The sequence below is a fragment of the Oryza glaberrima genome, chromosome 7, assembly GCF_000147395.1.
Source record: "Oryza glaberrima chromosome 7, OglaRS2, whole genome shotgun sequence".
Taxonomy (NCBI): Eukaryota; Viridiplantae; Streptophyta; class Magnoliopsida; order Poales; family Poaceae; genus Oryza; species Oryza glaberrima.
In genome coordinates this window covers 6,080,425-6,224,603 of record NC_068332.1, presented here as the reverse complement: position 1 = coordinate 6,224,603, position 144,179 = coordinate 6,080,425, and the positions used below count along the sequence as shown (strand labels likewise).

At 42.0% G+C, this 144,179-nt stretch overlaps 7 protein-coding genes, 1 long non-coding RNA gene and 1 pseudogene across 10 annotated transcripts; 7 read left to right on the top strand and 2 right to left on the bottom strand.

Moving 5' to 3' along the window:
• The first annotated feature begins 119 nt into the window (after window positions 1–119).
• Window positions 120–587, top strand: LOC127778367 (alpha-amylase inhibitor 5-like). The gene has a single exon (XM_052304952.1). It carries the CDS (start codon window positions 120–122, stop codon window positions 585–587), a length of 468 nt encoding a protein of 155 aa, XP_052160912.1.
• Window positions 588–5,443: 4,856 nt separating this feature from the next.
• On the bottom strand, window positions 5,444–7,300 carry LOC127780574 (protein PXR1-like). The gene is made up of 4 exons (XM_052307497.1): window positions 7,140–7,300; window positions 6,730–7,018; window positions 6,070–6,310; window positions 5,444–5,970 (listed from the first exon to the last, which is right to left on the bottom strand). Exons 2-4 carry the CDS (start codon window positions 6,926–6,928, stop codon window positions 5,613–5,615), a joined length of 798 nt encoding a protein of 265 aa, XP_052163457.1. The 5' UTR covers window positions 6,929–7,018; window positions 7,140–7,300; the 3' UTR covers window positions 5,444–5,612.
• An 895-nt stretch (window positions 7,301–8,195) lies between these two features.
• LOC127779696 (pentatricopeptide repeat-containing protein At2g41720) lies at window positions 8,196–17,326 on the top strand. 3 transcript variants are annotated; one of them, XM_052306567.1, is made up of 13 exons: window positions 8,196–8,678; window positions 8,986–9,158; window positions 9,596–9,701; window positions 10,390–11,499; window positions 11,572–11,677; window positions 11,760–11,964; window positions 12,698–12,830; window positions 13,647–13,751; window positions 13,878–13,998; window positions 14,634–14,787; window positions 15,295–15,406; window positions 15,583–15,770; window positions 16,909–17,326. In XM_052306567.1, exons 1-10 carry the CDS (start codon window positions 8,265–8,267, stop codon window positions 14,657–14,659), a joined length of 2,499 nt encoding a protein of 832 aa, XP_052162527.1. In that variant the 5' UTR covers window positions 8,196–8,264; the 3' UTR covers window positions 14,660–14,787; window positions 15,295–15,406; window positions 15,583–15,770; window positions 16,909–17,326. The 3 variants fall into 3 exon arrangements, with proteins under 3 accessions (XP_052162527.1, XP_052162524.1, XP_052162526.1); XM_052306564.1 differs by having other exon boundaries at window positions 15,295–15,770; XM_052306566.1 differs by lacking the exons at window positions 15,295–15,406; window positions 15,583–15,770.
• A 59,575-nt stretch (window positions 17,327–76,901) lies between these two features.
• LOC127780746 (uncharacterized) lies at window positions 76,902–77,625 on the top strand. The gene is made up of 4 exons (XR_008018818.1): window positions 76,902–77,042; window positions 77,152–77,244; window positions 77,338–77,433; window positions 77,517–77,625. It is a non-coding gene; the product is annotated as an uncharacterized LOC127780746 (long non-coding RNA).
• Window positions 77,626–78,023: 398 nt separating this feature from the next.
• On the top strand, window positions 78,024–80,627 carry LOC127780745 (uncharacterized; annotated as a pseudogene).
• Window positions 80,628–92,807: 12,180 nt separating this feature from the next.
• LOC127780655 (nudix hydrolase 16, mitochondrial-like) lies at window positions 92,808–97,056 on the top strand. Its single transcript, XM_052307590.1, has 4 exons — window positions 92,808–93,218; window positions 94,548–94,665; window positions 95,113–95,196; window positions 96,202–97,056. Exons 1-4 carry the CDS (start codon window positions 93,148–93,150, stop codon window positions 96,475–96,477), a joined length of 549 nt encoding a protein of 182 aa, XP_052163550.1. The 5' UTR covers window positions 92,808–93,147; the 3' UTR covers window positions 96,478–97,056.
• A 215-nt stretch (window positions 97,057–97,271) lies between these two features.
• On the bottom strand, window positions 97,272–99,951 carry LOC127780654 (chloroplast stem-loop binding protein of 41 kDa a, chloroplastic). Its single transcript, XM_052307588.1, has 6 exons — window positions 99,516–99,951; window positions 99,319–99,443; window positions 99,133–99,235; window positions 98,887–99,025; window positions 98,196–98,473; window positions 97,272–97,664 (listed from the first exon to the last, which is right to left on the bottom strand). Exons 1-6 carry the CDS (start codon window positions 99,882–99,884, stop codon window positions 97,500–97,502), a joined length of 1,179 nt encoding a protein of 392 aa, XP_052163548.1. The 5' UTR covers window positions 99,885–99,951; the 3' UTR covers window positions 97,272–97,499.
• A 12,249-nt stretch (window positions 99,952–112,200) lies between these two features.
• Window positions 112,201–116,227, top strand: LOC127780752 (protein ALTERED PHOSPHATE STARVATION RESPONSE 1-like). The gene is made up of 4 exons (XM_052307702.1): window positions 112,201–113,393; window positions 114,180–114,355; window positions 114,807–115,030; window positions 115,151–116,227. Exons 1-4 carry the CDS (start codon window positions 112,373–112,375, stop codon window positions 115,938–115,940), a joined length of 2,211 nt encoding a protein of 736 aa, XP_052163662.1. The 5' UTR covers window positions 112,201–112,372; the 3' UTR covers window positions 115,941–116,227.
• A 2,247-nt stretch (window positions 116,228–118,474) lies between these two features.
• Window positions 118,475–126,039, top strand: LOC127779617 (UPF0613 protein PB24D3.06c). The gene is made up of 9 exons (XM_052306443.1): window positions 118,475–118,889; window positions 120,562–120,638; window positions 121,319–121,424; window positions 121,946–122,038; window positions 123,126–123,191; window positions 123,389–123,534; window positions 124,400–124,508; window positions 125,393–125,457; window positions 125,542–126,039. The coding sequence occupies exons 1-9, from the start codon at window positions 118,641–118,643 to the stop codon at window positions 125,687–125,689; spliced, it is 1,059 nt and encodes a 352-aa protein (XP_052162403.1). The 5' UTR covers window positions 118,475–118,640; the 3' UTR covers window positions 125,690–126,039.
• The last annotated feature ends 18,140 nt before the right edge of the window (window positions 126,040–144,179 follow it).

The following is a 144,179-nucleotide window of genomic DNA, read 5'->3' as shown; positions in this document are numbered from 1 at the left end:
TCGTCTTCCTCCCCACGCTTCCATTTCTCTCCCTTTTTCCAACCATCTAAAATCTCACCCCCCCAACCCAAGAGCTCATCGATTTCTCTTCCTTTTCTCGATCTCCTCCTCTTGCGACAATGGCGTCGAAGAAGAGCAAGCTCTCGGTGTCGGTGGTGCTGGCGCTGGTGGCGCTGGTGGTGGTGGTCGGCGCCGTCGTCGCGGCGGCGGCCGGCGGCGAGGATCAGTACTACGGCGGCGGCGCGCGCGCGGCGGATGGGTGCGAGCCGGGGCAGGGCGTGGTGCCGAAGGACCCGCTGCCGGGGTGCCGGGCGTACCTGCTGCGGCGGTGCGGCGGCGGCGACCCGCCGGGGGTGCGGGCGCGGTGCTGCCACCAGCTGAGGGAGGTGGCGCCGCGCTGCCGCTGCGACGCGCTGCGCGCCATGGTGGAGGTGCTGGTCGAGGAGGAGGAGGCGCCGCCGGCGTGCAAGAAGGGGGCCATGGCCGCCATCGCCGAGGGGCTCCCGGGGCGCGACGAGTGCGACCTCGACACGCGCGCCGGCGCCGACGACGGCGGATCGCGCCGTTGCCACTTGGTGATTAACTGATATCTGATGCTGTTTAATGATAATAATAATAATCACCATTGTTATATTCTAGATTATTTATTTATTAAACGAATAAAAATGATTATGGTCGCGTGCTAGCGATCATCTATATATAGATCCTTGTTCTTGCAACGATGTGTAATTATCATGTGATGGGCAATAAAGAGCAGGTGATGCAGACGTGCAGTTCCAATTCCAATTAATGAGTAGTATTTCATTTTTTTTACCTTGTTTGAACAGGTTGAAACAACGAACCGGACACAATTTTCTTTTCTATTTTTCTTTTCAAAGATCACCATAATTTTCTTTTCAAGTGTAAATTTGATGATAAGTCACAAATAATATATAAAGTGGTGGATCAAAAGAAAATCGATTCGCTGGTATCGTAACAAAGTAATAGCACGTTAGTTATACCTTATTTCTAGAAGAAAAATAAACTTATTGGTCATGCTTAAACCATGATATTACCTTTCTAAGCACACATATACTCATTTAAATGAAACAACTAGGTGTGATGAAATGAATCCGCCTCCATCACTCACACCACACCATTGATATCAACTCTCTACACACTGTTGTGAAGGGCAAGAAAATGCAGTGTGTGGGTGGGGGCCAAAGGACCTGCCTATATGTGCCAACAACGTATTTAGTATGCTAGTAAATATGAATAGTATAGTGACTCCGACCCGAGCACTCCAGATCCACTTGACTTTTACATATATTTCAGTCGCTTGGAAAAAAAATTACTCCCTTCATCCCTAAATGTTTAACACCGTTGATTTTTTTAATCATGTTTGACTGTTCGTCTTATTCAAAAAATTTAAGCAATTATTAATTCTTTTACTACTATTTGATTCATTGTTAAATATACTTTTATGTATACATATAGTTTTACATATTTTACAAAAGTTTTTGAATAAGACGAACGATCAAACATGTTTAATAAAGTCAACGGCGTCAAACATTTAGGAAAGGAGAGAGTAATAAATAGCATTTGTAGCTGCCGTAATGGTGACCGCTACAATAGTAGTAATTCTCTTATGCTACCACTACAAATGTAGCGGACCCTATATAGTATGTTGGAGCTTACCAGCCGCTATATATATAGCGCTCTCTATACGCAATCCACTATCAAGAGATTAATTCACGACAAACCCGCTATATGTTTTCTATCACATTGCTTGAAATCCAGAAAATAATCCGAGGATACCTTGTTTGAAGCATAACCCACCTGGTCCCCAAATTATTTTCCTAACGACTAGTGAGGGACCTAATAAGGCCTGGGCCACTGGATCATGACTTGTGGCCTAGTAACAGCAGGCCGACCCATAGCCTGGCCCAAATCTGAATTAGTCTCTGACCCAACAATCCAGAGAACTTTTCTTTTTCTAGTAAAGATCTAGAGAACTTATTTACTTTTCGATATTCAAGATGATGGAAAATCAACTCAAATCTTATAAGCTGGCAAAAATCGGGGGCGATTTGGATGGATGAACTGGCTTAGGGAAGCAAACACAATATAGTGGTGTTTGAATCTTCTGAAGATAAAGATTAAGTGTTTCACGCAAAACGAGGTGGTAATAACATGTGATTAATTGAGTTTTAATTATTGCGAACTTGAAAAATGGATTAATCTGATGTTTTAGAAAAACTTTCATATAGAAAGTTTTCGCACGAAACGCACCGTTTAACAGTTTGAAAAGCGTGCGACGAATATCCAAAACTTCATCCACTTTTTTAAGTTGAAACGATCGGAGCCTATACATGAAAAATGAAAAAAAAACACTCACATGCAAAAAAAGTCAACAAGATATTATTGGGCTAGAAAAAAAACGATGAAAAAAAATGCTTACAACAATTTAAGATTGGGTTTGAAAATCTCAACAAGCCAATGGCTTATATTCTGACAACTGTTGATGGAGTCAAAGATCGATTAATTTTTTTAGTGGTAGACGATGTACCAGTCCACAATAAGACGTTCGTGTGTGCGTTCATATGGTGAGTGTGCATGTTATGAGCCTGTATGTACTGTATTTCTTTGAAAGAAAATGATTAATCAGCATTTACTTAGCAGTAGAATTTTTCCTGTTCAATGTACTGTGCTGACCTGGACGACAGGTGTTTTTTGACGAAATGAAGATGAGACAAGAATACTTGTATACTTGTCCAAATCCCCTGTCTAATCTTCTAACCAAACAGATAAAATACGATTGGATAAACCAATTTGGATGAAGATCTCCTCCAAAATTCCTGGTCAGAGACTCCTATGTGGCAGTCTCCAGTTGGTTCTTGTGCAGGTTGGTCCTAGGTGTTTCTTGAATTTGCTCAGTTGGGTCAGTTTGACAGCGACAGGTGAAAGGCAAGAGTTTGGGGAAAGCAAGCAAGAAACTTGATGGTGTATTTTCTAAAAAAAATTATTTTTCCTGTCTTATCTCTTCTTGATTCCGTCTAAATTTAAGGATCTATCCGTCCATGGTTTGGTAGAATCTGAGGGCGGAAGCTAAGGGGGAAACAGTCCCACTCTGAAGAGTCTGAAGATTCCCCAAGGTCTATTTGGTTTCCAATCTTATTGAAGCAGGAGAAGAATTGTACGTGCTTGGGTGGTGAAACACAAGATCCTGATTCAATCACTGCCATGGGTGAAGGGTTCTTGCAAACTGGAGTCGATTCAGTTGTTGCATGGTGAGGTGAATTTGCCATCTCAGGATTATACAGAGGTAATTGTTCTGTGCCTTGTCAATCCCATCGATTAGAAGATGGAATCAATTATTGGAGAACTAGATAGATCTAACCCTTGTTCACCGCCATGGCATCTTGTCGGCTCACTCATGATTGGGGGGGCAAACTGTTGGGGGTTCCTTGTGGGCTTGCAGGCTAGGTGTTTGTGGAATTGCCTCCCTGGAAGCAGCTGTAGGGAAAGGCTGGAGAGGAGAGGAAATTGAGGGAGAAGAGTGCGAGGATGACGATGTCGTGGGGGCTTGCGGCTCACATTGTGGACATGGTGTGGATGGTGCTCGCCGGCTGGGTTTCAACGTGCCTGGTGATCGCCGGTGAGATAGCCCGCGGCATGCGGAACGGGGAGATCAGCCCTTTTGTTGTTGGCTGAATCCTCCTGGGCCATTCTTCCTTCATTCATTGATGCAGGTGATTGCCTCAGGTCCTTCTCTTGGTTGTTTCTTGTTGCTCAATAGCCATGGATGTTGAGGAACTTGCACAGCACAATGCTTTCCCTTAAAGAAAATAGATTCAGTGCTATCTTTCTCACCTTTTGTGTTTTGTACTTTTCACTGCTAAGCAATGTGAGTACTCACTCTGTCCCAATATGTAGCAAGATGGGTCTAATCCCATCCTAGGACTACGAATTTGGACATACCCTAGTCTTAGGATGGGTCTAATCCTATCCTAGGTTGCTACTTATTGGGACAGAGGGAGTATTTCGCTGACAACATTTCAAATTTTCGATTGTTCAATCTAAAATTTCAGCTATTTGTAGTTTGCAATGAGATATAGGTTTGGTTATTCTCTTTTATTAAGAAAGAGGCAGGTTAATCATGATCGTTCAGACATATGCCTCATGGTTCTAAGGCAATAGCCACTTACTAAGCTAAAGTGCCATTTCTTCATAGAGTAGCTTTGACTGACCTGCACAATGAATGAGTGGGAGTAACTGATACAATTTCGCTGTACACTTTTAAATTTAAACATGTTGTTGAGTATGTTAATTTTTTGTAGTCATTACAGGTCCCAACAAAAATTCTCAAAATATACAAATTACCTTGACTACTTGAAATCTCCAAACCATCTCAATGACAGCAGCTAGAATAGTACAATGGTCATTAACTTCTTTGTGTATGTTGAAACTTGAAACCATTTTATTTATCGAACATGTGGTTGATTCTTACTAACCTTCCAGAATTAAGTCTCTTTCGCTTGGCACAACTATTCTTAAGCTATCAAATATCACTGCTCATCATGCTTGTTTGTGAATGATGTTTACATGATCAGTTCAACCATATTCCACATGCCTATTTACTACTACTTATCTTCACTTCGTCTCTTATTATGCTTCTAATCATTTGATCTGATTAGTAACAATTTCATTGTTTTTGCAGATAGATTTTGTCGAATCCAGTCCTTCAATACACATTGCATTATACTGTACAGAGCCCATAAATCTCGATTAGCGTTCCACTGATTGCCTTCAGGCGTAAACAGAAGTGGTAGACTCTAGGTCATTATCTTTTCATTCTTACATTTTTTTTATGTCATGTAATCCTGTAAACATTTGTGCAACTACATATGAACAATCATGTCATCCCTATGTTCTTTTTCACCCTCTCAGCAAGGGTACTGAACTGTTTTGATCGATACTCAAATGGAGTTCCACAGATTATGCTGCATTATCAGGCTATGAACAGGAAATGTAAACTAATTCTTAAAGGAGAGAAAAATCTCTCTTTATTTTTGTGAATTTGTTTTTTTTTCGAAATGAAAGTTCTAGGGAAGAACTCTCGAAGGTACATGTTGCTTGGAGGATTATCATGAGGTCATACTGCAAAGTGCAAATCAGCAGCGTTTTAAAGTTCTGAGTCAGAATATCTGATCTGGGCTACTGATGTGAAAGTGAAACTAGAATGCCAGTAAACAGGGACTCCGAAGTGCTCCAATTGAGGAATCCTTGCCTGACAGACAGACAGCATACAAATTTGATCGATTTGTACGATTTGTATAACATACAATAGTTGCAGATAAGATTGGAAGCTGTAACATTTAGCTACCAAAACCACGTTATTCCTAATTAACGAGGGTGTGATTTAGTCATCATTATAATAAATACACAAGACCAACGAGAGCACTAAAATCTAACATATGGCTTTGTATCAACACTCCGTGTGAGAAGAACAGTTCTCCATTCCACACGATATCAAGTTTTTGGTACAACATGTTTCAAGTGAGAAGTAACAGTAGCAATTAGAAGCTAACATGTTTCTTGTGTACATTTTTTATGCTCAGCAAGCAGAACAATCACTCCCTTTGCCGACTTTTGTGATGGTGGTGGTGGCGATGCTTAGATTTCTTCTTGTCTTTTTTCTTCCTTCTCTCTTTCCTGTCCTTTTTCTCTGAACTCTTTTCCTTCTTCTCTTTTTTCTTGTGGAGTTCAGGGCTGGAAGGTTCTCCATCTAGTGCTTCCCTACGCCAATAGTCATCAAGTGAACTTGATCTCAAGGACAGTGGTTTCTCCGGGCCTTGTACTCTTCGTTCCCATTTTTCTTCCACCCGAGTATCAGCATTAGGTTCGTTCTCTTGACTACGAGATGCAACATTAAGGTATGGACCAGGCTCATCCATCCTAGAACCAACGGCCCCTCGACCTCGCTTCACCCTATAGCAGACCAAAGTTACATCTCTGTCAGCAACATTGCAGATAGCTACTTGTGTAAAATGTTGGTAGTAGAACAACCAAAAGATAGAAAATACAGACCTCGAATGAAGAAACTTCTCAATGTCATCGTCCCCTAGACCATCCTCCTGATCCGAATATGAACTGTTATAAGCTATGCCTTCTTCTTCAACCCTTGGACTGGAACTCTGGTTTCTCAAGTCACTTTTGCATTTTTCACCTCTGGCGTCACCAAGACCTCTACTCCTTTTCATCTTAGACTCCAGTTCAAGTTCCTTCTCTCTGGCACGCCACATTTCATTGACCTCCACAACACGGTTCGCTGCAGGTGAACAGCACATATCATGCCAATTCAGTAAGTAGACAACCAGAACACTGCTGATATCTTTGGACAAGAAAATTAGCAACATGAGATCAGCTATACTTATGAGATTTGTCATTACTTGCTATCCAGCGAATCATTCCTAGACAAAGGAAGTAAGTTTTACACGATTGGTTTATATTTTGTGTTTAACCACACCTATAATTTTCCTTTAAGACATAGAACAGACATTTTTTTGGGCAAACAATAAAATTAATATGTTCTATAAAAAATAATTCAATTCCAGATAAAAGTCTACCAAACGATTAACAATGAGTCAAGAAACTAAGAAATTATTATAGTTGCCTTGGATAGCTAATCAATCAACAGGAGGAGGTATCAAGTATGGAATAACGATAAATCGAAACTACGATGCTAACCTTGCTGAACTCCACGAACTGTGGCCGTAAGGAAGCGCGAATTCGGACGGTGCCTTACATTGGGCTTTCGCAGATATGCGTGAACACCTTCCCTGTCAGCCTCCGCCTGCAACCTCCTCGCCTCCTCAAGAAGTAGAGAAGCAAGACGATTCTCCGTCTCCAGATCCATCGTCTCAGGGGCGGATCCAACTTGGGACATCGGGGGGTTCAGTTGAACCCCCAATACTGTTACTCTTGTATCAAAAGGTTGAGTCTCTCTCTGAAATTAAGAGATGAGCTTCTTCCAGATCTACAAGAGAAAGCTAGGGTTAACGAACGCACACAAAGCGAATTCCAGACAAAAGTAGGGGGTGGGAGAGAGAGAGATGAATCCATGAATCAGAAGGAGGATGTGGATGGATGCTGCTCACCTGCAGGATTCCCTCCCCTCCGCTGCTCTGCTCGAGGAGATGGGGATCGGCGCCTCTCCCTCCCCTGTTCTTGGCGCAAGGAGCGGAGGAGACGGGGGATTTCTCTTCTCTTTTTTACGCCGAAGGGGGGGAGAGACTCGACTACGGATTCGGTTTCGGAGTCAGAGGGAGGGAAATAGCGGGGAGATGGAGCGCACGATCTGCATCGGACGGCAACCAGCGAGGTTAGCAAAAACGAGCGGGCTCACCTGGCCCACGGCGACAAAATCCGGCCCATAGAAGCACTGTCTCCCTCGGCGCGGGTTCGGTACTTCGGTTGGAGGGAGGCTGCCGATGGTAATTGTGCCCGTTTACCCATTTATCTTTGGGTAAAAGCCCTATTATCACCGCCACCGCCGTCATGCTTGCATATAGGAGCTTTTTGCTGCATAGGGGAGGAGGGGGGGGGGGGGGGGGGGGAGGGAGGGGTGAAATAGGAGAGGCGAAGGAGGAAGACGACGACTCAGAGAGAGAACGGGAATGGATAAGATCAAATCAAGGGGCGAAAACGGGACGTGTATTTCTCGTCTGTCCATATTAATCTGTAATAATTTCAGGGTAAAATAATCTACCCATATGTTTACATAGGTATCGGAGCTGAATCCAGGTATTTCTTTTTGGCGGAACGTAATCGTATTGAAAAAATGATATCTTGAATCATCATTTTATATACTATTTAAATTTAAATTATCATAAATCACATCAACTTACTTTAGTTTATGTTGTCTAGCTATCTTACGCATTATTTTTTACTTATATTATTATAATACTAAACTCCTACAGTAACGTGTGGGGTTTCACCTAGTTTCTAAAATAAAAGCATTTCTACTATATTTCTACTATGATATTTTTAGATTAGGGTGCTTGTAAATTACTATCTTTTTTTTAAAATATAAAAATCTAAGATATAACAGAATGCTTTCTCATTTTACGAATCTGATTCTAATTTCGCGAGGATATTTTAGGACGGATGGAGTTCATTTCCTGGTTTTTCTGTTGAGGAAAAGATCGCCCCTTATCCGGAAAACCCGCTCTCACACCGCCCCAACGGTAAAGCTTCTCTCCCCCCCTCCACCACCCGCCGCGATGTCTTCCGCTCCGCCGCCCCCGCGGTCGCCGGCTGCGACGCCCGACGCGGCGGCGCCAGCGTCACCGGCCCGGACGCGCGTGGTCCGCGCGCCCCCACGGCCGCCGCGGCCGCGGCGGGCGCACCCGGGCGCCGCGCCGCCGGGGTGGGCGGAGCGCCGCCCCGCCGTGTCCGTGGACTACGACCGGGGCCGGCGCGAGGCCCGCGCCGAGGTGGAGGGCGTGGGCGCCGCTTCGCTCCCCGCGCGCCACCGCCTGCGCGTGGAGGGGAGCCGGTGGCAGCGGGACTGGAAGGTGTCGGAGGCCGCCGCGCGCGTGCTCGCGCTCCCGCGCGCCGAGGCCCGCGCCGTCGACGCCGTGCTCAACTGCTGGGCCGGCCGCTTCGCCCGCCGCAACTTCCCTCTCCTTATCCGCGTAAGGCCATCATCCCCACGCTCTGTAGCATTTCATGAATTGAAAATTGCTGATGATATACATCAATGTGGCTGCCATGGTTGCCTTGCGTGGAGGCACTAATGACAAACTGGTTTTGGGGCCAAAATGTTATCGATTGCTTGAAATTACAAAAATCATGAACAATTCAATCGATCTAGCTGTGTTGTTATGGTAGTACCAGCTGCACATGCAAATTTTGTAGACGAGGCTCAAATCTCTCGATTTGCTAACATAAAACTAGCCTTTTCAGGTAATAACGCGCTTACAAATTTTGTATCACTTGTAGGAGATCACACTTTCTGGGAATTTACAGCATGCTGTCCATGTGTTCCGCTGGATGAAAAATCAGGATAAATACTGTGCTCGTAACGACATTTATGGCATGATGATACGACTATATGCGAGGCATAACCAGGTTGATCAGGCACGTGGCCTGTTCTTTGAGATGCAGGAATGGCGGTATGAATGTTATAACATATATTTCTGACATAAGGTTTTAATTTGGCTTCTCCGTTACTTCAACCATCAAAAAGAGTTTTGCCTGATATTACTAAAAAAATTTATCACCTCATAATTGAGTAATTGTCTCGTCGGTAACTTGTCTATATACCAATAACATGTTTGTGTTATGGTTCAATTTGTTTGAGTTTGCAAATCCAAAATCTTCCCAGATCATCTAGGGAACAGCGCAAGTGATGGTTGCTGATCTCGCATGTAGGAAATTTATACTTTATCATAATAAACTGTAATATGTGTAATACTAAGTGCAATTTCCATGTGGTTGCTATTTCTATATTTTGTTTTCCACTGCTGTGATAAGAAATATATCATTTTTCATTATCTGTCATTTCCTTCTCTTTTTTTTTGGGACAAAATACTGACATTTATAACCTTAGGTGTAAACCTGATGCTGATATATACAACTCCCTCATCCATGCTCATTCTCGAGCTGGTCAATGGCGTTGGGCCATCAACATTATGGAAGATATGCTTCGTGCTGCTGTCAGTATCATTCCTTGAAACATAAACCCTATATTCTTGCTTTCTCATCTTGCAAATGCCTAAGTTGATGTGTTTGTGTGTTTTATTTTTTGAAGTAATACAAAACATTAACTTTTGTGCTTTTAACCTTATTCATTTTAGATAAATAATTTTGGAAATGCTTCTTCTTTACAATGAGTACAATGCATTTATTGCTTTCCTCATTTCACTATAACCATTCTTGATATTGAGCTAATTTTTCATCTATAAACCCAATAGGGTCCTTCTGTTTTCTACTATACATAGTAATGGCTATGGTAGATTTAGTGCACCAAAGAAAATAATGAAGAGTTAAAAAATAACAGGAAAAACATGTTTTGCAACTACCAGAGGTTCAGAGCGAGAAATGCAATCCTGTTTTAAAGGAGTTTGTTGAGTAAGGTAAAATTGCTTGATTAAGGGTTGAAGTTTTTCTCTCTAAAATATGGGTTGAATTTGAAGAGAATCTTGGAACCATATAAAGTTTTTGGCTCCATGCACTCACTTTGCGCAAGGACACATCACTGTTGATTGCCTCATCAGTCCTTACGTTATTGAAATGCAAAGAGACTATTAGAAAACCAGCAAAGTTTATATAGTATTTCATTTTTTTAGTTTAGTTGCCATAATTGTTTATTAAAGAAGGTTGTGTTCCGGACTTTTGCTGCAGATACCTCCTACCCGGACTACATATAATAATGTGATAAATGCATGTGGGGCTGCTGGTAACTGGAAAAAAGCTTTAGAACTGTGTAAGAAAATGACAGAAAATGGTGTGGGACCAGATTTGGTTACACACAACATTGTCTTGTCTGCTCTCAAGAATGGAGCTCAGTACTCAAAAGCAATATCTTATTTTGAAATAATGAAAGGAGCAAATGTCACCTCTGATACTTTCACGTTAAATATTATCATCCATTGCCTTGTAAAGATTGGACAGTGTGGGGAAGCTATTAAATTGTTTAACTCAATGAGGGAGAGAAGAACCAAATGTCCTCCAGATGTTGTTACATATACTAGCATCATGCATTCTTATTGTATTTATGGGCAAGTTGAAAATTGCAAAGCAATCTTTGATTTGATGGTTGCTGAAGGAGTGAAGCCTAATATTGTAGCATATAATTCGCTTTTGGGTGCATATGCCTCACGAGGTATGCATAGAGAGGCCTTGGCAATTTTTAATTTAATAAAGAAAAATGGGTTACGACCTGATATAGTTTCGTATACCTCCTTACTGAATGCATATGGTAGATCTGCACAGCCTGAGAAGGCTAGGGAGGTCTTTAACAAGATGAAGAAGAACTCATGCAAACCAAATAAAGTCAGTTACAATGCACTTATTGATGCCTATGGGTCTGCGGGAATGTTGAAGGAAGCTGTTGGCTTGCTGCATGAAATGGAGAAAGATGGCATTCAGCCAGATGTTGTTTCCATAAGTACTCTGTTGGCTGCCTGCGGTCGCTGCAGGCAGATAACAAGAATTGAGACAATTCTTGAAGCAGCTAGGTCCCGAGGTATTGATCTAAATACAGTTGCTTACAACTCCGGCATTAAAAGTTATTTAAGTTTTGGAGATTATGAGAAAGCTTTGGAGTTGTATACATCAATGAGGGAGAGCAATGTGAAACCAGATGCTGTAACCTACAATATACTCATCAGTGGATCTAGTAAATTGGGGAAGTATACGGAATCTTTGAGATTTTTTGAGGACATGGTGGACTCCAAGGTTTCTTCAACCAAGGAGGTTTACTCTTCATTGATTTATTCATATATCAAACAGGCAAGTGTTGCTCTTATTTTCTCTGTTGTTTACTCTAAAAAGTTTGCTATCCTAACAATGATTTGTATTCAGGGAAAACTATCTGAAGCAGAATCTACTTTCAGTTCTATGAAAAAATCAGGCTGTTTTCCTGATGTTTTGACATATACTACATTGATCCAAGCCTATAATGCTGGTGGTAATATTCTTTTGTTATTATGATTAATCGTTTTAGCTTCTCAAGAATTTAAACTGATCTTTTAGTTCTTATGGACCATAAGGGGGTTGGAAGAGAGCTTGGGACCTGTTCAAAGAGATGGAAGTAAATGGTATTCCACCAGATGCCATTATATGCTCATCTCTCATGGAAGCATTCAATAAGGGTGGCGAACCTGAAAGAGTCCTTCAATTGATGGAATTCATGAAGAAAAAATCCATCCCGTTGAACCAAAAATCTTATTTTGAGATAATAGCTTCATGCACCATGTACGTTTACTGATGTCTTAAGTCGAACAGGCAATTCTAAATTGGTAACTTAGGTCTATTATTATTATCTGAGCAGTGTGCAACATCTTCTGATCTAGTAACACTATAAATATGCATTCACACTTGCTTTGGTATCATCGTGTTTATGGCTTTTAGGTGTACATGACTCAGTCATCTTACCTGTCATGTGCAGCTTTGCTTTAGGATTATTTTAATCAGATGACCATTTGAGTCACTTACAAACATCTGCTTGTTCTTCTTAAGCAACCATGCGATATAAAAGACAAGTTTTTAATAGGTAGTATGAAGTTTCAAGTTTATTAAGATAGCAGGGTGGAATGTTCTGTGTAGTGTTAATTCGATTCCAGTAATTGACAACTTGAATCAATTGAATGTTGGGGTTACTGTATTGGCAATCTACATTTGTTCGCTTACACAATTCGGATTGTAGCTCATTGATAATTTCATTTTCCTTGATGGGCTACAGCAACTTGCCAGTGAGCCTCTGCTCCTTTCATTATCACTGTTTGTAGGTTTAGATAATCAGGCTATCATGGCATGCTGCCATGCTTTCATCATGTAACTTGTATTGGACTTGTGATATATTGGTGGTTTCAAGTGTTGAGCAGAAACAAATTCCTTTTTACCGCACACATCTGGTGTTATGTTGTTTACAAGCTTTTGATGCATTGAATAACTCAATATTCTATTTTGTTCTGCTTCCTCATAACAGGATACGTGACTGGAAAACAGCAAGTGAGATGATTGAATATTTGGATTCTTCGCTCTCATCCATTTCTGTTGGAACACTAAACCATGTTTTAAATTTTCTTGGAAAATGTGGGAAGACAGAGAACATGATGAAGGTATAGTTGGCCTTCAGAACATAGTTGTCATTTCAGAACATGCTTCATTACTCTGTTTTTGGTGTGGTAGTTTATAGTTTTAGTGGATATCTTTCTAAGAACATAGTTGTCATTCCAGTAATTTTAGTGGATATCTTTCTAAGACCCAAAGAAAGATATCCAACTTCTGCAGTGCAATGGATATACATGCTTCATTACTCTGTTTTTGGTGTGGTATGGTTTTTAGTTTTAGTGGATATCTTTCTTTTTAATGCAAAGGGATGCAGTTCTCCTACATGTTCAGGGGGGAAAAAAAACTATCGATCTGTTCATTTCTATAAAAGTGAAGTCCATATTTGGTTAGATATGGAACTAACGGCCTTGCCGCACTGACACAATACAATATATTTCTCCCAAACATATAATCATTTAATATGTTTGTCCTCAGCATAATCAAATAGATTTATAGGATTCTCCTTTTCAGAGGAGTTGACAAATATTTTATGATTTCATCTACTCTTACTTATTTGGCAGTGAATTGTTTTTCTTGAATGTCTGAAGGTTCAAGTATCAATGTACTACCAGTAATTCCATACTTCCATGTACCACCTATATTTTCCTGCTGCTCCTTGTCCAAAATAAAAATGGATTTAGCAATAAGAACAATTTTATCTTGACTAGTTTTAAATCATCAGTTCATCACCTTCTCACATCAATACACATTGATACTTGAGGAAGCCATGGAATCACAAACATGCCACTACACTTGTAAGAGAAATAATGATCTGCATTTACAGTTCTGTTTCCCTACATTAATTATTTGATTCTCTTATGCAGCTGTTTTACAAGATGGTGACTTCATGTTCTACTGTGGGTCTTTCTACTTATGCGGTTGTTCTTAGAAATCTCCTAGTTGTTGGGAAATGGAGAAAGTATATTGAGGTAACAAGGCCCCTTCCCATTTTTACATCATCTGATCATCTCAGAATACCGCTTGCAACAAGCTAGATTCAAGAGTAATAGGTCAAAACCTGATATTTATTTGAGCTTTATTTTTTGTGCCTGTAGGTTTTGCAGTGGATGGAGGACTCTGGAGTTCATCCAACACTATATATGTTTCAAAATGTCCTTCCCTATATCTGGAGAGAAAATGGCATAGATTTTGCTGCTACTATGCAAGAAAAAATAAGTATGATACGTCCTACTCTAATTATCATTTCAAGAAGACTATGAATTTATCATGCAATAATATAATCCCTCCGTTTCATATTATAAGTCGTTTGACTTTTTCCTTAGTCAAAGTTTCTTAAGTTTGACCAAGTTTATAGAAAAGATTAGCAACATTTATAACACCAAATTAGTTTCATTAAATTTAACATTGAATATATTTTGATAATATGTTTGTTTTGTATTGAAAATGTTAGGATATTTTTCTATAAACTTGATCAAACTTAAGGAACTTTGATTAAGAAAAAAAGTCAAACGACTTATAATATGAAATGGAGGGAATATTTTGGTATCTCTTATTTTGTTTCTGTTTTGATGAGCTTGCATATATTACGAGCCCCATCGGTTGCCCTAATAAGTCAAAGCCAAAATTTGAATTTTCAAACTTAATTTTGAAGTTGATTTTAAAATATTTTCAACGTAGTTCTTTTTTAGTATTGGCTTTTAAGTTGTTAAGAACACATATATAAAAGTTTTACCTATAAGTTAGTTTTTATTCTCTAATAAGCCATTTTGGCTTATTAGGGAATATGGGCAACCGATGGGACCTACATGAATCATTGTTATGGATGACTCATTTGAGCTTAATCACACCAGGTTCATTGAGAGACAAGCAAACGTGAGCTCTCGATGTTTACATCTCTCTGATGTTAAGCAGGAAATACCTCGGCTTTAAACACAGGTCTTCCAACACAGAAACGCCTGCCTCCTTCAGTGGTAACACATATGTGCTGACAAAAAGAAATTTATGGTATGAGAACTGTTCTGTTTTTCTCTCTTTGCCTTCTTCTTTTTCTTTCTTTTTCGCTTTTCTATTCTTAAATCAAAGTTCAAACAATTCTAGGTGTTATTTTTTCTGAAATTTCTGGTTATCGCCCAGAATCTATTTCCAAAATGAAACTGGGAATCCCTGGTTTGAAGTCCATTAGGCCCATAACTGAAATTGTTGGAAAATTCCTTACGTGTCACTAGAAATTTCCAGATCCTGAAACCAAATCCATGTTTTGAGAAAACTGGCGGTTCCCGAACTAGAACCCAAAGGAAAAGGATGCCACCAGATTTTTGCTTCTCCCATATATGGCACTCCTTTGTGAACCTATGCCGGAATATGCATCGGGCGGTAACACAGTTTGGCCCAAACGTACTACTTGTCATTTTTATTCCAAGTGGCACCTCTACTCTCCATCTGAATACACATAAACCCAAAGAAAGAAGGAAACTCTACATCCGTAATTGACACATCCCATTTCTTATAAAGGATGGCAAGGTGGCATTCACACATCCAAAGGGAAGCACCTAGGACAGGGCAGTATGAGGATTGCATCTCTCCACCTCTAATGCTCATCTGGGTGATCGTGTCGCTGGTTAAGGTTTGATATCCATCAATCTGGCAAAAGTTTGCATTTCTTGCCACCTCAACATAGGATGGGCAACGAGTGCGTAACCGCACCTCTGATATGCTCATCTGGGGTGGTCGAGCCACTGCTTTGATAATTGATATGCATCATTCTGGGAAAACTTTGCATTTCTTGCCACCTCCATGTAGGTTGGGTAATGCCTGTGCAGCCTCACCTCCACTGCGTACATCCCAGTGTGGCTGTTGCAGTTCTGGTCCACAAGCCTATATCATTGCTGTCACGAGTGCATAACAGGAGTGAGCATGCACAAGGTGTCCTGGCGCTGTTTCCACTCCGTGGTCAGTTACGGGTGAAGTTGTGAAAAACAGTGCCCCTGGTAATTCCTGACCGACTGGCTATAGTTCATGATTTGTTACCGACCGAACGGTAATCGTTCATGATTTGTTACCGGTAGAAATGGAAATGGTTACTTGACAGACACAAAAATGGAAATGGTAAAAAAAAAGAGTAAAATCCATCACCGGTCCCTAAACTTGTACCGCTGTGTCATCCTGGTTCTTAAACTCGCAAATCGACCGTTCAAGTCCTCAAACTTGTTCGATTGTGTCATCTCGGTCCCTAAACTCGCAAATCGACCGTTCAAGTCCTCAAACTTGTTCGATTGTGTCATCTCGGTCCCTAAACTTGCAGATCACTCATTTAGGTTCTCCAACTTGTTCAGTTGTGTCACCCCGGTCCCTAAACTTGGATTTGAATATCATCTGGACCAAATAGGACGGTCTAAAGACTTTATATTTAAAAATAATTCATAAATTTTTCATGTAAACTCTAATGAAGACAAACTTTATATCAAACTTGTAGCCCTCGACGTGATCTACAACTTTGTAGTTGATTTTTTTTATTTTAAGTCATTTTTTGTCCCAAAATGTAATTTTGAAATTAAAATTTCAAAATCTATAAACATGCAACAATATTTTGAGACCCTAAACAGTTTTAATTCAAAAACTTTTCAACTAAAAAGTTGTAGGTCACGTCGAGGGCTACAATTTTGATATAAAGTTTGTCTTCATTAGAGTTCACATGAAAAAGTTATGAATTATTTTTTGATATAAAGTTTTTAGACCGTCCTGTTTAGGGACCGGGGTGGTACAACTGAGCAAGTTGGAGGACCTAAACGAGTGATCTGCAAGTTTAGGGACCAGGATGACACAGTTGAATAAGTTTTGAGGACCTGAACGGTCGATTTGCGAGTTTAAGGACCGGGATGACACAGCGGTACAAGTTTAGGGACCGGTGATGGACTTTACTCTAAAAATAGAAACAGAAATGGAAATGATTTTGTTGTTTTACCAACCGTTTCCTTGGTTATCGTATTTTCGAGGAAATTACTGTTTTTATAATATGGTAATTACCCTTTTTCTAAATACACAGTACTTGTGTCTCATGTCTCCGTTTGGCCCATAGCATAAATTGTTCTTTTTATGTTCTTGACTTCTTATCTCTAATGATTTCAGATGAGCGACCACCATCATGAGTGAAGAACAGAGTATGTCGTTAAGTTTGTCTAATACAGGATGGGGGCATAAATCATCATTGCGTTCCTCAGTACAGCATGGCCAATGTCCACAGCATGTTTTGGCATAAGATTTGGAAATAGTACCATAAATGGGAGAAACAAAATTCAAGGGCATATTCCCAGTGGCACAAGGGAGATTCCCTCCAGCCTCCAGGTAGATAATGAGTTTGTACTTTGTTAAGATCTACTGAAGCGTTGTTTGGTGCTTCAAGAATGAGGTTGACACTTGTGGATGATATAGCTTGTAGGTAGCTAATACAATGCATATATATTCTCTTTGAGGGTACATAGACAGTGTGGATGACAAATGGAATATGAAAGAAAAATGCAAAGCGTTTCTCATCCGCTCTTTTGCAGCTCACCCCGCCTTCCCATTTGTCTCTACAGAACGACTAATTCATCACATATGAACACAATGTAATTGAGCATATAATTAAGTAAACTCTGAAAAGTAGCCCGGAAACTGCATCTCATTTTGATGATTAAGGGGAGAAGGTGAAGATGTGCTTCATAGGGGAAATGGGGAATTTTGATTATCAAGGGGAGAAGGCAAGGGTGGAGACGAACTGCATACCTTCAAACAGTATATAAAATTCTGAACATTTGCATGATCATATTTTGCGTCTCCAGGCTCCAGCAAACTAAGCTAAACGATTCATGCTCAAGTTGGCTTTCATGCATTAGTGGTTAATAAAGCAAATGTGTATTGCGAAAGCTGTATTATTATGTGGCATATTTGGTCTTTGAGATATGCACTTCTCTACTACTTTAAAATACAATACAGTTGTTCTCCTTTCTCCGTGAAAGTTGTGATTTTATGTGGCATTTTTGGTATTGCCATATCAGCCGGCCCTACTAGTTAGAGTGGTTTCTTCCTCCTCCCTCTCTCTTTCGACTCGCTCACCCCTCACCGAGCTTGAGGCGGCCATGGCTCACTCTTTTGACTCCCTCCCTCACCGAGCTTGAGTCGGCCATAGAGATCTCGCCATGCTCGAGAGAAGAGGGAGGTTGGCCGTGGCCATGACGAGGTTGACAGTGAGATTGATGCGGTGCCCACCCCCTTGGCCATGCTCAAGGGAAGAGGGAGGTTGGTGACAAGCTTGACGCGGAGCCTGCTCCCTTGGCCGTGATTGGTGAAGGGGCTGTTAGCAAGCTCGAAGAAGAGGGTTCGCCAAGCACATAGAAGACGGGGTTATTGGCAAGCTCTGGTGAGGGTTGATGGATGCGGATCGACCCAACTGTATCTTGATCTAGCTACGGCTAGTTGAAATTTGGAGGTATCTCTCCTCCTCGATGTCGACGAGAGTACGAGACCAAGGTGCGGTTCTTCAATTCTCTCCTCCACGAAGCCTTTGCCGTCCCCTCCTACCCAAGCTCCACCACTACCGCCGTCGGCACTCTCCTCGTCAAGCTCAGGGAGCTCGTAGATGGCTTCCTATCCAAGCGCCACTACCACCCTAGACCCAGCACCCCCACCCCCTCCCCCTCCTTGCCAAGGTTAAAGAGACGGGTGCCGGCAGCGCGGCCTTGATCCCAAGATGAACTCGACGGAGGAGTCGATGCCGCAGGGCCTCCACCACCATGAGTTTGTCGTCGCCCGCGCCATCTCCACCTCCAACTCGAGTTTGTTGAGCGGTGTTACCGCCAACAGCGGCGAAATAGCGTGGAGCTCCAAGCCGAGAGGGTAGGGGTCTCTCCATGGATGGAGCTCGCTGGCAACTTTAACTGCTCCACGAAGAGAGGGGAGAGCGAGTTAGAGGGGAAGGAAGAAGAAGAGGGGTGGAATGGAACTGACTAATGGGACACTTCCCTTTGCTGATGTGGATCTTTTTAAAATGTGGCATCCAAAGTGATGTCCAGCTATACCAAAACCAGCCTAAAACCTCTAAAGGATGTAAATGTCTGGTTTTGATAGTTTGAGTGTGTTAGAAACCAATTTTATAGTTCGAGGGTGTGTTTTTAACAAAGCAAAAAGTTGAAGGGTGTTAAATAGACTTATCCCTACTCTAAATTCCATTGTAATGCATAGACATCTACCTAATTGAAAAGTAAAACTCAAAAAGCAACCAGAATTAGCCACATGATTTGTCAAAAAATAGCAGTTGGATTCACAAAATGACAAAATAGCAAGGAAGAATCCTAGCCATTGAAATGAGGAATCTTCTAGAAGTAGTAAAATATAGAGAGAAGGAAGAGTTTGAGCCACTCATTACCTCTTATTGGTTATCTCATGTTGGCCTCCTAAATAGGCCTAGGGCTGGCTTAGCCTGGCCAATCAACCCAAACGGTCCTTAGACTAGATAACCAATTAAATAATTTCATAAGAGGGAAAAATTATTCTACATATAACACTTTAAATCAGTCAGCAACAATCAAAACAAAGATATAGAAAAAAAAGTTAACATCTCAAACAAATCTTATAACATAATTACAATTATGATGTGCAATTTTACTTAAATGTAGACCCGGGATATTTGGAATCCGAGGTAGTAGTGAAATTTAATTTTGATTCTTACAATAATATTACAAGTTTAGCGTAATTATAGTAAATAGTTTATTTTCATTACAATATGTATTTATTACATATCAAAACAACATAGTATTTGTATTGAACATGCACTTCCGACCAAATACTTTCTTCGAATATTAAATCAAGTAAATCAGGAAACAACACGAATAAGATGAATATAAACCCTGAGTCTATACATTAATTATTGATTTAGCTGAATGGTGGAAAATTTATTGTTAATTGTAATAGCAGTTAATAGATAGGAAGGTTATAGTCGCGCGAACTTGCGACTAGTTGCATGCAAAACCTTCTTAAACTACATGGAAGAGATTAACAGTAAAGAAACATGAATAGTGAATAGTGTGTCATGTACAGCAAGTAATTAAGTGACATGAAGAACATACAGTTGCATGCAAACACTGCACGCATGATCTATTGGATTTTCTTCCAGCGAGTGATGAATTCATTGCCATATATAAATATCAGTGATGAATACATGCTTTGGTTAGGTTATTAGCTTTGGCTCGTATTAGATAGTATTGATGAGAATACATATTTATCCACTGAAAAAGAAACATTAATTCATGATGGAATATTGGAGGAAAGCAAGAGGGGTTTCTTACCCACCAGATTTTGAAGAAAATATGTGAAGATAGATTGAACAGATATTCATGTCAATTTGGTTATGGTTTAACAAACCTGCGAGTGGGATAGTTATGATAGAATTTTCTGATATGGTTCATATGACAGTTTTATAAAAAAACATTCGATCACTCCATATTTTCATTAAGAAGCAATCGCTCTGTATGGGGGAGAAATAATATATCTACATTTTTCATTAAGAAGAAATCTCTCTGTACAGGGAGGAAAATTATATATAGTATTTAAATGATTGGTGTGATTTTTTTATTATTTAAACTGACCCAATTATATCATTTTTAGTGTTTAAGTAGTGGGCTTTAGGTTTTAAATATTAAATAGTACTATAAGTTGTAACTTTTTATGTCTCATAATTGTAATTTCATCGGAGGATGATATACTCAAACAAATATTATCTTCATTGTCCGCATAACCTACAAATTGTGAGCATATTATGTCCAATTCTATTTATCCTCAATATTGGTTGGGTTCTGATTGAATAAAATTTAATGGACAATGTAATTGAGTATACACGTATACTATGATATGTGTAAAAAAAACACATCTCATTTGTTATGACTAAGGTGTATTTCATTTGATGGATTATATTCTATGTTTATCTCATTTGTTATGACTAAGGTGTATTTCATTTGATGTATTATATTCTATGTTTGGTTGGAGGGATGTTGTTGAATGGAATAGGATAATGTGTTGGATGGGGGTTAGGATAGAATAACTACACTTATTGATTGTTTGATCAAATCTACGGTTCGATTGATCAATTTATTTGGTTGAATAATACTGTAAAAGATGACCCAGAATGGTTGGGTAAAATTTATGTTATTTCTAATTTTCATAGAGATGTTGGTACGTAAGTAAATCATAATCTTCCTCGATAATATTTCATTGCATGTCCTTATCTTCTTGTTCATATTTTATTTTCTCTTTTTTATTATCTTGTTTTTATTTGTTTCTATTGGTGTTGTTTCCATTTCTACCGGATTGGGCCAACCTTGTGTAGGTGCATCTCATTCATTGTTTTGTTTTGTCAATTAAATAATATATCTTCACATATATTGCGTCTCCAGCATATATTGTTACTTGCCAAAGAACCACGCTCCAAAACCATATTATTTATATGGAACGGAACTATACACATCTTTGGAGTTATGAGAATATTAGTGAAACATATATGCATCTGTTCTTTTTAATTGAGCATTTTGGACATTGACACCGTCTCAAATGCATGTGTTTTGCCATTATTTTTTATAACAGTATATTTATAAAAATAACGAACATATAACCATGTGAATATTTTTTTCATGATAAATCTATCAATACCATTTTTGTGTATTAAATTCTAATACTTATGCATGCTTAATTTAGTATATCAAGGTTTGACTAGACGCATTCTATGATGTCATCTATGTGATAACGGAGGTAATATCTTGCTGTCTCCAAACACATATCATCCCGTTTATGCATCCAAACAGTAGGATGTCAAGAAAGCATGAACTGGATAGTTCTCCATTCATCCCATTGGTCCATCCAATCAACCAACGATAGTACGAGGGTGGGATACCTTTAGAAAAAACAAAAAGGGCAGAGAAGGGTTGAGATCAATTGGCGCGCTTAAAAAAACATAAAAATTGAAACATGTTACATGCATGATCGTTCTGCATTTCAATAAAGTAAGCTAGCTAATGATTCATGCGTATGTGATTTATGAAGCAAATAAGTGGGCAAGGAACATAAACATGATGCCATAGCAATTAAATGACAGTGATAGTATATAGTGGCATCATACAGCTAACTTTGCACACATGATGTGTTTATGTCGTACCAGTGATATATAGGAGTGCTAGTTTTAGGCATGATTGAAATAATATGGGTTATTATACCGCAAAAGATCATTATTAAATGTGATAAAATATTGGAGAAAAACAAGAGGGTTGCTTACTAAACTGTTAAATCTGTTTCTTATCAATAGTCATGTGGCTTACAAATCAATGTTATAGATGAATGTATACTATATATTGAATGAGGCACAAATTTTTTATTTGAGCCTGTTTATTTGAGAAGGAAAACTAGAGATGATGGTTAAAGATAGGAAGACAGAGAAATCAATGTTGTAGATGAATGTATACTATATATATTGAGTGAGGCACAAATTTTTTATTTGAGTCTGTTGATTTGAGAAGGAAAACTAGAGATGATGGTTAAAGATAGGAAGACAAAGAATGATCCGATTGAGAAATAATAACATGTAAAACATGTGCTAAATTATATATCAATTTGACACAAGATTTAATTTGGTTGATGAACACAAATTACATATCAATTTGATACAAGATTTAATTTGGTTGATGAACGCAGTAGATTAGCCACTCTTTAATGATGTATGACTGTCTACTCATAAATATGTTTTGCAGTCATAAAAAATCAAATTCCTTATAGTGTGAGTAACCAGATTTGATATATTCATTTGAGAATGAAGCTTTGGCTGAGAAATTATAACCTCATAATATTCAACTGTATAATTTTACCTGTTGATATATGTTGATTGGTCTGCATGTTCTGCCCCACAAGTACTGCATCAAACTTTCAGTTGATCAAACTAATCAATGGAAGGGGCATAGGTTTGGAAAATATGATTGCGCTGGAGTGATTCTTAATTTGATTATTAGCCCCGTTCTTTTCTGCTTATTTACTGAATTATTTCCACGTATTATATGCTCTACGATTCTAAAAATATGATTCATAAGGAAAAAATTAAGACCATTTTACCTTGTATTTCAAAACCAGTTATTTAACTCCATATACTATACAAATTATAGCAAACGATTGATTCCCTCAAGGTAGCGATTCTAAAAATATGATTTATAAGGAAAAAAAAAATTAAGACCATTTTACCTTGTATTTCGAAACCAGTTATTTAACTCCATATACTATACAAATTAGAGCAAACGATCGATCCCCTCAAGGTAGTATTGAATTTGTGGTTAATGTGCCATATCATATCCTACTCTTTTGTGATCTAGCTATCATTCTTGAAGAATGATGACGATGGCTTGAATCTTAAAAAACATACCATAACAATCTGTGGACAGTCATAGACAGCGTTGGAACGATTATGTTTTACTGAGTATGCGTATGTTGACAGAAAACACGAGGCCTGGGAGATCTGCTTAACTCCAGTGCAGGTCTAAAACTCGCCTTCGGATGTATGAGCATGCCAGTTGATTTGATCCTGCAATCAACAAAAAATAGAACAAAGAAACCGCAATTAATCCTATAAATGATAGCCGATCGGCTAGGTGCCGATGACATATCATTTATTTCAAGCCGATGTCATGCGTACATCGATCGGCAAATATCAATAAGCAAATCAGAACTAAATCTACTCGATCGGCTGTAGATATTAATGATATATAATCCTTATATCGATATATACTTAAATCAAGTGGTTGGGATAGATCGGTCGTCTTGCCGAGACAGTATAAATCACTTAGATCGAAATATATATTAATAGTGGGATTATATACATTTATAGCATAGCCGATCAAATGGATCTAGCATGTATTGGCTAATACTCCGATACCACTCTATATTAAGATATTAAAGCAAGTAGAATATACCAAACAGAAGCCTAATATACTTAGATGCGACAAGATCTTAACATAATGGGCAGATTTAACATATAGATTAAGCATATGGAATAAAAGTAGTTAAATTAGATAAGATCGGCTGAAACTCCGATACTACCCTAATCGGCGACCAGAAAGCAGGCTAGAGATTGCAATTCTAAGCACGACTTAATAGATCAAACTCAACTGATGCAGCATTAAGTATAAAAAGAAGAACAATATCTAGACAATCAAGCCGCTGGAAGTTTCATAGAGTGGTAGATATATCACATAATCTAAGTTAACGTCATTGTCTAACCTAATCGGCTGCCTTCCATTAACAGATGTTAGCCGATTATAGGTTAGATAAAGATATTATCGAAGATTATGTGAGATATATGATAACTCGACGAATTATATAGACAATATTAGAGTATCATAAAGATGGAAGCACTAATCCTGAGAACATAAGTCGTCATGACAAGTTTTACCTCTTGTTGAAGATCGAAACCGATGCAGCTCAACCCGAGAGTACGAACTCGTCGAAATAAAAGTAAAGCAAAAAGGGTGGCGATGCGCCGAGATTGTATTGGATGTCGTCCCTTTTTTACATAGGGCTCGGGTCAATTTATACCCGAGAATTACAAGATACGTCCACAACGGACATGACTATTATCTCTAACAAACTCGAAGATACCATAAGTCTTTACGGCAGACTTTTGCCCAAACATATCTCTAAGGAAATTACATAGAATATCCTAATTAATAGATACAATTGCCTTCCCAGGACTCTATCCATGCATGGCAACCATCTTGAAGCACATCAACTTGAACCCGATGACGTACACCGAGTCATATTATCAGAATCGGCTGTATCGGCTAGCCCCGTCCGACTCGAACTCTGCCGACCCGACCTTAGCCGATTTGGACTGCAGCCGACTCTTACTCTGTTTCCGCAACGATCTTCATTTTGGATCCCACTTCAATCTGATCTTCACCTCCGATGCCAATAGTGATAGAATTTACCAAATTTGGCCGTTAACAGCGTATACTTATTTCTCTCTCTAGAAATATAAGGGATTTGGGGTTTAAATTTATTCACGAATATAGGAGATTTTACAGCACTACTTTCCCAATCCATCCAACCTCTACATTTATTCTCATTGATAGGCGTGATCTTTCCTAATTCAAACACACATAGACATTGTAGCGCCCCGATTTTCGTTCGAGATTAAAAATCATTAAATAAATCATTTCTAGAAATTATATTAAAAATTAAAGCAATTTAATCAAGTGAAATAAGGAGGGAATTAAAATTTCCTTTAAAAATCATGGCTAGAAATATTTTTGTAATATTCTCTGTGCCCTAAAATACTCTCTGAACTTTTCCTGCGAATTTTCCGAGCTCGAGAAATAATTTAAATAGCATAAAGTTCATTAAACCCATTTAAATTAAATGGAAAACAAATTATTTCCCCCTCCACTTCCGGCCCCTTCTATCCCAAAGCTCGCCCTCTCTCTCCTTGGCCCATTTTCCCCTCCCTCCTTCCCTTCTTTCTCTTTGGCCGGCCTCTCTCCCTCGGTCCGCTTGCCCTTGAAGTCTATTTAACCTCCCCTTGCCAATTTCCCCTCTCTCTTTCCCCGACAGGTGGGACCCGAGGCCCCACGTGTCATCTTCCTCTTTCTCCTCGGGCCGGCTCCATGGCTGCCGAAACAGTCCCACGCTGCCGCCTTTTTCATGCCTCCCCGCGCTTCTCTCTCGCGTGGGCCCAGATGCCACCCCTCTCCTCCACCTCGCGTCCGTCCTATGCCCATTTTCCCCACTCCTTCCCACCAAATCCAGCCACCACCCTCCCCATGTCGCCACGCCACTTCCTCGCAGGTTGCCGCCCCCAATCGGCCACGATCCCATTGACCCGAGCCCACAAAAAGGATGCCCGCACCTCCCTCTCCCTTTTTCCCCATTTGCCCGAGCTCCCTTCAACCCCTCCCGTGCTCCCCACGCCGTCCGCCATTTCCGCCACCCTCTAGCGAGCTTTGGCCGCGCGCCACCACCACTCTAGTCTTCACCGCTCTACTCTGCCGTCATCGCCAGCTTCGCCGCTGCAAGGGCAAGCCAGGCCGCCGCTCCGTTTTCCCCCACCACCATCGAAAAGCCGCCCCACCGCGCCACCAACCTCAGCCGCTCACCAGTGTCGTTCAGCCGCCCACCACCACCGCTTGGGTCACCACCGCACTGCGCCGCCACCACCGTGCCAAGCTACATCTTGGCGTCCCCTCCCTTTCCCCAAAACGCCGCCGGAACGACCTTCCCACTACACACCCGAGGTAGCCGCCACATTCACCGCCTCCGGTCGCCGTTTTCCCACTGTTCCCCGCCATCCCGAGCAGCGATGGTCACCCCAGCGTCGTTGCACCGTGCCGTACCATGGGCACCGCCCCACACGGTCGAAAACCCCGCCGGAGCTCCATCTCCCTCGCTCGCCAGTGAGCTCCGCCACCCTCATCGCCTTTGGCCATCCTTCCTCGCTGTTCCGGCCACCCCGTGCTTCCCTAACCCCTTTAAACCCCATCCCCAGGTCGCCACCGAGCTCGTACACCCCTTCCTGAGCGTCGCTCGTCACCGGAGCTCCGCCGCCTCCCTCCGCCTCGAGCTTCGCCGGCCGCCTCCCACCGCCTCAAGCTTCGCCGGCCGCCTCCCTCCAATGTCGTTCCCCGATGAGCGCTCCCCTCCCTCTCCCTCTTTCTCCCCTTCATCGGCCGCATCCCGGGCCAGCTCGCGACGCGCCGCTGCTGCTAGGGGCCGTCCGGCCGGGTCACTGCCACCGTGCGCCGCGTCCGCGCCGGGCAGCCCGTTGGTGCCACCCCTGCCGCGCGGCCGATCTGGGCCGTCGGATCAGCCCCGGCCTCCATCTGAGCCGCCCGTGTGTCCGCACAGGTGGCCGACACGTCGGTGCCCCATCAGCGCCACGAGTGCGCCACGTGGTGCACTAGCCCGTGCCTCCGTGGACTCGGTCCACGGTAGGCGAAGGCTCCTTGAGTCACCGACAGGTGGGGCCCGCTTGTCAGCGCCACCTAATCCCCTCGGTTGACGCCATAAATAGCTTTAATTGCGCAATAATTTGAGTAATAATTATAGAAATTCATTTAAATGGTTCAAAACTTCTAAAATTCATAGCTAATTCATAAGAACTCCAAATTGGGCCATTCAACTTGCAAAATTCATCTAAAATTGAGCTCATACATGTTTGTTTACTTTTCATATATTGTTTACTTGGTTTTTATTAGAGTTTTTCCTTGTTTTGCGTGCCAGCGCATAGATTCCGCTGCTTCGGAAGCTCGCGATTACGAGGAAAGAGTTCAGAGGATTCTTTTGAAGAAGCAGGGCAAGTCACACATTCCCCTCGAGCATGTTGATCCTAATTTATAAATGTTTTATCGTTTGCAAATAAAATTGCATGTCATGCTAATTACATGGGATTAGGGTTTTATCTACTTCTTCGCTTGTGCCATATTACTTGATGTTCGTCCTTTGTCAAACTTAGGTGATAATTCGACTATCTTGTGTGACTTATGTTGACCTAGCTAGAATTATATGCTTATCCATACTTAATTACCACTAGCTCACATAATGGGATAATTACATCATTAGACACCTAGTATATATCTTGACGAGCTGCGTGCTCGAGACATCTGGCCATGTTTCATTGGTTGTAATTATCCAACTAAAACACGACTTAATGGTGGTTTGTGGGTGCATGGTTTTTCTAGTTGCGCCCATAGCAAATTAAGGACCGGTTCGCTGGATGCACTGGAAGACTTACCGCGCGTACCACAAGCAGGAATGGGTAACTGCTTGACTTGTAGTATAGCTTTCCTCTGGCTGACGTACCTAGGCTAGGGTGGGTGTGATGGAGTATGGATGGGCCCTGCGACGGCCTTTGCTGCTTCCGGATTCACCGTGGCACGAGGGGGGACTGCCTGCTGCCTGCTGGGGGAGGGGTGAAACCTGAGGTGTGGCATCGATTGGTCAGAGGGAGATATATGAAGGGTCTTGCCACAATCACTCGACATGGTGACGTGTCCAGCCGGGCACGGTGACATGCCGATGGATTGTGTCTTGTGGGTACAGTTGTGCACCTTTGGCCAGAGTAAAACTATTCAAATAACCGTGCCCGTGGTAATGGGCGATCGACCAGATTCACCGTGATTAGTCTCACCCTTAATAAATTGGCTTAATGAACTGGTTAGTTCAGGTGGGATGGTTGGGCCTGATCAACATGGTGTAGCGTTGATCAGTGAAGATTTAGTACTACCTTAATTAATCAACAGTTTTACTATTTTGCTCAATAAAATGTTTTGCAACTACCTTTATGCAAATAGCCACAAACCTCTCTTTGTCTCCCGTTGCATGAGTGCATCATTGGTGTGGCCTGGTGAGTACGGTGGTTGTACTCAACCTTGCTATTATTCCTCCTTTTCAGAAGTGTAGAGCTTCTGAGCTGAAGACGAAGTTAGAGGACCAAGGCTCAGACCCCAGTTGAGTTTTGCCTGTGGAGTGGAGCTGAAGCCTTGCTATGATCGCCTTTTTCCGTTGCTGCTACTTCGGTTTTGGTGTGAGGACTAAGTGCCTCTTCTGTAAGTATTTTACGCTTTATTTACGTTTGTACTTGTATATTAATTTGTCGTTTTGTGTACCCTGGCTAATTCCTGAACAAGGATTTAATACACAAAATAGTATGAAATTTTGGGCTAAATTTCTGGGCGTGACAGACATCAAAGTAATTTGAACCTTAATCTTAACTTTGCTAAACAATATAGAATCTCTTATGTTTGTGAACGGATGGAGTATGACATGAATCATTGTTATAAATGACTCATTCGAGCCTAACCGCACCAAGTTCATGGAGAGAGAGAGAAGAAAATGTAAGCTATTGTGGTTTCAACATCTCTTTGGTGTGAAACTCGAAATATATTATTATCTGTGTAAACCAGGGTACCTAGGCTTCGAATTTCTTTATCACAATTTTACGTTCATAAATCGAGTTCAAACAATTATATATGGTCATTAATTTTTTTCAGTTATGATTATTTTTTTTCCAAAACGAAATTGGAATCCCTGATGTGAAGTGCATCAGGCCCATAACTGAACAGGAGAACTATAGTATGCTATAGGAAAATTCCTTATATATATGTCACTAGAAATTTACCAAACCTCAATATGCCTCCAGATTTTTTGTTGAAATGTAGTAATTGATTTGTAAGTTTTATTCCAAGTGACAGCTCTACTCATCATCTGAACACACATAGCCTCTGCTGCGCCGTAGTGGCATGCAAAAAACACATCACAATAGTACATGCATGATATTTATGTGATTTTCTTTCAAGAAGGATGAATACATATTATATATATACACTAGTTTTATTTAGCTGGTTTTGGCTGGTACCCTAGAGGTGGAAGAATACAAATTATCCATGATAGAAGAAAATAATTGGGATATTGAAGGGAAGCAAAAGAGATTTCTTGTTCACCTGGTTTGCACTTGTTTGAAGAGATGAAGAGACCATGCTGCCTACTACTTTGGTAGATGAACATGCAAGAAAAATATAGGGTCATGTCCATTGCAAATGAGCTGAGCTTAGCTAGGATAGCCTCCAAAAGAACCGAAGCCACAATGGTATTAGCAAGTGTTTGGATATAGAACATTCTATCAGCTAGCACTTCAGTATCAATAACCTTCAAGAGATAAGAAGTCGAGGTAGCAAACCTTGAGAGTCTCTTTATTATCAGATGTGGACCTGTTGGAAACTTAACTTCCTCGTAGTTCTTGTCGAAACAATATCTCGGCTTCCTCGTAGTTCTTGTTGAAACAATATTCCGGCAAAACTAAAAGGGGTGGCTGTAGGATCAAGGAAGCCGACTAGAGGGGGGGGGGGTGAATAGGCGGTTTTAAAACTTCTGGCTAAAACCGAATTTTGTATGCGGAAGCGTAAATCAAAATGGTTTTGCACAATTCAAAACCTAAATCAACTAGTCTCAAGTAAGTGCACAAAAAAGCTAGCCTATGTTAAGATTTGCAAGCTTAGGGTGATAATAGCACAAATAAGCTTAGTATGTAAACTTGCTCAAATGTATATGCAACAAATAAATGAGACAAGAGACAAGGAATTTTTCACTGAGGTTCGGAAACTCACCGGTTTCCTAATCTCCGTTGAGGCGAGGCCAACTCCACCGCTCAACCACGAAGCCACCGCACGCCCCCTTCGTCAAGGGGTGGGCAAGGTGTGGGCCGGCCCACGGAGAGGATTACACAAGCCTCGATCACTAGGGATAGTTCTTACTTCTCTTCGAAGGTGGTGAACTCCAAACCACTCACAACCGGCGCCGGGTCTCCTCCACAATCTCCTCGGAGAGGTCACCGGGCAACACCTCCACAAAGCCGTCTAGGAGGCGGCAACCTCCAAGAGTAACAAGTCTAGGATGTTTGCCGAGTATGATCAAGTACCACACTAGCTCTAACATTGAATCAATGCACTTGGATTGGCTTAACTCACTCTCCAACACTTCATTAGATAAACTAAGTGCACAAGGGTGTGAGAGCTCTTGCAAGGGTTCAAGATAATGCAATGGAGTGCCAAAACCTTACCCTTGCTGCTGGAGAGTGGGTATATATACCCCCAACCACAAAAACTAGCCGTTGGAGTCGAAATCCCCAACTCTATGCTCTGCCGGTCAGACCGCCATAGTCTGGCAGGTAAGACCGGACTACTTAACGGCTAGAAAACTAGCCGTTACATGGCAATCATTGAGCCCACTCAACCTGGCCGGTCTGATCGCAGTGTAGTGGCCGGTCAGACCGTCCACAGCTCGGTCAGACTGCCAGGGGCTCGGTTTGACCGGCTGCGGCTCTAGTGGCTCTAGATCGCCAAGACGAGACCTCCTTCAAAATCAGGATGTGCGGTCAGACCGCCATGTGATCTGCGGTCAGACCGGATGACATACCTCGGTCAGACCTCCATAAGGGCTGCGGTCAGACTGCAGGGCAATTTTCAGCTCAACTGGCCGTTAGTAAAACGGTGATATCTCTTGACTCGGGTCTCAGAATTTGACGTTCTTGGACTCTATGGAAAGCTTATTCAAAGGGCTATCCAACCCATGAACAATCCATCCAAGAAACACAACTTTGCTTAGGGAGAAAGGGCTCACACTCCAAAAGATACTCCACCGGACAAAACCATATGAGGCTACCCAAACCTATAGGATGTGCTCACTTCTCTCTTTGTTTGGGACTTGAGAAAACTCACCACACTTGGCTAGACAAGCCCACCAAATACACCTACATGCATATGAACTAATATGGTGCAAGATCATCCACATGCTCGCTTCATAGACCCCTCTTGATAGTACGGCGCCTATCTAGCAAATCCGGTCTACACCAAACACCAAGACCGGGAAAAGACTAAGAAAACATTCTTAGCTACATTATACCTTTGTCTTGCACCATCCAACTTGGGATCAAGCTTGAGCTGAGATCAACACTTGTGACCATTCGATTTAACCATATTTATGCCGAGGTCTTAACCATCCTTTGTCAAGACTTTCTTCTCATCACAAGCTTGACTTCATTCTTTTCAACATGGCGATGTCCTTGGCTTGGTGACCATCAACACATGGTGTCATGCATCCATTAGCTTCATTACGGTGGAACCTTGAAAGTGTCAATTAGGCCTAGAGGGGGGGTGAATAGGCTAATTCAAAAATCAATTAAAAGCGGAAGCAGTAATTTTCGGATATTTCCGAAATTTTCGGATATATCCAAAAATTTTTGGAGTCAGCACAAATAGCAAAGTAAATCCTAGATCTAGCTGCCTACAACAAGAATATGCTAGCACAAACAACAACTAGACCTATAGCGGCTCGAACAAGCAAAGCTAGTGGAGAGGGAGGAAGTAAAGTCACCAAAGATGAAGCTCACGAGGTTGTTCCCGAAGTTCGAATCCTTGAGGGGATTCTACTCTCCGTTGAGGAGCTCACTAAGAGCCGGGTCTTAGCTAATCCTTTCCTCAAGAGGTTGCACTAAGCACTCCTCCTTCCACTAAGGGTATCTCTTCCCTTTCGGAGGTGAGATCCGACCTTCACAAACTTCTCCCGGCCAACCACAAGTAGATCAGTGGCTCGGGAGCGACACCTAGCCGCCTAGGAGTCCTCAACCTCCAAGAGTAACAAATGAAGCAAAGAACTCCCGGAGATGATGTAAGTGCTCACAAATCTTCACGAAGTCAACAACAAGCACTCACACAAACTCGAATCCACAACTCACACACACACACCAAATCCAAATCGAACACGGGTGAGAGGGGAAACAAGAAAGCAAGGCTCAAAAGTGCTAGAGAGAGAGAGCAAGCCAAGGGCACAAATGATTGAAATGGAACCAGCAGCCCTCACAAGTGAGGGGAGGGGGCTATTTATAGCCACAGCCCAGATTCTGCCCGTTATGCACAATAATTGAGATTTTCGGATATTCCGAAAGATTTTCGGACATGTCCGAAAATTCCAGCTCAGCACCAACAGTTTGGTCAACGAAGGATTTTTCGGACATTCCGAAAACTTTTCGGACAAGTCCGAAAATTTCCAGCACCAACAACATCGTTCTGGATGTTCTCGGAAAAGTCCGAAAATAACTTTCAAACAAGTCCGAAAATATACCGAAGCGAAATTGACTCTACTGATGATTTTCGGAAAATCCGATAATCAGTTTCGGACAAGTCCGAAAATATACAGAACCACTTTTGCCTTCGCAGTCATTTTCGGAAAGTCCGAAAATCACTTTCGGATATATCCGAAAATTTCCAGAAGCGAAAATCTGGTTCTGTGTGTTTTCGGAAAGTCCGAAAATGAGTTTCGGGAAACTCCGAAAAAATCCAGAACACACCAAACTGAGGAGAAACACTTTTTTTGAAAATAGATTTTGAGCACTTTGATCACTCCTCATATGTCAATGCATGATCCCTCTTAATAGTGCGACTTTCCTATTAACTCAAGGAAACGAAAACGTACAAAATACCATTTGCTCATTTGCCGCATCACATCACATCAATGTATTCGGCGGGATATGCATTAGGCTAACTTATTGAGGACATAACAACCTTCACATTTGCTTAAATAAAAATGTTAGTCCTCTCTAATCACATTGTAGTTAATCACCAAAATCATTAGGGGCCTAGATGCACTTTCAATCTCCCCCTTTTTGGTGATTGATGACAATACGATTAGAACACAAGAGAGAATGAATATAATTTAAGGTTTTTTGGTGCAAAATTTTAGTGGAAGCTCCCCCTAAGAGTGTGCATAAAGGCAAGTGGAGAGCTCCCCCTAAATTATTGCATCCACATTGAAGCTCACAAGAGAACAAATATATCACATATGCTCATTACATCCAACACATCGCATGCAAAGGAATAATTACATCTCATCACAAGCACCATATAAAGAGGATAAGGCATTGCACCACATTAAAAGATAAAAAGATCCATTACATCACAAGCATTCATAATTAAACAATAGTCTTACAAAGCTTTAAACTTAACATAAAAAATCACAATAGTCTCATACAGATAAAAACCAACTATGCTCGACTCTAAGGACAAGATAGATAATCTAAAGCCATGATAGATAGTCTCCCCCTTTGGCATCAAGACACCAAAAAGAGAGGACGATGAGATGACGACTCAAGCGAAGGGCGCCTGAGGAGGATCCTCTGGAGGTGGTGGAGGAGGATAGCCATAGCCATGGCCATATCCAAAGAAGTCGAAGTCAGAAAGCAACCCAGCAAAAGGATCCTCAATCGCTTCATCTTCTGGCTCATCGGGCTCGGCCTCGAAACCCGGAGGAGAAGGAGGGATATCAATGTGGTGGTCCTCATAATACCTTGCCTTGAGGAACTTGACATCAGGAGCCGTTTTCTTCGCCGAATTCCGCAATCGGCGGTTCTTTTTGGCCTCCGCGGAGCAAAGACCAAAAAGACTCCGCAAAATGCGGAATAAGGGAGACGGCTCACGACGAGCCACAGAGGCAGGGCGCTCAGGAGCAGGAGGCGGTTGAGTGGAAGAGGAGGGTATGTCCCGAGCAGCCGAGGAGCGGGGGGCCTTAAGAAGGCGCAAGTGAAGCTGAGAATGAGTCACATCATGGTGAAACTGGAGCTGAGTCACAGTCTCGATCATCCGCATAATGTGAGGGGCATAGACCAACCCCTTCTTGTACTGAATTGAAGCCATGCGGATCTCCTCCCACACAAAGTGATAGACATGGAAGCGATGAGGAGGGGGATCAAACCGGAGAAGCACGGTCCTAGAGAGGTGGTTAATGCTACTAGCATCACCATCCTTAGGCACAAAAGACCAGCGAAACATCCGGTTCAAGTAGGCAAAGTACGGCTTGAGGCCGTCGACCTTGCCCAACACCACATTTCGATCATTTGGAGTGTAAAGGGGAAGCAATTCTGTGTTGGCAGGAATTTGAAGATTATGAAGGTCATCAAGGTTGAGCAAAGAACGAAGACGGAAGCCCTAGATCTCAGCCAACTGCTTATAAGAAACAGAATACCAGGACCCCTGAGTCATCCAGTGCATGGCACGATAACGATCAAAGTAGACGGTGGCATAAAACTGAGCAATGACCTCGTTGCACCAATTTTGCTGCAACGTCATCAAGGAGCGGATACCCATGAGATCACAATTGGCAATCACAGAGTCAATCACCGGATCGTTGTGTGCCTGCAACTCCTCCCAATTGATCTATTGCATGGGAACAGCGGGATGAGCTTTGGACTTAATCACAGACTCATAAAAGTCTTGCTGAAAGAGGGTCCAAAAACGCGGATCCGTGGCGGTGTGGCAAAGGGAGCCCAGATCCTCATCCCGGCGAGGAGCAACAACCTCCGACTTGTGCCGCCAATTATACACTTGGCGAATCACCGCCGGATCCCTCTCGGGGGTATGAATGCGGAGAGGCCCAATGGGGAGGGAGGAGGGAGTCAACCCGTAGGGAAAAGAAGTGGAAAGGAGAGAGAAGGGAGTCCATGAGGTGATATATAAGGACCCCGAGATTTTCGGATATTTCCAAAAATTTTCGGATATGTCTGAAAGGATACAGAAGAGTTGCGCACGGTTCTGATGTTTTTCGGATATGTCCGAAAATTTTTCGGAATTGCAGCAATTGAAAGAGGGACAGGACAGAGATTTTCGGAATGTCCGAAAATTTTTTGGAATGTCCGAAAATTCCTGGAAAACACAGTTTTGCAATGAGATTTCACCGGGAATTTTGATGAAATTATTTTTCAAACATTTTAAAGGAATTTTGCAAGGGACAAGCACCGGGAATTTTGACAAAAACAATTTTTACAAGGATTTTTGATAGGATTTAGGAAGGAAGGGATGGTCAAGCACTAGAGGCTCCATTTGAACTTGTGACTAGCACACAATCAATCACACAAAACAATAGCCACAAGTCAAATGGACGATTCAAGGGATCAAAAGAGAGGGAATTACCATGAGACAAGATAATTCACCCTCGAGAGAGGGAATGTGTGAATCTATTTCAAGTTGTGCTAGGACCAAAATTCATTGAAAAATGAGATCCCCATACACATAGATTCAAAATCTCCACAAAAAAATGATTAGTGTCCATCCATGAATTGAATGACCATTTTGTCACAAAATGGTATGCAAACCTATTCTACCAAGCAAACACGCATGCAATAGATCAAGCCACATTCCGAGAATCCAAAATATTTAGTTCACTCAACTCACAAAACCTAGCTTCATCTAGAGGCTTGGTAAAGATATCCGCCAATTATTTGTCGGTTCTCACATGTTGGATGTTTAGGTCGCCTCTTGTGGAATGATCTCTCAAGAAATGGTGGCGAATATCGATATGTTTGGTTCGGGAGTGTTGAACAGGGTTGTTGGCTATCTTAATGGCGCTCTCATTGTCACATAGGAGTGGGATTTTGGATACATTGAGGCCATAGTCTCTCAAGGTTTGCTTCATCCAAAGAAGTTGAGCACAACAACTCCCCACCGAAACATATTCCGCTTCGGCGGTGGATAGGGCGACGGAGTTTTGCTTCTTGGAAGACCAAGAAACAAGGGACCTACCCAAGAATTGGCAAGTACCCGATGTGCTTTTCCTATCCACTTTGCACCCGGCATAATCCGCATCGGCATAGCCAATGAGATCAAACCTTGCTCCCTTAGGATACCAAAGACCAAGGTTAGGTGTGTGCACTAAATATCTAAGAATTCTCTTCACGGCCACAAGGTGACACTCCTTCGGAGCGACTTGAAATCTTGCACACATGCACACACTAAGCATAATATCGGGCCTAGATGCACAAAGGTAAAGAAGTGAGCCAATGATGGAACGGTATACCTTTTGATCGACGTCTTTACCTTGCTCGTTGAGGTCGAGGTGGCCATTTGATGGCATGGGAGTGTGGATTGGCTTGGCGTTCTCCATCCCAAACTTCTTAAGCATGTCCTTCAAATACTTTGTTTGGCAAATGAAAATTCCTTCCTTGAGTTGCTTGATTTGAAGGCCGAAGAAGAACTTCAATTCACCCATCATGGACATCTCAAAATGTTTGGTCATCATCCTACTAAACTCTTCACTAAAAGACTTGTTAGTAGAAGCAAATATAATGTCATCGACATATATTTGGCACACAAAAATATCATTATTATGTCTTTTAGTAAAAAGGGTTGAATCGGCTTTCCCGATTTTAAAGCCATTTTTCACAAGAAAATTGCGAAGACACTCATACCAAGCTCTAGGGGCTTGCTTAAGCCCGTAGAGTGCCTTGTGGAGCTTGTACACGTGGTTGGGATTCTTCGGATCCTCGAAGCCCGGTGGTTGCTCCACGTATACCAACTCGTTGATAGGCCTGTTGAGGAAGGCGCTTTTGGCATCTATTTGATATAGCTTAAAATTGAGGTTAGTAGCAAAAGCAAGCAATATGCGAATCGACTCAAGTCTAGCCACCGGCGCAAAAGTTTCACCGAAATCTAATCCTTCGATTTGGGTGAACCCTTACGCCACTAACCTCGCCTTGTTCCTTATTACGACCCTGGCCTCGTCTTGCTTGTTGCGGAAGATCCACTTTGTGCCAATCACATTTTGCCGAGGTCGCTCCACCAAAGTCCACACTTCATTCCACCAAAGTCCACACTTCATTCCGGGTGAAATTATTCAACTCCTCTTGCATCGCCATCACCCAATCCGGATCATTAAGAGCTTCTTCCACCCTTAGAGGTTTAAGAGAAGACACAAACGAGTAATGCTCACAAAAATTTGCAATACGAGAACGAGTGGATACTCCCTTGTTGATGTCTCCTAAGATGTTGTCGGTGGGATGATCTCTTTGGATACTTTGGTGGATTCTTGGGCGAGCTAAGTTGATCGGTGAGGATGGCACTTGCTCGCCTTCTTCACCTTGATCCAAGCTTGAGATAGAGGGATCGTCGGCTTGGGTTGATGTAGGTGGCTTCACTTGTGTTGAGGAAGAGGCTCCTTGTTGTGGCTTCTTAGGACGTACGTCCCCAAGAGCCAATCTTTTGATTGCTTCGCTCGGATCCTCCTCTTCACCTAACACATGTGAGTCAACTTGCTCTACTTGAGAGCCATTAGTTTCGTCAAATGTCACATCACGCGCGATCTCAACAATACCGGAGGTTTTGTTGAAAACGCGGTATGCGCATGCATTTGACCCATACCCAAGCAAGAATCCCTCATCCACTTTAGGAGCGAACTTAGAGGATCTAGCCTTCTTATTAAGAATGTAACAGTTACTACCGAAAACACGAAAGTAAGAGACATTTGGTTTGTTACCGGTAAGAAGCTCATAGGGAGTCTTCTTAAGAAAGCGGTGAAGATAAAGGCGGTTGATGGCATGGCATGCGGTGTTGACGGCTTCGGCCCAAAAACGGTCCGATGTCTTGTACTCATCCAACATGGTCCTCGCCATCTCAATGAGAGTCCTATTCTTCCTCTCGGCTACTCCATTTTGTTGAGGTGAATATGGAGCCGAGAACTCGTGCTTGATGCCTTCTTCATCAAGGAAACTCTTGATGCACGTGTTCTTAAACTCCTTGCCGTTGTTGCTTCGAATGTTCTTGATCTTGAGGTCGAACTCGTTTTGTGCTCTTCTTGCAAACTTCTTGAAGATAGCTTGTGTCTCACTCTTGTCATGCAAAAAGAACACCCACGTGAAGCGTGAAAAGTCATCAACAATAACAAGACCATATTTGTTACCTCCATGCTTAGATAAGCAATTGGTCCGAAGAGGTCCATGTGGAGAAGCACCAATGGTCTTGTAGTGGTCATCACATTCTTGACGGGGTGATGTGCTCCAATTTGTTTGCCGGTTTGACATGCGCTACACACCCTATCTTTCTCAAATTGAACATTTGTTAGTCCAAGGATGTGATCGTGCTTTAGAAGCTTGTGAAGATTCCTCATACCAACATGGGCTAGCCTCCGATGCCAAAGCCACCCCGTGTTGGACTTAGCCACTAAGAATGTCTCATGTTTGGCTTTACTTAAGGAAAAATCCACAAGGTAAAGCTTTCCCTTGAGGACACCCTTAAAGACTACCGAGGAATCATCCTTCTATAGATGGTCACATCAACATCGGTAAAAAGACAATTGTAACCCATAGAACATAATTGAGAAACGGACAAAAGATTGTAGTTTAGAGATTTTACCAAGAGAACGTTGGTAATGGAAAGATCATTAGATATTGCAATCTTACCCAATCCCATAACCTTTCCCTTTCCATCGTCCCCAAAAACTATGTTATCTTGTGAAGTGCCATTTGGATCAAGAGTTGAAAACATTGATTCTTCTCCGGTCATGTGATTTGTGCATCCACTATCAATCACCCAACTTCTTCCATCGGAGACATATTCTTACAAGAGATCAATTTCTAATTTTAGGTACCCATACTTGCTTGGGTCCTCTCATGTTAGTAACAAGTGCCTTAGGCACCCAAAGTACTCTCTTGATAGAAATATTCTTGCCCCTTGGGCCTACATACTTAGCAACAACACGACCACTAGCATTCTTCCTAAGAACATAAGATGCATCAAAAGAACAATGCGAAGCATAATCATTAGGAAGGATACTTTTGGCCTTAACAAAATTGCTAAGACCTTGGGGCCTCTTGATCATCACACTCTTGTCCACCTTTCCTTTTGGTGGAGAAACATACTCAAGACCCTCATGGTTGAAGTTGTCCCTTTTGATAGCCTAGGTACTGCTTTAGGGCCTTACTACCCATATGGCACTTAAGTAGGCCATTGTGAAGGAGTCCCATAAGCTTCTCATTTTGCTTTTGCAAAGCACTCAAGGAAATAGAGTTAGTAGCACAAGTTTCAATATCAATATCATTGCATCTCACACATGGTTCATTGCTTGGGACAATTTTGGAACAAGATGGCTCGCTAGGGAGAGAGACACTATTCTTTAAGGTTTCGAACTTCTCTTCAAGAGTGAGGTATGCTTTGTCCAAGCCATCCACTCTCTCTTGAAGTTGAGCGTTCGCCACCTCAAGATTAGCATGAGACTCTTTGATTTGCTTGTAAAGCCGTACCAATGCCTCATTTTTCTCTCTCTCCTTAGCAAGCTCACTCTTGAGTTCATGAGACCACTCTTTCTCACGAATGAGCAAAGTCTCTTGCCTCTCAAGAGTTGCATATTGGTCCTCAATTCTCTCAAGCAACTCACTCAAGTGTGGTAGGGATTCCTTAGTTATGGACTTGAACAATTCGTCATCCATAACCTCATCCTCAATCTCATCCTCCTCATCACTAACAAGATCAATATTAAATGACTTAAGAGGAGAAGGTACCTTAGGCTCCTTTGCCATGAGACAAACCGGAGCATCCTCATCACTTGAGTAGTCGAAGAGTCTCGGTGGTGATGAGGGCTTGACGGCGAACGTGGCGACTCCTTCTTCATCACTTGAGCTTGACTCGGAGTCGGAGCCGAAGATCATCCCAAGGTGAGCTTGGCCATAATGTTCCCTCTTGCTATGCTTGTGCTTCTCCTTCTTCTCATCCTTCTTCTTATCTTCCTTGATGTGAGAACCATCCTTGAGGTGAGGGCAATCCGCAATGAAGTGCCCGGGCTTTTTGCACACGTAGCACACTCTTGCGGAGTGTCTTCCACTTGACTTGTTGGAGTAGTGCTTGGAAGATCCTCCCTTGAAGAAGCCGCTTCGCCTCATGAACTTGCCGAACTTCTTGACGAAGAGAGCCATCTCTTCATCATCGATTTCCGCCTTGCTCTTGCTCTTGCGATTCTCTTCTTCTTCTTCCTTTGCCTTCAAAGCCAAGTCTTCCTTCTTGATGCTTGCGGTTGAGCTTTGGTTGATGTATTGGATGACATCCTTGGACTCTTGCACGAGCATGTCAAGGGCAAGGATGCATCCGAGCAAATCATGAGGTGTGAGAGTCTTGTAGTCCGGACGCTCACGAATAATGGTCACCAAGGTAGAGTTCCTTGGAGTGATTGCTCGAACCATCTTCTTGACCACAACCTTATCGGTCATGTCCTTGGAGCCAAGTCCCTTAATCTCATTGACGATCTTGCTCAACCGGTCGTACATGTCGCTTGGGCTCTCACCATCTAACATCACAAATCTCTCAAATTGCCCCTTGAGGATCTCCACCTTGGACTCACGAACACTATCCATGCTTTCATGCAAGTTCCGAAGCGTGTCCCAAATCACTTTGGCACTCTCAATGCCATCCACACGGTTGAACTCACTTCCACTCAAGGCGCTAAGTATTGCATTAGAGGCTTGAGCGTTCTTGTGCTCGTTCTCGTCGTCCTCCTTGGTGGGATCTTCGAGATTCTGCAAAACATAGCCTTTTTCGACTATTCTCCAAATAGATGGGTTAATAGACTTCAAATGCATCTTCATCTTATGCTTCCAAGCGGCATAGTCCGTACCATTGAAGTACGGAGCTTTGCCGCTATAGGTACTCAAATAAGATGTAGATGTAGAGGGATAGTCATAAGGGATCTTAGCTCCCTTATCACCATCGTTCCCATCCCCCGCTTGGCCCGACATGATCTCTCCAAGCGGTTAAGCCTAATTAGGAGATTAGGCTCTGATACCAATTGAAAGTGTCAATTAGGCCTAGAGGGGGGTGAATACGCTAATTCAAAAATCAATTAAAAGCGGAAGCAGTAATTTTCGGATATTTCCGAAATTTTCGGATATATCCAAAAATTTTCGGAGTCAGCACAAATAACAAAGTAAATCCTAGATCTAGCTGCCTACAACAAGAATATGCTAGCACAAACAGCAACTAGACCTATAGCGGCTCGAACAAGCAAAGCTAGTGGAGAGGGAGCAAGTAAAGTCACCAAAGATGAAGCTCATGAGGTTGTTCCCGAAGTTCGAATCCTTGAGGGGATTCTACTCTCCGTTGAGGAGCTCACTAAGAGCCGGGTCTTAGCTAACCCTTTCCTCAAGAGGTTGCACTAAGCACTCCTCCTTCCACTAAGGGTATCTCTTCCCTTCGGAGGTGAGATCCGACCTTCACAAACTTCTCCCAGCCAACCACAAGTAGATCGGTGGCTTGGGAGCAACACCTTGCCGCCTAGGAGTCCTCAACCTCCAAGAGTAACAAATGAAGCAAAGAACTCCCGGAGATGATGCAAGTGCTCACAAATCTTCACGAAGTCAACAACAAGCACTCATACAAACTCGAATCCACAACTCTCACACACACACCAAATCCAAATCGAACACGGGTGAGAGGGGAAACAAGAAAGCAAGGCTCAAAAAGTGCTAGAGAGAGAGCAAGCCAAGGGCACAAATGATTGGAATGGAACCAGCAGCCCTCACAAGTGAGGGGAGGGGGCTATTTATAGCCACAGCCCAGATTCTGCCCGTTATGCACAATAATTGAGATTTTCGGATATTCCGAAAGATTTTCGGACATGTCCAAAAATTCCAGCTCAGCACCAACAGTTTGGTCAACGAAGGATTTTTTGGACATTCCAAAAACTTTTCGGACAAGTCCGAAAATTTCCAGTACCAACAACATCGTTCTGGATGTTCTCGGAAAAGTCCGAAAATAACATTCGGACAAGTCCGAAAATATACTGAAGCAAAATTGACTCTACTGATGATTTTCGGAAAATCTGAAAATCAGTTTCGGACAAGTCCGAAAATATACAGAACCACTTTTGCCTTCGCAGTCATTTTCGGAAAGTCCGAAAATCACTTTCGGATATATCCGAAAATTTCCAGAAGCGAAAATTTGGTTCTGTGTGTTTTTGGAAAGTCCGAAAATGAGTTTCGGAAAACTCCGGAAAAATCCAGAACAGACCGAACTGAGGAGAAACACTTTTTTTAAAAATAGATTTTGAGTACATTGATCACTCCTCGTATGTCAATGCATTATCCCTCTTAATAGTGTGGCTTTCCTATTAACTCAAGGAAACGAAAACGTACAAAATACCATTTGCTCATTTGCCGCATCACATCACATCAACGTATTCGGCGGGATATGCATTACGCTAACTCATTGAGGACATAACAACCTTCACATTTGCTTAAATAAAAATGTTAGTCCTCTCTAATCGCATTGTAATTAATCATCAAAATCATTAGGGGCCTAGATGCACTTTCAAACCTATTCCTTTGCACAGCTAAAAGGAGAACATTAGTCCCAACAAATCGGTTGTCATCCTCCACTTGATAACCAACCGGTTGCATATGAAAGATATGGATATGTTTGTTAAGTATTCAGTAACATCACAAGTGTCATATACTCGTATGCAAGCTGAAGTGCAAAGATCCGATATAAATAATAGGTGAACAACGTGGATCTAAAACACGCACAAGAAATATATAGGATTTGCTCCCCCTAAATATATGCATACAAACAAATATACAAGAGAGGCAAGTGTATATGTATAAGTAAAGAAGAACCAATGGGGTTTATCCTATACACAAACCTTCATGATCTCCATGTTCTCAAAGTAAAGGAAACTAAATAAGATAAGGCTCAAGTAAACATTAGTCTCACACTTATATAACAATAACATGGAAATCATATATACGAACCTATCAAAAACTAGGAGATAAGAAGTGATACATATTGCTTTATCTCCATGCATTTCATCCTTGTCATGATTAAGGTCCATCTACCACATCTCATTATCGGGAAATAACCTAGTTGACAACTTATGTAAAAGAGACGTTAATCCCATAAATATCGGTTTATCATCTATCACCAAAGCAACAATTACACAAATTGTTTAATCCAAGATCTTTCAATCTTTTCTCTCTTTTGTGATAGATAATAACCCGATATAAACAATATAGAGAGATAAGATGAAAGATGATTTCAAATCAAGGTAGAAATCTTATAATAAACAAAATATAGAATAAGCTCCCCCTCAAGATGTGCATATATATGGATATAAAGGAACACATATGCACATAATCAATCAAGATTAATGAGGGAGCTTACACTATATTTTGGATCGACAAGAGAGACCAAGTTAGAATATATAAAGTATAATACATACATCTCATCATTTTTATTTTTTATCCAAATGAGTCTAGTCAAAGAAAAGCTCATAAAAACGTTAGTCTCATTTAATTAGATTTGTCATTAATCACCAAAACCAAATTAAGGCACTTGAACTTACAGTGGCTATCAAGCTGGAAAAGTGGATAGGTTAGGAGACACGAGGTTTATATAGGTTCAAGCCTTCTCGATGAGAATTAATACCCTACTCCTGTCTAGGGATTGATCCGCCGAGTGTATTATTGATCATATGATCAACGAGAAAAGTTATGCCCCTAGAGGCATCCGGACCCCTCCTTATATAGGGGGAGGAGCCGGAATTACAAGATACAGCCCATGTTCCTAACGTACTAGGCATGTAAAGATAAATTACAATCATAACCGACTAGGACTATCGGATGTTTCCTTGATACACAAGTTAACATAACAACCGGGTCCTTTACTAAATTTATTCTATATGTACATGGTACCCCTATACCCAGTCGGATATACATGCCCTGTGGGTATGGGGTATCCATAATCTCCACAGTAGCCCCTGAGACCTTCACAGTCGACGAGATAATCTTCTCCCGAGCCATTAAACAAAAATCTTGAGTGCTTCAATTACTGCTGCCTTGGCCTCCCGAGTGCTTGAATCAAAGGCTGTGAAGAGCTAAAAAATAAAAAATTAGGTGCATTGATTAGATGCACCCCGACTATGTGATTAGTTGGAAAAACTAAACATATAGTGAAGGTTGAAACAAATAACCATCCGAGTGGTTTTATAAATAATATTACCGAAGTAATTAAATATTAAAGCATATGTGACTCCATACGAAGAGTTTGCCAACTGCTTTAATTAAATCATTAAGCTCACTATGAAACATAGAAGATATATAAAGATCCGAGTGATAAAAGCACTCTAAAGATCTATCGTCTATTTCAGAGCTAAATACATCATTTGTGATAAAAAATCCGAGTAAAAACTCATAAGGATTTATCAACTGCTGAATAAATACTGACCGACAAGTTTAACCAACCTAAGTTGTAACTTGAGCCTATATCAGAAAAACGAAGCATATAAGTGCTCAGAAGGAACAACAGCTTTAAAAACCAGTCGTCCTGATTAAACCCTAATAGCTTTGTGACCTTATAGAAAAAGTCAACAAAAATAACATGGCGTTTTTAACTGTTGGGCACCTTTTTGTATGCATCGTAGTAATTCCATGGAATTTACTAACTGCGGAAAAAGGATTTTAGTGGTATCGGGCTTTATTTATTATGGGCAATTTTGCCTAAGCAAAAATACGCCTAAGTCCCAAGAGACCACAATCAGCCACACCGAGAGTGTATTTGAGCTGAAAACACTGTTTGGGCCTAGGCCCATTAGCATTTTCCGATACCCATCGATAAAAACCGCACCGAAGGAAACCCCATCGCGTTCCCCATTTTTTGCTACAGTAACAGGCTTGCGCCACCAAAAGCTAGGGTTCGCAACTGTACCGCAATCCACCTCCTTCAAATCAGCTTCCTTCGGCAAAATTCCTCCGCACAACCCCTGCCCCCAATTTCCCTGTCAATCTTCGTGCTCTAAATCTCTCCACCCCATTTTCATCCATGGCGGAAGAGAGAGAAAATTTCGAGAGTCAATGGGTGCCTTATGACGTCATAGAGGAAACCCTCAAGGAGATGATGGCGCATGGGGTGTTACCAGCCAAGGAGAACATCGGATGGCATCCAGCATTTGGTGAGGCTTTTCCGATCCCCGATACTCACGAGATTGTCGTCTTCACCCATTTCTTCTATGGCGGTTTTGCTCTTCCAACATCCAGATTCTTTAGGGGAATCCTTGAATTTTATAGGATCAATATCTATCACCTCAACCTCTACTCCATTGTTCATATAGCAAATTTCATCCATCTTTGTGAAGTTTTTTTGGGCATTCGGCCAAACTTCGCCTTATTTTGCCGAATCTTTTTTCTGAAACCCCAACCGAATAAGAACAAGCCCTGCATCGTTGGGGGATCTGGCTTCCAGCTTCGTGGCACCCTATGCCCGAAGTACTTCACTCTTCCCTTCAAAACCTCCAATAAGGGCTGGCATGCTAACTGGTTTTACATCCAAAAGCCAGATCCTGCGCTACCCGAATATTCGTGCTGCCCTCTGAAATATCAGGACATCTAGAACTCACTTCCTATGGGCGATGAAGCTTCTCAAGCTCTTGAGTTGCTGGACCGACTGCTGAGGCTAAAGGAACAAGGCCTTCAAGAAGAGCAGATTACTCGACACTTCATAAAGTGTCGACTGGCTCCAATCAAAGAGAGATCTCGCACGGCCTTCGAGTACGACGGAAAGACTGATCCCAACCGAGAAGACCCCAACTCCCTCGAATTCAAGATCATGAAGGAGAGGATGTATAAAATCTTCTCATCTGGTGTTGTGGTCAGCTTCTCACATCTGCTGCTGATCGTGCCATACAACGCCTTCAATCCTCCTCCAGCGGTAAATATCTAAATGCTTGGACTTTTATCATGCTATTCTTGGGAATAATCTCAAAATTGCTTATCCATAGGGAAATGCCCTAATGAAATCCGACCCTCCAACTGCTCAACGTCGTTCTCCGTGGCGTCACCAAGGCCAAGCTACCGGGGGTCCAAAGATTCAACCCGTGGCCCAAAAGAGATGCTATTCCGCCCAGTCAAACGGGTTCCCGAAAAAGGAAGATGATCGTAAGCGATGATGACGATAGCGACGATGGGCCAGTTGGCAAGCAGCCAAAAAAGGCTATTCCACCGAAGAAGAAAACAACCAGTCACCCAATGCCAAAAATCCGAAGATCTTCCAGGTATGAGTTCATCAAAACATTCGGATCTGTGTTTGTTGAGATCAATTGGTAATACCCTCTTGTACCTTAGGAAACCATCGGACATTGATCCGACTGGTAAAAACTCTGATCCCACTACTAGCTCGGAAGCGGCTGAAGAAGAAAAGACTAGCTCTGCTGCTGTTGCCGGGACTGATACCTCCAAAGAAAATCCACCGACTGGCAGTCAGTCGGCAACTGGTGAAACTGAAGCTGACAACGAGCCCCCGACTGGAAACCAGTCGGCATCTGCCGAGGCGAGCACCAGCCAGGAGCCCCCGACTGGAAACCAGCCGGGTGAGGATAAAGAGAATCCCCAGCAGCAAAATGTAGATGGGGAAAAAAATATTCCTGAGACGGAAGAGCACACCAGCAGTCCTCCTCTGAACCAAGATACAGATGCTGGACCTGAAGCTAGTACCTTTGACAAGGTGGAGGGACCTGCTCGGCCACCACCGACAATTATCACAAGTAATGCTTTCTCCAGTGAACTTATGTCAAGAAAAACTTCCCTTATTATTTCATTGCTGCTTATATACTTGAAGGCCCAATGATTGGCGACAAAGAAGAAATTCTCAGATTAAATCAACTGAAGATTCTCGGCCACCTATTTTGGTTAAATGGTGGGACGACGAGATGCAGCCACAGGGTATTGTGATAAACAAGCAAAAAGAGGACGGCGAAGTGGCTCTGCTGACAAGGACTCTCAACCAGGCTACTCGTCTTGTAAACGTAAGTATACTGCCCCAGTCATATTTCATCATCCATTGAACTTGTTGAGTTGAACATAGTATTGCGCAGAGAATCCATCTTCGGAATGAGGCAAAAACCGATACCCTTGAAAAGCTGGTCCCTCATCTTGGTACTCTGGAAGAAACCAGAGCCAAACTGCATGAAACCAAGGAGGAGGCCAGGAAAACAGAACATGAACTTAGGAATCGGATTGCTGAGCTCCAGGATGCCAACTTTGAATTGAGTGGTTCCTCGAAAGGTAAATATTATTCCTGCTCAACTGTTCAAACTTAATCTTAGCAACTGTATAAGTTTTGTGTGCACTACAGTTCAAGCAGCCAAAATCTCCGAGCTGGAAAAGCGAATCAAAGCCTTAGAAGACGAAGCTGCTCTACCCAAGGAGAAAGATTTGGCGGTCAAAGAATTTGAAGGTAACTCTTCTGACTAACTATAAATGAAATTTAGCCAATACTGTTGCATCTAAATTCCTTGATTGGTGTTGTATGCAGATCATAAGGAGAAGACAAAGGCACAATTCGACTTCTTGATCAACAAAGTCGAAGTTGCTAAAAAAGCTAGAGATGAAGTTGCCAACACTGCTACCCCAATTATCTAGGCCATGTATTTGAGCAATAGTGGTACGAGCTCCTTGGACACAGTAGAAATTTTTGATAAGTTAAGGACTGCTCCAGATGTGTACTTCAAAAATATCAAGGAGGCTGGATGGCATTGGCAATGACCAAGTCTCTGTACCCCAAAATCGATGTCGATGCTATTGATGGCTTTGCAGCTGGCACAAGTGAAGAAGACGCACATGATCTGATTAATGATGCCCAAAAAACTGCTGAAAGAATTGCTGTTGATGTACTAGATAGGTTTCAGAACACTAGCCTTAGTCCTGCTAACTCTGATGATGGAGAAGATGACTCTGACGAGTGATCATGTAATACTGACAATGGAGGTTCAATTGTATAGTACTGATATATTTATGCTGTGCTTGAAAATTTAAACTTAGTTTCTGATTTCTTAAAAGTGTTTGTCAAACTTTACTAAGCCTAGAACCCGCAAAAGTCGTCAAAAAACTTTCAGTCCTTATTGACTAAGCTAAAAATCAAACAGGGCAATGATAAATCAAGTAGGCAAAATGAATTGATAAAATCACACTCCATTATTATTATTATAGCCCCCGACCGGTAACTCAAGAAATACTTGATGTTGGCAGTCAAGAGAAACATAATGTACAAAAATAATGCCTAAGCATAAAAACGACAAAGATGCTCAATATTCCAAGAATTATCGACGACCGAACCGTCTTCACGCTTGAGTCGATAAGAACCCGGCCGAGTAACTTCAGAGATGATATAAGGCCCTTCCCATAAAGGAGATAACTTATGCCGATCCCGTATAGTTTGAATCTTCCTCAACACCATATCCCTGACTAAAAATGCGTGTGATCTGACATTGCGATTATGGTAACGCCGAAGTCCTTGTAAATAACGGGCCGACTGGAATAATGCTGCCTCGCTAGCTTCTTCTAGTTGGTTGAGATCATCCACTCGGTCTTTCTCATAGCGCTCCTCTTTAAAATTGTGAAATCTCATGGATTCAAACTCCACTTCACTCGGCAACATTGCTTCAGCACCATAAACCAAGAAAAACGGCGACTGGCCCGTAGCCCGGCTGGGCGTAGTGCACAGAGACCAAAGCACCGACGACAACTGTTCAACCCATTTGCCAGCATAGGGACGAAGTCGGTCAAAAACCAGTGTCTTAATTCCTTGAAGTACCATACCATTGGCGCAATCAACTTGACCATTGCTCATAGGATGCGCGATGGAAGCATAATAAATCTTAATACCAAAGTCTTCACAGAAATCTTTAAAAACCCCACTAGTGAATTGGGTACTATTATCTGTAATGATTCGATTAGGTACTCCAAACCGATGCACAATGTTGATAAAGAAATCGCGAGCTTCGTCAGCTGTAATAGTAACGACTGGTTTCGCTTCAATCCACTTGGGAAACTTATCAACAACCACAAAAAGGTGAGTAAATCCTCCGGTAGCCCTCTTGAAAGGACCAACCATATCGAGCCCCCAAATAGCAAAAGGCTAGGAAAGAGGGATGGTTTGCAACTCTTGAGCTGGCAGATGAACTAGCCTGGCAAAAAATTGACAACCTTCAAACGTTCGCACAACCTTCTCAGCATCAGACACCGTTGTGGGCCAGAAAAAACCCTGCCGATATGCTTTGCCAACTATGATTTGTGCTGCCGCGTGATTCCCACAAATTCCATAATGGATATCATGCAACAATTGCCTGCCTTCCTCAAGAGAAACACATCACTGTAGAATTCCAGATGGGCTCTTTTTGTATAACTCAGCTTCAACCATGACATAAAGCTTACTACGTCGAGAAATCCATTCCGCTTCATTCTTGTCTTGAGGTAACTCTTGTTGAGTTAAAAATTTGATGATTGGCTGTATCCACTCGACATCAATCATCCCTACTTCATTGGTCTCTTCATCTTCAGTTTTATCCTTCTTTGATAATGTCGGCTCATAGAGATGTTCAACAAAGACATTAGAAGGAGATGCTTCCCGTTTAGATCCGAAATTAGCTAGCCTGTCGGCTACTTCATTGTGGTGCCTGAGCACGTGAGTTAACTCCAGACCATCAAACTTGTCTTACAATTTACGAACTTCTTGTCGATATGCAGCCATATTGTCATCAAGACAGGACCAATCCTTCATGACTTGATTGATAACCAACTGAGAATCACCACGGACCACCAGACGCCGAATCCCTAGAGATACAACAATCTTCAGCCCATGGAGTAGCGCTTCATATTCTGCCACATTGTGAGATGCTGGAAAGTGTATCCATAGCATGTAGCTTAACCTCTCTCCAGTCGGGGAAATCAAAACAACCCTTGCTCTAGTGCCCGAGAGTCTTTTTGACCCGTCAAAATGCATAGTCCAATACTCCAATTTCTCCCCAAGTGTATCTTCCTGACACTCGGTCCACTCGGCAACAAAATCTGCCAGGGCTTGATACTTGATTGACGTTCGTGGCTTGAAGGATAGATCCAAAGACATCAACTCCAAAGCCCACTTCGCAATACGTCCAGTTGCCTCTCGATTATGGAGTATGTCGCCGAGTGGAAAAGATGTGACTACTGTGACCGAGTGACTTTGAAAATAATGGGACAATTTCCTGACGGTAATTAAAACACCATATAATAACTTTTCTACCTGGGGATATCTTGTTTTGGAGTCGGCCAAGACCTCGCTAACGAAGTAAATTGGTCGTTGAACTTTTTGAACATGGCCCTCCTCTTCTCGCTCGACAACCAAAACCGTGCTTACCACCTGCGATGTTGCTGACACATATAATAGCAATGGTTATTACGGATGTGATGAAGCTAGGACTGGTGGAGTCGTGAGGAGTCTCTTGAAATCATCAAGGGCTTGCTGGGCTTTGGGACCCCACTGGAAATTTTCAGTCTTCTTGAGTAGCTTGAAAATAAGCATCCCTCGCTCGCCACATCTTGAAATAAACCAGCTAAGCGCCGCCATGCACCCAGTCAGTTTCTGAATATCTTTCTGGGAGCTAGGCGGTTTCATGTTGAGGATGGCATTGATCTTCTCCAGGTTGGCTTGTATGCCCCTATGAGACACCATAAAGCCAAGTAGCTTCCCTGACGGTACTCCGAAGGTGCACTTTTCAGGGTTCAATTTCATCCTAAAAGCACTGATGCTAGCAAAAGGTTTCCTCCAAATCAGCAATCAAATCAGCCTTCTGCTTAGTCTTAACTACAACATCATCAACATAGGCTTCTACATTGCGACTGATCTGTGTTGAAAAGCATCTCTGGATCATACGCTGATAAGTTGCTCCAGCATTCTTCAACCCGAAGGGCATAGTAATATAGCAGTAAGCTCCAAACGGTGTAATAAATGAGGCCTTCAAGCAGTCGGATTCCTTTAGGTTGATATGGTGATATCCCGAGTAGCAATCCAAAAAGCTGACCCAAAAGGATCTTTAGGACATGATTTGTTGAGATTCGTGTAGTCAACACACATGCGCCATTGTCCTGTTTTCTTCCGAACTAAGACTGGGTTTGCTAGCCAGTCGGGATGTAAGACTTCTTTGATGAAGCCTGCTGCTAAAAGCTTGGTCAGTTCTTCCTTGATTGCATCCTTCCTGTCCTAAGCAAATCGGCGGAGTCGTTGCTTGATAGGCATAGTGTCATCTTTAACATTTAAGGAGTGCTCAATCACCTCTCTAGGGATACCAGGCATATCAGATGGTTTCCATGCAAAAATATCTTTATTAGCTTGAAGAAAGGTGATGACCGTGCTTTCCTATTTACAATCTAACTCTGCGTCTATTACAGTAGTTTTGGAGAGATCGGATGGATCAAGAGGAATCTTCTTAGTTTTGGCATCGCCTTCTTCGGTCTTCGGCATGTTAGTTGCAGGCACTACTCCTTCGGCCGTAGTTGATGCAGCCAGTCGGATTGATTCATGGGCAAGTGTAATCTCACGAGTCTGGACCATCTCGCAGCTTTCCTTGTCGTAGGTGACAGCTTTCTTGATGTCGCTTCGCAAAGATATGACTCCACGAGGCCCTGGCATATTCATCATCATGTAGGTGTAGTGTGGGACAACCATAAATTTGGGTAACGCCGGGCGTCCAAGTATAGCATGGTACGCTATCTCAAAGTCAGCAACTTCGAAACAAACGTTCTCTGTACGGAAGTTCTCCCGAGTGCCAAAAGTAACTGGCAAGGTGATCTGGCCGAGTAGGGTTGAAGACAACCCCGGGATGACTCCATGGAAGGGCGCACCACTCGGTTTCAACTCGGTTCGTGGGATTTGCATCTCGTCCAGAGTCTTGGCAAAAAGAATATTGAGTGCACTGCCACCATCGATGAGGGATAACCGAAGTTTGATGTTGCGAACCACTGGTTCTAGTACCAGGGGTACCACCCTGGGTGGACCACTCGGTCAGTGTCACGCCCGGAATTTCTATCCAAAATTCCAAACGCTTACATGTGTGTAAACCCTCGTCCAGGAATCAGCCGAGGCACACAATAACAAATTGATAATAGAGTACAATTATTACTCTAATTAATAAGCGAATATAAAGTCATTACAGAGGTAGATAGTACCTCTCAAACAATAAAGTTCTAAGCAGCGGAAAATAAAAGAAACAGCACAGGCGACTCCTCTCCACAGGCAGCTTGACCAGGGCTACGCCTAATCATCCACACCATCAGCATCACTGTAGAACTCCTCCTCTGATGAATGATTGCAAGGTGAGTATATGACATACTCAGCAAGCCACGCAGCAAATATGCAAGTGCAATGGATAACAAAGGATGGCATAATATGGGCTCATTTGCATAAACAGCATTTAATAAGCAATTGAGAGAATAGTAAAATAGTTGAGTAATTAAACAATATTAAATCAACACTATACAACACACACGTGTTGCATAGGCCCAACCATTCTGAACAACCAATCCCGGCTGCACAGTTCTATCTCCAAACCAGGAATATACCATTCCAAACCAGGAGCTAAACAAGTTATTAACATCATCATTTAATATAGTGAGAAGTGTGAGACTAATCACGAAAGACATTGTTAGACCCGCCCATAACCGCGGGCACGGCTATTCGAATAGTTTAAACTCTGATCAGAGGTGTACCACTATACCCACAAGACACAACCTCAACATCATGTCAACCATGCGTCGCGATACATGACAAGTACCCGAATAGAGATTGTGACAATACCTCCTGCATAACACAATTTAAAGCAGTGCACCGTTCCTGGATCATAATCACCCCCTTATAAACAAGGCATGGACTCTCCAGCGACCCCCGTGGGCTTATCTCCGCCACTTCACAGTCTGGTGCTCTACAATGAACCATACTATACAGAAAGTAAAGCCGTTGCCCACGCTGGCTTGTGGTTGGCATGATTAATGTTTCACAACCGAAAATCGTGAACCGGTCCTTAATTGTCATGAGCACGACCATCAAAACCATGTGCTCACAACCCACCATTATCAAGTTTTAGTTGGCAAATTAATTAATTAACCAATCACGATCAACCATCGTGAGCTATCATTAAGCCATCATTAAATAATAGTGAATCATAAGTTATCCCATTTATATGAGCTAGTGTCTCTAAGCATGGCTAAGCATCCTAATCACTTTAGCTAAAACCATATAATGTTCTAGCTAATCCAATTATTAACCAGGTGACAAAGAATAGGTAATCAACATAAAAAGGCTATAACAAAGGCAATAGGTTATATCCACCCAATGACATTCGAAAATAAATGCAATAGTTGAATAGAAACAAAGCTTTAAACAGGATCAACATGCTCAAAGGGTTGTTTGGGATCTGTGTGACTTGCCTTGCTGGCCTTGGAACTCTTCAAAGTCTTCTCCTGCAAAATCGGACTCTCCGGGAACGTCGGAATCTAAAGATAAAAGAGCAAAATCACCAAAACAACACATAAACAAGCATGAACAGTATTTTAACATGTAGATCTCAATTTTAGAAAAATTTAGAGACTTGAACCAACTAAATCCGAGCTAAGATGAATTAGTTATGAATTTTTAAAGATTAAATCGGATTAAACCATTTATATAAATATCAATTGAATTATGACGCAATAATGAATTATTTTTGAAAAGAAAAAGGGGATTATTGCGTCAGCGGCTAGGGTTCACAGTGGACCGGGTGCACGGCGGCGGTCTACGGAAACGAACGGCCGAGATCACTCTAACCAAATGGGACGGCCGAGATCGATCTAGTCTACGGCGGTTCACGAGGCACGGCGATAATGACGTCAGCGGTGACGTCATCACCGGCGACGGCTCGGACGACGCATGCTCGCCAGCGAATGACGGCGCGGCGGCGTGAACGGACGGCACCTACGGGTTGCGGACGACACGGCGAACACACCGGGGACCAAAGCAGCGGCGGAAGATCAACAGACGGCGACGGCGGCGAGGAAGAAGCGGCGGCGAACTTCGGCTTGACGACGACGGCGGTGCTCCGGCGACCTACGGCGATGATGGAGGGGTGGACGAGGTCAGCGACGGCTTGGCGATCACGACGGCGGCCTTCCCGAGCGACGACGACGACCGGAGCGGTGGCGACGCACGGCTGAACGAACGGCGGCGACGGCGGTGCTAAGCTACACGGCGCTAGGGCTCTACCGACGACGAGAGACGAAGGCGAAGGTGGCGGCGGGTAGCGGAGGGCTCGGCGGTCCTTTTATAGCAGCTAAGGGGCGGCGACGAAGGCCCACGGCGACCGGCGACGGCGATGGAAAGTTAGGGTTCGGGAGAGAGAGATCGATCCGAATCGAACTCGAATCCACCAATTTCCAAAAGAAATTAGCCGATGATTCCAAAAGAGAAAAGATAGAGGAGATCAAGGCGATCATTTCCCCTCTATTGATTTCACCGGAGAAGGAAAGACGCGATCGAATTGGAAGGGCGGCGGCGGCTACGCGCGGCATGGCTAGGGCACGGTGGCGCGAGGAGGAAGACGAGTCCGACAAGTGGGCCCCACCTGTCAGCGGGCGAGGGCGCGCACGCGCGGGTTGACTGGGCCGGGGAAAGAGAGAGGGAGTGAGAGAGAGCGTTTGGGCCAACTTTCGGCCCAAAGCCAAAAGGAGACTTTTAAAACCTTTTTCAATTTAAATTATTCATGAAATGCAATTCCATTTATTAAAAATGCTTCCTTGGCTCAAATAAATCCCAGAAAAATCTAGGAACTATAGAATCAAGTGAAGTATTTAATAAAATTTTATCTGGCCCACTTTTATATTGGAATTTATTATTTAAAATTAGATCTTCTCTTCTAGCCTTTTAAAATTATTTCTAATAATTCCAATTAATGCTATCTTCTCCTACTGCGCGGATTGTGAGACCGTAGACAGTGAGCCATGGTTCAGGATCTATTTTTCTGTCATACTTCTCGATGCCAGTCGGCTTGAAACCAGCCGGCTAATCCACTCGACGCAGGTCGCTTGTGAAAGCTGCGACTCCATCTTCATCATCTTCGTAGCAGTCCGGGGTTCGATGCCGCCGATCACCTCTTTATGCACGGCAGCGGTTAAGTGTGTCACGTAGGTCGATGGGTTGCCAGCGACATGGCGAGTGAGGCTGCTTAGTGCGTCACTCTCTGTGCCTATCGGCTGGCGAATGAACTGAATGTTCATGATGACCCCTGCCCCCGTGAGCAGACCTTGACCCCCCGTAATTGGATCTTGACCCCGCGATGCTGAGACTTGGTTGATGGTAATCTTCAGATTGGAGGGATGGAACCTGACTACCAGTTGGCGCCCGAATGCTTTCCAAGTTGACTGGAACTAATGCGCCGATCATTGTCTTTGTCTGATTGATTATGTTGAGAACGTGATTGGGCACATCCTCTTTAAGGAGTGTCAGGGTTACGGGTTAGGCATACCCCCTACCCTTCGATATACGTTACGTATCGACATGGCATACCCACGCGCACGCGGATATTTCCTTTATGATCTAAGGAAACCTTTCATGAGATTAATAGATGGGAAAAGTCCTTCTCGGACAAGAACTGGGTCACCTACGTATCGTGCTAGGTCTGGTATGTTCGAGTCCCACTCGGAGAGCACCAGACCTGCGATATAAAAGGGACCCCCCGGGGAGGGCATAGATCATCGAATCTCAGTGCCACCATAACCTACACAGCCTACGAAGTCGGAGCCTGCGAGGAGCCAAGTCGTCGAGAGCTAGTCGAATCAGCTAGACTACAATCTCGCCGGATCTGACAAGTTCCATCCTTTCCTTTGTAACCTGTGTTTTCCACCATATAATCCCACATCAACTGGATTAGGGCTATTACCTATCAAGGGGCCTGAACCAGTATAATTCTTGTCTTTTGATTGCTCGATGTCGTACTACGTAGATCCTTGTACCAGCGTACCCCAATACCCTCTATATCCGGTCTACGGGTATCACCTGTCAACAGTGGCGCGCCAGGTAGGGGGACTTGGTACTCAAGGTTCTACTACTATGCCATCAAGCTTCGTCGACAACAAAGTCAACACCAGCTCCAGCCAAGCACTCTCAACTTCAACAATGCTGGTATGGACTCAAGTCGGCGAAATCGTCTTCCCGGTTTACACCACAATGCCGATCTCAACCGGTCCTCCAATGACTGAAAACGAGAACGCAGTGGCTACGTACCAAGATGGCTCCATGTCGAAAAATCCACCCGTTGAAACGGAGAACAGATTACCGACTACATCCAAACTCGGGAAGGATTCTGATGCGGCCAAATCTTGTCCCTCCGACATAAATCACGGGCTGACAAAGATGACTTCTGGTGTCCTATCCACAAAACCAAGAAACATACCCTTCAAGATTGCTGGGTATTCATCAACGTCCATGCTGAAATTCGCGCCTGCAAGGAACGTGGAATTCAGCGTATTTCTCCAACTCGGGATGTCTATTATCCTATCCACAAGACAAAGAATCACGATCTCTCGAGCTGCAAAGTCCTCCTCGGCGCCATGAAAACCCCGTTCCTAAGTCATATGTCCCCGCCAGGGATAACGGCAAGGAATAGGGAGCGACTCCAGCCTCAGATCGATTCGTTGGGGTAATCGATCTCGATCCTCACGAACCATCAGTCTTACATCTCCTCGAAGACTACAGGTCATCAACAACAAGTGCGCCGCGGGAGGTATTAGTTATCGATGACGTTAGCACGTCAGCACAAGCCAACGCAGAAGCGGCGAATCAATCGACTACTCCGGCCCAGCACATCAGGGCTATTCAAGCTATACTGAGGGAAACTCCTTACGATCCTGTTCTGAACGACGACCTCGAGCGTTGGACAGAACGATTACGGGAGTCGGTGACCAACCTCAGCAATGCGTTCGAAGAGGCCGCTACCGCAGCACACCAAGATCAGCCACCAATCGGCGACGCCAATGGTTAAGATCCGGAGCGGAGGGAATTGCCTCGATAGGCTACCCCTCCACCTCGTGGCACTGGCGATCTTCGAGATCAAATTCACGGCCGCCGAGAAGCACGGCGCACACGGGACGACGCAAATCGCTCTCGGCGTCATGTTTCTTCACGGTGCCATGATCGAGGAAACCGCCCAAACGAGGACCCAGAATGCAACGATCGCGATTGGCGGGGGCCAGACAATACTGGTCATGGCCGTCGTCGCAACGACGACGACGAAGGAGATCGGCGCCGAGATAATAGCGAGAGACAACGACAAGATTCCCGGGATCTAGGTCATCATCCTCGTAATCGTACGCCGGAGCCAAGCGACCCATCATCATCGTCATCATCCGCGTCCTCTTCATCGTCAGACAGACATCCACGAAGGTCATGCGACCGCCGACAACCCACCGCCTCTAGTGCTGGGTGTAGGGCTTTCGGTCGTTCCCTACGTGATGTCCGATGGCCTGAGAGATTCTGACCTGGGGCCATTGAAAAGTATGATGGGAGCACCGACCCAGAAGAATTCCTTCAAGTCTACTCGATAGTGCTTTATGCTGCTGGAGTAGATGACAACGCGTTGGCGAACTATTTACCAACTGCGTTGAAGGGTTCTGCACGTTCATGGCTGATGCATCTTCCCCCCTACTCAATCTCTTCATGGGCAGACCTGTGGCAACAGTTCGTCGCCAATTTCCAAGGAACATACAAGCGCCACACGATCGAAGACGACTTACATGCGTTAACACAGAACTCGGGGGAATCATTGAGGGAATACGTTCGGCACTTCAACGAGTGCAGAAACACAATTCCCGAAATTACCGACGCTTCTGTAATTCGCGCCTTCAAGTCAAGTCCGGTGTCAGAGATCGCTACACTACCCAGGAGTTGGCGACAAGACGCATCACAACTACCCGAAGATTATTCGAGATCGTTGAGCGGTGCACCCATGTGGATGACGCGCTAAGACGCAAGAACGACAAGCCAAAGACTGGGGGAGAGAAGAAACCAGCCGCAGACGCATCTGAGTCGAATAAGAAGAAAAATCGCAAAAACGGGAAAAGGAAAGCTCAAGCGAAAGTCCTCGCAGCAGAATACGCGAACCCTCCCAAGCGCCCAGACCCACAAGGCAGCGATACAAAGAAATCATGGTGCCCCATACACAATACGGACAGACATTCTCTAGAGGATTGCCTTGTTTTCAAAAAGTCGCTCGAGAAGCACATGGCGTTTGAAAAAGGCAAGCGAGTACGCGTTGTCGAGAAGAACGAGGAGACACCTCCTCACGAATCGGATCCTGCGTACCCAGACTCCGACCTCCACGTCTCACACATCTTCGGCGGCTCCACAACGTACTCCTCCAAGCGGGAATACAAGAAAGTGGAACGTGAAGTCTGTTCGACGTGGCAGGAGGCTGCACCCAGGATGAAGTGGTCTGAGCAGAGAAAAGAGTTCTCGGAAGAAGACCACCCCAAGACATCTGTTATCCCAGGACGATATCCGATTGTGGTCGAACCCACTATTCGGAACGTCAAGGTAGCTCGAGTTCTCATCGACGGTGGCAGCTCGATCAATCTCCTCTTCGCCAGCACTCTAGATGCAATGGGAATTCCGCAAAGTGAGTTGACACCAACCGATCAACCCTTCCATGGAATTACTCCCCAATCATCGTCCAGACCTTTGGGCAAGATTACGTTGCCCGTGACTTTCGGCCAAGCCAACAACTTCCGAACAGAGCAGATCACTTTCGATGTCACTAAATTCGATACAGCTTACAACGCCATCATCGGGAGAACTGCACTTGCGAAGTTCATGGCCACATCCCACTACGCATATCAAGTGCTCAAGATGCCGGGACCGAAGGGAACAATCACTATTTAGGGGAACACAAAGCTGGCGGTGCAGTGCGACAGGCGGAGCCTCCACATGGTCGAGCAAATGCCCACCCCACCCGCCACATCTGAGCCACCCAAGAAAGTGAGCAAGCCAAACAAGACGCCGAAGCCGGACGGCGCCATCAAGATCGTTCCGCTCTCCAGTGCTAACCCCGACAAGACTGTCAAAATCGGGGCTACACTAGATGAGAAATAGGAACTCACGCTCATCACCTTCCTCCGCGATAATGCCGACGTGTTTGCTTGGCACCCGTCCGACATGCCGGGGGTCCCTAGGGAGGTGATTGAGCACAAACTCATGGTGCGACCCGATGCCAAGCCAGTAAAGCAAAGACTGCAGAGATTTGCACTAGACCAAAAACAAGCCATACGAGAAGAACTCGACAAACTTCTCAAAGCTGGCTTCATCAGAGAAGTACTTCATCCAGAGTGGCTAGCCAACCCAGTCATGGTGCGGAAGGCCAACGGAAAATGGAGAATGTGTGTCGACTTCACAGACCTCAACAAGGCGTGCCCCTAGGATCACTTTCCTCTCCCACGAATTGATCAGCTGGTGGATTCAACAGCCGGTTGCGAGCTATTAAGCTTCCTCGACGCTTACTTTGGCTACCACCAAATCAGCATGGCAAAAGAGGACGAGGAGAAGACAGCGTTCATCACGCCGTTCGGGGTATTTTGCGACGTTAAGATGCCTTTCGGACTGATAACCGCCGGGAATACTTTCCAGCGCACGGTCCAGGACGCACTTAGCAACCAGCTTGGCAACAATGTCGAGGCTTATGTTGATGACATCGTTGTCAAGACCAAGACAAGCGACTCATTAATTGACGACCTACGGGAAACGTTCGACAACCTCCGACGATATCGCCTCATGCTCAATCCAGAGAAGTGCACATTCGGAGTACCGTCGGGCAAGCTACTCGGATTCCTTGTTTCTGGCAGAGGAATAGAGGTTAATCCCGAGAAGATCAAAGCAATCGAGAACATGAAGTCGCCCACAAGACTTAAGGAGGTACAAAAGCTAACCGGATGCATGGCAGCATTAAGCAGATTCGTCGCTAGGATGGGAGAACGAGGACAGCCTTTCTTCGCTTTGTTGAAGAAACAAGACAAATTTGTATGGACACAGGAAGCTGAAGAGGCATTTATTGCACTCAAGCGCTACCTATCAAACCCACCTGTACTCGTTGCTCCCCAACCTAATGAAGAATTATTCCTTTATATTGCCGCCACGCCATATTCCGTTAGCACTGTCATTGTAGCCGAGAGAGAGAAAGTACAGCGACCAGTTTATTACGTCAGCGAAGCTCTCCATGACGCAAAGACAAGATTCCCACAGATTCAAAAACTGCTCTACGCAGTCATCATGACATCAAGGAAGCTACGCCACTACTTTCAAGACCACAGAGTCACAGTTGTCTCCTCCTTCCCCCTTGGCGAAGTTGTGAGAAACAAAGACGTTGTCGGCCGCATCGCGAAATGGGTAGTCGAGCTAAGCCAATTTGATATCCACTTTGTGCCGCGAACAGCCATCAAATCTCATGTACTTGCCGACTTCGTGGCCGATTGGACCATGCCAGATAACAAGTCAGACAACCAAGGCGACAATGAGACATGGATAATGGCGTTCGATGGCGCACTCAACAGCCAAGGAGCAGGGGCAGGATTTATCTTGACATCTCCCTCCGGAGATCAATTCAAGCACGCAATCCACCTCAACTTCAGGGCAACCAATAATATAGTAGAATACGAAGGACTACTCGCCGGGATACGAGCTGCAGCCGCACTTGGGGCCAAGCGACTAATCGTCAAAGGGGACTCTGAGCTAGTCGCAAACCAGGTGCACAAATACTACAAATGCTCCAACCCCGAGTTCTCCAAGTATCTTGCAGAGGTCAGGAAGCTAGAGAAGAGGTTCGATGGGATCGAGGTCCGACACGTCTACCGCAAGGACAACGTCGAGCCAGACGACCTAGCACGACGCGCATCTAGACGAGAACCGCTCGACCCCGGCACCTTTCTCGACGTCCTGATGAAGCCATCGGTGAAAGAAGTTAATGGTGAATCTGGCCCGAGCACCCCCCGACATTAGCTCGGAGGTCACCGAGGCAGAACGCGCCGTTGCTGACATCGAAACCACAGACGACTGGCGCACCCCATTAATAAAATTCATCAACAGTGAGGAATTGCCCGAGGACGATACAGAGGCCAAGAAAATAACCCGTAAAGCAAAGATCTACTGTATGGTCGGTAACGATTTATACAAAAAAGTGCCAAACGGGATACTTCTCAAATACGTCTCTACCGACGACGGCAGACAACTCCTCCTCGACATACATGAAGGCATATGCGGGTCACACGCCGTCGGTCGGACATTAGTCGGCAAGGCCTTTCGACAAGGGTTTTTCTGGCCAACCGCCCTTAAAGATGCATGCGATATGGTCCAGCGATGTGAAGTCTGTCAATTCCACAGCAGCACACAAAGCTACCTGCACAAGCGCTCCAGACAATCCCTCTGACTTGGCCGTTCTCGTGCTGGGGCCTAGATATACTTGGGCCATTCGCACGAGGACAGGGCGGCTATAGATTCCTATTTATGGCGATCGACAAATTCACCAAATGGATCGAAGCACTACCCACTGGGGAAATCAAGGCCGACAACGCCATTAAGTTCATCAGAGGGATATTCTGCAGATACGGACTACTGCACCGCATCATAACTGACAACGGCTCTCAATTCATCAGCGCCGACTTCCAGGATTACTGCATCGGTTTGGGAGTCAAAATATGTTTCGCCTCGGTCTCTCACCCTCAAAGCAATGGACAAGTCGAAAGGGCAACTGGCATAGTACTACAAGGGATAAAAACCCGCGTCTACGACAGACTCATGTCACACGACAAAAAATGGGTTGAAGAACTCCCATCAGTACTATGGGCCGTACGCACCACACCAACAACATCCAACAAGGAAACACCCTTCTTCCTCGTGTACGGCTCTAAGGCCATGCTCCCTAGCGAGTTACGACATCAAAGTACACGAGTACAGAAGCATTCCAACGAGAACCAGGAGGAACAACGAGACATCGATGTAAACCTTCTCGAGGAGCATCGTGAGCGAGTTGCCGTCCGAGCAGCTAGTTATCAACAAGCCCTCTGCCGTTATCACGAGAAGCGCATCCGAGCACGCATACTTTCGATCGGCGACTATGTCCTCCGACGAGTTCAAAGCCAAGCAGGACGAAACAAACTCTCACCAAAATGGGAAGGACCCTACACGATCACACAAGTCTTGCGGCCAGGCGCATTCAAAATTGCGGACGGCGACGGCTGCGAATTAGCAAATTCGTGGAACATTGACCAACTACGTAAATTCTATGTATGAGTCAATAACGCCGTACCTGTAAGCACCCTTACAGTATCAATAAAGCCTATTTCTAGGCTTCATACCACGACCAAAGTGTTTTCACCCAACGATCCCTTACTCTAATAATACCTAGCGTTGAAACCTATCCTTATGACCCTTTACGCCGTCTCGACAAGACCTCCGAGGAACCTAAGGGATCATCGGCTGGGGACGCCCAAAGCCGATAAGGCCTTATCAGATCCTTCAGAGACGAAAGACCATGTAAGATCTAGTCGTGTAAGAGTTCTCGCCGTGCATATTAACCAAGCCGTGTAACCGGAAACCGAGCTTTCCAACTTCACGGCTAGGATCAGAGCTTATTCAACCAAGGCAGATCAAGTGTCCAAGAGCCTTATCATCCGAGAAAATTTCTCCGACGACAAGGCTAGGGGCTAGGGAGAGTGTATGACTCAAACGGCCGAGGTCGTTAACTGATAACACACTCTAACACATAACATCCAGAGTAAGATGCATTTGTTTAAGGAATATTTCTTTATTCACATAATAATTCTTACTGTTTTTTACATAGATCTCCCACTACATTACACTTTTTCCTAAGACATCTGTAGCAGGCCACGAGTACTACCAAGAGGGCCAGTGCTAGTTCATAGATTGGAATACCTTCTCAGCTAACGGCGACATCGACCTCGCAAGGTGGTCTATCTCCGCCGGAGTCCATGAGAACGAGCAAACCCTTCATGGAGGAATTCGAAATCCAGGCGCGGGCGGTGATCTCGCAGGCAAGCGAGCACATGTCCTCCGGCATATCGGCTCGCTCGACGACACTCTTGCTTCAAGGCTTTGTCAATGCGATTGCCGATGCCATCGAGTTGGGCACAGGCCCCGTTGAGCCACGAGATGTACCCGGCCGCCGACTCTTCAGGATCGCTGCGGACTACTCGAAGCTCCCTGCATACCAGGGCCATTGAGGTATAGCAACTCTTTAAATATGACGCAAACCACACCTCGCGGCCTCGGAGCGTTTCCACGGCTTGCTCTTTCTTCACGGCTAGCATGGTTCTCTCGAGTTCCGCCACTTCAAATTTCGTTCCAATATTGGATACGACGATCTTGGGTTGCAAGGGCATCCTCGAGACCTGCTAAACATAACGACCACTAAGACAAGCTGGAAACCACTAACCCAACACGGAGTTAAAAAGGCTACTCACTAGAGGTGGCTGTCGCCATCTCGACCTCCACATCAAGAGTATGGTCCTCGACGTTGTGTGAGACGTGTGGTTCAAATTCGAGTACCGGAATTATCGCCAGTGACTCGGGCTGCCTGCGCTGCTGAACATCCTCGTCATCAGCATCTCTACAATCGACAAGAAAAACTTCCGAGATCAACATTGAACAAGGATGGTAATCATATGCATGAAGGCAACCATAGTTCAAGATTTACAAATTATAAAAAATACAAGAAGTCCTACTCTTCAAAAAGGGGAGGACAGACTCCCCCAGGTCACTGACTTCTTCCATCACCTCCTTACGCGTGTCGCTTGCCGCCCCCTGATCCAAGATCTCACGCAGATCGAGTTCAGGGCGCGACAACCTTACACATACGAGGACGTGACACGCCCCGGTGTAGATACCGTTGGACGTCTCCTCCGTGATCCTGGCCGTATGCTTGGAGGGGATTTCCCCCATTGCCGTCGCCACCTCCGCAAGAGAAGAAGTCAACGAGAACTCATCGGGGTTCACCGGGATCGTGGACTTGACGCCGCACTCCTTGGCGAGCTGGTGGAGGCCGGTGTAGGTGACCCGCAGCGAACCACGGATCTCGGAGAGATTGTCTCCAAGTTCCGACATGCGGTCCTCGAGCCCTTTGCGTTGGCGCTCGTTCCCGGCCACCAGCTCCCTCATCTTCGTGAGGTCTTCGCGGGCCTCAGCCAGTTCCCGCACCAACCGCTCGGCACGCGCGTTTGCCGCTGCCGTCTCCGCCCTCGCCTCTGAGATCTCGCGGCCGATGCCGCGAGCACCAGCTTCGAGAAGGCAGCCCATTTCGACTTGAAGCTCCTCCTAGGTGAGGACGGCCTCTGGCAGACTACGACCCCCAGCGAGATCGCTGACAGGGCCGCTTGGCGTCGCCTCCCGACTCCTGACCACGGGCACGACAACTGTCGACACCGTGGTAGGGGATGCGCTGGACGTTCCCCTGGATTTGGCCCAAGCAGCCTTCGCCCGCGCCTCCCTACAAACGACCACGAATCAAAACTCCATTTGAACAGAAGACACGAGAATCCAAAAGTCTGTGTACTAACTTCTCGCCGATCGTCACAATGCACTGACGTCGCGGAGGTGGAGGAGACGCGTCGGAAGCCTGCAAGACAACCAATGTGGTATGAGAATAAACCTTCCTTGCTACATAACCTAGCGACAAGGTGAAATTACCGAGGGAGTCGCTGCTTTGCGGCGATGTCCGAGCACAGACGAGAATTTCCTCGCCTTGGTCGGAGCTTCGCCACCACTGGTGGTGGCAGCGTCAGACGCCTCCTTGACGACTTTCTCCTTCAGAGATGCCGCCACCTGATGATCCGCGAGCGATCCGACAACATCAGTCAAAGGAAGGGCCTACGCTAAATCATGTCGTAAGCTGATTTCGAGCAGAGAAGGCGGGACGCTATCGAATGAACTCACATTGATCGCTTCGTCGCGCTCCGTCGCTCCCTTTTCACAAAGGGGCGCGGGGATGTTGCTCGCCATGGTCGGGCCGCTGATCATCACTTGACCAACACGCCGCTCCACGGTTTCGCTGCTCAGACCTGTCAAAAAGGAATCAATTTTTGATAAGTCGAAGAGGAACGCGAGTACAAGCATGTCTAAATGAATGCGAGAAAGATACCCTGAGGAGAAACCCGGGTCGCGTCGTCTGGCCCGGAATAGTTATAAGCTGGATGGGCCCGACATTGGAGCGGCTGGATTCGTGTACCGACGAAGTCTGCAACGACTTCATATCCCGATAAGCCCCGTTCTCGGAGATCATCGATGATGTCGATAAATGATTGGACAGAGGGGGTCAAGGGGGGCTTGGCGGTCCAGACCGGAATCTTGTCCGGTTGTTCCTCGGGAACAACGAGGACCGGATTTGAATCCTTGATTTCAAGGTAAAACCACCTGTTCCGCCATTTGCTGCGAGAAGAGGGACACTGGAAGGGGACATAACGCGACTTCATGCCATCACGAAGTCGGAACCCGACGCAACCGGATACCCTATTGGGTTCCATCCAGCGCAACTCGTAATAAAAGCGGAACAGATCAAGAAAGGGCTCTACCCCAATGTAGGCCTCGCAAAGATACACAAAGACTCTAAGGAAAGCAATGGAATTGGGGTTCAAGTGCAGAAGTGAAAGCCCATAGAAATTCAAAACCAGCAGAAGGAATTCGGAGGGTGGAGGGAGAAACCCACAGACAACATAATCTTCGATCGCAACCATGCGACCTAAGATGGGCTGAGGATTAGTACCTCCTGCTTCCCTCTCCGCCTTTTCATGGCCAGGAAGGGCGCCATCCTCCTGGAGCTTCTTCAGGTTTGCGCTGGTGGAAGCCGATTTGCCGAGATCCATCGTTGCTGGAAGATCGCCGGAGATGGACCTAGAGCTGGCGAAGCTAGACTTCTTTACAGCAGCAGAGAAGGCGAGGAGTGCTAACAGGCAGTGTGTTTGACGGAGTTGGCGGATTTCAAAATGCGCACCCAAAATCCCTTTAAATAGGCGCACCCCCGGACGATGCGAATTCCAAGGAACTGAGAGAAATTCCCGCCGGAAATTTATAGGTCCATTACGCGCGGCAGTTTTTGGACTTCAGTTCAAAGTTCACTCGTGACCGTTAGGTTTCAAATGGTATGCTCGATTACACATCATCTCCGCGGTTCTTGCACCAGGAATGATAACGTTCTCGACACCCGAAGTCGCGAATGGTCGCACGAGTTCATTTTTTGAGGAGAAGTCGGTGGCTACTGTCAGGGTTACGGGTCAAGCATACCCCCTACCCTTCGATATACATTACGTATCGACATGGCATACCCACGCGCACGCGGATATTTCCTTTATGATCTAAGGAAACCTTTCACGAGATCACTAGATGGGAAAAGTCCTTCTCGGACAAGAACTGGGTCACCTACGTATCGTGCTAGGTCTGGTATGTTCGAGTCCCACTCGGAGGGCACCAGACCTGCGATATAAAAGGGACTCCCCGGGGAGGGCATAGATCATCGAATCTCAGTGCCAACATAACCCACACAGCCTACGAAGTCGGAGCCTGCGAGGAGCCAAGTCGTCGAGAGCTAGTCGAATCAGCTCGACTACAATCTCGCCGAATCTGACAAGTTCCATCCTTTCCTTTGTAACCTGTGTTTTCCACCATATAATCCCACATCAACTGGATTAGGGCTATTACTTGTCAAGGGGCCTGAACCAGTATAATTCTTGTCTTTTGATTGCTCGATGTCGTACTACGTAGATCCTTGTACCAGCGTACACCAATACCCTCTATATCCGGTCTACGGGTATCACCCGTCGACAAGGAGGGTATCCAAAAGTGTAATCGCCGCAACCGCATTCTGCTGTGGGGTGTGAAAAACTGATGTGCCTTCGATGTCTTGTTGTCTGATTAGCTCACGCTCGATGCCCTGATTCCAAAGCACGCTGTCGTCGCTCCTCAGCTTCCCGTGTCAATCGCTCGGGCTCCTGCTGCTCATGCAGCAGTCGGGCTTGCTCTTGGGTTTGCCGCTCTTGTTCCAACCGGCGGCGCTTGGCTTCCTATCATGTGCGCAGCTCGTCGGCCTCGTGTGCCAGACGTTGTTCTTCTGTCTCGTTGTCGGCCATAAAGACGCCAAAAAGAGAGGAATGTAGTTGTCTTCGTAGTCTTCATCAAGGTCGTCGAAGTTGTTGAAGTCATAGTTGTAGCCGAAGTCGTCATAGTCGAGAATCTCGGTTGGTTGACGGGAGTCGACGCTAGGAGAGCTGAGGTAGCCATCTAGTTCTTCCGTGGAGACAGTCACTACAACAAGAACCCCCCTCTAGCAATACATGCTTGGCAACGCATTAAGCATGCGTTGCCAAAATGCGACCCTAGCAACGCTTAGTAGTGGGTGAGCCCAATTTGCAATAGATAATATGTGTTGCAGAACATGCGTTGCAGAGATTGAGTATCTTGCAACGGCCGAATCCACTTTACAACAGATATCATGCGTTGCAATGGTCTTGATGCCCTGTAAAAACTTTTGGAATAAGCGAACTTATTGTATTTTTTAAAATAATCGAGTGAGATATTTATTTTTACATTTCAGACCTCTAGCAAACTGTTTTTTAAAAGAAATTATCAAGTAAGTTGCTTTTTTTTCCTGTTAAAACTTTTGGACTAAGCATGCTTTTTAAAAAATAATAATAATTGAGCGAGCTGTTTTTTTATATTGTGTACTGGGCATGCTTTTTAAAAAATAATAATAATTGAGCGAGCTGTTTTTTACATTGTGTACTGGGCATGCTTTTTAAAAAATAGGCTGCTGATACCTGATAGGAATAAATTAGGGGGGCTAACTGTTTTTTAAAAGAAATTATCAAGTGAGTTGCTTTTTTTTCCTGTTAAAACTTTTGGACTAAGCATGCTTTTTAAAAAATAATAATAATTGAGCGAGCTGTTTTTTTATATTGTGTTGAACCTGGGTCTCTAGGATAGAATATGCGCAACCCAACCAACTGAGCTAATCACATTTCTTATCAAATGATTTCTTTAGTTGTTTATATCATAACAACTAAAATACGATCTGTGAAATTAGCACTTTAGCAGGCAACCTTAGTCTCCCACCTTCTCTCCTCTCCTCTTGTGTCTCTCACCTCACCCAACACGCACGAGAGCGCCGCCCCATCCTGTTCCCACACTGCATCTCATTTTCTTCTCACGCTCTCGCACATCACTGCCACGGCGCACACCGACGGCGGCGGCGGCAGCGCGCATCGGCGGCCAGCGGCGCGTTCTCAGCAGCGGCGGCAGCGAGCCCACGAGGGGATCGGCCACGGCAGGCCGGCGACGGGCCGAGGCCGACGACAGCGGGTCAACGGCAAGCACGGTCCTTTTCTTAGCCACTTCTCATAGGTTGATTGCCCATTTGGCTCCAAATCCAGGTCAGTGTCAGATCCAGGTCAACGTCAACTTTTTTTTTAATTATTCAGGTTTGTTGCATCATGAGTCTATCTGATTGAGTTTAATAACACCTGCAGATTTTTCTTGTTCATCCGAACGGATATTTGGAACATAGGTTTTAAACGCATGTGCTTCTAGAGTCATCATCTGTAGATTAACTAGAGGTAATTTATAGTAAGGAATTTAACTTGGAGATGACAGCTTTGACATTAGATTGCTGGATGTTTTTTCTGTAAATTGATTTAGCTCTTCTCTATTTTTGCAGAGTAAAAGCTTTTGTTTCAGTGTATAAAAGAGGTCTATTAGGTTGTGACAAAATTAGCTGACACTGATTTTATATTTGTACTTTTCTAATTGCCCTATTTTTGCTACATCATGATCATAAGAGACAATTCCTTGTCATTGTTATTATCTACAAGAACCTGAAATATCAAATTTTTTTATATAGGTCGAAATGGATTTAGAAACCATCAAGATTCTTTTGCGCTACCCTAGAGGTTCTGTTGAGTACTTAGCTGGAGTAGATGGATTTCTTGAATTTGCATATAAAGATAAGTCAGAGGATATAAAGATTTATTGTCCATGTGAAACATGCGTACATACTATGCTACTTTCAAAAAATGATGTCTATGATCATTTGGTGTGCAATGGAATGCTTCAGAGTTATGACCAATGGGATTTTCATGGTGAGTCTTCAGAGGAGCAAATTAGGAACCAACAACCACAGCCTCACAATGAAGACATGCGTGCTAACATGTACGAATTAATTAATGATGCACTTAGGATACTGCAGATTCGCCATGTACACACACTGATGGACCAAATTTAGAAGCTCAAGCATTTTATAAGTTGGTGAAAGATTCAAAGAAGCCTTTATGGGATGGATGTGAACTATCACACTTATCTCTGCTAGTGCTTTTGTTCAATATGAAATCCATGAACAAATGGAGTGATAAATCATTTGGAGATCTACTTGATATTCTTCACATGGCAATTCCAAATGGAAAAGAATTGCCAAAAAACTTTTATGAGGCTAAGAAGGTGGTTTCAAAATTTGGTCTAGATTATCAACAAATTAATGCATGTCCCAATAACTGTCAGCTGTTTTGGAAAGAGAAGGTTAATGATGATTTTTGTTCAACTTGTAAGGCTTCTAGATGGAAAGATAAAAAACCAGAAACCAAGTTAACGATGAAAGAAAGAAAGAAAACAACGCCAAGCAAAGTCTTACGATATTTTCCAATAAAGGAGAGGCTGAAAAGATTGTTCATGTGTAGAGAAACAGCATCGCTCCCATGTTGGCATGATGAAGAGCGCTTAGTAGAGGATGGTGTGCTTCGACATCCAGCTGATTCTCCGGCATGGAAGAACTTTGATAAAAGGTTCAAGCAATTTGCATCTGATTCTCGTAATATACGATATACGATTTGGGTTAGCTACAGATGGGTTTAACCCATATGGTATGTTGAGCTCTACCTATAGTTGCTGGCCAGTTGTTTTAGTAATATATAATCTTCCACCATGGCTCTGCATGAAGGAACCTAATCTTCTAATGCCATTAATAATTCCTGGGCCCAAAAGTCCTGGAGATAACATTCATGTTTTCCTCCAGCCGCTTCTAGAAGATTTAAGAGACATATTTGCCAATGGCATTTCCACATATGATGCATTTAGAAATGAAACTTTTAATTTGAGGGCAGCTGTACTATGGACTATAAATGACTTGCCAGCTTTAGGAATGCTTGCTTCACATATGGTGCATGGAGAATTTGCATGCCCGCCTTGTGGTCCAAATGTATGGTCCAAACGTTTGGCACATGGGAAGAAATCTTGTTTTATGGGTCATCGTCGATTTTTGCCACCTAATCATGAATTTCGTTTTGATAGAAATTCTTTTGATGGAACCACAGAGATTAGTACAGAGCCTATGACTTACTATGGGCGTCCGGTATTGGATGAAATAAATGCTATCGGTGATTTTAAGAAGTCAAAAACTTATAAGGCAGTAAGTAGTTTATTCACACTACCTTACTGGGATGGCAGTCTTCTTCGGCATAATCTTGATGTGATGCACATAGAAAAAAATGTGTGCGACAATATTTATGGTACACTTCTAAATTTAGAAGGAAAGTCAAAGGATAATCTCCAAGCTCGTCTTGATCTCAAGGAAATGAACATTAGAGGGGAGCTCCATCCACAACAAAGAACTTCAAGCAAGTTCTACTTACCACCTGCCAGCTTTACTATGTCCAAAAGTGAGAAGCAATTGTTCTGTAAAGTTCTTAGGGATATAAAAGTTCCTGATGGCTATTCTTCAAACATATCTAGATGTGTGAACTCTGCTGAAGGAAAAATTCATGGGCTCAAAACACATGATTGCCATGTTCTAATGCAACAATTGATGCAAATTGCTTTGAGAGGTATTCTTCCCGATGAAGTCACATCTGTCTTGTTTGACTTATCTGCTTACTTTCGAGGAATATGTTCAAAAGTTCTCCATGTTGATGAGCTTGACCGTTTGGAAGAAGCAATTAAAATCACATTGTGCAGAATGGAAATGATATTTCCTCCTGGATTCTTCACTGTTATGGTTCACTTAGTCGTCCATTTAGCTACTGAATGTAAGATTGCTGGGCCAGTTTGCTATCGATGGATGTACTTTATTGAAAGGTACTAAAAATATATTAGCATACAATTTATAATATTTCTCATATGTCATATGATACAATACTAACTTATTAGTTTTGTGCCTTGTATGTATATTACAGGTACCTGGGTAAATTGAAGTCGTATGTTCGCAACAAAGCGCGTCCAGAAGGTTCAATTGCAGAATCATATTTGGCAGATGAGTGCATGGCATTTTGTTCGCGATACTTGGAAGGTTTCCCTACCAAGCATAACATACCATCAAGGAATAATGACAAACCAGATCAATTTGAGACTCCCATGAGTAGGCAAGAATCCACTTTGTTTCCTCCAGTAGGAAAACCATTGGGAAAACCATCGGCGTACTCCTTAACTGATAGAGAGAAATTGCAAGCACATAGATATGTGCTATACAACTGTGATGCTGTAGTGCCATATCTGAAGTACGTATTGTCCTAACATAGCCTTTTTTTATGTGTTGTAAGTGTTTTGCTTCAAATTTATGTTTATTTGTTTTGCAGAGAACATGCTGTTGATTTGCAAAGGAAGAAACGCAAAAGGCTAACTCCAAAAAACATTGAGAACATGCAAAATGAACAATTCCCTGATTGGTTCAGAGATCATGTAAGTCTCAAAATTTAGGTTTCTCTTTTTCAAATATGAGTACAACTAATACATCTTTTGGTTTGGTGTAGATCTTGCAGTTGGAGAATCAAAGAGGTATCGATAGTATTGATGAGGATATTAGATGGCTGGCACATGGACCAATTGAGGTAGCAAAACGACATAGAGCATTCAATACCCGTGGGTATAGGTTCAGATCAAAGCGTTATGACAGGGTGACTCAAAACAGTGGAGTTGTTGTGACTGCAAAAACATCGAGCTACACGTCCGCCAGTGATACTAACCCTGTCCTTGGTGATATCATGTATTACGGAAGGATACTTCATATAATTGAGTTAGACTACTACGGAAATTTCTCAGTTGTGTTGTTTAAATGTGAATGGGTCGATGTAACTAAAGGAAAAGGAGTGAAAATAGATAAGTTTGGCTGCACACTTGTGAATTTCTCAAATAAAATTCATGCCGGTGAAAAGATTGAGCATGAGCCCTTTGTATTTGCAAATCAAGTCGACCAAGTGTTTTACATTGAAGACCATTTAAATCCAGGGTGGTCTATTGTAAGGAAGATGAAACCCAGAGATGTATTTGAACTAGGCGAAGAATGAAATGATGTGGAATGCGAACCATACCATGTCAGTAATCTTGGGGAGCTATTTGACAGTGCACATGATGGTCAGACATGGATTCGAAGAGATATAGAAGGAACAACTGTCGATAACATGGTAACTAATTAAAGGTGAGGTTATGAAGGTTTTTCACTATCTATCTGTCCATTATCAATGATTTCCTTATATTGTTTATATCTTCACTTGGGGAGCACTTTATTTTTATGGCAGTAATTTTGGATGGAGATTTACTGCGATGAAGGCTTCTTCACCACAATAGCTTTTCTGGATGAAAATGTCATTCGTATATTTCCTTGGATTGTCTAAGTGATTGAGCCAGATCGATTCAACTTTTTATTTGCATACATAAGTCCCATTAGTTATATACAGAATTGGTGGTTAGATCTTATTTTTAAATATCCAGGATATCATATTGTTTATATGATGAGAAAAAGGAATGGGCGTTTATAATCTTTGCATCTATTGTGTTCTGTTATTCCATTTCCACCTATATAAATACCTGGAGAAAACTATTTACGTTGTCAATGGCACCTAACGTGAATAAGTAAGTCGAACGGACAACTCCAACATGAAGTGGACATAGCCTGGTGGTACATGGCTTCTTCAGCCGTATCGAAGACTCTAGTTCAAATCCTAACAAATCCATTTTTTTCCATTTCTTCTCCAGTGGCGATTCCTAAAATTTTTTCCCTCTCCTTAGCTGGCTAGATAACGAGGAAAACAAATATGCCAGCCTAGATTTTTTTTATTTTTTTTCTAGGGGCGATTCCTATTTTTTTTTCCCTATCCTTCTTAGCTGGCCAGATAACGAGAATTTTTGAACTTTTTATTTTTAATTTTAAAATTAAACTGATCGAAAACTTATTTTTTCAATATAAATATTTTTGGCCACACCAAGTATTATTTTAGGACAAAATATGTTACGTCTGGATTTGATCATGCGATCACTATGGACCAAGACGACAACGAAAAAACATGTGGTTTTTCGGTCGTGCTAACATAAATTAAATAACAATTATTTAAAGAAAAATTATTTTATATCCTGATTTTATACGGCTTGTCCAGACCGGGTCGACAACGAAAAAACGAAAAAACAAGTGGTTTATCAGTCTTGCAAACATAATTTAAATAACTATTATTTTATGACCAAAAATATTTTACGTCTTAATTTCATGCGGTCTGTCCAAACTGGGTAGACACCGAAATAGCATGTGCCTTTTCGGTCGTGCTAACAGAATTTAAATTTCCATCTTATATAAATACCTGGAGAAGTCTATTTACATTCTCAATTGCAGCTAACGTGAAAAAATAAATAAAGGGGGACATAGCCTAGTGGTACTTAGCTTCTTCTACTGTATTGACAACTCTAGTTCGAGAACTAGCAAATGCATAATTTTTTCATTTCTACTCTAGTGGCAATTCCTAAAAACTTTTTCCTCTCCTTGAACGGGAAAAAAAATTCTGTTGCCCCAGAAATTTTTTAATTTTTTGAACTTTTTTATTTTAAAATTTTAAAAACAAACCATTCAAAAACTTATTTTCAGAATATCCGGATATCATCCAGTCTGTCCGGACCGGGTCGACAACGAAAAAACACGTGTTTTTGTCGTGCTATGATAAATTAACTAACTACTATTTTACGTACAGATTTCGTCTGTCCGGATCGTGTCGACAATGAAAAAACACGTGGTTTTTTTGTTGTCCTAAAAAATTAAATCACTGTTATTTAATTATATATATTTTTCATGTGGTCTATCCGGAACGGGTCGATAATGAAATAACACGTGATTTTTTGGTCGTGCTAACATTTTTTAAATAACTATATTTTAAGACCAAAAATATATTGCATCTCTTTTCCATGCGGTCTGTCCGGACTGGGTCGAAAATGAAATAACACATGATTTTTTGTCGCGCTAACATTTTTAATTAACTATATTTTAAGACCTAAAATATATTATGCCACTTTTTCATGCAGTCTATCCGGACCAGGTCGACAACGAAAAAACACGTGTTTTTTTGGTCGTTCTATGATAAATTAACTAACTACTATTTTAACACAAATTTTACGTCATTTCATCCCGTCTGTTCTGACCGGGTCAACAACGAAAAAACACGTGTTTTTTTGTCGTTCTATGATAAATTAACTAACTACTATTTTAACACAAATTTTACGTCCAGATTTCATACGGTCTGTCCGGACCGGGTTGACAACGAAAAAACACGTGGTTTTTCGTTGTCCTAAAATATTAAATCACTGTTATTTAATTATATATATTTTTTCATGCGGTCTGTCCGGACCGGGTCGACAACGAAAAACACGTGTTTTTTATAGTGCTAACATTTTTTAAATAACTATATTTTAGGACCAAAAATATATTACATGTCTTTTTCATGCGGTCTGTCCGGACCGGATTGGCAATGGAAAAACACGTGTCTTTTCGGTCATGCTTAGATAAATTAAATAACTAACCAACGTTCGAATTTCATCCAGTCTGTCCGGACCAGGCTGAGAATGAAAAAACACTTGTTTTTTGGTCGTGCTAAAAAAATTAAATCACTGTTATTTAATTATATATAATTTTTCATGCGGTCTGTCCGGACAAGATCGACAATGAAATAACACGTGATTTTTTGATCGTGCTAATATAATTTAAATAACTAGTTTGACGGACAAATCAACCCCAAATCGATCTGAATTTAGCAATTTATGCCTCTCCGAAAATTATTTTATTCTGCCTCCACTCTTTCCCTTCTTTTCTTTTGCTCCCTCAATTTTTTTCTCAGTTTTCTTTTTTTTTGCCGCCAACTTTTTTTTTTTTGCCCCCACCTTCCCCATCGAGAAAAGCAAGCCAACTGCCCCTAAAAATCTCTTTCCTCTATCCTGACTCCCTGAGTAAATCTCTTTCCTCTGTTGTGGGATTCCTCTCTCCTACGAACTCTCCCATCGTTCTACGGTTCTCCTCCTCGTCTTCATCGGTGTTGATCTGTAGGTAAGATGCCGGGCGCTTTACTGACCCACCGCCCCAAGCAGGCGCTCCTAGATCTTCCACCGCTCCGCTCCGTCGGCTGCTGTACCAGCCATCGCTGCTGCCGCACCTTCCTGCCGATCAACAGCCACGAGCAGGCGACCCCCATGCCCCATGGATGACGTAGGGCATGCGGCGGGCCGGAGACGCCCCCAGCCGATGTGCCGGGTGACCGGGGCACTGCAATTGATGCGGGTTATACCTCCCGACACCGGTTGTCCACTTCGCTCTGCTCCACGCCACGCGGCTGGCGGCAATGTTTCCAAGCCCCGGAATCTCTGCCTCCCTCTGCACATCTTACTACCTCTCTGAGTCGCCAAATTGCAATGGAGGCTAATTCCCTTCCAGTACTACAATACTTACCAATTTGATGTGTTGTATTTTCAGGTTTGGAGTCAGATGCACTGACCGTCCATAGCTGAAGGAGCCTGGTCTACATACAGCTAGGCTTCACACAACTGTAAGCAATACAATATGTGATCTAGTTTTACCTTGCAGCCAATTAAATTTTGTTATTTCTACCCATTACTTGTTTCAAATTGTTGGCCTATAAAATGGACAAATGAATTAGTGAGTATGACATACAGATCCATATTATAGCATTACTTTTGGGACAGCAGTACTCTGTTGTTCTTCAAAAACAAATCCAAAATGGCTCAGGGTATAATCAATTCTGAAATTATTCTTTCTGAAACTATGTACAGCACAGTCCTACTTCTGAAATGAGAATGATATACTTTCGACGCCATAAATGACAGATAGGTTTTTTTTGGGTGCAAGAGATATGGCAAGGAGTAGAAGAAGGCGTATTGTTCAGAGCAATGAGGAATATTTGTCAGAGGAACAGACTGAAGAAGAAAATACCCTTCCACAGCTTGCCACACCATCTGAACAAGAAACTGTATGTGATGATTCTGGAGAAGGCAATGAAGACACTGATGACGATTTTGATATCAATGATGGAGAAGGCAATGAAGACACTAATGACGATGTTGATATTGATGATGAAGGCAATGAAGATACTGATGTTGATATTAATGTTCGAGGTAACTGCTAAGTTTAACAGTCCTAATGGTAAGAAATAATGACATTATTACTCGTATCCCTGATTACTAAGGATCACTTTTGTCTTTGCAATTTAACACCGAACAGTTGAAAATGGAGCACCTGAAACACGTGGCAAGACAAAACTGAAAGATGTTTGGAACCTTCCGAAAGGGCTTAGAATTGTGGTTCAATGCAATGATCTCAATCAGGCGGTAGGGGAAGAAGCTGGAATTTTGGGTAAATTTCTTGGAATGATAGCTAGGAATGGTAGTCTGTGTAGCTTAGGCTACACAGACTGGAGATATGTAATAGGAAAGAGAGAGAAAAATACAAATGAACTAAAAGTTAAAAAGGACATACTTAAGCAAGTAAAGGTAATTCCTTTTCAGATCAACATTTTTGCTAACTTCTTGTATTATGTTATGCATATCCCCATATGGCCATATGAGTTTCTGTGTTGCTATATGTAGATGAGATTCCTTTATGCTCCTCGGATGGAAGAGTTCATATTAAAAAAAATTAGAGAAAGATGGCGGCAATATAAAGCAAAACTAAAAGATTTGTATTTTGATGTGAATGAGACTAAGGAAGCTAATTGCAACAATGTCCCAGAAGGTGTGCTTTCTGACCAGTGGATTGCTCTTGTCAATCATTGGATGAACGAGAAATCGAAGGTACATGTACCATATTCATTTCTGTAATGGTCTTACAAATTAGAACTCTGTACTAAACAAAACAATGCAATATTCTTTTTTGATTGCTAACTCTACGAGACCATAACAGAGAATAAGTGAGTAGAATAAGAAAAACTGCCAAAAGAAGAAGGCAATTCACACAGCAGGGACAAAGAGTTATGCTCGCACAAGAGAAGAGATGGTAAAACATGTCTTGAATAGTATTCATCTATTTCCATTTCAAGCATGTATAGCTACTGTTAGGACTTTACTGATTTGGTCATGTGTTCCATAGAGACAAAAAGATCCTGCAAAGAAGAACCCACATAGAGCTGTTGTTTATGTCCACACACACAAGCGCAAAAGTGACAAGAATATAAATGGGCATGTGGTATACTATTAACACTCAACCATAGATATTTTTCAGTTATTCTCATATGTTGTTTTATTCGTATTAATTTTTCATATGTTTAGGATAATTTGAAGAGACTTATAGCTGAACAACCAGCTTTAGCGGATGCTAGTAAAGGAAAGACTGCTTGGAAAGGAGATGCATTGAACCAAATACTAGGAGATGACAAGCCTGGGCGTGTACATGGTCTTGGACTAGTTCCAAAGCCTAAACAAGTGCTTGATGTGCCAACTTCCCGACGTTTGCAGAATATAAATCTTACTACAGTGGAGGATAACTCCAGTGAAGATGTAATGGCTATTAGACTGCAGATGGAAAAGTTAGAACGCCATGTTGAGAATAATGATGCTGAACTTTTACAATTAAAAGAGAAGGCAACCAAGTTGGAAAAGGCACAAAAGAATCAGGTGAATTTAAGGGAGTTGAGTCTTAAAAAAATTATATGAGCTTGTGTTGGACCCAATGAATACATCTAACTTACCTAATTAAAGTTACAGGGAGGTTTATATGGAGCGTCTACAAAAAAAAAAAGCTATTTGTGATGACGTACCTAATTCAAAAAGGAGGGTATGTATCTTTATGGAAGAAATATCATAACATTTTCTGCATTATCTCATAAACTGTGGTATAGATCTCTGTTCATTTTCTGTTATGGACAGAGAGTGTATGGTGACAACCCCTCGCAAGAAATTTGTATGTTTGAGGAGGGAAACATTATGGATCAGCAGGACAACAGTTTGATGGTAATATGATATAGCACCATCTTATAACTGGGAATAGCTGTGTTTTTTTACTTGGGAATAGCATTTATTTTCTCTCTTTTACAACAGAATACACAAAGCCATGTGCACGATGAGAATTTGCAACCACCAACCAAGCATTCTACTGTTTACAAGGTCCTTGCCTTTGCATTTAAAATATTATTATATATATATATTCACTATTATTTACATAGCATTCATTATAATCATATGCCTTCTTTTACTCTAGAATACACAGTCTTTGGGCCAGAATCACAGTGGGAAGCAAAGGAAGATTACTTCCTGTGCAAACAAGGTTAATTTTCACTTTTTATTAATTGAGTGCATGATGTCAGAGTAAACAAATAATTGGAACATTATAGTTTGTGCCAATTTTATGACCAATTCCATTGCAGCGCAAAGGAAATTTGGACCAGAATGAGCTTATGCAACCAGGGAAGAGTATTTCTAGTGCATACAAGGTAAGTTGATTAAGTTCTCTCTTTATCCTTTCAAACTTAATGCCATAGTCAATAAGTGTTTGAAAGTAGCTTAATTTCGATATATAAATGTATATATAGATTTGTAAAATTTATTTGTTACCTTCCACTGTAGAACAATAAACCTGACAACCAGGACAACTATATGGTGAATGCACACAAAGTTACAAGTACACACAAGGTTATTTTTTTCATCACTTTAAGTCACCATGTCTACAGATATAAGCTCTTTGAAACTATAACACACATGATTTACTAGTTATAATAATTGTATTGCAGAACAAAGAGAACCTTACCCACAAGCTTGTTAGACCAAGCCTAAACAAGTATAGTACTGCTTCTAAGGTTAGTCTAATTGTTTCAAGTTCAAAATGCTATTTCTATTTATTGAACACTACACAACAACTAAAATAGCACACACAGCATGTTGGTTTTTACTGTAAATTCTCTCTATTTTTTCAGAAACGGCAATGCAACACAATGGACTTTTTAACTGACAATTCAACAGTTGTAAACCTTGCTAACATTTTAGTCTAAATAGTTTAATAAAATCTGGTCTTAATGTTCTTTTATTTTCCACTATGATAGAAAGTGTATGGTGACGGTCCTTGCAAGAAATTTGTCATGTTGAGCAGGAAAACATTGTGATGGTAATATACATAAATTTCATTGTTTTATACATGGGAATAGTTGCACTATTTTGTAACTGGGAATATATGCTCTCTTTGATAACAGAATTCACAAAGCCATGCTCAAGATGAGGATAAGACACCACCAACCAAGCATGCTACTGCACACAAGGTCCTTGTCTTTCAATTTATATTTTTATTCTGAACTCACCATGGTTGCATCCTATTATATGGTTATCATGGATACATAGCATTATATTATTTGGTATTGTTTGTAACTAACTATGAATGTTTACTATAGTTCATGACAATGTGATGTATTCTTTTATTCTAGAACAAACGAACCTTTGGCCTAAATGACCATGGGAAACAGATGGAGATTATTTGTGCCAAGGTTAGTTTTCACTTCTTATTGAGTTCAAAAATTATTTGATAGAAAAGTTTGAAAGTAAAATTTCTTAATATATATAATTTTAGCACTGATTTGTTGCCCTCCCCTATAGAACAAGAAACCTGACAATCAGGACAGCCATATGGTACATGCACATAAAGTTGGTGGTGCATATAAGGTTGTTTTTTTATTCACCATGTTTACAAATATCAGTCCATTCAAACTATAACATGCATGATTCACTAGTATTATGATTGAATTGGAGAACAATAATTGGCTCTGTTTGGTCTTTCTTTCTTTCTATCTTGTGGTTAAATAGCAAACCATGATCCAAATTTTTTTTTATAGAAACAACAGTGCAGCAAAATGGACTTTATCACTGACAATTCAATGGAGGTATTTTACTGTGAAATTATTTATGGTACTTGAATTTCTTAAAGTACATTGATAATATTGATGGATGTATTTATGCACTTTAGGTTGGAACTAAAGTATTCTTAAAAATTTGGAAAAATCGGAATACAAACGTGGCTCTTGCCACTATTGTAAGCTGTGATCCAACACGCAGAGTTGGAGGTGTTGAGCTAGGAAATGAATTTTTAATGGTTCATGTCGATCTTGCATTGGCAAAATCCGAAGATTTGATTAGGCCATACAAAGGCTACAAAATTGTTGGTCATGTTGTAGGACTTGAAATTGCGTGGCCTGCAATTTTTGTATGTTCCTATCTCTTACTTCTTACTTCGGAGATGTGCTTTTCATCTTCATAATGGTATATTAATGCTTATATATTTTTTCTATTATAGGTTGACAAGATAAATGGGTGAAGATGTGGGGGAAATTTCGTGACTACCAGTACGCAACTAGGTCACCTGTACATGTCACGGAATGATGATGGCTGCAAGGTGGAGAATGGGGGCAACAAGATGTGTTTCTTTTATATACTTTAGATTCTATTTTCTGCATTAATGTTCTAAACAAAGGTTTAATGCCATGAATTATGCTGATGATTGTCTATGTAATGCAAAATACTATATTTAATATATAATCGATTATCATGATTGATTGGACTATTGTCACTTGTGCATGCTTTGAGTTCATGGGTCTCTTGCCTGACAAAATAATTGGTCAAAGGCCACCTACAGTGGATAGCTCAAATTACAATATTTGTACATGTTGCAGCAACTTGATTATATCCATTGCTAAGATTATATAAAACTGTTCATCTCTCAAGGGAACAACATATATAAGTATTGCTGAAACCTATTAAAATTGTTGCTAAGTAGCAACGCTTATTTCCACTTGTTATCAACGGTTGTCTATGTGTTGTAATTGATCCTAGCAACGGCAGCATAGGCAACGCATATTAAATGCGTTGGTGCAGACCCTAGCAATACTTATAGAGACTTTTAGCAATACATCTTGTAGTGAGTTCCGAGTCGTTGAAGTATCACGCCGACTTCCCTAAAGCCAGATTGAACTGAGGTCGAAGCCGAGTTTAATCTGGACCTACAGAGAGAAGACGCTCTTGTAGTAAAAACAGCAGCCAGATCGTCGGGAAGCCGCATCAAGATTGACGGATAGGTTGCCTCTCCTTGATCTGATTGCGAAGAAGTTGACGAGACCTCATCCGAGTGGTTTGAATCCAACTCAGATGAGATGGTCTTGGAATAGATCTCAGCTGAGTTCGGGAGACAGAACGGAGCAAAGATGGCATCCCCTCCCGACTGGTTCGAATCTGAGCCGAGAAGAGAAATATTGCCGAAGTCGTCGGTGATGAAGTTGAGGCTGCCGAATCGGTATGCCTGCCCGGGAGGGAAGGCGAAGTCGTCGATGCCCGAAACAAATCCCATTGCACTGATCGGCGAAGAACTTGACGCTACCCCTACCTGGCGCGCCAACTGTCGAAACAATATTTTGGCAATACTAAAAGGGGTGGCTATCAAGCTGGAAAAGTGGATGGGTTAGGAGACACTAGGTTTATACAGATTCAGGCCTTCTCGATGAGAAGTACCCTACTCCTGTCCGGGGATTGATCCCCCGAGTGTATTATTGATCATATGATCAGGGAGAAAAACTATGCCCCTAGAGGCACCCGGACCCCTCCTTATATAGGGGGAGGAGCCGGAATTATAAGATACAACCCATGTTCCTAACGGACTAGGCATGTAAAGATAAATTACAATCGTAACCGACTAGGACTATCGGATGTTTCCTTGATACACAAGTTAACATAACAACCGAGTCCTTTACTAAATTTATTCTATCTGTACATGGTACCCCTATACCCAGTCGGATATACATGTTGTGTGGGTATGGGGTATCCATAATCTCCATAGTTCTCCTATAACTTTAGAGCGTGCACAATAGAACTAGAAATGGCTATAAGCAGTCCACGTAGGTTCGGAAGATGACCTGGTGCTAAGCGCGGATGAGAGAGAGGACGAGCGTGCGACTAAATTGTCGCCCGCCTACACGCGCCCTTGAAGAAAAGTGGGGTCCGTTTTTCTACGCGCGGGAGGAACTGCTCGACGACGCCCCATGGCCCATGGGTATCGGAACAGAAATGCAAAGGAGAGAGAAAATGATAAATGAAAGAATTATATATCATTTGCTGAAGTAAAATGGCAGATGCATTACAGCCCATCGTGTTGGCTATACATGACATGGAAAAAATTGCAGCCGATAGTGGACTATACTATTCACCTTCACAGGATAATCACGGTTAAAGCATCCGGCCAAATGATGAACAAGCGCGGAGATGGTTAAATTTTGGGTAGCATCGTCAATTATAGTGTACTATTATTACCAAGGAACATAATCGAAATCATCATTCAGACAGCTTATTACCATTGTAGGCCAGTATGGTTTTTTAATATCCCGGTCCAGTTAGAATTTAGCCTGTGTGGCTTATAAGAGTTGTGTGCTCATGTTTAGTACCACCTTACTAGTTTAACAAGGTTGGAACCAACTTATAAGACATCTTCCTTCAAATCATATCACTTCTGGATTAACCCTTTTACACGAAGCGAAGACGAAAGTGTAAGTAGGTACGTAGGCCCGTCCGTTGGTTGGGCTCAGAGCCTGTAAGTGGGGTGGTATGTTGTAAGTAGGCCCGTTCATTGGTTGGGCTCAGAGCCGACCCTTGCAGTATGTTTAGTACACATTTCTCAGATCCAACTTTATAGGCAGTGGGGGTGGTGTGGGTAAGTGGGCGCACCCGTCAGCCTATATGTCGTGTGGCTACATAGGTGAATTGGACCGACAGGGACGACGGGGACGTCGGGCCTTTGAAGCAAGGATAGAAGTGTAAGTAGCCCCACCCGTCGGTTGGGTTGGGCTGTTACATATTTCTATTCTACCATTCCATTATAAAAATAGTATATATCCTTTTTTATACAACGGTTGGGCTGCTACATATTTCTATTCTATCATTTCATTATAAAAATAGTATATATCCTCTTTTATACAAATACTTTAATTAATTAATTTGCAGACAACTAAGTTACGAATTTTTGCAGTGAGTGGACGATCGAGCATGTTGCTATCTAACATCTGTCGGTACCCCTCGAGCTCACACTGACAGACAATAATCTTCCTCGTTACATATTGAAACCTCTCAGCACTGACTGGCCCCACAAAAGGTATGGCGATGGAGCTGTCAGCGTATGATTACTCACCCACTACATTTAATGAAATCCTAGTGCTTACATACGTGGATGTGATTTCAATATAAATTTAGTTAGGTTAAGGGTATATTTTTCATATTCGTGTGTTTTGAATTTATTTCCTTTCAAAGCTGTCCTTGGCTAGTTTTGGAGTCCCCAAAACCTCCTCTCTTCAAGTGAGAGCCAATTCGTTCTTTTTGCCAAACCTTAAAACCAAAGTCAAATCCCATTCAAAGATTGTATATATTGGTCCATTTAAAAATTTATTGATTCTTAAAAAGTTATAGTGCTCTTATGAAGGTATTTCGTTGGTTAAAAACAAGATATGAACATAAAAGACACTCCTCGAGCTAGGGTTAGAAGGGCCTATACAGATTAACAACCCTACTTTCCTTAAATGAAATAAATGAAAACGTTTGGCTTCCTGTTCCTGTATGCATGATCAATGCATTTAATCTCTTTTTTCATATGAAGCAAAACTTTTCAAACACAAAACAAGAACACATCCCCTACCTGCTAAAGTACCCAACTAGCCCATCGTTAGTGTTGGAATTAATGTATGGGCCTTAGCCCACTCGAAGATTAATTCTATGGAAAATCACAAAAGCCCACCTTATGGGATGGCATGCATATGGAGTTTAGTACCACCTTGCTTATTCTAGGAGAGGGGGACCTCCTTAAAAGGGAGGATGCCCTCCTAGCCACTTGAAGCATGTGTGGTGGAGAGAAGAGGGGAAGCACGCGCGCGCTCGCTCGCCTCGCCTGGCTGCCAGGCGCGCGTGCACAACGTACGCGTCGAATAGTCCGAAAAATTGGCTCCTCACCCTTGCGCAGATGCAGCCTCCTTTTGCAGTTTTGTTTTGCTGCAAATTCGGATTCGTTTTTTGTTTTGGAAACGTTCCGAAAAATCCGGTGCGTGCAAACGGCGTGGAGTCCGGATAAGTTACACGCGACTTATCCGGTTCGGTTACGCGCAGTAGAGATCGTGCGGGCGCCCTGATCAAGCGACCCTTCTCTATATAAACCGACCCGCCGTCTTCACGCAACATATGCGAAATCAATCTAGGGTTTGCCTCCTACTCTGTACTGCGCCGTCGCTCGTAGACTACTCCATCTCGCTCGCCGGCGTGCACCGGCGATCAGGAGAGCAGGTCTCCGGAACCTCTGCCTTCGACGTCCTGCACCGGGAGAAGGCGACAATAAGGTTTTTGGGAAGCGCTTCGCGCGACTGCTCCCTGTTCGTTCGCGACGGCTCGCCTTCCTCTTCGCTCGCGTGTTTCGTGCCTTCGTAGACGCCTGCGAAAAGTTTCGACCAAACAGCCGGTCTTTCCGTTACCTCGGTACATGTTCAATATGTTGCGCATATTTGATCTGTTCATGTTATACTGTGTAGTTTACATGTGTAGATCCAATAATGCGTTCATGCTAGTTTTCATCTGTAATGTCATGATTTATTTATGGAATAGATTAAATCATTATATGCCTATAATCTCAACAATCCAAAAACCTTATTATAGGCACTGTGATTTTACTATGGCTAGTTTTGCCGATGCACTGAGGCCGGATAAATTCACCGGTGTGCATTTTAAGAGATGGCAGATCAGGGTCACTCTGTGGCTGACAGCTATGAAATGCTTCTGGGTGAGTACTGGCAAACCTGAAGGAGTTCTTACTGCTGAACAGCAGAAGCAATTCGAGGAAGCCACTACTCTCTTTGTGGGATGCATTCTTAGCGTTCTTGGCGATCGTCTGGTCGAGGTGTATATGCATATGACCGACGCTAAGGAGTTGTGGGATGCACTGAATACTAAATTCGGTGCTACTAATGCTAGCAATGATCTGTATATCATGGAGCAATTTCATGACTACAAGATGGCTGACAACCGTTCTGTAGTCGAACAGGCTCATGAGATACAAACCATGGCTAAGGAACTCGAACTCCTTAAGTGTGTCTTACCCGACAAATTTGTGGCAGGGTGCATTATTGCGAAATTACCTCCATCTTGGAGAAGTTTCGGTACTGCACTCAAACACAAGAGACAGGAATACTCCGTTGAGGGGTTGATAGCGTCTCTTGATGTTGAGGAGAAAGCTCGGGAAAAGGATGCCGCGTCTAAGGGCGATGGTGGGCAGTCCAGTGCCAATGTTGTGCACAATGCCCAGAACAAGAGCAAGGGGAAATACAAAGCTCAGCAGACCACCAACTTCAAAAAGCAGAAGAAGAACAACAACAATCCTAATCAGGATGAGAGGACTTGCTTTGTGTGTGGCCAAGTTGGTCATCTGGCTAGGAAGTGTCCACCGCGCAAGGGGATGAAGGCACCTGCAGGGCAGACTTCTAAGTCTGCTAATGTGACTATTGGCAACACTGGAGATGGAAGCGGGTATGGTAATTTACCTACTGTTTTTTCAGTTAATCAGTCTACTAATTGGTGGGTTGACACTGGGGCCAATGTACATGTTTGTGCTGACATCTCATTGTTTTCTTCTTATCAGGTCGCACAGGGTTCCACCGTCCTAATGGGGAATGGGTCACATGCTTCTGTTCATGGTGTTGGCACGGTAGATCTGAAGTTTACTTTAAGAAAGATCGTGCAGCTGAAGAACGTGTAGCATGTCCCTTCTATCGACAGGAATCTTGTTAGTGGCTCCCGTCTGACTAGAGACGGATTTAAGTTGGTTTTTGAGTCTAATAAAGTAGTCGTGTCTAAACATGGATATTTTATTGGTAAAGGTTATGAGTGCGGAGGCCTGTTCCGTTTTTCCCTTTCTGATTTCTGCAATAAGTCTGTGAACCATGTTTGTGGCAGTGTGGATGATGAGGCTAATGTTTGGCACTCACGTTTATGTCATATTAATTTTGGCTTGATGTCTCGGCTTTCCAGCATGTGTTTAATTTCTAAGTTTTCCATTGTCAAAGGTTCTAAGTGCAATAGTTGTGTGTAATCGAAGCAACCTCGCAAGCCTCAGCCGAGGAGAGAAACTTGGCACCACTAGAACTCCTACATTCAGATCTTTGTGAAATGAATGGGGTGTTGACGAAGGGTGGAAAACGATATTTCATGACGTTGATTGATGATGCTACTAGATTTTGCTATGTGTACTTGTTGAAAACGAAAGACGAGGCTCTAGACTATTTTAAAATTTATAAGGCAGAAGTTGAAAATCAGTCTTGACAGAAAGATAAAAAGGCTTAGGTCTGATCGTGGTGGAGAGTTTTTCTCGAACGAGTTTGACTTATTCTGTGAGGAACATGGCATCATACATGAGAGGACGCCTCCCTATTCTCCCGAGTCTAATGGGATTGCTGAAAGGAAGAACCGCACACTAACTGACTTGGTGAATGCCATGTTGGACACCGGGGACTGCCTAAGGCATGGTGGGAGGAGGCATTGTTGACCTCAAATCATGTGTTAAACAGAGTTCCTAACAGAAATAAGGACAAAACACCATATGAGATATGGATTGGGAGAAAACCATCACTTTCTTATTTGCGCACATGGGGGTGCTTGGCGAAAGTCAATGTACCAATAACGAAGAAGCGCAAACTTGGACCTAAGACTGTGGACTGTGTCTTTCTGGGATATGCTCATCATAGCATTGCCTATAGATTTTTAATAGTTAAATCCAAGATACCGGACATGCATGTTGGTACAATTATGGAGTCTCGTGATGCTACCTTCTTTGAGAGCTTTTTCCCAATGAAGGATACACATAGTGGTTCGAACCAACCCTCTGAAATAATTCCCAGTTCAATCACACCACCAGAACAAACTGAACATACACATGAACATGTCTCTAAGGAGGATGTCAGTGAAGCTCCTCGAAGGAGTAAGAGACAAAGGACGGCTAAGTCTTTTGGTGATGATTTCACTGTGTACCTCGTGGATGACACTCCTAAGTCAATTTCAGAAGCATATGCATCTCCTGATGCAGACTACTGGAAGGAGGCTGTCCGTAGTGAAATGGATTCCATTATCGCTAACGGGACTTGGGAGGTGACAGAGCGACCCTATGGGTGTAAACCTGTGGGGTGCAAGTGGGTGTTCAAGAAGAAGCTTAGGCCTGACGGTACTATTGAAAAGTACAAGGCTCGGCTTGTTGCTAAGGGCTATACTCAGAAAGAAGGCGAAGATTTCTTTGACACTTACTCACCTGTTGCTAGATTGACCACAATTCGTGTGCTACTTTCCCTAGCAGCCTCACATGGTCTTCTCGTTCATCAAATGGACGTTAAGACAGCTTTTCTTAATGGAGAGCTGGATGAGGAGATCTATATGGATCAACCTGATGGGTTTGTAGTTGAAGATCAAGAAGGCAAAGTGTGCAAATTGTTGAAGTCTTTGTATGGTCTGAAACAAGCTCCTAAGCAATGGCACGAGAAATTTGACAAAACATTGACATCTGCAGGCTTTGCAGTCAATGAGGCAGATAAATGTGTGTACTATCGCCATGGTGGGGGTGAGGGAGTTATTTTGTGCTTGTATGTTGACGACATACTGATATTTGGGACAAACCTTGAGGTGATAAATGAGGTTAAATCATTCTTGTCTTAAAATTTTGATATGAAGGATTTGGGAGTAGCTGATGTTATCTTAAACATTAAGCTAATTAGAGGTGAGAATGGGATTACACTCTTGCAGTCCCATTATGTGGAGAAGATTTTGAATCGCTTTGGCTACATTGATAGTAAGCCTTCTCCAACACCTTATGATCCTAGCTTGTTGCTTCGCAAGAACAAGAGAATTGCTAGAAATCAACTGGAATACTCTCAAATCATTGGCTCGTTGATGTACCTAGCTAGTGCAACTAGGCCTGATATCTCCTTTGCTGTGAGCAAATTGAGCCGATTTACCTCTAATCCGGGAGATGATCACTAGCGTGCGCTTGAGCGAGTAATGCGCTATCTGAAAGGTACTATGGAATTGGGGCTTCACTATACTGGGTATCCTGCGGTACTGGAGGGTTATAGTGATTCTAACTGGATCTCTAATGTGGATGAGATCAAAGCCACTAGTGGATATATCTTCACACTGGGTGGTGGTGCTGTTTCATGGAGGTCTTGCAAACAGACCATTTTGACGAGGTCAACCATGGAAGCAGAGCTGACGGCACTGGATACTGCTACTGTTGAGGTAGAATGGCTGTGTGATCTATTAATGGATCTGCCTATTGTTGAAAAACCGGTGCCAGCTATCCTTATAAACTGTGACAATCAAACGGTAATTGTCAAAGTGAATAGTTCTAAGGATAATATGAAATCGTCTAGACATGTGAAAAGACGATTGAAGTCTGTTAGGAAATTAAGAAACTCCGGAGTTATAACGTTGGATTACATCCAAACAGCGAGAAACCTGGCAGATCCCTTCACGAAGGGACTATCACGAAATGTGATAGACAATGCATCGAAGGAGATGGGTTTGAGACCTATGTGAGTTATACTATGGTGGTAACCCAGTCTATATGATCGGAGATCCCGTGAATTAGATCCTGGGAAGAACAAATCATTAGTAAACTAGAGGAGAGTACCAATATATACCCTCTCCAAGTGAAGATGCATGTACTCTCGTGAGCTGCAAGGCAGGTTAGCTATGCCTTAATGAGTTCTGTTGGCTTTAATTAGCAAAGATGTTGTCCTGCAGAGCATTCTTGAAAGAACTCACCTTTGTGAGCTTGACTGTTGGTCGTAGTCTATGAAGATTTTGGGTGAATCTTCTAGGAAGCTTACTAAAGACCTAGGAGTATGACTTATACGCTCCACCCGAGGGGTAGTCTACAGACGGTCTAGTACCAGATAAGACTTTGAGTGAAACTTGCTTGCACAAGACTTGCAATTCAAGGCGTAGTCCATTGTTCAAGTTGTGAGTAAGTGTAGCTTGGAGTTCTAGGTGGATGTTCAACCTTAATCGGTCTCCATCGAACCGCTGGTATATAAACAGTACATTGGAAAAGGCAAATCTCAGTGAGATTTTGAGATTTGGTGGGGGATTGTTGGAATTAATGAATGGGCCTTAGCCCACTCGAAGATCAATTCTTTGGAAAATCACAAAAACCCACCTCATGGGATGGCATGCATGTGGAGTTTAGTACCACCTCGCTTATTCTAGAAGAGGGGGACCGCCTTAAAAGGGAGGATGCCCTCCTAGCCACTTGAAGCATGTGTGGTGGAGAGAAGAGGGGAAACACACGCGCGCACTCGCTCGCCTCGCCTCGCCTGGCCTGGCAGGGCAGGCGGCGCGCGTGCACGACGTACGCGTCGAATGGTTCGAAAAATTGGCTCCTCACCCTTGCGCAGATGCAGCCTCCTTTTGCAGTTTTGTTTTGCTGCAAATTCGGATTCGTTTTTTGTTTTGGAAACGTTCCGAAAAATCCGGTGCGTGCAAACGGCGTGCAGTCCGGATAAGTTACGCGCGACTTATCCGATTCGGTTACACGCAGTAGAGATCGTGCGGGCGCCCTGATCAAGCGACCCTTCTCTATATAAACCGACCCGCCGTCTTCACGCAACATACGCGAAATCAATCTAGGGTTTGCCTCCTACTCTGTACTCTGCCGTCGCTCATAGACTACTCCATCTCGCTCGCCGGCGTGCACCGGCGATCGGGAGAGCAGGTCTCCGGAACCTCTGCCTTCGACGTCTTGCACCGGGAGAAGGCGGCAATAAGGTTTTTGGGAAGCGCTTCGCGCGACTGCTCCCTGTTCGTTCGCGACGGCTCGCCTTCCTCTTCGCTCGCGTGTTTCGTGCCTTCGTAGGCGCCTGCGAAAAGTTTCGACCAAGCAGCCGGTCTTTCCGTCACCTCGGTACGTGTTCAATATGTTGCACATATTTGATCTGTTCATGTTATACTGTGTAGTTTACATGTGTAGATCTAATGATGCGTTCATGCTAGTTTTCATCTGTAATGTCATGATTTATTTATGGAATAGATTAAATCATTATATGCCTATAATCTCAACACGTTAGTGAGTTAGAAAACGTAACGAAAGTTTTTTTAAAAAAGAACTTTTTATTAAAGCATTCTTTCTAAAGATTTTATTTCTTTCATCGTAAGCATCACCTAGCATTGCCTCCTCTCACTCTCGTGTCTAACTCGATTTGTATATGTCTTTCAACACCACTCAACCTATTTAATTAATTTCCCTTTTCAAGCAAAAGAATGATTTTAAAGAAAGCCACGTACACGTATTCTCTCACTTTAATTTGTATATCCAGCCAAATGATATATTACCGACGAATTAAACTGAAAAACACAACCGAACATATACACTTATTAGTTGAGGATGGTGATCACTCTGTTACCTTTCTTTCACTAACTTGTGTTGGGTTGGGTTGAAGATCAATTTAAATGAAGATATTGACTCAAAAGATGAAGATTTGGCAGAGAATATAAACTTCTAGTCGTTACCATATGTTAATTGTGCACATATTGACTGATAAGTGTTCGATTAATCAAATCGATGGAAGTGAGGACACTAGTGTAAAATGTGAAATTCTAACATCATTTCAATCCTCCTCAATAGATAAGTCCAACTTGAAATATTTTCATTAATACAAGTAAAAATATTAGTATTTGATATATGAAAATGATATTAATAGACTTCCATTATGAACTCATATAGTTTTATTTTTTTATAATTTTATAGAGAATAAAAATATAATTGTAAATTTTGAGAAATCAAGGTATCCATGTGGTGCTTTTAAAATATAGTGTCTATACTCCGGAGCCCACATGGGATCGCTTGAGCAATCTTGTATTGTAATTGTAGACCCTTTGCAAACGGATTCTAATGAAGCAGAAGAGAATAACGTATTCATATGATGTTATGTACGTCCGACCGCATCAAAAAAAACAGCCTCCCGTCTGCCACGTCAGTACGTCAAGTGGAGAGGAGACGGCGCGGTGTCCATCGGCAAATATCCACGATTATGGGATGTCTTCCCCCAAAAGTTCACTTTCGCGGTGTCCCTGATCTAAATACACACAGTTACAATGTCCTGTAGCAAAATTTGCCTAAAATATATGGCAAGTTCAATAAGGTCAAAAACCTCACTTCAAGTTAGAGCCGATTTTTTTTAGAGTGAAATACATGGCCAGTCTTTAAACTTGAGGGGTGGTATCACTTAGGTCCGTGAACTTAAAAATTGCACGTTTAGATCCGTGAACTTGGTTTAATATACCACCCCTGGTCCAATCGTCTTTTGACCATGTTTGACTGCCAACGTGACGTGCCACGTAGACAACACTTTTGTGCTCAACCCCCTCCACATATTCCTTCGCACATAACTTGCTATGACCAGTGTGCATTTCAACCCAAATCCCTCAAAATATCCCTAAATCGGCTAGGGTTTCGACAGTGAGGTTAGGGGAAGGAGGCCGAGAGGTAGCGGCTGTGGTGGCCTCGGCGGTTGATTAGTGGCAGGAGGCAGCGCAGTGCAGCGGGGTTAGCGGTAGCACAGGGCGGCCGTATTAGCGGCGGAAGGCAGTGCAATGCGGCTTGCGCACTAGGCATCCCATGGATTCTCCAAGCTCGTCCTCGTCTTAAAGTCGCCGGAAGAAAGTGTTGTTAATCATGTGCCCGTTGCGCAAGGATAAGGTTATTTTGGAGCGCAGAGCAATGGCAATTGCTAATCAGAACCGCATTTTCTATACATGCAAGGAGAAGAATGAGATAGAAGAACGATGTGAGAATTTTTTTTGGGATTCTGGTGTCACTATATAACTACAAGAAGATATATGCGACGTGTTGTGATGTGGAGGGGGCTGAGAGCAAAAGTGTTGCCTAGGTGGCATGCCACGTTAGCGATCAAACGCAGTCAAAGGACGTTTGGACCGGGTGGTACACTAAACCAAATTCACAGACCTAAACGTGCAATTTTCAAGTTCACGGACCTAAGTGATACCACTACACAAGTTTAGGGACCAGTCATATATTTCACTCTTTTCTTATGTACGACCAATTCATTTACTTTTTTTTCATATGATGCAACACACGGTACTAAACACACACGCCTGCTTCGCTAAAGCACATCGTCGCCAAGTTAAACAGAAAACGTGACGAAAATGAAAACAAAAATTTTTATCAAGGTATTATTTGTAAAGTTCTTTTTCCTTTCACGATGAAGCATTACGTAGCATTGCCTCCTCCCCCTCGTGTGAGACTTGATTTGTCGGCGTCTTTCAACAGCGCTCAACCTATTTAGTTTATTTTTCAAGTAAAGCAATGCCTTTAAAACATAGTACCGTGCACGTTTTCTCGCTCTCCGTAAATCGGTCCAAACAATATATTGTCGACGAGTTAAACCGAAAGACACAACCGACATAGACGGAAGCGGTAAAGCACTTCCATAACCAAATGGCACATTGTATTACAAAATCAGAGAACAACCTTGAGTTGGAAAGAGAGATGAAGTTGAAAATGTTTACCAAACCAAAACCACATACCAAAGCCAAAAACCATAGAAACCAGAGAAAAAGTCCTAAAAAAGCTACACAAAGGGGGTAAAAAGGGGGCCAAAACAGGGCAAAAAATTCCCAAAATAAAAAGGGCAAGAACAGCGAGAGACCCAGGAAGGAACGAAGCAAGGCGCTTAGGCGCACGCACGCACGCACATCTCCCGAGCCCCTCACCCTCCCTCTTCTTCCTCCTCCTTCCGCCGCATTGCTCGTCGCCGGCGGCGACCAACCCTACCCCTCTCTCTCCCTCTCGAGCGGCGGCGGAGGCGGTTTCCGGTAGTGGCGGCGGCGGCGGGGACAAGAAGAAGCCATGTGCGATTTGGTGGCGAGAACGGGGCGGCACCAGCAGCGCTACGAGCATGGGCGTCGACTCGTGGCCGGGTGGGACATCCTCAAAGCCCCAATTTTTACTCCCCCATTCCTCTCCTCCTCCTGCATCATCATCATCTTCGTATCCCCCACCACCAAGAAAAAATATCACTTTTATTTTTATCTTGCCGTAATTTAGGTTTGTTTTGATATGCTGCTTGATTGGAATCAAATTTCACCTCTTGCTGCTGCTGCTGCTGTGGAGGGGAAGTAGAAGGACTATTTGGTGGCTAGATTATGGGAGGAGGGGATGGGGGTGGTCTTAATCAATGAACAGTGAGCAGGGCTACCATTAAAATTTAGCTCCTTTAATTCATCCGTAGGCACCTGCTGATGGCGACCTGCTTATCGTTTTCTGTTCTTTACTGATTCTCAGTGTGCTTTGTTCTTTACCGGCTCCACATGATTGGGGTGTGCCTGTGTGTGGGGAAAAAAAGGGAGGTTGGGGTATCTCTGTTTGGTCCCAGGATGTGCCATCAATTAGGTGAATCTTGGTAAAGATTTGTATTGATACTGATTCGGCATCGGTGGTGGGCCGGCGTCGATAGGGAAATTTTTGCGGATAAGGATTCTAGGCTCAGTTTGGAGGGTCTAGAGTTTTTTTTCTTTTTTAGGATAATGGATGTCTCTTGTTGCAGGTGTGGATTAGTTTGTGCCTTTTATGAGCACTGTCAGAAGGTGCTGTGCAGACTTGGTATCCCTTTGGCTTAAATTGTTCAAGGGAGAGGTTCCATTTTTATTTGATTTTTCCAAGAAAAGAAAGTGGTGATAAAAACATAGATATGTGTGAGATGGGCACAGGGAGATGGATTTCAGGATCATAGAGATGACCCCAGGGTCCTCTTGTTCCCATGTGTGCAGTTAGATATTTGTATTAACAAATACGAAAAATGATAGTTGTATTAACTGGAGAGTAAAAACCAAACTAGGAGAATAGCTGGTTGTACCTGTTGTTTATGCTGCTTTGTCCTGTTGTCACAATGTTCCAAATACTGGTGTTGTTGCATTAAGTGCTTATTACTGTTAGTGATATAAGCTATATGAGAATTAATTTATTTGTTTCAAAATTTGAGGTCAAATTTTATTTGGAGTAGCAGTTAAACATTTTACCAACATTAGTAAAGTTATTACTCATCTGAATAGTGCTTGATAGTCAAGCTTCTACTTAAACTCACTTCAGAACAGGATTTTATGAACTCAATTAAACAGTACTGTCTACATTAGTATGTATCTGTGAGCGTGCTGCTCTTATCTTTGCTGTAAGACAACATGGTTAAAGACCCTAGAGAAGAATGTTGTCATGCTTTAAATTCATCTGATACTTGTTTCTTATATATGTAGGTGCATACCTTTTAGATATAAAGATAACAATGATGAAACTTCTGATGATGGACACAAGAAACTTGTGGAAGTTCTCATGATCAACTCCCAGAGTGGATCTGGTCTCCTATTTCCTAAGGTATTAACATTTTAAACATCTATGCCTAAGAGTCACTCAATTCTCAGAACATGGTATATGAAAACATCTGTGATGTTATTCTGTTTGTGCTTTAGATTTCCAGAGTAATTGATGGGAAATTATTTAGGCTATAATCCAATATCCGTTATCCATCTACCATTCCATAAAGATATGTTCCTTGATTTGTAACCTCAATGCTCTAACATAATGGGCATGAGCAAGATAATCAATATCCCTCCGAAATGTTTGATTAAGTAGGTACTGAAATCAGGTGCCGTAGAGTCGACTTTTGAGCCAGTCAGGACTCATTAGTAGAGTTAATCTTATGATAACCTTGTCTGCGAGGTGTACTAGTTAGTTATTGGGATAAATATATCTGTTTGTTTATTATATAGTACATGATTCTGTGGCATGCGGTCTTCTGTTTGATGTGCCATACTGCTTTAGGGAGGATGGGAGAATGATGAAACTGTTGAAGAGGCAGCTGCTCGTGAAGCTATTGAAGAAGCTGGAGTTCGAGGAGATTTAGTGGTGAGACCCTTTGGCACTTTTACCTTGACTTTTTGATCTTCTCTTAGAAAAAAGCCCCATTATTATATCCTATAGCCATATGTTTGTTGTTCAACCTTGTGTCCAAGACCTCAGGTCTTTTTTGAGGTATGCATGCGATTTTGTGTTTTATATAGACAATTAGATATAATCTTCTTTCCTATGGAGACCTACTACCTTCTGATAACTAGCTGTGTCCTCTACTTAACCTGAAAATTGATCCTTAAGCATAGTCTGAGTCTGGGCTATGGAATTTCCGGCCTTATCTGTTCATTCAGAGTCAGCATCCATTTTGTTAAGTGTTAATATGTTCATACTTTAGCATATGAATATGCAACGCTGCTTGTTCTTTACTAGGCCTTTTTTTTTGTGCATTAAAGAACTAGGGTCATTTGACAAGTGTTAGGTGCCACTTGACTAACAAACAAGCTGGTTGGACCTCATCATTGTATACTGTTTTATAAGATTCATTGTGTAAATAGCACTTGTTGGACTTTCAGTAAACACAAACTTTGAAGGGCACTTGTAAGTTAAGGGAGGATTCTTGTGTTGCTAACTCGCACTTTAGATTGTAATCCAGACCTGAACTGCTTAATGCTGGCTACTCTGCTACTGTGTTGACACTGATTTTGCTCATTTGCACATCTGGTCAAGTTGTTTGTTTGAAAGTTTAATGAAACTATTGGTACTAGACAGAGCATAAGAGCACACGACATAGTGCAGCCAATAAACCTTGACCTGAATCTTGCATTATAAATGGATTATTTTATAGGAAGTTTATTTAGGAAAGCAAGCTAAGTCAAAGGAATATTGTGTCGCTAGGTTGTACTTGCATAGTCTACATTTAATGTGTAGCCAAGTTTAAATAGATTCTGTGATTCCTTAGTCCTTGTGGCTTGCGTGTGGCTTATTATTGAACATCACTTATTCCCTTCCATGTGTTCTGCCATCAAACTCTACTTATTTGCGATTCTTTCTGTGCATAAGCAATTATTGGGCTTCTACGACTTCAAGAGCAAGACACATCAAGACAAGTTCTGCCCCGAGGGGATGTGCAGAGCTGCGGTGTTCGCGCTTCGAGTTAAGGAAGAGCTTGCCTCCTGGCCCGAGCAGAGCACCCGCAAGAGGACCTGGCTCACTCTCAGTGAGGCGGTGGAGCGGAGCCGTTACCCATGGGTGCGAGAGGCCCTTACAACGGGTTTCACCACCTGGCATGAGAACTGGAGCAACGGGGACGACCATGTCGACCCAAGTTCAAGATGACCGCACCTCAAGCATCAGGGCCAGGGGTCATGCTCTCTTTTACCATGCTAGTGGTTTCAGAAACATGACCATTTCGGCGTATGTGTGCTCCCTGATGCTTCAGTAGTTCCGATCGCCCGCCCTATATTACTACCTAGGATGGGACCAATCTTAGTTCTGGAAATGTCGAGAATCGCTGGAATTGTAAGTTTTAATTGATTCTCGCTGCTACCATTATCAGTCCTCTTGGTTCTTTATTTCTTTTTACACCATGCAGTATCAGCTGGTGTGTTGCCCCTTGTGTGTGTGCGCAAAAATACCTGAAATCAAAGAAGGCTTTGTGGATCAATGTGCTGCAATGCTCGTTCTGAGTTGGCTTGTTCGTGAGCACTGGTCTCCAAAAGAATATTGCAGAAAGGGGGTAAAGAAATCCTGATGTTCTTTGTCAGCATTGCTGTCTGTTCTGGTCTGTCAGAATCAAAGTTGAATTCAGTTGTTAAGAACGAGTCAAGGTGAACAATTCACAACACAGATCTTGTTGAGGAGTATCTGTTCTTAAGGAATGCAACCATTTATTTCCAGCGCTTATAAACGATGCGATTTTCGGAAAAGAAAACTTAATATATATGAATTTCTTATGAAACTGTTCAAATCCATTATTTCAACTTTATAATAGTTAATTCATTTTTTATACCCTCGAATAGTTAGACAAAATTACTCAGCTATATATTCAGACAAAAAACAGGTAAGACCAAGAAAATGTGCTGAATCTGATTGACTCTGCAAAGTTCCATTCTCATATTGGATATGTGATGGAAAAATGAAAAACGAAAAGCGAAAACTCATCTTATTCACTTATTTGTAACAGCATTTTCCTAGCATATACATATATAATTGTTCAGTTTTGCATTTCTCTATGCTTCCGGTATGAGAAGAAGAACCAAAGAAACAGAGGGAGAAGAAAATAAATCACGAGAAGAAGAGATCCCCGAGCATTTTGTATTTGTATTTGACCATGACGAGGTGAGATGAGATGGGTGTTGTTAGGCGGCGGCGATGATCTTGTCGTCGAGGTCGAAGCTCATCTCCTTCTGCCCTCTGCCGCTGCTGGCGTACTCCGCGAACCTCTCCTTGAGGTCCTCCGGCAGGTTCGTCGAGCTCCTCCATCCAAGCACCTCCTTCGCCGCCCTCGGCTCCGCGTAGAAGTGCTAACAATTTTCACACAACCATTAACATATCAAAATCACATCCTTTTTGGAAAAAAAAAACATCGATATCAAGATAAAATTCACATCCAAAATATCGGGTGAAAACCCGTTAAGAATCGGGCCTAAAAGTTCTTTTTTCTAAATTTATATAAAAAGAAATTACTAGAGACAGTACAAGAATGAACCACGTTTTCCAACCTCGACTTTATTTGAAGTAAGAAAAAAGGAACTCTACTCGTCTAAAATTTGTTTCTTTTCCTACGAAATGAATAGATTCAGAAATTTTTCTAAGTCCATTTTTCACACGTACTTCCTGCGTCTAAAAAAAGTTCAATCCTAAAGATATATCTGAACATACACATTGTCCAAATATATCCTCAGGATTGGGTTTTTTATAAGACAGATGATTACTTGCTTATCCGATAGTTTTCATCCGATATTCCCCCGAGATAAAAAAAAATCACATTTTCTTTATTCGAGCAAAATAGCAATGTGCCGCTGCATGAATAAAAAACGGTTAGTAGTACTAACCATGTTGCGGAAGGGGAAGGCCTTCTTGGCGTCGACGCCGACGGCGGCGGGGTCGTAGTGGAGGATCTCCGGCTGGGCGCCGGCGGCGGCGGCGCACATCTTGACGAGGCCGTTGAAGGTGACGGCGCGGTCGGAGACGCAGTTGAAGATCCTCCCCGCCGCCGCGCCGGGGCTCTCCACGGCGAGCGCCACCATGCTCGCCAGGTCGCGCACGTGCGATATGTTCGTCACCTGCATCCCCGACCCCGGGATCGGCACCGGCCTCCCCCTCACAATCCCTGCAAAAACAATTTGAAACCAAAAAAATAACTTGACTTCAATTCGAATATTTCTTGGAAATTTACACCAGCAATTTGACAAATCGGATTTATTCAAAGTTTACAGCAAAAAAAAATTGATGGTTTTGTCCTCATAATTTGGATTTGTCAGAACTTACAGTTAAAAATTTGAAAGTTTTGTTTTCAAATTCAAACAATTCATAATTTACATAAAAAATTGCCAATTTTTTATTCATATTTCGAAATAGTTCAAAAGTTAAAGAAAAAAGAATCGACAGTTTTGTCTTAATTCGATAGTTTTAAAAAAGACTACAGTAAAAAAAATTGACAATTTTGTCTTCAAATTGAAGAATGTTGTTTGGGGCGGTTTGAAATTTGGGAGAATTTGGTTGGGGGGATTTGGGTGATTTTACTGTCGAAGAACCACTCCTCGCAGTCCTTGTTGTTGCCGGAGCCGATCATGTACTGCGGCCGGAACGACGCCCAGCTGCCGAACTGCTCCGCGATGTACTTCTCCACGCCCACATGCCCCGCGCTCTCCTTCACCGCGTCCTGCATTTGCACGTCGCCGGCGAGCCGACATGGCCGGAGAAAGTCAGTCAGTGAACTCAACTCATCGAGCCAATCCTCCGGCGAATCTGGTTGTTATGTTTCTTTACCCCCTCGACGTGCGGCGGCTCGTCGCTGGGCGTGTAGATGCCGGCGCTGCTGACGAAGAGGAATTGCGCCACGCCGGCCGCCTTCGCCCAGTCCACCACCGGCCTGCGGGAACGCGTCGAACACCTTGGTCAGGACGCCTGCTTGCTCGGAGCGAGGGGGGAGAATAATCGAGGGAGGCGACGTACTTGACGGCGTCGAGGTCCTTGCCGTTGTTGTCGAGGACGACGTCGAACGAGGCGCCGCCGCCGACCGCCGCGCCGACGTCCGCCGGGTCGCCCCACACCGTCGTCGCCCCGGCGCTCGTCAGCTCCTGCATTATTAATTGCATCCATTCATTCACCATCGCCGCCGTGAGCCGGCGAACCCCCATAATGTTACCTACCGAGAAGCGGGAGAAGGGCGGCTTCTTCATCTTGTCGGAGCCCTCGTCGCCGACGGTGAGCACGGTGACGGCGTGGCCCGCGGCGAGCAGGTCCTTGGCGAGGTAGAACCCGATCACTGCGTGACCACCGCCATTCGTGTTCACGATCAGCACGCTCTTCTTCCCCGCCCCCGCCGCCGCCTGCGCGCGCACGGTCACCGCGCCCACCCTCCTCGGCGCCGCGGCCGCCGCGCCGCACCTCCTCGCCGCGGCGGCGCGCGGGAACGCGATGAGGAAAGAGGAGGACAGCAGGTGGCACGCGCCGCTGCGTCGGCGGTGCCCGGAGACGAAGGCGGTGGAGGCGGCGGCGGCGGTGGAGGAGAAGGCCATTGGAGGAGGAGGAGGGGATGAGAGGGGGGAGGTGATGAGTGGTGGGCACTGGGACGCAGGATAGGGAGGGGAGCGGCGCTGTGAGGCCGTTATTTAACGGCTTCGCGTGATTTTCCCGCGCGCGCCAATCGGAGATTGAACTCAAGGAACGAACGTTGCACTCAAACGGAATACTCCCTCCCTCCCACCAGTTTTATAATTCTTTCATGTTTTAAATAAAGTTAATGTTAAACTTCTATAACTTTGACTATCAATAATTTTAAAAATATTTAAATATTTATCTTAAAGACACTTGAATGACGTATATAGATTTGTCTAAAAATATTGTAATAAATATACATATTGTATGTATTATAATAGAAAAATATAGCATCGAGACCATGTTATTATCCAAAACTATAAGAAATTGTAGAACCAGGGGAGTAGGTGATTTTGATTTTTTTTTCTAATGGAACTGCAGACCTTTATTTTTGACATAAATTTAGGGTATATTTTTTCGATGGTGGCAGCATGGCAATGGAGGCGCCAATAGCGGGGCGACCGTGCCCATTGGCGGTTGGCGGTGCTGAGGATGCTGATGGTGGTATTGGACAGTAACGAGACTAGTCCTTCTTCTCTTACTCAGACACTGGCGATGACGGATAATGGTGGAGGCTAGCCCTGCACCTGTGATGGCGGGTCAGCAGCATAGCGCCTGTGGTTGACGGTTGGTTCGGCCACGGTAGATTGAGACGATGGCGGTGGATGTTCTTAGCGGCGGTGTCCTAGGGGCAGCGGTAACTTGGTGAGCTTCGGTGCCACGTTCTGACCATGGTCAGGCGAGGGCAGTGGACGATGGTCGTCGATGGCTCCGTGACGAGGCTGGGTTGATGGTGTGCGATGGCCATTGACTTTACTGATACAGATAAGGACGATGGCAACGGAGGCTCTTGACGGATGCGTCCTAGAGGTGGCAACTGTCACGTAAGTGTCGGCGTCAAGGTCTGGTTACAGGTAGGTGCGAATGACAACAATGCATCTTTCAGCAAGCTCATGGCAGAAAAGACAATGTGTATATCATGTTGGATGGTTCCACGATGCTCTAGGAACTATGATGAGTTCAATAGTCTGCGGAAGACGGTGGTAGGGCGGCAAGCGGCTTCCCGGTGCTCTATGGCCGTTCGAAATGCAGCAACCGCATAAGGGGATTTTCAATGGCGACAACAGAAAACAGACTTAGCAGTTGGCAGCAATTGGTGGTTGAGTTCTATAGAGGCGGAGATGGTGCGACGACAATTTGCACGGACTAGTTCCGTTTCTCCTCTTCCCCCCTCTCATGCTGGGACGAATAGAATAACTCATCAATGAAGGTTGAGGGTTAGGGGGGTGTTTGGATCCAGAGACTAAACTTTAGTTTTTATCACATTGGATGTTTGGATACTAATTTGAAGTAATAAACATAGACTAATAATAAAACTAATTGTATAAATGAGAGCTAATTCGCGAGATGAATTTTTTAAACCTAATTAATACATAATTAGCAAATGTTTACTGTAGTATCACATAGGCTAATCATGGATTAATTAGGCTCAATAGATTAGTCTCGTGAATTAGTCCAGGATTTTGGAATGATTTTTGTAATTAATCTATATTTAATACTCTAAATTAGCATCTAAACATCCGATGTGACAGGGACTCCCCCCTAAGTCTTCTAGTTTTTCTTCTTTTGTGTTTTGCGTGTATTGCTCTGTGTGAGGTTTGGAGTATAAGAACTCGTGCATGTTTTTTTGGCTGTGTATATCTTTTATGAATATAGAGACTGAATTAATGAAAAATCTATTTTCTAAGAAGAAATCATCGAAATGCTCAAAGTCATGAAAACTAAATCAGCCCCTACATGCACCAGCTTATATTAGTACGTATCGGAAAAAAAATCATCACACAAAAACCAGAACCACAGAAAATAAAAAAAAATAACCTTGATCCTCTCGGACCTCGGTGCCTCCACCGTTCACTGGGGTAATAATAGTGATTAACATAAATATAGGCGGATAATGAAATCGGCCGCTTGTGTAAATAAAAGTGGACGAGCTCGGGCGACCGATCCGTTTGTAGTAAAATCAGCGTCCGATTTACGTGTAAAACTACTTTAAACTGATTTTTATTAAATTACTTATCCAAATCATGATCCGATTACACCATTAAATTTATTGCAATTAAATCTTCAAAACAAGACCACACATGGATATATTCTGACGAAAAAAATTAGCTTATTATTAAATTATTTTTAAATGTTGCACGATATTCCACCATGTATATCGGAATTATTTCACTAAGTAGATCGAAAATGTTTCACTCGTTTAAATCGGGTATTGTTTTACCTTATATAAAAACAATGTTTCAGCAAATAGCGAAAGAATGTTTCAGTTCACTGCAACATTAGATCTATATATAGTGAAACATTGTGAGTACACTAGGTGAAATATTTTTCGGTGGAACAAAAAATAAACCAAATTCCCTTAATAGGGGGTTTCCAAAATATATAGATTTTTTTGTTGCAATGGAATGTTTTGTTCACTGCAACATTATATCTATACATAGTGAAACATTATGAGTACCCTAGGTGAAACATTTCTGGTGGAACAAAAAATAAACCAAATTCCCTTAATAGAGAGTTTCCAAAATATATGGGTTTTTATGTTGCAAAAGAATATTTAAATTCACTGCAACATTAGATGTATAAATAGTGAAACATTGTAAGTATACTAGATGAAACATCTTTTGTGAAAAAAGAGGAAGAAGTAGGTGGGTGCAGTACATACGCACGTGGGGCAGGGGCGCGCCCAATCCGGCTCCCCCGCGTCGGTCACCCGGAGTAGAGCATTATCGAATAAAAGTTCGATAACATGTGGTAGATCATGTTTGTAGGTGGTTCTTGACCGACGCCCAGGCGATCTCCCTTCTGATCGAACCGTCTGTATGGTTTAGGGATACTTACGAAAATCTACTACTTTATAGCAGTAATAATTATTTCAGGGAGCAACTCATTTTTTTCTTAAGAAAACTAATCATATATAAAATTATTAATGGTTATAAAATTTTAAAAGTTCGACAAAATCATGTTCTACACGTCAAATGTTTTCGACATGTTTTCCAAAAAAAAATCTACCTAAATAAAAATATTCAGACACCCAAAGTTCGAAAAAAAAAAAAGGAAAAACTAACAGGTCTATCCGAAACAACCAATATCCAAAAGATGGAACACGCCAATTTTGCCACACCCCAGAGCACACCCCATAATCCATTCACACTATCGACCTAAACTAGACCGTTCATATTGCATAGCCAGATACAGTTTGTAGTGCTGTTGGGATTGGAGACGTGTTGCAATTGTCCATATTGCTTTCTTCCGAAGAAACGAATTATAGGAAGGAGAAGAAAAAAAAAAAGAAATTGGAAGAGAGGACATCAATCCTTTTGTTCCAGGTCAGCAGAAAGCAGCACCTAACAAAAGAATCCAGCAAAGACTAGAGTCGTCCTGGCTCTTTATCGATTTCTTTTAATTTCCTGTAGGTTCTAGCTGTTTGTACTAATTAAGCAGTAACTTAACAAGATTTGTAGTCTGAATCCTCTAGTAGGAGCAGCACTTGGCTCAAAGCTGGGGCATAATTCACTTTAACTGAATCATCATTAGCATGGTTTAGGGGGTATACAACTCTTTCAGCTTTAAGTTGTTCCCTAATTGTCAAAGTCTGTGGCAACCAATTGGTAGGAGAGACTAGGTGCTATCCATCGCTTTGCGCCCCTTAACAAAAGAATCGCCATTTCAAATAGGATATTGGTCCTGTTTAGAGAGTATCTGGTTGATAACCAGCTTATAAAAATCTAAAAAAACTGGATTCTATAAGTTGAGAAACCAGTCGATTCTACTGATCAGCACACAAGCAAACCAAACACAGAGTTGTAGAACACAGAAAGTATGAGTGAGTGGAAGCTTTATTTCTTCTGGATTTGAGTACGAGCTACAAGAGGAGAAGCAGGAGACTGAAGATCGGTTGTCCTCGCCTTGGACCTTCTGGGCCATATTTATAGGCGGAGGAGGGTGGAGGCTTACGTCGTAAGCCTTCGACCTTTTGGCTTGTGCCGTAAGCTGGCTTGCACCGTAAGCTGGCTTCCTCTGTAAGCTGGCTTCTGGCGTAAGTTTTCTTCTGTAGTAAGCTTCCCACTCATAATTTAATTCGTCCACAATAAGATAGGTTTCATAACACTCCCCCCTTGGACGAATTTGAATTATGCGCATGCCTCATTAAAAACTCCTCCCAAAAACCCAATGGGAAAAAATGGTAGGAGAAATGAGTACATGGCACTTTGAATATTGTGTTGCACCTGTTGCCTCGTTAAAAACCTTGCGTGAGAAAAACCCAATGGGAAAAAAAACTCATCAAGGGAAAAAGAGTACAACAGTTGATCAAGTCTTCAGGACTTGTTTGTGATTCTTTAGGATCACAATCATGGGCTAATTGTTTGCTCCCCCTGATCCTTGCAATTCACTAAGTCGTCTCATGCCGATGCCACGAACACATATGTAAAAGCTTGATGCTGGCAGAGACTTTGTAAATAAATCTGCGAGATTTTCGCATGACTTAGTTTGTAGGACATTTATTTCCCCGCTCTTCTGGAGCTCGTGGGGATAAAAGAATTTAGGAGCAATATGCTTTGTGAAATTGCTTTTCACATAGCCCATATGTATTTGTGCAACACAAGCAGCATTATCCTCATAGATAATGGTGGGGGTGTTATCAATGTTTAGGCCACATGACTTCTGGATGTGACCGATCATCCGCCTAAGCCACACACATTCTCGTGTGGCCTCATATAGAGCAATTATTTCTGAGTGGTTGGTTGACGTTGCAACCAGGGTCTGCTTTACAGACCGCCAGGAAATGGCAGTATTACCACAAAGAAATACAAACCCAGTCTGGGATCTGGCATTATGAGGATCAGACATATAGCCAGCATCCACATATCCCACCATGGATGGATCTTGGTTCTTCGGGAACCACAACCCAAGATCTTGAGTACCTCGAAGGTACCTGAGGATAGTTTTGACGCCAACCCAATGTCTTCTGGTTGGGGTTGCACTATATCTAGCCAATAGATTAACTGCAAAAGCAATATCAGGTCTTGTGCAATTGGCTAGATACATTAGTGCTCCAATGGCGCTTAAGTAGGGAACTTTAGGTCCCAACATTTCCTCATCATCTTTCTTGGGTTTAAATGGGTCCTTATCCGCTTCCAGGGATCGGACCACCATGGGGGTTTTCAATGGATGACATTTATCCATATTGAACTTACCAAGGACCCTCTTGGTATAGGTAGGCTGGTGCATGAACACTCCTTCAGGGAGGTGCTCGAGCTGCAGGCCCAAGCAGAACTTGGTTTTCCCCAAGTCCTTCATCTCAAACTCGGTCTTAAGATAAGTCATTGCTTCTTCAATGTCCTTTGTGGTGCCAATGATATTAAGATCATCGACATAGACCGAGATGATACAAAATCCATTCAGGGATTTTATAAACACACAGGGACAATCATCGTTGTTTAAGTAACCTCTCTTCAGGAGATAGTTACTTAACCAATTGAACCACATCCTTCCGGATTGTTTCAATCCGTATAATGATCGCTACAGGCGAACACTATACATGTTGCGATTTCCTTTCAGATTCGGAATCTTGAGTCCTTCAGGGACCCTCATATAAATTTCCGAATCTAGTGACCCATACAAGTATGCGGTCACTACATCCATCAACTGCATATCCAAGTTCATATTAGTTGCTATTAAGATCAAGTATCGGAACATGATTCCACTCATCACAGGAGAGTAAGTTTCATCATAGTCAATACTGGGTTTCTGCGTGAACCCTTATGCCACTAGCCTTGCTTTATACCTCACCACCTAGCCATTCCTCTTCCGGAGGAAGACCTATTTGCATCCTACAAGGATGACTCTTGGAGGTGTTGAGACTGCAGGCCCAAAAACCTCTCTTTTATAAAGGGAGCGCAACTCTGCCTCTATTGCTGCTTTCCATTTGTCCCAATCTGAGCGCTTCTGGAACTCAGCCATGGACTTTGGTTCTGGATCCGGATCCATTATGACAGCAATCTTTGAGGTAAAGTGAATGTCGACAATAGTGGTCTTTCTATGATGTTACTCTCCTATATCAGCATAGTTAGTGGAAATCTCCTCATTTATTTCCTCCAGCTCGTCGTGATTTCCCATAACGACTGAGTTGGAGTGTTCCGATCTTCCAGTGCCAAGGTACGCGCGTAAGGCACTGGGTTCTCCATCTTTAGGATGGTGTCCTTCTGGGACCATCTCAACTTCAGGTTGAGTTGCCTCTTCTGGGGCTTTCTCAACTTCAGGTTGAGCTTCTTCAACCGATTCTTTGAGTAGAACAAGTGGCTCAGGTCCTTGTCTCCACGGATGTCTCCGCGGAACCTTGTCCCGAGCACCCGGAGGTCTCCCCCTCTTCCTAGGATGGGGGGTAAGAGCAGATTCAGTAACCTTCTGGGTTACCTCTACTCTTTCCGGCACATTTACTGCAGGTATATGCGACCTTGTCACTCCCTTGTAATCAGTGATGGCATCTGGCAACTTATTTGCAATATTTTGCAAATTTATGATTCTCTGAACTTCTAGTTCAGCTTCACTAGTGCGTGGATCTAAGGACTGCATCCCAGTTGCATTCCATATTATATCTCGGCATTCTTCTGGATGCCTTTCTCCCCCTAATGCTGGGAAAATGTCCTCATCAAAGATACAATCAGCGTACTGAGCCGTATGAAGATCCATAGTCATAGGCTCAATATACTTGATTATGAACAAAGTCTCATAATCAACGTATATCCCCAACTTCCGGTGGGGTCCCATAGAAGTACACTGTGGTGGTGGGATTACACAGATGGGAAATATTTGGTTCTTTTCCACACACTAGCTGAAGGGGGGATGTACTATGATATGCAGTTGGCCTGAGTTGGATTAGTGTTGCTGCATGCAACATAGCATGGCCCCAACAACTGGTTGGCAACCTACAATCCTGCAACAGTGGCCGTGCAATCAATTTGATCCTCTTGATCAAGGACTCAGCTAGGCCATTTTGAGTGTGGACATGTGGTACTGAATATTCTACCTTAATGCCCATGGCTAAAACAATAATCATCAAAAGCCTTCGACCTGAACTCATCAGCATTATCTATTCAAATGGATTGTACGCGGCTATCAGGGAAGCTAGCTTTTAGCCTGATGATTTGGGCAATTAGCTTTGAAAAAGTATGGTTCCTTGTGGACAACAGGTCCACATGGCTCCACCTGGTAGAAGCATCAATCAGTACCATGAAATACCTAAACGGGCCCGACAGGGGCTGGATAGGTCCACATATGTCACCTTGTATCCTAGCCAGGAAAACAGGTGACTCATCCCTAATCTTCAGGAGGGATGGCCTAGTGATCAACTTCCCTTTTGCACAAGCAGGGCAAATAAAATCTTCAGGATTAGGGAAGTCTTTAGTTTCAACATTGTGGCCAGCAGAATTGTTGATGATCCTCCTCATCATACCCAACCCAGGATGACCCAGTCTGTCATGCCAAACTCTAAATGACTCCGGGTTTCTAAATATGGCCTTCATCGCAACATATTCCTCAGTGGGTTTTATGTACGTGTAGTACAAACCCAATGGCGATGAAGGGAGCCTTTCCACCACTTGCTTTTGATATCCATCTATTTTTGTTATGAGCAGATATTCAGCATCTTGCTCAATCTCGGTTTCTATATGGAAACCGTTTGCACGGATATCTTTAAAGCTTAAGAGGGTACGCTTTGAATCAGGATACAATAGAGCATCCTTTACAAAGATATGGGTACACATAGGGAGAACTAGAGTAACACTTCCAGTGCCTACTATATGAGCATTGCTTCCGGCAATGGTCATAATATTTCCAGTTTTCTTAGTTAAGGTGTGGAAATATCTAGTTTCCCTTAAGATTGTGTTAGTGGTGGCACTGTCTACTAGACATATATCCTCTTCTGCCATGGGATTCCCACCCAAGTCTGTTTATGGAACATAAACATAAATGAAATTAAACATGGAGTAAGTTGATTCTATTAAGGGAAACATTACAAGGACTTCAGGCCCAGTAAAAGACTAAGCGTGCTCTTCAGGAGCATTATTCATGACCAAATTTCTACATGTGCTACTCATGCGGAACATTGCATATCACTGACATATAGGAGATTACTTTAGGTCTCCGAATATGTCATCATCTTTTTTCAAGAAGGTTGTCCCAATCATCGTCCATACGGACGTCCCCACCATCCTTAACATTGATAAGCATGTCATCATGCTTTTCACTTTGGGCTTCAGGCCCAATGGTGAAGTGGGACTCATGTTGGCTCTTTTTCTCATTCATGCTTTGTTGGTAGAGCTCAACCAGGTGCTTGGGGACACGGCAGTTACGGGACCAATGCCCTCTGCCTCCTCATCTATAGTAGTTATCCTGCTTTACCCCAGATGATTCACCTGTAACCTTCTTGAGTTCGCCTTTACCTCTGGGTTTACCCTTGCTCTTGCCCTTGAATATGATACTTCCCTTACCTTTCCCTTTCTTCTCACCATGGCCTCTTTTACGGCCACGCGAGTTTCCAACAACATTGGCGTGTGCTTCAGGCACTGCCATAGACCCAGTGGGTCTAGCAGAATGATTCTTTAGAAGAACCTCATTCTGCCTTTCTGCAACTAACAGGACTCAGATAAGATCAGAGTACTTCGGGTACTTTGAGTTCCTGTATTGCTGTTGCAGCACTATGTTGTTGGGATGAAAGGTAGATAAGGTTTTCTCGATCATCTCAACGTCAGTGATCTTCAGGCCACATAAACGCAAACTGAGAAATGATCCTATGGAGGGCAGAGTTATACGCCGCCACAGAATCTGAGTAGTCTTGGAAGCGTAGGGTGATCCAGTCATGTTGTGCTTGTGGGAGCACAATTGACCCTTGCTGGTCAAAGCGATCCTTCAGGGATTGCCATAATACCAGTGGATCTTTCTCGGTCATATACTCAGATTTCAGGTTTGGGTGGAGATGGTGGCGCAAGAAATGCAATGCCTTTGCTTTCTCGGCCTTCGTAGACTCCACAGTGCCAACTTCGGGCAGCACAATAGTATGATCGAGACCCATGGAGTCGAGTTTAATCTCAACGTCCAATGCCCAAGTGAGGTAGTTACTACCATCCAAGGCAAGCTCGGCGAATTCCTTCTTTGCTATGTCCGACATGATCTGCAACATCATTTAGTATTTACGACAGGTAAATACGATGTGCAGGATCGACATAAATTGGTCATGTGTAATCTTCAGGATTACTAGTGTGTGTAATCTTCAGGATTATCACACAGTTTCCCATAGAATCTTTCCTAGCAAATTAACTTAAGTAATCTTCAGGATTACAGATTGCTTGATTAACTATTATCAATCATGCTAGGAAATCAATTTCATAACAATAAAATAAATGTTATGAAAGTCATGCAAACAGCAAAGTAAGCATGTAAAACAAAATGAAGAGCATACATGGGCACTTCATGCATATTGTGCAGACTGTAAAAAGTAAGATAAACCATATAGTACTTCTCCACTATGAGCCCATGCTTCATGGCGACGGAGCCGACCTTAGCGGCATCAAGGGCCCATATGGGTGATGTCCATAAAACAAGGGACATCCATAACGACACTTCAGGGTCGTGCAGAAGGTTCGTTTGCCTCCGATATTTGGCAGCAACGGCGGCAGAGCCGTCCATTAAGTTGCCATGCCGGTGCTTCAGGCACCTACATCACCTCTAGCATTTGGACGATAACGGCGGCAGAGCCGCCATTGTGTTATCAAATAGTGCTAAGGGGATGTACCATCTCAAGCCTTTGGACGGTAACGGCGGCAGAGCCGCCATCATGTTACCGGGCGTTGCTGAGAGGATGTATCAACTCTAGCAATTTAACGATAACGGCGGCAGAGCCGCCATCATGTTATCGTGTATTGCTGAGAGGATATCGGGGGATGGTACTTCAGGTACCATGTTCTTCTGCTTATTTCAACTATAACAGAACAATGATTTGCATATAAAGAGCAAGATGATCAGTAGAAACTGATTTCTCACCTGTTTACCTTTTTAGCTCGGTAGAGTCTCGTGCTGATAATGTGTTGAGAAACCAGTCGATTCTACCAGCACACAAGCAAACTAAACACAGAGTTGTGGAACACAGAAAGTATGAGTGAGTGGAAGCTTTATTTCTTCTGGATTTGAGTACAAGCTACAAGAGGAGAAGCAGGAGACCGAAGATCGGTTGTCCTCGCCTTGGACCTTCTGGGCCCTATTTATAGGTGAAGGAGGGTGGAGGCTTACGTCGTAAGCCTTGGACCTTCTGGCTTGTGCCGTAAGCCGGCTTACGCCGTAAGCTGGCTTCCTCTGTAAGCTGGCTTCTGGCGTAAGCTTTCTTCTGTAGTAAACTTTCCACTCATAATTTAATACATCCACAATAAGATAGGTTTCATAACACTATAGACCTATTGCTACGAATTTCACAACTTTAATGAAAATCTGTATTATTTGGAGGTTCTGAAACCAGGTGCAATTGTTATAAACTCCCCAAACACCCCCAAACAGGACCATTATCACGCTGGTTCTTTCACCCCTTAGCAAGAAAAAGAATGACTAACTTTCGAGCATGACAAAAAGTGTTGGTTTTGAAATATGGATGATTATAAAATCATGATAAAGTAAGATCCATAAATTGGATTTGAAAGGCTTGAACAAGCGACTGGATCCATACTAGAAAAGCTTTAGAGAGGAGCTAATGAAAATGTTAAATTACGATCAAGTCCCTTTGAAAGACATAATCAAAGGTGCAATTCATTGGTTGGAGCCAGGAAATGGGTTCGCTATATCCTCGAAGTTTTTATATCACCGAAACCACATCCAATTTTTTATGTTACTTTACTTTTAAATTAATTTAAGGTTTTCTCCATCACATTCGTTTATTAAGCATTGGCTTTACAACAGCTTAAGAATAAAAGTACAGAAATCTTATCTATTATTTTAAGCATTCGGCATGTGTCTGAAAGAGCTTAAACAAATAAACAAGCGTAGTCCACCCTAGTATGTTTTAGATGAATTTTTTTTGTTGACTTGGTTGAGTCCCATATTAAACTATTTTTTAGATGAATATTTTTTTTGACTAGGTAGACTAGGCTGAATTGCTAAACGATTTGTTTTTTTTTAAAAAAAATAATATAGGAAAGCTATTTTAAAAATCATATTAATCTATTTTTCAAGTTTTTAACTTAATTAATCATGTGCTAACGATCCACTTTTTTTTTTGTGCCAGGAAAGAAGGGTTAAAGCAAATTTAATAGTATAGCCAATTTCCAGCTCTAAATTATCTACAGTCAATTTAATAGCTAATTCATATAATAGTTATCTATAAACATATACTACACTATTAATACCTGGTCCCACATGTCATACACATATTACGTTTTAGAGTCCGTGCTACAGCTAGCTACAAATCTGTAATCCACTGCTATTCTCTATCATCTCTTATCTCCTAAAAATATGTTTATAGATGGCTTATAGTCTATTATTATAACTGTTCTTACCAACCACCCCTAAGGTTCCTTGGTAGGGAACGGGAACTAATCCCTCCAGTACATAAAATGGAGCGACTCATTAGCACGTGATTAATTAATTATTAATATTTTTTTAAATGGATTAATATGATTTTTAAAACTATTTTCGTATAGAAAATTTTTACAAAAAACACACCGTTTAGTAGTTTGAAAAAAGCGTATGCGTGGAAAACGAGAAAGATGAGTCTCAAAATAAGTTTATTTTAGAGTTTCTCCGTCTAACGTTTAACCGTCCGTCTTATTTAAAAAAATTAAAAAAATTTGTCACACATAAAATACTACTATTCATATTTTATCATCTAATAATAAAAAATTAATTATGAAAGGTTTTAAATAAGACGAAGAGTTAAATGTTGTATTAAAAAACTGAAAAATGAACTTTTTTATGGGATGGATGTACTACTTAAAAAAAAAACTGAGGTTAACTGAACTGAACTGAACTTTTCTTCATATGAAATTTGTGTGTCTGACACGGTAAACGTGTGGGACAAGTGGACATATACATGACACATCCGGGGTCCTCTTCACCGTCGCAACGACGTGGCCCTCCACTGATCCCATCCCATTCCCACCTTTATTCCAAAGCACAAAACCGCCCGCCCCCCACCACCATCTCCCCTTCCCCCAAAAGGATCATTCGCCAGCCTTTCGATCCATCGGACGAACACCTCCATCGAATCAAGCCCACACACAACAAAATCATTCGCCCATCACCACCACCACCGCCACCACCACCGAGCAGACACTCCACTCCCCGCCGCCGCCGCCGGCGAGGGCGACCCATGGGGTGCGCGCAGTCCAAGGAGGACGGCGAGGGCCCCGTGGCGCGGTGCCGCGAGCGGAAGCACCTCCTGCGCGACGCCGTCGCCGCCCGCCACGCGCTGGCGGGCGCGCACGCGGGCCACGCCGCCGCGCTCAAGAACGTCGGCGCCGCGCTCTCCGACTACGCCTCCGGCGAGGGCGAGGCCCACGCCGGCGGGGCTCTGCGGTCGGGGTCGGCTGACTCTTCGGCCGCGGCGGCGGCGCTCGTCACGGCGTCCTCCGATGGCAAGCCCGTGCTCGCGATCCTGCCGCCGCCGCCGCCCGAGCTCCCCCCGCCTCCCCCGCCGCCACCCCCGCCGCATGGCGACGTCGACTCGGCGCCGCTTGCGAGGTCGATGAGCGCGCCGGACCTGCACCTGCAGCAGCCGATCAAGAAGAAGCCGTCCGGCGAGGCGCCTATCATGGAGGAGGAGGACGACGAGGGCGGCGACGGCGGCGACGCGGGAGGACGGCGAGGTGACGACGACGCCGAACTGAAGCCACCGCCGCCGCTCCCCTCGCAGCGCCCCCCTCCCTCCCGCTCCCCGCCTCCCCTCCCGCCGGAGAATGACCACAAGGTGGACACCCCCGGCGGGTTCATCAGCTCCTTGTTCGACTCCATGCCGCCGCCCACTCTGGACACCGCCGCCGCCGAGCCATCGTCTTCGGCGTCGGCCGAGCGGAGAGAACCACCACCCCCCGCGCCGGACGAACACCAGCCATCGGCGGCGGCGAGAGAGGTGGCGGAGGGCAAGAGGCCGGCCGCGGCGGAGGCGGCGACGACGCGGCGGGCGATGACGCAGAAGGCGGCGAGGAAGGGGAAGGCGAAGGCGGTGATGCTGGTGGCGCCGCCGCAGCCGCAGCCGGCCAAGCTGGGCGTCGGCGACATCCTCCGCGCCCTGGACGAACACTTCCTCAAGGCGTCGCAGAGCGCGCACGAGGTGTCCAAGCTGCTCGAGGCCGCCAGGATGCACTACCACTCCAACTTCGCTGAGACGCGAGGTAATTTTAATTTTCAAACCAACACGATGAATTCACTTCACGATTCAGATTACTTTCAAACCAACAGCAAAATTAAAATATCTTCTTTACAATCTTTTTCAATTTTTCACTGTGATACTAGATAGATAGAACACTTGCTGCTTATCTACCATTTCAGATTACTCATTGGAATGAGTAAAATAATCAGTACACTTGTTTCGGGGAATATGCTTTAGCAAGATTGGATAGAGAAGTTCAGATACGTTTTATTAATGGTGACTTGGTGATTATGGAAGAAGTTAACCCGTTCCACACGATTGTATTAAGACTTTGAATAGATTACTAATCTGCAGTGTCAAGAACAACAGAATGATTGCATTGTTTTAATTATTGGAATGGGCCAATGGAATGGTTATGGTAGTGGAGCCGCATTTAGCGGGTAAAGCGAAGAACCGGACAGAGCATCTAATCACATATGGGTCACAGGGTACAGGGGAATGAGTTGTTTGGGGTTCACATTTAAATTGTTGATGACCTGTATTCTCATGATTCATTTTCAAGTTCAGTTGAGCAGTCTCTGTCTTGCTTGTTTTTGAGTGCTCGCTGTGATTATTTTCTTCATACTCAGCATTCTTTTTTTTCTTCTTTTGAGAACTCTCAGGTTAATTTGGTTTCCTTCCATTGTTAACGTAAATGCCATTTGCATCCTATCTTAGTAGGATTTGAGAACCATTCCTCGAAAAAAATAGGAATTACATATTTGAGTTCCTTCTGTTGTTAAATGGCATCCCTCTTCTGTCTTGCTAGGATTTGTGGACCATTCTGCCAGAGTGATGCAAGTAATCACTTGGAATCGCTCGTTTAAAGGGATACCTCAACCGGAAAATGTGAGGAATGAAATGGACGATGACGAATGGGAGACACATGCTACCACTCTTGATAAGCTGCTTGCATGGGAGAAAAAACTATACCATGAAGTCAAGGTACATGGTGTTTCTTTTTTGTTTACCACTAGTTCAAAATATAAATCTTTGCAACCACCCACTCATTTATTGGTACAATCTTATAGATTGCTAAATTCAATAGCACTTTCTTACGATAATAATTTTGCAATATGATTTGTTCAGCACATAAAGACGACCTCTGCTACTAGTTTGCGACGACCTCTGCTACTAGTTTGCTGGAGTATTTTCTTTCTTCCTGTTAAGTTATTTTCCTGTTCTTCTTGTGGAATTTTTTGTTCATGCAATCATCTGATCTGTAAACCTTTCTAGCCATTTTAATCCAATTTCATTACCTATCCATGTTGTTTTTTCCTTTGAAAGGACAGTTGCTTCCATGTTTTAGACTCCTAGGATGTGAAAATGATTGAAGCAACACCATATTGTCACTTGTTTCTTGATCTAAACTGTTATGTTTGTACATCTGAGCCAGGATTTTGAGGTTATCAAGAGGGAATATCAACAAAAGCTAGCTGTTCTCAACAAAAAGAAGCAGCGTGGTGTCACTTCTTCCTCGCTTGAGAAGACCAAGTCGGTTGTTAGTCACTTGCACACAAAATATGTAGTTGATCTGCAAACAATGGAGTCAACAGTTGCAGAGATCAACCGTCTCAGAGATCAACAATTATACCCAAAACTTCTTGAACTTGTGAAGGGGTAAGCCTTTTTCAATGATTTCTCCTTCTACTATGAATAACAACATTGCTAACGAAACAAAAAAGAACAATAGATATAGACTCAAGAGAACTTAATTGTTTTGTTTTCTTACATTGGCAGAATGTGGCACATGTGGGATGCAATGTACCTTCATCACAAAACACAGCTCAAGATCATCTTGGAGCTCAAGTCGTTGGACATCTCGGTCGCCCCGCGGGAAACAAGCGAGCAACACCATGACCGGACCGTGCAGCTGTGGAATGTTGTACATGAGTGGCACACTCAGTTCGACAAGTTCATGACATACCAGAAGCAGTATGTGGGATCCCTCTACACCTGGATCAAGCTGAATGTGATCCCCATCGACACCAACTTGAAGCCAAATTCATCACAGCCACATGAGACCACACCTCCCATCAAGAGGGTGCTGCATGCTTGGCATGAAATCCTCGGAAAGCTCCCCGATGAGGCTGCCAAGAAGGCGATAAACACGTTTGCAGAGATTGTAAAGACAATCCTGGTTCATCAGGAAGACGAACTGAAGCTCCGGATGAAGATCGAGGATACCAGGAGGGATTATGGGAAGAAGAGGAGGCAATTCGATGACTGGGCACAAAAGTACATGCACCAAACTGCGGGTATCCTTCCTGAGGACAGGAACCCTGACGGTGCACGCCCCGATCCGATGGCGGAACGGAAGGCTGCCATGGAAAAGTTGGAGCTTTCTATGAAGGAGCTGGAGGAGATGTATGTCAAGCAGTGCAGGGTGGTCAGGGAGAAGTCCCTCAGCCTTCTCAGGACGAATTTGCCGGAGCTGTTCAGAGTTGTGTCGGATTTCTCACTTCAGTCAGCTGGGATGTTCAAGGGCGTGTGGTCGATTGCACACACCAATGACCAACTGGATGAATAATATAAGTTCTTTTGTTGTTGTAATCTTTCTTTCTTTTTGTTTATGTTGATAGGTTGATTAGTTGTTGTATATTGATTTTTGGCTTGTGGTGCCGAGATTAAAAAAAAAAAAAGAATGATCCTTTTTGAGCTACTGTTGTTAAAATTCGTAGTATAGGTTATAGGAGTTTTACTTTTACATTACATGGTGTTTGAAAGAGGGAACTGTATTTTTTGTTTCATATTTGATAAATATTGTAGGCTTTATCATGATGAGTTGCAACAATAGAAGGAAGGTGATTGCTTTAATCTTATATGTGTTTGGTGTGAATGATGAGTTTTGTGAAACAGATGGTGTGTGAGTTGATGTTTTGATGATGTGACAAATCAGCACAAGCACAAGAACCTGTCGATGGAAAGTTGAATTTGTTATTGCCACTTCAATCACTGAAGTTTGATCTGAATATTCTAGTGTTTCCTGTCTCTTTATTTATCAAGTTTGATCTGAATATTCTATAAAAGAAAACGATTTTTTTTAACAAATCAACATCTACGGTGAGGTATTGTCAACTTAATTTGAAGAAAGTCTACCTGTATGTATTATTCTGCCTGAAAAATAATATCAACAGGGCATTAAAATAGATCATGAATCCATTACTACTACATCATACTTACCCAAGATGATTGATGCACATCCTTTTTAAATCTTCTATCGTACTGTACTTTTGTTCTATGTGCATGCCTGGGGAATATAAAATCAGATTGTACAAAGTAGCAAGGGAGACTTGATTGCATCCATGTCAATGTAGAACACCCTTGTTATGTTATCAATACTAGGTAGGTTATATCATTGATGTTTGACATTATATGGGAATAGATCAATACCAATTTCAATGTAACCTTAATAAAAATATTTCCATCTCTTCCTCCTTATGTCTAGATAGTAGATAGAATTTTAAGTTTCAAGTTTACGTGCTCATAAGCACGTTGTGATTAACTACACTACATCAAGATTACATAGGCCCTGTTTAGATCCCCTGGCAAAATTTTTTACCTTGTCACATCGAATGTTTGGACACATGCATGAAGTATTGAATATAAACGAAAAATAACTAATTACACATATTGCGTGTAAATTGCGAGACGAATCTTTAAGCCTAATTGCTACATGATCTGACAATGTGGTGCTACAATAAACATTTGCTAATGACAGATTAATTAGGCTTAATAAATTTGTCTCACAGTTTACAGGCGGATTATGTAATTTGTTTTGTTATTAGTCTACGTTTAATACTTCAAATGTGTGTCAGCATATCCGATGTGACACGCCAAAACTTTACACCCCTGGATCTAAACGCAGCCATAGTGACAATATACTGATGTAATTTCTGTTTTCAAAAAGAAATACTGATGTAATTTCTATCTAGACTATGTATTAGTCAATATTATATATTCCAAAATTGTACTTTTGGGCTAACCATATACTCCCTCCATTTCAAAATGCAGGATGTCATTGACTTTTCACACGATGTTTGACCATTCATCTTATTTTAAAAAAAATATATAAATTTAATTTATTTTGTTACCACTTGTTTTATCATCAAATAAAATATAATATTAACCTATAGTTTTACATATTCATACTGAATTTTTAATGAGACAAATGATCAAACTTTGTGTGAAAAGTCAACGGCGTCATATATTCTAAAATGGAGGTAGTATTAGTCATTTTATAGATTTTATATTATTTAAAAGGTACTTTTGGTTTTAGTATGATGGTAAAAAACCTGTATTACATGTTGGATAATGATGGTAGAAGTATCGAGGATAATACTCATTGAGCGAGGATGGAAGTGCCAAATATGGCCAACTAGCAAAATATCCCCTCAACATGTGGGGAAAATATGTGGTGGAAACCATATATGTAGTGGAAACCTGGAAACTACCGTTAAATCGAAAAATAGATGTTTGAGATTCGTTCACGTCATCACGAATACAAATTTTACTCACGGATTTAGTCGTAAGTAAACATTTTATCGCAAGTAAAACTTTTACTCATGATGACGTGGATGAATCACGGATGTCTATTTTTCGATCCAACGGTAGTTTCCAAGTTTCCAATATATAAAATGGAGGTATATATATATATATATTTTCCACCACGTATTTTCCCCAATATGTGTGGCAATAATTTTTTCAATAAATGGGAGACTGCCACCTAACCATATGCCATTAAAACTCCATCGTTTTTCACATACACGCCCCTCGAACTGCTAAACGGTACAATTTTCTTAAAAAATTATATAATAGTTACTTTAAAAAGTCATATTAATATACTTTTTCCTTTTTTACTAATAATTAATTAATCATAAAACAGGCTCATAAGTTTTGTTTCAAAGAGGAGGGTTTGAGAAAGAAAAAACCGCTCAAAAGTCAAAACACCAACAAACAAACAAACAAACAAACAAACAAAGGATGACAGCAAGGCCACCAACCGCCGAGATTAAATCATGCGGCTACGCGTCACCCTGAAAATTCTCGCAACCCACATCCCGTCAACCCAAAAAAAAAAAAAAAAGAAAAAAAATCACCCGACGAAATTTCCCGCACCAGCGGCAGCTCATCCCTCTCTCCGAGTCGCCGCTCTCTCCCTCCCGATCGATCCATCGCGGGGTGATGCCCTCGCGCTCGCGGCGGTGACCTCGCCGCCGGCGGCCGCGCCATGACATCCTCCCCCTCCTGGTTCTCCGGCATCGCCCGCGCCTCCTCCGCCATGCCCCCCGGCGGCGTCGCCTCCGCGGCCGCTCCCCTCTCCGATGGCGCGGGTGGGAGGGGCGGTGGAGGTGGAGGTGGAGGAGTGGTCGCCGCCGTGGTTGCTGCGGGGCCTGGCGCTGGTGCTGGCGTTGGCGCGGGCGGGAAGAGGAGGCAGGTGCAGGGGGCGCTGTTCAAGTACGGCCCCAAGTCCGCCCAGGTACTCTCTCTCTCTCTGGGGCGCGCGCGCGTGCGGCTTGCGGCGGGAGATCTGTGGGGGATCGTTTTGGGATTGCTCGGGATGATGGATTCGAGGGTTTATTACTTTGCATTGTAGAAATCCTGCGATTGCGTCGTGGGGGGTTTGAAATGGTGTAGGATTTGAGCGGGGGACGAGGAGGAATTTCCCTAGGTCGAGATGGTTCGAGAATCTTCTAGAAGGTTACCGCGTTCGTGCCGCCCAGCCTTCGAGATGCGATGCGGGGATCTCCTCGTTGGATTCGTCCTTCTGCCCTTTTCCGCTGGGTGCGTGCGGTTGTTGAGAGAGAGAGAGATAGAGGCTTATGGAATAAGGAAGCTTCTGTAGCATAGCCGTGTTTCTACTCATGATCCAGGGCTTGTAATGGAAATAAGCGCAGGCGATTCTTTCTTTAGAGGGGTTGCACTTTTGGGAGCCCAACTTGTGTGCTAATAATTTTCTTCTCTTAGTTTTCTTTTGCTGATGTTAACACGGCTGGCTAGGCCTTTTGCGTCTTGTCTCCTTGCTTCTGTATCATTTCTCGCGTGGAAGAAAGCCTACTGAATGAATATACAATGTTTGACCCTATCTAGGCTTATGGTCCCTTTTGCATAGTAGTTCCTTTTGATGCGTGTAGAGGATTTGTTTTCTACTTTGAAATTGCGACGAAATAAGTGTACAAATCTCTGCCAGCTATGTTTGTTATGATCCTTTGTTGCTACAAGCAAGGTTGTTTATATACACCTTTTGTTGTAGTACAAAAGTGAGGGTCTCAACTCTGAATGGGATAATCTGTCACAATGTACCTGCATTCTTTCCTTTGTTTGGACCACGTAGTGCCACATTGCCATTTGCGACCTTATTAAGATGATCAGTTGGTAGTAAGCCTATAGAACATCAGCATTATATCATGCCAGGATGTGGTTGCAATATTGTGGTTTCTAGATAACTTATTCTGCCGGTAAGATGTACCCTTTTACACATTATAGAATCTGGTTGGAATTTTGAAATCTCTTGGAAGTTTTATCATTTTAATTCTAAGGTAAAGTCCATTTTTGGCACTCAAAACTCGTTGGAGTCCATTTTTTACCGTTAACTTAAAACCCAGTAATTTCTCACACTCAACTTTCAAAACCAGAAAAATAACACCCAAAAGCTGATTCCATGGTAGTTTTGATTGACATGACAACTGACATAGCCTTCAGGTACTAAACTTTGTTGGTGTGGAACTGTGGACCTAAGTGGCATCCACATTAGCAAGACATGTATAGTAAGGAGTCTGCACTAGTGAAAACCATCACCATGTCAATAAAAACACTGTGAATATGGTCTAGAGTGTTATTGATTTGCTTTTGAGAGTCGAGGGCGAAAAAATGAAAAAAAAACTGGTTATTGAGTTTAGCGTGAAAAAGGACTTCTAGAATAGTTCAAGCACCAAACATGGTCTTTAACCTAGTTGTTTTAACTACCTCAGAGGCCCAGATGTCTATGCACTATGCTTTGTTATGTTGTGTACATTCTGTAACACCCTTCATTTTCTGATGATTTGCATATACAAAGGAAACCCTCACAGCCTCACCATCCATATATTAACTTCTAATTAGATATGGCTTGTCATTACTGTTTTGTTTCTTCTATAAATTTCTTCTTGCAGGTCGCATTTAAAACTGGTGATTTTAACCACCAGGTGATCTTCATCGGTGGTTTGACGGACGGGTTTTTAGCAACCGAGTAAGTTGGCAATATGCAGTTCCATTAAATATTTTTCCATATCATTTGTTGAATTAGAAGACACTATTGATAGTGAAAGTTCTCATGAGTTTCCAATTAGGGTACTGTCCAAGCGCTTCAGTAACAACGTTGTTTGGTATCTTTACTGTTAGTTAGTCAAGTTATTGTTTTGATTAGTCTATAAAATAGTTGTTCTGAAGCATGGAGAGAAATGCCTTTCTCCCTGAAAGTTCTTTCATCCTAGTCTGTGGTCTCCTCCCTATCCTAAAGTGCCTTCCCTTTAGCCATGTCACTCCTCAGTATGGAAGCTGCCCTGATGTACTGAGTTGCATAGCATGATGCATACATGGAAACATGGAAATATATACTATATAATCACCATTTAGTACTTCATGATGCATTCATGCAATCACTGCCCTCTCACCAAATCAGTATGAGATAATCTAGTTGTTGTTATTATTTACTCGGCATATGTATAAAATTTCAAGTTATAATTCATTATATGTTGAGAGTAACAAACATGAGAAAAATCTGAAAAATGATGAATATGAGAAGGATAGGAAAAATAACACAATAAGTTCTGTAAGTATATAATCATAATACATATGTTATCATTTTTTTTTCTCTTGGTTAAGACTGGAACTAATTTTATTATTCTAATCCATATTGGAACATTACAGCTACTTGGAGCCTTTGTCACTTGCACTAGAGGTCGAGAAATGGTCACTGGTACAGCCGTTACTTTCTTCATCATACACTGGGTATGGAATTTCCAGCTTAGAGCAGGTATGATCTGTAACATGGACCTTTTCATCCTTAGAGTTTAAGAACCGCATTTTGCATACATTGAGGTGTTCATGGTATTAGTGGCATGCTGAAAAAAGAATTGAGGTACTTAAGAACGGTTTTAATGTTCTCAAGTTAATTTTCATATTCTTTTTTACATAATATGTTCAGTTTTTCAATCTTGTCATTCCGCACTTTGATCGACTTACTTACATGATTTGACTACACATTCACTCATACCCAGGAAGCTAGTTCTAGAATCTCATTTGTATTTTCCAATGACCACCAAAGTAGTCATGAGATCTTAATTTATACTTGCCATCCGAAAGTACTGTATGCAGAATGTGGTTGCTTGAGCTATCTGCTAGTTTGGTGGTAAACTTCTTTTCCCTTCTGTGTTTTTCTTATTCTACTGCAGGATGTTTGATTGGATTGTCCATTTTATTCGTTTTTTTGGGTCCTTTACATTTTAACCCTACTTTTTTGGAATCAAGTATTGATTATATGTTTTCTTGTCAAAGGATGCATTGGAACTAGATCAACTCATCAGTTACTTGATAAACAAAGAAAATTCTGATGGAGTAATATTGCTTGGTCACAGTACTGGTTGCCAGGTATGCTCACTGATATGTTGGTACTATTTATAGTCTAAATAGTAATGCTTCATAGGTTTATAAACTTACCCCAGTGGTCAAGTGGATCCCTAAACTTGAGAATTGCATACTGGACTTGGCACCTGTGTTTCACTTTAGATTACAGATGTGCCACACTTAATATAATTTCTGATTTGATGTGCTGAGTGGTGACCATGTCTAGTGTTACTGACTACTGTAGGAACTTACCAGCCATGCCATGGACATATACGAAAGCAAATTCATCCAGTATTGTTAAAACTGTAGGTACATAAGCACTTGTATTGATATTAATCCCCATACTAGTCCAATTGCATGCAAATCCCTTCCAATTCCACCTTGCCCCAAACCTGTCCTAGTCCATTCTGCTTCCCCTTTTCACTTGCCTATCATAATTTCCTTCCCCGTGCGCTGAATTGTAGCTGAGTTTCAAGCTTATCATGTTCAGATTGGACAAAGGGAGTTTAGTATTAATTCATAGTAGAAATTAAAGCATGTGAAGAAGGGAATGAATCACTTATCATAAGCCCTCTTTCTATCCTCCCCTTATCTCACTTTTGGTTGACCAGATCCCATTTTGATTTACTCAACTATCTCTGTCTGTCTTCCCGCTCTAAACAACCAGCCTTTTTGCTGTTTAGCTATCCAATTTCCAATGCATTCTGAAATTCAGAAAACACACAATTTGTGAACTTTGCTCGAGAATCCTAGAAGTCTGGGTCTCATATTCTCATTAGCCAAGAGCACTTTCATTATTTTCAGTGGGGCACACATAATGCCCATGGATTCCATATTAGGGGTTTATGTGTACATTTTCATCTCAAATTCACTTTTCATGGAAGACTCATGTGGGCAAAACATCCACATTGAACTTAGTCTGGTTTGTCAGGTCAGGTACTGTGCTCCTTTTGCCATGTTTGCGACCTTGAGTGGTCCATTTTAAACAAATTCAGAGGCTCTGATATGCATTTCTAAAGTTTAGAGATCTTGACCACTTGAGACAAGTTTATGGTCAGCATTGTATTTTTATCATAGAAAAAGATAACACAATTTTTTCCGTCAATGCCAGGATATTGTGCATTACATGCGGACAAATTTTGCATGTTCCAAGGCAGTTTCTGGGGTCATTTTGCAGGTATTCTCCCTGTCCCTACTTGTTTGGATGCGAAGGGGTGAAGTGAAAATATTTGAATGTGAACTATGATAGGAAGTTAGGGACTTCCTCCCTAAATAACAGACCAAACTGATGAATTGTAACCTGTTGAGAATAATTGCTTTTTTATGTGTAAATCCATGTAAACGGTATCTTGATTCAACTTCTATGATATTCAGGCCCCAGTAAGTGACAGGGAGTATAGAGCAACACTTCCAGAAACTGCAGAAATGATAGATTTGGCAGCAAAAATGTTAAGTGAGGGCCGTGGAATGGATTTGATGCCCAGGGAAGCAAATCCAGATGCTCCAATTACTGCCTACAGGTATCAATTTCCATGCCTGAGATGCTCAGATATACTATTGTGTCAGTGATGTCTTCCTCTGGGATTAATAATGATGTCGCAAGATCTACACCTCTGTTAGCAACAAAAATTTCAATGACCGCTCATACTATGATTACTGAAAAATGATAGTTAATGGGATTCAGTATTTTGATTTATGATCATGTATGCTTCAACCACTACGTAAAGAGTTAGATGAGGAGTCACAAGCTGTTATTGCTATTGGATGTTTAACCTATGTTCTGAAAAACTTTAGTTGGGACTTGAGAATTTTGTAGAATCCCTTATAGTTCTCTAGATTGTGATGATGATGACCTAAGACACAACTTGTTGCGCCTCCTTCGGCTATGATGACCAATGATACAAAATTTCTTGCTCGTAGACTCTGTGGACCATGTAGCATGGGAGAGTTATCTATGTTATGTTGAGCAAAGAAACTCGCAAATACAAGTTAAAATCATGGATGATGAAAATTGAACCACATGAATAGAACAAACATGATAAGAATGAAACACTATGTAACAAACCTGATGTTTTTGTCTCCCACTTATGTTTCTCATGACCAACTCTTAGTGGGGTCTTAGTCCTTTTTTTTTTTCAAATGATGCAAAGTTAACCTTTCTGTATTGTTTCTATGGCTCACCTAGGAGACTTGAGTACTTGACATACATGCATCCAATATCCTATTACTTCTTTTTGTTCCATATCTTTTATTTTATTAGATCTATTTACCAGCATATCTCCTAGTATCCTTTGTTAGTCAGTGTGATCTTAAAAAATTATCTGCAACGAATCAAACATCATTTTTTCTTCAGTTGTACTCTAATGCCATAGAAATAATGTGTAGGTATCACTCCCTTTGTGCATATATGGGTGATGATGACATGTTCAGCTCAGATCTTAGTGAAGATCAGTTGAGGCAGAGACTTGGTCATATGTCAACAACACAGTGCCAGGTATTGTCCCTTTCTACTTGTGACTTTGTCAACACACATGGAAACGCCACTTTTTTTTTGGTCATAGCCAGAGCCCAGAATTGGTGGTAAATATTGCATTCACATTTTCATTATCATTCTGTTCTGATGACTATGAATACAGGGATTAGTGATGGTTATCCTTTTATGGTCCTTTGTTTCTGTATCTACTTAAAGCAACAATTTCAAGCTGATCGATCTAAGAAAAATAACCGTTTCACTATCAGATATTTGATATTTTCTTAATGCCTAATTCACCAAGTAGTTAAATTATGTTGTTCCTTGAATCTGTTTACAGCTTGTAGGTTGAATGCTTGCATTTGCATTGGTGGCCATATATGCATAGATATATTAGACTTGGTTTCCTCAATGCTATAATGTAATAAAACTAGGCTTGATTACGTTTAGTACTTGACTTGCATGTTAAGTAATTGAAAGGTGTGAAGATACAAAAACAGAAAGAACCGAAGAACTCATATATATTGATGGGGGTCCTGAACCTAACTTTGAGCATTGGGCTTTCGTAATTTATACATGCATAGATTGTAAATGGGGTGATTTTCCCAGTGGGCTGTTTTGGTTCTATTTGCTTTTTGACCACATTAAGCAAGCTAATGGAATAGAAATCAGGAAAAGAAGTACATTTAAAATCTGCATTAGAATGTGAAAATCAATAACCTTAAGGAAGTTAGCGAAATTTGAGCATAACAAACATCCCAGAAACTTCTCTTTGGCATACTGTATAATGCATTCTACAAAAAAAAGACTTTTTGTTCGTAGAGTTAAAGGTTGCCAAATGAGGTAAGCTACGATGACATTATGCTGTAGCTGCTGAATTTTATATCTTGCAAGTGCTTTGGCTGCAGGTTATTTTCTCAATGGGGGATGAATATGTCCCGGAATACGTTGATAAGGAGGCACTTGTGGACAGGTGAAATTAGAAATCCAAACATACCAGATACAATTTTGATATGATATCATCATGCTCTAATGCTCTATATATGTTTCACTGCAGATTATGTCGCGCATTGGGCAACGCGGAGAAAGTTGAAATAGAATGGGGAAACCATGCTCTCTCCAATAGGGTGCAAGAAGCAGTTCGGGCCATTGTAGATTTTGTTAAGAGAGAGGGGCCCAAAGGTTGGGACGATCCATGGAGCTAGATACAACAGCCATATGTAACATGTCTATCCCATTTTCCTCCCCTAGCAAAACGTCTTGTTTTTACATGTTTCTTGATCATTTTTTTATAGTAATAATTCCAATTTGTTTTGCTTTGTTGCCTTAGTAAGCATTGTGAGACACTTTTGTTTATTTTGTGGACATTTATGTACAATACTTGAATTTGTAAATTGTAGTGAAACTGCATCTCAAATCTTTCTTTGTCAAATTAACATTGGTTAAACGGTGTAATCAAGACTTTGGTTATACTCGGCTGAATTGACACTTATGAAAGAAATTCATCTAGAAATTGAAAGACTGTTTATGTTCATGCTCTATCAGCCACATATATTTCTCGGGTAATCCGAATTCCATGGCCATTAACTTTTTTTCCGTTTGTTGAAAAAGAATGGAATTTGATAATACGTGCAGGTGTTTTGCACACTTGATGCGTGACGGCATGAACTATCCTTATTCCAGAAGAAAAAGGTTGGTCAATTGTTCCATATTCCTGTTGTTATCTTTGTACAATTTTCATGACCTATAATAAATCTTATTTTTAATTGTTAGAGATTCATTCATCATTACTTGGTCTTTATTTGAGTCACACTTTACTCTCTTTTCCTTACATGTTCTAGCCCAAAAAGGCCAAAAAGAACAATAATTTCATGATCCTTCACTCATTCATTCCCTTCTGGTGCTGCAAAAGAAAAAGGTTAATTTGTCCTATTGGGTACTAGTATGATGATATTCCTTTGTAATGATTATTTACTTAAATTGCTTTGGAATTAATCAAGGTGCGCCGAAAGCCAATTTTCATCGAAACAAATGAGCCGAATTTTGTGCATGCATGAAGTGATGCACATATCCGATTACCAGATTGATATCGAGTCAAGTCAGGTGTCCACATCTTAAACTGCAAATCATGGCAAAGCTGGGAAGCACATTGAGATGCAACAATCTTTAATTTGTTCATGCATGGATCTCTGCTTAATCTAGGCAGTGTACGAGTAACCGAATATATGTCACGATCGAATTAGTGGGGGTGGTAGCTAGGTAGGTAGGGTAAAAGTCTATAGAAATGCCATGGTTCTAGCTAATTGCACCCAGTGACATGATTGGAGAATCATGAATTTCATGATCACGAGGTCAGGCCAAAAGGCACTGCAAGTTGGTTGACCATGGAGCACACTAGCTAGAGCCTAGAGGCGTCCAAAATAGGCAGCCGAATAAGCCGAAAGGAAAAGAGAAACCATGAAAGGAAGTGTTCAGCTGATGATGAGCACACAGGTCTATCATTTGCCTTCGAAGTTGTATGGCGTGATCAATGGTTTAGTGATGAACCATCAACAATAGTGAGTAGATACAACTTATTTAGACAACAATTCTATTGGTAAATCGCCATCCGAAGTGAACGAATATTTGCATGATTGTTGTCTCCGAATTCTGACATGCAACATGAATGAAGTATTTGTTCTCATCATATCCTTGTAGTTGGGCTCGGAGCTAAAACAAATGTGTTGTCTTGAAAAGTACGCATATAAGATTTAGTTAGAATTTTATCCAAAACCACACCATTCTTAATTACTTAAACCATAGAGCCTAAAATAAAACATATGTCCCTATTAAGATATGTATTTTTTGTTTTTTTAATTGATACCAACAAACTAACTACCAAACATCAGAGAGAAACTACTTGGTGGTTGCAAGCAAAAACAATAGCGGTTTTCCAAAGAAATTTAGCAAAATAATATGATTTCATCATGCATAAAAACATTTTGTACTGCCACTTGTAAATCTTTTACATTATATCTATATGTAAATAACTCATACAACATGTTTTTCATTCAAAAACAAAACATGTTCTCCATTCATATTTAGGTAATACGCATAACAACTCATACATATGTTTTTCATATCATATTTGGATAATATAATTTCCATGTTAATTTTACATATTACGCAGGTAGATTTGTATAATTAATGGCTTGATTCTTTATGCAGTCCTTACAGTGTTTTGTAGATGAATACATCACACCTCTCGCTCTTTTCCCACTCCCTCTACTCAATGTCACTCTCCTCATGTCATCCTAAAGATGACGTGATATCCCTACGGTTAATGTCTTGTCATCCTTTACGCCTATGAAGGAAGGCGAAATATGTGGTTGATATATATAATTTAATGGGGAAAATGTGCCGTTATTTATTGAAATATACTCTAGCTAGCACGTAGCTTCTATATGCCCACTTACTCTGTTTTTATTACAATTACTTATTTATCTAATTTTGTCTATATATTATTTTTTCTTCAATATATATCTATCTACCTTACAATCTGAATAATTGATCCATGCCACATATAGATTATTATTCTTGTCAACTCGACCATCAACTGATGATTTTTAAATTACACTCTTGGAGCCTATTCAAGCCTTTTGTTTGTTCTTAGTTCTATGAAGCCTTAGTTTACTATTTGATGTTTTTTGTATTACTATTTTTTTACATATAAATCATCTCTGTAAAAATGAAAGACAATATGCAAGGCCAAGGTGGTTTTATCGCATCTCGACAAGTGACATAAAATTCCCAAAATGATAAATCATCGCCGTAAACTATATTAAGATAAGGTGCACTACCCATTTGCTAAGCCATCTTAATTTACATGCTGCTTCAAAGTAAACAGTTGAATGATTGAACTTCAATCACTTCAAGACTGATGGATAATATCTCGTGTTCTAAACGGGACCTACCTTAGTTGGTGGAGTATCAAACACTGGAAGTGAAGGTAGAAAACAGTCAACTCAAGCACCAATCATATATAGTTGGTCTAGAACTGGGAAGCAACATCTGCTTGTTCCAACAAGATAATGACAGTTACTCTCTCCGTCCCATAAATATTATATATTTTAGTTTTTGACTCTTCGTTTTATCTAAATTCTTTTTATGATTAGTATTTATATTGTTATTAGATGATAAAACATGAATACTACTTTATATGTGACTATTTTTTAATAATTTTTTTATAAAATTTTTAAATAAGACAAGATGATCAAACGTTAAACACAGAAACCTAAAAATGTGTTCTTTGTGAGACGAAGGGAGTATATGTTGATGTCACATTTCGCTTAATTTGTCACCGCTCATCACCAGTCACCACTTGGATCGATTAGCCGACTATTCTGAAACCTATTATGTGGTGTCCATCAGAAACATATATAGGACCGTTTGGTAATTTTGGTACTACTAGCAAAGTTTGGTACGTATATGGTATATGCTCGGTTTGATGATAAATATATTAAGGGTGTATAAGTGGATTGGTCTGCGAAACCACTTATAGGGGTCAAATAAGTGGGTAACATCCTACTTACATCCTTAATTAGATAAAATCATTCTAACATTGTAAAACTAGAGGTTGCTACTCAATTAGTTAAAGTCCACCTAATAATTTTCCACTTACTGTCTAACATGTGGTCTGTGAGCACTTCATTTGCCATTGCTCCAAAAGGAACTGTCCTCCACATATATATTGCCTCCGTTTTTTAATAGATGACGCCGTTGACTTTTTCTCACATGTTTGACTATTCGTCTTATTCAAAAAGTTTACGTAATTATAATTTATTTTGTTATGAGTTGTTTTATTACTCATAGTACTTTAAGTGTGATTTATATCTTATACATTTGCATAAAATTTTTGAAAAAGACGAATGGTCAAACATGTGAGAAAAAGTCAACGGCGTCATCTATTAAAAAACGGAGGGAGTATCATGCTTGTACAAACCACAACATGTCTACGGAGCTGTGTGGTGAGACTGCAACTGATGAGACTTTCTCCCTTCAATTCTTTGTGTTAAGTATAGAGAGCATCCTTTTAATTAATTAATTTGTTCTATCATCAGATGGTTTTATAGTAATTAATTTGTGGTATAACAAACTCAAAGCTGTAAAAACATGTTGCTGGCCAGTCGTCAATCAGTATAAGAGAGGAGTTAAGGCAAAATTATATATGCAATGTCGGCTAGCTAAGACAAGAATCACGAGTATGGAGATCTTTTTTTTTTCACTGTATTTTTTGATGAAAGGTTTAGCAAAGGATAGAACTTTGTAAAAGAGAGTAGATGCATGCATGCAGTGATGATTAAGATAATATAGGCATATTAAAGGCTTAGGATAAAACCAAAGGCAACTAGAAGTGCTAATGTCGAACATTACAGCCCCTGAAAGGTGATTCCTTCATGTGATAATCTGATTGCTGTCTGAGTGCTTCTATAAAATGTAACCCCCTATACATGTATAGGTTTAAATTCTAGAACTAGCATCAATGCATGAATCACAAATTAATTAACACTGGTTTGCATGACATATATATTAATGCCTGCAATTAATGTTACACATGTTAAAAGGTATATTAATTATTTGACATTTTAATTTGGTAGGTTAAAACTATACTTGTATGTTGGAGAATTAATAAATATATATCACGCTAGCTAGCAGCCTTTTTCACACTATTTGTGGAGAACATTATATTTGAGCTCTATATATATATGCTCTATTATTTGTTCACCGATATCACCATTGGCTATATATTTAAAGATACACTGACTTTATTCCTAATATTTACTTATGTTCTTATTTTGAAAAAATAACCTTTCCAGTCATGAAAAATCTGTGAGATCAAGGTTAATTTGATTAATTCTCAAGGGCATTAGTCATATAGAGGAAAAATAGTACTCCCTCCATCCCAAAATGTTTGACGCCGTTGACTTTTTTAAAAAATGTTTGACCATTCGTCTTATTAAAAAAATTTAAGTAATTATTAATTCTTTTCCTATCATTTAATTTATTGTTAAATATATTTTTATGTATACATATAGTTTTACACATTTCACAAAAGTTTTTAAATAAGACGCGCGGTCAAACATGTTTAAAAAGTCAACTGCGTCAAACATTTAGGGAAGGAGGGAGTAGTATTAGAGCAAGTTTAATAGTATAGCCAACTACTGGCTCTAAATTATCTATAGTCAATTTAATAACCAGTTTATACAATAGTTACCTATACACATACTCCCTCCGTACTCGTAAAGGAAGTCGTTTAGGACAATGTTTAAGTCAAACCTTGGGAATATAAATCATGAATAACTCTTAAGTTATTGAGTTTGAAAATGTAAAAATTGTATGAATAGATTGGTCTTGAAAAATACTTTCATACAAGTATACATATATCACTTTTCAATAAATATTTTTATAGAATTAAGAAGTCAAAGTTGCGTTTTGGAGACCGTGTCGATGTCCTAAACGATTTCCTTTACGAGTATGGAGGGAGTATACTACACAATTACTACCTGGTCCCACCTATCATACACACATTTATCTTGGAGTCCGTGCTGCAGCTGGCTATAAATCTGTAGCCCGCTGCTCTTCTCTCTCCTCTCTTATCTTTTCGAAATGTGTTTATAGCTGGTTTATAGTATGCTATTGTACCTTCTCTTACTTGTGTTTTTTTTGTCAAAACTACTGCCAATTAATTTCTGGTAGTGATCAGTGGAAAACTTATGTGTGTGAGTTAACTCAAGCAGTGCATTTGTTATAAACTGCCAAAGTTGGATGCATGATTGAGCATGAAAAATAAAAATAAGTTACTGAAGTCAAAGTCATTCACCCAAAGCCACAAACGAAAAGACTCACCCAATTAAGAAACCATTAAACTCATTGCAACAGATGAGTGCTTTGCTTTTTAATCCTAGGAGACTTTTGCTGTTTAGCAGGACTAGGAGCAACAGAAGGCTGACTTTTTTTAAAAAAAAACACATATGCAGGCTTCTAAGTTCAGTGCTGATCTTCTTTCCAATTATCTAACACTTCAATTGTTGTTTTGTAGTAATATTTGGAAAGAGGATTTGCACTCTATCACTATATGAAATAATTACAACAGGTGACTGCAAAGGTCACTTGTGTACGAATGCTACGTACGGCCACTCTATCTTCTCATTTGCTCTATATCACCCTCATCTATGCATTGTTGTATCGTCGAACACATGTAAATCCCTCTATCCACAAATATAATCATTCAAGTAGCATGTACTCCCCTCGTCCACAAATATAATAATTTAATTATAGGTATTTGGCAGATATTAAGATGAGAGAACAAATGCTACTTATTAAATGATGGATATGGTTGGAGATAAAGATGGAAAATAAGTTAAATGAGAGATGATTGATGGGATAAGTAGTACTTTTGAAATGCTTATATTTGTTTAGACAAATTTTAAGCAGTTTGAATGATTATATTTGTGAACAGAAGTAGAGGTAGTACTAGTAAACTGTGTGAATGGGACTATAGTCACTGTATACAAGTAGATTTATCCCAATACATCATTTGATAATTGGGAAAGCACCGAATGTGTGGTTATGTAATCATGTCTACAATATTTCACCCACTAAGGTCCTAATTCTGGTGTCCATAAATAATACATACACGCGGATGTGTTTCTAATAGAAATTTAATGAGTGGTGATTTGTTGCTGGTCATCGTTTCTTCAGCGTGTTAGGAGAGTGCACTCATGGATATTTGTATATATGTAATGGCTTATATGTGTCTTATTGTCTTCCCTAATAACACAAAATATCCTTCAACAATTTTGTAGTAAGTGTTTTTTTTCTTTATTATCTATAAGTCATTTAGTATTTTTAGATAATCTAAGGCATATATATGTCCAGGAGTTAATGCTAGTTTCACTCTTTACCTCTGTTTATTCCATTCTTTTTTCCCCTAAACATTATGTAGGGGAAATCATCACATCCTTGCCTTTTGGGGAAACTTAAGATATGGATTTTATGTTTCGTTCCATTCGATTTGATGGTTTCCTAAATATTTGAGTTTTGTTTCAAAATATCTTACAAGAAACAATGGAGAAAGTCAGAGGTTGTAAAAGTACCCAATACGGTAAAAAGATGATCAAAATAAAAAGAAATAACGTTAAGATCTTATATTGGATTCCAAGTGTATATCTTTTTAAAAAGGTAGCTAAAAATACTTTTTCTTTTGAAAAAAATGGCTTTCATATAGAACCTTGATGAGCATTTATAACTCGAATTCCATAGGTTCTACAATACTCCCAAAGACTAGTGAATGTATCACAAAGTAAAAGGTAAAGGTAAAAGTGAACGAAGTGATGGATTCCCAAAGAGAGTTATCTACCTTCTTTCCCTTTCACAGGTGGGGAATTAAAGGAACTTTAGTTAGTTTAGCTTCCATACCTAAGGATCATATCTTGATGTGTGCATCCACCAATTAAGCTCCTATTAACTTTCTAGGTACGTTTTCTCATTAAGCAGTGCCTTTGATATACACATGATTGATTCTGCGGTCTTCTTCAGTTCTTCCAACTTGCCTTTTAGAACAATATCCCAGGGTTTAGCTGTGTGAAAGGGATAACTTCAAAATTGGCATATAAGCATTTGAAAAACCCACAGCTGTCTAGCTTGAGGCATCAGATAGCTTCAAATATTCAATCTCCTAATTAGAGCATATCTTATTTTCTAAAAATCTTTTTACCATCCTTGATAAGGGAGGCACAGCCAGATTAATATGTACAAATCTTTTTCCACCTCCCAAATTATAATTTTGATATCTAATTTCCAAGGACCATAGAAAAATATGTTCTTAAATGTATGGGAGGGGATCTATCTTTGCTATTGCAAATGAGAGAACAAGCATCATTTTCAGGACAACTGCATACTTATGCCTCAGCCAACAATTGACCTCTCATGCATATAAGATCCTATAAATCTGTACCAAAGTTTCTGTAGGTATAATTTTAATCAACTTTGTTTCTATACAGAAATAATTGAAGAATATATTAGAAACAATTCATGCTGTATATATTTGAATGTTAAGGGCTAGTCCCTCTTAACAGCATGAATACTTTAAACATAAAAAACTTATCAAATGTTTTGAATGGAGGGCAGTTGATTTAGAATATATGGTAAGAGAAGCAACATTAGGGCTTAGGATAGCAGTGAGCGCAACTTCAGTAGGTTGAAAGGAGGTAGACAAGAAAAAAAACAACTATTTCACTTGGCGTGATAACAACATTTTCCGGGTTTTAAAACATAAGTGTGATAAAGGCCTTCTTCAATTTAAGATGAAGCCACCATAAAGAAAATGACATTAAAAAGGTGTTTAAGGGACACCGACTCATCTCATTATTTTCTCCGCTTTCGCTAACTTGATTATATGTAAATCATATGGAGATTTGTCTTGAAATATATACTTTCCTAATGTAGAAATTCAGATTTTAAAATCAAATATACTGCAATAGAAATTAGTGGTCAAACCTACATTTTAATTAGGGGACAATTGATATTTTAAATGGCATGTTTTGACAGGATGGAGTAATATACTAATTAATAAGGAATCCTGATAAATTCAGTGTATATATTGTTAGATTTAATTGGGTAATTGATCCATTTAAATCAATTAAATCAAATAAATTCCAAGGCTCATTATGCTAGGAATTCATGTGTATTCATTCTTTTATGGGATATCAATGGGATGAAGAGTTTTGAGAATTAATCCATTTGATTAGGGAATTGTGTAGTGGAGGATGGTTCATGGCTAGTTGATGACAATTAGTTGCTCTATTCCTATTCCTATTCCATTGGTAATTTACATCAATTACTCCTAATTGATTGTTGGTTGATGGTGGTATAGTGGAGGATGGTTCATGGCTAGTTGATGACAATTAGTTGCTCTATTCCTCTTCCTATTCCATGACTCTTACTCTTCATCTTCCATTCCTCTTATAAAATGAGAATGGATTTGATCTCCCGCGAGAATAGTGAGACACACTTTCATCCATTTTCCAACGCTGTTGCTGCTACGGTAATCCCATCCCGACAAGTGTGTGCACACGCGTTGGGAGAGTAGGCCTCCGAAACCACGCGCTGCTGCAACGTTTGCACGGACGGGCGGGCGATCAGGTTTTTGGGGAGCGCAAGGCGCGACTACTCATTGTTCATCAACATCTACTTCACCTTCACCAATATGTCGAACACTGGAGACAACGGCAACACTGGGTACAAGGAGAAGGAGGCTCCCGTCAACACCAACGGAGGCAATACTGCCTCAAACTCCAGCGGAGGACCATTCTTGGGGTATAACCTTCTTACATTATTTCAATTAGAAGTTTTACTGTTAATGTTCATCGCAATGTCAACATTGTGTTATTATGTGATTGTTGATGCTTATTCTACATTAAGCATGCTCATGTTGATTACATTCACCACTATCACTGGATCAAATCCCATTGTAAATATCATGTTTATTATCTTGTTATTTTGAATTAAAATATGCCGAATTATGACCAAATTTCCAACAATCCAAAAACCTGATAGGTCATTTTCGGTAGTTGGCTTTGCTGCAACACTGAAACCACATGCTTTTGATGGTTCTAATTATAAGAGATGGAAAGCACGTGCACTATTGTGGTTGACAGCGATGCAATGCTTCTATGTTTCACGGGGCAAACGAAGTGAACTGCCTCTCTCTCCTGAGGAGGAGGCTAAGTTCGAGGCTTCGGATTGCCTGTTCCGTGGAGCATTGATCAGTGTACTCGCTGACAATATAGTGGACGTGTACATGCACATGCCTTCAGGGAAGGACATGTGGGACGCACTTGAGGCCAAGTTCGGAGTTTCCGACGCCGGCAGCGAGCTGTATGTCATGGAGCAGTTCTATGACTACAAGATGGTCGATGACCGTTCTGTAGTGGAACAGGCTCATGAGATTCAGATGCTGGCAAAGGAACTTGAGAACAACAACTGTGAGTTGCCGGACAAGTTTGTGGCGGGTGGCATTATTGCCAAATTGCCACCTTCTTGGTCGGACTTTGCTACTTCTCTAAAACACAAGAGGCAAGAGTTCAGTGTTACTGATCTCATTGGCTCTTTGGGTGTTGAGGAGAAGGCGAGAGCAAAGGACAACCGGGGCAAAAATATCGAGGGAGGTTCTAGCGCCAATTTGGTGCAAAAGAAGAACCCTCACGCATCCCACAACAACAACAACAAGAAAGTCAAGCTTGATGTCAAACCAAAGGCTACAACCAATTTTAAGAAGAAAGGCAAGGGAAAGGCCAAGGGCGACTGCTTTGTGTGCGGTAAGCCTGGGCATTGGGCGAAGAATTGTCCTGATCGCAAGGACAAGAAGTCTGCCAACATGGTTATTAGCGAGGGCGGAGGAACATCGGGGTACGGTAATTTTTTACCTACAGTTCTCTCTGTTTTTCATTCACCTGATTGGTGGGTTGATACTGGTGCTAATATTTATGTGTGTGCTGATATTTCCCTGTTTTCTTCTTATCAGGTCGGGAGAGGTTCCTCCTTGTTGATGGGAAACGGGTCGCTTGCGGCTGTTCATGGTGTTGGTACGGTCGATCTGAAGTTTACTTCGGGAAAGACCGTGCAGCTGAAGAACGTGCAGCATGTCCCTTCAATAAAGAAGAATCTAGTTAGCGGCTCTCTATTGTATAGAGATGGTTTTAGACTTGTGTTTGAATCCAATAAATGTGTCGTATCTAAATATGGAACTTTTATTGGAAAAGGTTATGACAGCGGAGGTCTGTTCCGTTTTTCTTTGGATGACATGTGTAATAATAATAAAAATGTTGTGAACCATATTAGCGAGAATGATGAGTCCAATGTGTGGCATTCGCGACTTTGTCATGTGAATTTTGGTTGTATGACGCGGTTGGCTAACATGAGTTTAATTCCAAAATTCACTTTGGTCAAAGGTTCCAAGTGCCATACTTGTGTTCAATCGAAACAACCTCGCAAGCCTCACAAGGCATCTGAGGCAAGAAATTTGGCACCACTAGAACTAGTTCATTCCGATCTGTGCGAAATGAACGGCGTGTTGACTAAAGGGGGAAAGAAATATTTCATGACACTGATAGATGATTGCACTAGATATTGCTATGTGTACCTATTGAAAACAAAGGATGAGGCATTGCATTACTTTAAGATCTATAAAGCTGAGGTAGAAAACCAACTTGAAAGGAAAATCAAACGGTTGAGGTCAGATAGGGGTGGAGAGTATTTTTCCAATGAGTTTATGTCCTTTTGCGAAGAGTTTGGAATTATTCATGAGAGGACGCCTCCCTATTCACCCCAATCAAATGGGGTAGCCGAAAGAAAGAACCGCACTCTAACTGAGATGGTGAATGCCATGTTAGACACTGCGGGACTTTCCAAGGAATGGTGGGGTGAGGCAATTTTGACTGCTTGTCATGTCCTGAATAAAATTCCAGTTAAGCATAAGGAAGTAACACCATTCGAAGAATGGGAAAGGAAGAAATTAAATCTCTCATACCTACGCACATGGGGCTGCTTGGCCAAGGTAAATGTACCTATAGCCAAAAAGCGTAAACTTGGACCAAAGACCTTAGACTGTGTGTTCCTTGGTTATGTTATCCACAGCGTGGGCTATAGGTTCTTAATAGTAAACTCTGGAGTACCCGACATGCGTGTTGGTACAATTACTGAGTCCAGAGATGCCACATTTTTTGAGAATGAATTTCCCATGAAAAATACACCTAGCACGTCTAGTCAAGAACCTACTTTACCCCATGAGCACTTTGCACCGATAGAACACAATGATCAAACGCCTGAGGAAAATCCTGAGGAGGATAACATTGTAGCAACTCGAAAGAGTAAGAGACAAAGGACTACAAAGTCTTTTGGAGATGACTACATTGTATACCTCGTGGATGACACTCCAAGAACCATAGAAGAGGCATATTCATCTCCTGACGCTGACTATTGGAAGGAAGCGGTACGCAGTGAGATGGACTCAATTATGTCTAATGGTACTTGGGAAGTTGTTGAGCGTCCATATGGGTGCAAGCCTGTAGGATGCAAATGGGTTTTCAAGAAAAAGCTTAGGCCTGATGGTACAATTGAAAAGTATAAGGCAAGGCTTGTGGCCAAGGGTTATACCCAAAAAGAAGGCGAGGATTTTTTTTTGACACCTACTCACCAGTTGCCCGCTTGACCACGATTCGAGTACTACTTGCTCTGGCAGCCTCTCATGGTCTTCTCGTCCATCAGATGGATGTTAAGACAGCTTTCCTAAACGGAGAGCTAGAAGAGGAGATCTATATGGATCAACCAGACGGATATGTACTAGAAGGTCAGGAGGGAATGGTGTGTAAACTGTTGAAATCCTTATATGGCCTTAAGCAAGCACCTAAGCAATGGCATGAGAAGTTTGACACAACACTTACATCTGCTGGCTTTGTTGTGAACGAAGCTGACAAATGTGTGTACTATCGCTATGGTGGGGGAGAGGGAGTGATCTTGTGTTTATATGTCGATGACATATTGATTTTTGGAACCAGCCTCAATGTGATTGAGGAGGTTAAGGACCTTTTGTCCAAAAGCTTTGAAATGAAGGATTTGGGAGTGGCTGATGTTATTCTTAACATTAAGCTACTGAGAGGAGATGAGGGTGGGATTACACTCGTGCAATCTCACTATGTGGACAAGGTTTTGAGTCGCTTTGGTTATAGTGACTGCAAGCCAGCTCCAACTCCTTATGACTCCAGTGTGCTATTAAGGAAAAACCGAAGAATAGCAAGGGATCAATTGAGATACTCCCAAATCATTGGTTCATTGATGTACTTGGCTAGTGCAACGAGGCCTGACATCTCATTTGTTGTGAGCAAGCTGAGCCGGTTTGTTTCAAATCCGGGAGATGATCATTGGCAAGCTCTGGAAAGGGTCATGCGCTATCTAAAGGGTACAATGAGCTATGGAATTCACTATACTGGTTACCCAAAAGTACTGGAAGGGTATAGTGACTCAAACTGGATATCTGATGCTGATGAGATAAAGGCCACAAGTGGATATGTGTTCACACTTGGAGGTGGCGCTGTTTCCTGGAAGTCTTGCAAGCAGACCATCTTAACGAGGTCAACAATGGAAGCAGAACTCACAGCACTAGATACTGCCACAGTTGAGGCCGAGTGGCTTCGTGAACTCCTGATGGATTTGCCGATGGTTGAAAAAACAGTGCCAGCTATCCTAATGAATTGTGATAATCAAACAGTGATTATTAAGGTGAACAGTTCGAAGGACAACATGAAGTCATCTAGGCATGTAAAGAGAAGACTGAAATCTGTCAGAAAGCAGAAAAACTCTGGAGTGATAGCACTGGACTATGTCCAGACAGCTAAAAATTTGGCAGATCAGTTTACCAAGGGGCTACCACGTAATGTGATAGACAGTGCATCGAGGGAAATGGGCTTGAGACCCACTTAGAGTTGCACAATAGTGGAAACCTGTCCATTGTGATTGGAGATCCCGTGAATTTGGATGGCGAAACAAACTATTGTGTAACCGAGAGAAGAGACCCTTAAATGGGCTCATTTTCATGATGTACTTCTCTTCTATTCTGTATGGTAGGATGGCTTATGCCTCAATGTGTTCCGAGTGACTTTCATTAAGCAGAGATGTTGACCTACAGAACATCTTAGAAGGAACACACCTATATGAGTTCGACTGCTAGTCACAGTCTATGAGATTTGGGTGATCTCTAGATACTCATGAAAGGCCTGGAGTATGACTTATAAGCTCCAACCCGAGGGAATACTAATGGTTGCCTAGTATCAGTTATGGAATTGAGTGAAACCTAACTGCACAAGACTGACAATTCAAGGCATAGTCCATTGTTCAGTTGTGGTCAGGTGTAGCTCCTTTTCTAGGTGAAAGTTCAACTTAACAGTCTTCACCGAAACACTGGTATATAAAAGCTGTTATGGAATAGAGAGCATTCTCATGAGCCTTGAAATTTGGTGGGGATTGTTAGATTTAATTGGGTAATTGATCCATTTAAATCAATTAAATCAAATAAATTCCAAGGCTCATTATGCTAGGAATTCATGTGTATTCATTCTTTTATGGGATATCAGTGGGATGAAGAGTTTTGAGAATTAATCCATTTGATTAGGGAATTGTGTAGTGGAGGATGGTTCATGGCTAGTTGATGACAATTAGTTGCTCTATTCCTCTTCCTATTCCATTGGTAACTTACATCAATTACTCCTAATTGATTGTTGGTTGATGGTGGTATAGTGGAGGATGGTTCATGGCTAGTTGATGACAATTAGTTGCTCTATTCCTCTTCCTATTCCATGACTCTTACTCTTCATCTTCCATTCCTCTTATAAAATGAGAATGGATTTGATCTCCCGCGAGAATAGTGAGACACACTTTCATCCATTTTCCAACGCTGTTGCTGCTACGGTAATCCCATCCCGACAAGTGTGTGCACACGCGTTGGGAGAGTAGGCCTCCGAAACCACGCGCTGCTGCGACGTTTGCACGGACGGGCAGGCGATCAGGTTTTTGGGGAGCGCAAGGCGCGACTACTCATTGTTTATCAACATCTACTTCACCTTCACCAATATGTCGAACACTGGAGATAACGGCAACACTGGATACAAGGAGAAGGAGGCTCCCGTCAACACCAACGGAGGCATACTGCCTCAAACTCCAGCGGAGGACCATTCTTGGGGTATAACCTTCTTACATTATTTCAATTAGAAGTTTTACTGTTAATGTTCATCGCAATATCAACATTGTGTTATTATGTGATTGTTGATGCTTATTCTACATTAAGCATGCTCATGTTGATTACATTCACCACTATCACTGGATCAAATCCCATTGTAAATATCATGTTTATTATCTTGTTATTTTGAATTAAAATATGCCGAATTATGACCAAATTTCCAACATATATGAACCTATTTTTAATTTTGGTAAGTGTTGAAGTTACCTACATATGCGTATATTTGAACTGTTTGTGAAAGCTCATTGGGCTCATTGGCACAGTACCACGAGGAAGGTCTTGAGGAATTTGAACCTGTAGGAAATAGAAAAGCGAAGGAATAGGTGCACGCAGAATTTTTTCAACAGATTTGAGTTGAAAAATTCCCTATGTTTTCTTTTTGCAGCTCGTAGGAACAAAAAATTTTGTTTCTTTTTCCTATACTCGATTCCTTAAACCGAAATGACCCTTATAGGAAAATATTTCTTAGAAATCAAAATGTTTTGCTTTTCATCCAAACCGAACAAGCTCCAATCTAATTCGTGTCTTTCTTTCTTTGATAAAGTTAGTTTCTTTGAAACCAAGATAATTACATGAAGGTTATACAAAACCATGTTGAAAGATAATTATTTTGGGCCTCTGCATAACTAGATATATGCACACTGTCCAATTCTTGTCTTAGTACAAAATGGCAAACGGTACTCGTCCTTAGAGCAAGTTTAATAGTATAGTCTACTACAAACTCCAATTCATCTATAGCCGATCTAATAGCCAATTCATACAATAGTTGATTACTATACTATTAATATATGGTTCCACCTGTCATATATACATTATGTCTTGGAGTCCGTGCTGCAGCCGGCTACAGATCTGTAGCTTGTTGCTCTTCTCTTTTATCTTGTATCTCACTAAAATATGTTTATAGCTTGCTAATAGTCTGCTATTGTATCTGCTCTTACATAAGCATGCATGATACTATTACATTATCCTATCAAAAGTTGTAGTACTTACCATGCTTGTATGGGTCATTTTTGAGACACATTGCATGTCAACATGGATTGGCTTTCTAACGGATTAATGATCGAGACTGCAGCCACGCGTGCACACGCACTACACATGCATGCGCACATCATTTTATTGCTAACTAACCAACGATTAGCTCTCGCTCGAACGTCATCAACCAGTGTTATATGGATGATGGCAATGACACGACAAGCTAAGCTAGAGAGCACGAACATACGCTGATCTCCTTATACAACTCTCCACTTGATCATTTTGACACTTATCTCTCAAGCAATAGATATAGAGAAAAAAAAATCTGAATCACCCCTGAATTATTGAGATAGTCCGAATTACCCACCTCATCCAAACACAAGACGTCTTATCCCTCCAACAGCACTGACGACCGCTCTAGCTAGAGGCGCTGAGACGAAGAACATGGAGCTAATTAACCGCGAGGGCCGAGGTGCTCGTTGATTAGCCTGCCCAAGCCTTTGTCGCAGGCAGGAGCTTGAAGAGGGGGCACATGGTGCTCGTTGGCAGTAGATAGCAACGTGCTCATCATTGCCTTCGTGCGAGCTCGACCGCCACATAACCCCATCAAAAGAGAGGGGGAACGGGCGGGCAAGGAGAGAGAGGAGAGGGAATGAGGGAAGAGATAGATGACAAGTGGCCCTTATGTGTGTGTTTTTTCTGATTGGTTTACTATTGTGTGATGCTATGTGTGCCAGCTTGGACCAAAACTGCTCAAAATAGTTCTAGGGGTTTAATTCGTACGATTTAAAGAGTTTTAGGGTATGAAATGTCCGGTATTTTTTTAGGGCGGAAGAGGGGGGGGGGAAGGGAGGGGGTAATTTGGACTTTTTTCGTAACTATTTCGTTTGGTAGTATAAATATATCTCATTATTGTAAACATTTCATGATTGTAAGCAGTGGAGGAGCTAGCTGTATAGCTTGGAGAAGGTCAATGTGATTTTTTTTAAATCAGAGGATATTTTACTGATTTATCCTAAAGTGGTAAAATTTAAAAAAATTTATTGTAATTCTGGTAAAGCTGGAGGTGGCCATAACTTCCTTTTGTCTTAACAAATCTTCGCTCCGAGGCCCTGACTATAAATAAATCCTTCAAAGTAGTGAAATATACTCCCTCCATTTCAAAATGTTTTACACCGTTGACTTTTTAGTACGTGTTTGACCATTCGTCTTATTCAAAAAATTTAATTAATTATTTATTCTTTTTATATCATTTGATTTATTGTTAAATATATTTTCATGTACACATATAGTTTTACATATTTCATAAATTTTTTTAATAAGACGAACGGTCAAACATGTGTTAAAAAGTCAACGGTGTCAAACATTTTGAAACGGAGGGAGTATTTCTCATGCCCGTAAATGGTGAGACTCTAATAGCACAGTAGGCATGAACATCGCATAGATATTAATAACTTACTCTCATTTCTTTACTTCCATTATATTTATGAAGGAGTTGCAAATTAGTCCTTTATAAGGAATCAAAATTTCAATGTACCATTTGGAAGACTGGGACTTTTCCTGATTTCCATGAAAAATGAACTGAAAGATTCTTGTAAAAAAAAAATCGTTCGGAGTAATTCCTCTACTCCAAAACAGGACCAAATAAATTTGTCCTTCCAAAAGAACTTAGAAATTTTTGCTAGACCAAATATGTATGACGGTTGAACTACAATATTAATCATCTGCTGAGCTTAACATCGATCCTCATGCATGAGCTAACCATCTGATCTTGTTTATCTAGTTGAAGTGGCATGTTTGGTTTTGCATCCTGTTGTTAATTAGCACACTACGTACTACTTACATAATAACCAACTAATCTCTAATGGTTTGATGAGAACCATTAATTTGACATCACTTAGATCTTTATATAACAGCCCCTATAAAAGCAATTGAGATTTGGCTCAAGATAACTTCATATCACGTACGTAGTGTTGGTAACTAATTTTTAACAGTTCAGGATTATGTAGTACTACATCCATCCCATTTTAAGTGCAGTTGTACGTTTCCGCGTCCAACGTTTGACCGTCCGTTTTATTTGAAAAATTTATAAACAAATTTTAAAAAGTTAGTCGCATATAAAGTACTATTTATGTTTTATCATCTAATAACAAGAAAAATACTAATGATAAAAAAATTTCAAATAAAACGGACAGTCAAACGTTGGACAAAAACGGTGCAAAACTGCGGTCTTTCTGGGACGGAGGTAGTATCTCCTAGTGTCCTAGTGTAGTATAGTAGTAAGCTTACACACGAGAGAGGAGGAATTAGTGGTATACTCGTGTAATCGTAAATGTAAATATAATATTTAAATCTTGCTGTTTATAAATATTACATATGTGGCCCGTGTTTCCAAAAAAAAAGTATTATTAACTATGGGTTTGTCATTGGTTTATATTAAATTTTTTAAGTGCATGCTAAGATATATATAGGATGCACTCGTGGATGTGTGCGTGCGCATAGCGATATGTTTGTGCATCTTCCGTATTATTTAAAAGTGCTATATGAAACCTTACAACAGGAAGATGAAACTACTTGGATCGATGGATGGAGCCTCTAGAGACAAGAAGTGTTGGAGCTTTGCTTTAGAAAATGATCTTCTAATGGAGTAGGGATTTAATTAGTACATGCTTGCGGCCGGCCTGTAGCTTCCCGATCGCTTTCAAGACCAGCTTTTTCTCGTGTAGCAAGTACAAACACAATGATGCATGCAACTCATGTTAAAGAATGATTAACAAATTACCAACTTGGAAATATTTTTGGGTTTTAGCAAGTGCACGCTTGTAACTAACTACCTTAATGGCTTTAAGGCTAGCTAGGTTAGCTACAACCCTATTAATTAGCCTATAGAGATG

Bases quoted from the DNA above. Each gene is read 5' to 3' on its own strand.
- LOC127780752 (XM_052307702.1), top strand. From the start codon at position 112,373: ATGGGGTGCGCGCAGTCCAAGGAGGACGGCGAGGGCCCCGTGGCGCGG. The intron at 113,394-114,179 runs GTAATTTTAATT...CTGTCTTGCTAG, and splicing joins CAACTTCGCTGAGACGCGAG to GATTTGTGGACCATTCTGCC. The intron at 114,356-114,806 runs GTACATGGTGTT...CATCTGAGCCAG, and splicing joins AACTATACCATGAAGTCAAG to GATTTTGAGGTTATCAAGAG.
- LOC127778367 (XM_052304952.1), top strand. From the start codon at position 120: ATGGCGTCGAAGAAGAGCAAGCTCTCGGTGTCGGTGGTGCTGGCGCTG.
- LOC127780655 (XM_052307590.1), top strand. From the start codon at position 93,148: ATGTGCGATTTGGTGGCGAGAACGGGGCGGCACCAGCAGCGCTACGAG. The intron at 94,666-95,112 runs GTATTAACATTT...ATACTGCTTTAG, and splicing joins CTGGTCTCCTATTTCCTAAG to GGAGGATGGGAGAATGATGA. The intron at 95,197-96,201 runs GTGAGACCCTTT...TCTGTGCATAAG, and splicing joins GAGTTCGAGGAGATTTAGTG to CAATTATTGGGCTTCTACGA.
- LOC127779696 (XM_052306566.1), top strand. From the start codon at position 8,265: ATGTCTTCCGCTCCGCCGCCCCCGCGGTCGCCGGCTGCGACGCCCGAC. The intron at 11,500-11,571 runs GCAAGTGTTGCT...ATTTGTATTCAG, and splicing joins TTTATTCATATATCAAACAG to GGAAAACTATCTGAAGCAGA. The intron at 11,965-12,697 runs GTACGTTTACTG...TCCTCATAACAG, and splicing joins ATAATAGCTTCATGCACCAT to GATACGTGACTGGAAAACAG.
- LOC127780574 (XM_052307497.1), bottom strand. From the start codon at position 6,928: ATGTCCCAAGTTGGATCCGCCCCTGAGACGATGGATCTGGAGACGGAG. The intron at 6,311-6,729 runs GTTAGCATCGTA...GTTCACCTGCAG, and splicing joins AGTTCGTGGAGTTCAGCAAG to CGAACCGTGTTGTGGAGGTC. The intron at 5,971-6,069 runs GTCTGTATTTTC...GGTCTGCTATAG, and splicing joins GAGAAGTTTCTTCATTCGAG to GGTGAAGCGAGGTCGAGGGG.
- LOC127779617 (XM_052306443.1), top strand. From the start codon at position 118,641: ATGACATCCTCCCCCTCCTGGTTCTCCGGCATCGCCCGCGCCTCCTCC. The intron at 121,425-121,945 runs GTATGATCTGTA...TTCTTGTCAAAG, and splicing joins GAATTTCCAGCTTAGAGCAG to GATGCATTGGAACTAGATCA. The intron at 125,458-125,541 runs GTGAAATTAGAA...GTTTCACTGCAG, and splicing joins AAGGAGGCACTTGTGGACAG to ATTATGTCGCGCATTGGGCA.
- LOC127780654 (XM_052307588.1), bottom strand. From the start codon at position 99,884: ATGGCCTTCTCCTCCACCGCCGCCGCCGCCTCCACCGCCTTCGTCTCC. The intron at 99,026-99,132 runs GTAAAGAAACAT...GTGCAAATGCAG, and splicing joins AGCCGCCGCACGTCGAGGGG to GACGCGGTGAAGGAGAGCGC. The intron at 97,665-98,195 runs GTTAGTACTACT...GAAAATTGTTAG, and splicing joins CCTTCCCCTTCCGCAACATG to CACTTCTACGCGGAGCCGAG.